The sequence below is a fragment of the Ochotona curzoniae genome, unplaced genomic scaffold, assembly GCF_017591425.1.
Source record: "Ochotona curzoniae isolate NIBS_2020 unplaced genomic scaffold, NIBS_Ocur_1.0 scaffold_4505, whole genome shotgun sequence".
NCBI lineage: Eukaryota > Metazoa > Chordata > Mammalia > Lagomorpha > Ochotonidae > Ochotona > Ochotona curzoniae.
Genome location: NW_024467118.1, coordinates 32,246,537 through 32,390,242, shown reverse-complemented (window position 1 = coordinate 32,390,242; position 143,706 = coordinate 32,246,537). Strand labels below are relative to the sequence as shown.

The window sequence follows — 143,706 nt, the reverse complement described above, 5'->3', positions numbered from 1 at the left end:
TTTTTAGAAGGTATATACTTCATGGAGGAAAAACCATGCCTTTTTCTACAGTTTTTTAGAAGGCATATCTGCTTGATAAAGTAATAAAATGAGTAAAAGAATCTGAAAGGTAGAAACAACCCAAATATTTGGCAGATGAGTGTATAAACAACATCCTGTGTACCATGCAATATTAACCCTTAAAAAAAGGAAATTCTGACATAGGCTACAATCTATGGATATATTTTGAGGATGTGATGCTATTATGTAGTATAAGCCAATTACAAAAAAACAAAAATTATAAGATTTACATGAGGCACCTGGAGTAGTCAACTTATCCAAAAACAAAAGGAAAGCAGAATTGAGCTAATCAGAGGTAGAAATGAGGGGTTGATGAGTTAGCTTTTAATGGGTACAGAGTTTGATTCTTGAAGTTGAGTGAATTCTGGAGATGGATGGCAGTAATGCCAGAAAATTTTATGCCATATGTACTTAACCATAATTCTAAAAATTCTAAAAATTGTGTTTTTGAGAGGGAGGAAGGAAGGGAAGAAAGAGAAACTGAAACAGAGGGAAGGAGGGAGAGAGAGAGAGACCCTGTCTGTTCCTTCTCCAGAGCTAAAGCCGAGGCTGTGAATTCAGTCTATCTCCATGTGGTGGCAGGAATCCAGTTACTTGGACCGTCACCCGCTGCCTCCTGGCGGCTGTATTAGCAGGAAGCTGGAGCCAGTGTGGGAGCCAGGTACTAAACCAAGTACTACAATATGGGAAACACGTGTCTTCACTGTTAGGCTCTATCCCCATCCCTGCAACATTTCTCAAGTGAATAAGGGATAAGAGAGAGCAGCATCAGCTCTAATGCAGTAGCTGTTGAAAACCTGTTTATACTGGAGAAAAACAGACCACAAGGCTAAAAGAGTGGTTCTGAGATTTCAGCAAACATCTATGTATATTCGCAGTTGTCTTCTCTCTGAGCACAGGGCACAGACAGAGTTGAAAAGGCAAACCAGAGATTTGCTATGATTTGCTCAGAGTCATCCTGATGAGAATAACAGAGATACCCAAATGTCAGGGAAAGACAGCTGAAGACTGAGTTACCAGGCAACCCAGACACAATGTTCAGCCATGCTGGCGGTTGAGAGGAAATGCTAAGAGAGATTTTAAAAATACATGCATTTGGAATGAATTAATAGGCTAATAAAAATCTGATTTTATATCAAGTGTTTGCTTATAAAATTTTTCTAAGAAGCTGTATTTGAAAGGGAAAAGTTAAGCTATTTTAATAATGATATGTGCTTAAATCAATAAATACAACATGGGGCAGGAATTGTGCTGCAGTGGGCTAATGGGCCTTTGGGGACAGCCACATCCCATATTAGAGTAATGCTGGTTCCAGTCCCAGCTACTTCACTTGCAGTGCAGCTTCCAGCTGATGAGCACCCTAAGAGGCAGCAAATGATGGCTTAAGTCACCTGCTATTTATGTGGGAGATCTGAGTGGAGTTTCAGGCTCGTGGTTTCAGCTTGGCCCAGCTCTGGCTACTGAGGGCAGATGGGGAGTGAAACAGCAGATGAGAGATCTCTCACTCTTTGTCTCTCTCACTCTCTCTTTTATTTCTAATTAATTAGTTAAGTTTCAAATAAAAAAACAGGAAATAAGATGTGGAGAGTTCATGGTCTGTGCCTTTTGGGGATGTCAGATTGTTATCTCTGTGGCCAAAGCTCCACCCCCTCAGTAGGGCAGCAGCATGGGGAACCTTCACAGGGCACTGATTCTTAGTTTTGCCACCTGGAAAATCAATGTAGTCCACTTTAGCGGACAAATGGCACAATTGCAAATAATTCTGAACTCTTCTAAACACTGTATCATCACCATTTTTCCCCCTTCCATGGACAGCAAGGGATTATTCAGTATTGGTGAGCACTCCACAGGTGGCCTCTGTGTCTTCAACACCAAGCCCCTGCATTTCTACCAACCTTCACTTCCCAGCTCTAAGTTTTCATTCCATGTGCTTGAGTCCTCACTCTTTTTTTTTTTTCTTCACAATTTCCTTCTACCTCTCACCACTCCCTACTCTCTTGCCACTGACTGGGTCTTCAATAAACTATGGGCTCTATGAGAGCCTCTCCCTCTCCAAGATACCTGGAATTAAAACAGCCATAAAGATGGTAGCTCCCAAAACAGAAGTGTGTACAGTCCTCTGCTCAGGGCATCCCCCGCAGGGAGCTGGATGGGAAGTGGAGATGCCGGGATTAGAACCGATGCCCACATGGGATCCTGCTGTGTTCAAGGCAAGGACTTACCTGCTAGGCCACTGCGCTGGGCCCAAGAACAGTTTTCCTTCAAGCAAATTTGGCCCAGCATAATGGTGCAACTGGCTAAAGCTGTTTCAAGCAAGTTCAATTGAGATGCATGTGAAACTGTTCAATTGTTAATCTATAGAGTTCTGGTTAGAAATCAGGGCTGAAAATGTAGGTTTGGGAAAATGAAGCGAATTGCATGATCCCTTTGCTGGCAGTTAACTAAGTTCAGTTCAGCCTCACATGTGCTCGACAGTGGAACCACAGGGCCACTGAGGCACACCTAGGGATCAATTCCATTTCTAACTTGTCCAAGCCTCTGCAAACACTCGTACACTGCCTGTTGCTATCATTTGAATCAGAAAAAAAAAAAAAAAGGAATGATGGGACTGGTGTTGTGGTACAGTGGGTTAAGTCACTACCTGTGATGTCAGTGTCCCATATGGGGGTCAATTTGAGTCTCATCTGCTCCACTTCTACTTCAGCTTCCTGCTAATGTATTTGAAAAATCAGTAGAAAGGGTCCGATGCGATGGCGCAGTGGTTAAGGTCCTCGCCTTGCACGCCTGGGATCCCATATGAGCGCCGGTTCTAATCCCAGCGGCCCCACTTCCCATCCAGCTCCCTGCTTGTGGCCCGGGAAAGCAGTCAAGGACGACCCAAAGCTTTGGGACCCTGCACCCGCGTGGGAGACCCAGAAGAAGCTCCTGGCTTCGGATCAGCATAGCATCGGCCGTTGCGCTCACTTGGGGAGTGAATCATCGGATGGAAGATCTTCCTCTCTGTCTCTCCTCTCTGTATATCCGCCTTTCCAATAAAAATAAAATAAATCTTAAAAAAAAAAAAAGAAAAGAAAAATCAGTAGAAAACAGCTCAAGTGTTTTGGGCCCTTGCCAGACCCCAGATGGAACTCCAAGCTCTTAACTTCAGCCCAGCCCTGCCCTAGCCATTGCAGCCATTTGGAGAGTAAATCAGTGGATGGTTCACTTTCTCCCTGTGTCTCCTTTCTGTAACTTTGCCTTTCAAATAAATAAATCTTCCACAGAGGAAGGAGGGAAACAGGAGGGAGAAGAGGAGGGAGGAATTTGGATTCCAGACTCTGGGAACTGAATATTTGCTCTGATGTTGAGAACCTACAAAGTAAAAGTAACAACTGTCAAACGCTTTCACAGGGTGGCACTATGCCAGCTGATTGACTGATTATCTGCCTTAGTTTCCACAACAGTCTTACCCAATGGTTTCTGCTTTTCCCAGGGGCTCAGATGGGTGAAATGACTTCCGGCTTGCACACGAAGCTCAGATCTGTTTGCTACTATTGTCCTATGCTGCTTCTCCTTGGTGGGTGTTGTTGGACCGGTCTTTTAACCACTCTGGTTTGCAATGACTTCATTTCATATAAGTGATATTAAAAATTGTGGAGGTTTTTTTTTTTTTTGTGGTCTCATTTAGCTCTAATCTGGATTCTGAATTCTCTTGGAACTGAAATGCTTTAACTGGACTATGATTTCCTCTCCTCCGAGACAAGCGTGGAGAAAAGACCTTGCCTTTGGAACATCAGACATGAAGGGATTTGTTGTCGGGATCCTGTGAGCCTGAGGTGAAAGGCCCCTTCAGGCAGGAAGGGATACACTCATGACGGCTTTGTTCTCTTGGCTGACAGCTCTTTGTGTTTCTCTTGGCAAAATGGGTCTCATTTTCCAAGTCCTTGTGCTTTAAAGACGAAGCAGGTTGCGGAATGTCAGAAGGGACAGAGGGTTAGACACAGACTGGGTCTGTTCAGTGCTAGCTGCCGGGGCCTGCTGCCGTCACCCTGCCTCGACCTCGACGCCGTGGCTCCAGTGAGGGCAGCGGCTTAGCCTTCCTGGGTCACATCGTGTCCATCACACTCTGCCAGCAGCAAAAGGCAAGGGGTGCTTTCTTTTCTGAATCCAAAAGAGCATGCTGACAGCAGAAAGCGAACACCACACTAATTGCTGATGCATCATTTTAGCACCAATCTTCAGTGCAAACATAACTTTAAGGTTTTAATCTCGGCTTGTACCCTTTTGATCATTATCCAGTGTTAACATGCTTTAGCACTCCGGCGAAATGAGTCTTAGCGCTCTTGGTAAGTGAATTTACCCAGGTGAAATTTATCTTCATAATTTTTATAAAAGATCCGAGATGAATTTTTTTAAAAAACCATGAGTGAAAGTTAGGTTTTCAGTGCCTTTTAGATTTTAGGTCGCTTTCTACACATACTGGATTATCTGAGTTGATTTTTGATCACTGAATTAATCTTCATACATGAACTAAGATTGTCATGTACAGTTTTTAAAATCTGCTGAATTCAATTTCCTAACACAGCGTTGAGGATATTTTATCTGTGTTCAGGAGAGATATCTGTCATAGTTTGTTTTCCTTTGTTGTGCCTATGGTTTGATATTAGGATAATGCTGTTTTCCTGGAATAAACTAGGAAGTCTAACCTCTGTTTCTGCTTCTGCTAACGATAATAGAAAATCACTATCGTTCTTTATTTAAATATCTGTTAGAATTCACTAGTGAGGGGCCTGATGCGGTAGCCTAGTGACTAAAGTCCTCGCCTTGCTTGCGCTAGGATCCCATATGGGTTCCTGTTTGTGTCCTTGTGGCCCTGTTTCCCATCCAGCTCCCTGCTTGTGGCCTGGGAGGCAGTCGAGGACGGCCCAAAGCTTTGGGACCCTGTACCTGCGTAGGAAATCTGGAAAAAACTCCTGGCTCCTGACTTTGGATTAGCTCAACTCGGGCCGTTGTGACCACTTGGGGAGTGAATCATCAGATAGATGATCTTGCCCTCTGTCTCTCCTCCTCTCTGTATAGCTGGTTTCCCAAAAGAAATAAATGATTTATAAAAAAAAATTCACTAGTGAGGCCTAAAAGAGCTGGTTGTTTTTCTTTACAAAGTTAGTAATTACTGAATTAATTTCTTCATAAAGACCTGTTTGGGTTGTCTATTGATCCTGATATGTGTTATTTTCTTTCAAGGAATTGCTTCATTTAATCTAAATGACCTAGTTTGTGGGTAAAGAATTGCTCATAATATCCCTAATAATCCTTCTGATGACAATGGAATCAGTAGTGATGGTCTCTTTCATTTCTGATACTAGGAACTGGTGTCATTTCGCTCTTTTTTCTTGATTGGCTGGGTCAGAGATTTAGCAATTGTACCGATCTTTTCTCTTTTTTTAAAGATTTATTTATTTTTATTGCAAAGTCAGATATATAGAGAGGAGGAGAGACACAGAGGAAGATCTTTGTCCGATGATTCTCTCGGCAAGTGAGCACTACAGCTGGGGCTGAGCTGATCTGAAGCCTCAAGCCAGGAACTTCTTCCAGGTCTCCCACATGGATGCAGGGTCTCAACTGCTTTCCCAGGCCACAAGCAGGGAGCTGAAAGGGAACCAGGGCTGCTGGATTAGAACCAGCGACCATGTGGGATCCCAACACGTTCAAGGTGAGGACTTTAGCTGCTGGGCCACCGTGCCAGGCCCAATTGTACTGATCTTTTCAAAGAATCAGCTTTTACTTTTGTTGGCTTCTATCTAGTGATTTGCCATTTTCTCTTTATTATTATTATCATTTTGTGATACAATTCCATAGGTCCTGGAATTTCCCTTACTGCCCTCCTCAAGACTCTTTCCCTTTTCTGAGTTCCCCTATGTTATTACTATAGTATAGTTCTTCATAAACAGTCATATGTCCATCATTGCAGGCATGGACAATGGCAAAGAGTTCAGCATCCTATTGTCAAGATACAATTAACAGTTTCATTGGGAGTCCATCTTTAATCTGGAAATAGAGATGCATACTGCATTGTATCCTCACATCTCAATATGATAGTCTCCATTACAGGTACTATACATCCTCTTAAATTAAAAGCCACAATACAAAATCAACAACAGGAAGAAATAACAAAATTTATAATGCCATGAAGTTCTCAACAGGTTTTGATAGTTCAACAGTCCTGAATTGCTGTCGATCCACCACTCCAAGCGTGATGAAATCTCGCCAGAATCCACTGGCTGCTCTTCTCCACCTTAGAGTTTCTGTCTGCCCAGATACTCACTGCCAATGCTTGGCTGGGGTAGTTGATCAATTTGTTCTGTCTCCCTCCTCTGCCATGGTATCAGGTGTCCTCTGAAGGCTCCAGTGTACTGCCAAATCCTCCATTTGCATCTGGATATGCTGTCCACTGCTTCATCTGAGTCACTGAGGAGGCCCAGCTCTGACCAAAGCATTCCTCGGTCAGACCATGGAAACTGCAGTTCTCTCCATGGTTGGGGTTCTCAGTCCAGCGGTTCAGTTGGTAGCATATCACCAAAGAAACCTCATCTGAGGCCATCCCAGACCTGATTCTTGTGTGTATTTGCCAATACAGGTCTGGTACAGTCTGTCACCCAAATCAGCCTACACACACACTGTTAGTTGCCATTGCTGGGTCAGTTCTGTCTCCAGCCCCATGTTTTACACAAACCAAAGGGTGCTGGAGTCCAGCCTGATCCTGCCCACCACATACTTGGCCTTCATGCAAACCAGTGGGAGCTGAAGCCTAGTCGGAGCGACCCACAATAACCCCCACCAGGGCCACCTCTGTCCTGGTTCCTGTGCTTGCCAATATGTACAGCTGACCGGTTCTGTCTGTCCCACATCCCATTCAGCTCTTGTACATGTCAATGGGCACTGAAGCACAGTTCATTCCAATCAGCCCCACTGTCTAATCCACACTGGTACCAGCGGGTGACACCACCTGATTAGGTATGTCTGTGCCTGACAATTTGTCCACCATATTAGCATCTGCCAGCTGATGTTATGGCAGAATCCAACCCATCCACACCCACTCTGGCTTATGCATGTACCAGAAGGTACAGACAGCCCAGCCTGGCTTTTCCCTGAGCCAGCTCACTTGTAGGCCATCAGATGTTGTGGCCCTGCCTGGTCTGGTCTGCCCCCATTCAAGCTCTCATGCTCACCAATAGGAATAGTCACCTGAGAGTAGGGTCTCTGCTTCCCCACTTTCAAGTCTGTCCCCACCACCCCTCAGGGTTCACATGTGCTGGTTAGGTACTGCGGCCCAGATTGGCACAGCCCGCCTCACCTTGTCATTTGCCAGTGGGTGCTGTAGCCTGGCCATGCCCAGCCCACCCCCAATTCCAGCTCACACTGGTGGTGGCTACAGTCTAGCCCAGCTCTGCCAGCTCCCTGTCCCAGTCCTAATGTGGACTGGCTGGTATTGTGTTCCAATGCGGCCTGACCCATACTCCATTCTGGCACTCGGATTTGCCTTCAGGTTATGTGGACTGACCCAACCTGGTATGCCCCCCAACCTGTACCAAATGTATGCTAGTGTGTACCGTATTTTGGCCTGGTCTGGACTGCTCCCCATCTTGGTTCTTGCACTCATCTGCAGGGAGTGTGTCCCAACAGAGGAGTTACCCAAGCTTCTCCATCAGGATCTCTCCTAATGCCAGATCTCGTGCACACCGGTGGATCCATGGGACAACCCTACTTAGTCCACCTCCCATCCTAATGGGACCAGTGGCCTTTCCTGACTGGCCCTCACCCAATCTAGTTTTTGTTGTTGGGTGTTACAGCCCAGTCAAGCCTGGTCCACACCTAGACTTAGCTCACACATGGCTCAGCAGAGTCAGAGACCTATCCTAGTCCTACATCCACCCTGGTTCTCATGCGCATCAGTGGGTGCTGGAGTCTAGCTCAGTCTAGTGCATCCAAGACCCAGCCCAGACCCATGCGAAGGGACCTTGCAGCCATATCCAGACCAGACTGCAGCCTCCACCTTGGCTCTCGTGCTCACCAGTGGCAATCACAACCCAGCCAGGGTGTTCCCCTTGCTTCCCAACAAGGCCTGATCCCAACCTCAGATCTCGCACATGCCAGTGCTCTGACCTGGCCTGGCATAGCCCCTCATCTGTCTTAGCTTTGTCTTAGGATGCTGCAGCCTGGCCTGACCTAGCCAGTCCCCAGTCCCAACTCTCGCTGGCAGGTGCTGCAACCTCACCCTGCTCAATCTGCTCCCATCCCTGGTTCATGTGATCCCTAGCCCAGCATGACCTGCACTCCAGCCTGGTTTCTGCACTTGCCAGTGGGCTAAGATCTGCTCAGCCCTGCCTTGTTTGCCCCCTTCCAAAACCAACCCACACACTTGTCAGTAGGTGGGGCTACCTTGCCAGCTTGCCTGACCCCTAGGTCTGGACCATGTGCTCACCAATAGGGGCTATGGCCCTGTAGGGGATTTTCTAGGTCCCCTCACTTAACCCACTGCCGGACCCAGATCTCACATGAATCAGCAGGTGCTAGGCCCTTGCCCAGCATAGCTTGTCCCTGCATTTTGGCCTTTTTATGAGCTGGTGGATGTTGCAGACCGGCCTGCCCCACACCCTGGTGTAGGATGCACATGTAGGTGCTGCAGCTTGGACCTGCCCAGCCTGTTCTCGGCCCCAGTTCCCATGAGTGTTGGTAGGTTCCATGTTCACACCTAGTTCAGCCATCACCACCCCTGCTCTGGAACTGACCAGTGGGACTTGTATTTCCATAGGATTGGGCCTCTTATCCCTTGTGGAATTACCCCTGGACCCTGTTTTCTTGTGTGCTGGTTAGTGTCATGGCGCTGCCTAATGAGACCCATACCCTGGTCCAACACTCAATCATGTACTGGGATCTAGTTCTGCTAGACAGTCCCCTAGCCATAGCTTTTGCATGCCTGGCCCGCCCAAGCTAAGTGGTGCCAGCTGCCTTTTAAGCAATTGGGCAGGCCATACCCACTCCTGCCCAAAAGTGGCCAGTGAAACAGCATGCTTTTCTATTTTCAATATCTTATCTGTATTAATTTCTGTTCATTCTTTTATCATGTATACTTTGAATTTCATTTGCTCTTTTTTCTAGTTTCCTATGGTAGAAGTTTAGGTAACTGGGTTTAGAGTTTCTTCTTTTCTACTATGAGAGGTCTATGAAAAGCTCATAGAAAATGCATAGTATAAAAAATCTACATACAGATTTCAAAATATTCTTTAAAATATTTTTACTTATTATTTAAGGTTTGATTTACTTGAAATTCAGGGTGAGAGGGGGAGGGGGAGAGAGAGAGAAAGAGAGAGAGAGATATCACCCATCTGCTAGTTCACTACCTAGAAGGCCAAAATGGCCAGAGCCAGGCTGGGCCATAAATGTCACAATCCAGAAGCTTCTTCCAGATCTTTCTCATGTGTGTCAAGGACTCAAATGCTTGGGTCAATTTTCTGCTGCTTTTTTCCAGGCCATTAGCAAGGAGCTGGATTGGAAGTGAATAGCCAGGACACAAATTGGCGCCTTTATGGATAGCTGGCATTATAGCTAGTGGTTTTACCTGCCACACAATAGCCAGCCTCCTATTTATTTATTTATTTATTTGGCAGGCAGAATGGGAGAGAGAGAGATAGAGAGAGCAGGCAGCTAATGCAGCTTGAGCCAGAGCTGATATAGAATGTTGGTATTGCAACAAACAGCTTAACCCACTATGCCACAATGCTGACGCCTCAAAATACTCTTTTATAAAAATAAACTAAGCCTAATTTTCTGTGAAACTTTTGAAGTTTATTCATGTAGTCACTTAATATTATAACTTTATTCTGTGCACTGTTTCCCCTACAGTCTATAAGTTTTGATATATTACATTTTTGCTTTTATTTACTTCAAAATCTATTTAAAATTTCCCAATACTTCCATGTGTTATTTAGTTATTATGTTTAATTCCAAATATTTTAGAATTTTCCAGTATTTTTCTGTTACTGATTTCCAGTTTAATTTTGTTGTGGTCTGAGAGCATACTTTGAATAAAGTTTGTTTTTTAAAATGTGCATATTTCTTGGTACAGAGAATGGTCTAGCTTCATGAATATTCTAAGTGGGCTTGAGAAGAAACTGTAGTCCGCTGCTATTGGGTTTAGTATTCATTAGATGTCAATTATATTCAATTGATGGATGGTGCTGTTGAGTTCAGCTATGTCATAACTGACTTTATACCCACAGGATTGGCCTATCTAAAGCTCTTTCAATAAACAGGTAAACATCATTTCTTCTGGAGGAAACGTTGAAGAGTTGCTGGAATTCAAGTGTTAATCACTGGGGCAAGAATAGAAGTCCACAAAGAGTAAAAAGAGCTAATTAACATTTGTGCTCTTCTTGTTTGTCTTTACAGGGCTGACAATGCTTGAATGCATGGGAGCTCTCCCTTCTCAGTGAATTCAGTGTGGAGTTGACCATGCATTGTGTGAGCCAGGAGTGTCCAGAACCACCATACCTATTGGCTTCTTGTCATCTGTCTTGCAACTAGCTGTGGAAATGAAAGGAAGACAAAATCATCTTCAGGTATATTCCCAAGGTTCCTCTTCGCTTCCTTCTTGTTAGCCACATCTCCTTTAGCATCTGAAACATCAGTTTTTTAAAAGATTGATTTTACTTATTTGCAAGGCAAAGTGATACAAAGGTGAGGGGAGAGACTCTGTGTGTGTGTGTGTGTGTGCGTGTGCGTGTGTGTGAGAGAGAGAGAGATGATCTTCTATCTACTAGTTCATTTCCCAAGAGGCCAAAATGACTGCCACTGGCAAGGCAGAAGTCAGGAGCATAGAACTCCATCTGGGTTTCCCAAGTAGGTAGCAGGTGCCTAAGACCTGAGCCGTCTTCTGCTGGTTTCCCAGGAGTATTAGCAGGAAAATGGATCAGAAGTGGAGCAGTTGGAACTTGAACCAATGCTTTGATATGGGTCCTGGTATTGTAAGCAGAATCGTAACCCACTATAGTACAATGCTGGCTTCTCCAACTTTTCCTTAGGGCTGTATTCATGTGGTGTTCTATGCACTGTTAACTCCAAGAAGGCTACTTCCCACTAGAGTATCCAGGTCTAGGCAGGATTGCTTTACAGCCTGGCTAAGTGTGTGCTGCAGCTCTATGATATGATTGGAGGAGTGCCTGCAAAAATGCCGAGTCCTACTTGCCTAGAATTTCACTGTTCATGATTCCTGTCTATTGTGATTCTCCCATGCCTGGAAGGACACAGAAGGAAGATGCTGCATTCTTGCTTCCTAATTTTGCTCAGGGATGGTCCATGGCTAGAATCAGAGAGGGACTCCTTGGTCCACCAGTAGGAATGTCTCACAATAACCCAGTAATGACTATTAAAATTCAGCACAAACCTCAAAGCTATGGGCAAGGGAAAGAAAATGAGATGTTCAGTGACTCAGGAGGCAGATTAACAGTGACTAGCTGTTTTTGAGAAAATTCAGGCTAATCATGACACGTAACATATGCTCAAGTGAATCCTGCATTGCAAGCAGCATGCTGTGTTATTTACGCCATATAAGAGCACATGGAATAAACTTGCATGCTGGCATCTCCAAGTCCTTTTTGTCTTCCTTGGACCAAATGTGTTACTGGTGCTTCAGGTAAGTTCTAGTGTATGTTCAAACAATAATTAGTGTTTGTCAGTCCCTTTGTTGACTAATGATTCTAATTCCTCTGCTACTCATTTCTAGTCTTCTTTTTTAAAGAATTTATTTAAAATTTTTTTAAAAAAATTTTTATTGGAAAGGCGGATATACAGAGAGGAGAGACAGAGAGGAAGATCTTCCATCCGATGATTCACTCCCCAAGTGAGCGCAACGGCCGATACTATGCCGATCCGAAGCCAGGAGACTCTTCTGGGTCTCCCAAGCAGGTGCAGGGTCCCAAAGCTTTGGGTTGTCCTCGACTGCTTTCCCGGGCCACAGGCAGGGAGCTGGATGGGAAGCGGGGCAGCCGGGATTAGAACTGGCGCCCATATGGGATCCCGGGTGTGCAAGGTGAGGACCTTAACCACTACACCATCGTGCTGGGCCTCTCTTTTCTAGTCTTCATTTGCCTTCCCCCTGCGTATCTGTACAGGCTGTTACTTCTGAGAATGACTGCATGTGTATGCTGATTGGTGTACAATGAGATTCATTTTTGCTACCTCCAGGATAGCTGCAGCAGCCTGATGCTTCTTTAGGCTCTGCTTCCTTAAATCCTTGCCATTCTTTATGACAACCCACTGGGCAAATCTGCAGTTCTGAGAAGCGATGTGCAAGCATCCCTGCCTCACTCAGAAACAAGTTTTGGAGTAGGCTCATGTTTCTTACTATCTATTCATGAAGGGTTCTGAAAGACAAGTAGAAGCTAGTTCAGTCTACAATGGAAATGAGATTTTACCACATATTGTGGGCATTTGATGTAGTACTTTAGTCACTGCTTAGAACGCACAAATCCCCTGTCCAAGTGCCTGGTTTGACTCCTGAGCACTCCACTTCCGATCCAACTTCCTGCTGATGTGCACCCTGGGAGGCAGAGTAATGACTCCAGCCCTGAGTCCCTGCCCCCACGGAGGAAATCTGGATGGGATTCCTGACTCCTGGCTTCACCCTGGCCCTGTCTGGCTGTTGCAAGTATTTCATGAGTGAGCCAGTGGAAGGAAGAGCTCTGTTTCTTCCTTCCTGTGTTTCAAGTGAAATAAGTAAAAAACTTGCAAAATTTTCTCCCAAAGTAGATCATGTGGAGGGGAGAACCTGTGTGAACTGTATGCCAGTGTTCATAGCAACATTATTCACAGTGGCCCTGAAGTGGAGAGAACTCTCAAGGCACCACCAACAGATGAATGAACTAGCTAAAAGGGGTATATACATAAAATGGAATATTAGTCAACCATAAACAGAATTTACATCCTGATCTTTTTTTTCTCTCTCTCAAAGATTTACTTTTTATTTGAAAGAGTTACAGAGAGATCTTTTCTTTAGGTCACTCCCCAGATGGCCACAACAGCCAGGGCTCAGCCAGGCTGAAGCCAGGTTCTGGGAAGCACCTGAGAGCCCAGGAGACACCCCTCAGCCGGAAGCAACAGGAGTGTGAGCAAGTCAGCCTAGGAAAAAACCAGGGCTTGCTGAGGACATGCAGTGCTGGAGCACTCCACGGAAAGCAGAGGGCAAGTCAGGCAGCTGGGTTTGGACAGCAGGAGACGCCGTGCTCCAGCTCCTGACCCCCGCACAGGCCCTTAAGATCTGGGGTAGACAACAGGCCACCCTGCCTCCTTATCTAGGTCTTGTCTCCTACAAGCTTCACCTGTCCTCCTCTGGGCTCCCACGGGGGAAGCAGCTCCACACCTTCTGTGGTTGTCTCGCTCACCCAGTTAAGAGAAGTGAACGGGGATGAGAAAAAAAGGAGAGAGAGAGAGAAATCTTCCTTTTCTGGCTCACTCCCCAAATAGTTGCAAAAGCCAGAAGCTTCATCAGGGTCTCCCATTTGGGTGGTGGGTGTCCAAATATGTGGGCATTACCAAGTAGCAAGCCTTTTACACGGTTAGCCATGTGCTATTTTTTTTTAATTTCCCCTATGAATATCATCATGTATTCACCTTTTCAATTCATGTGAACTGTTTCTTTGGGGCCCGTATCCAGAAGATTAAAAAAAATCCCAGATTACACAGTTGTGGAGTTCCAGAGCAAGGCTGATCTGCGGCGTCACCAGAAACACAAAACCACCTGCATCAGGGTTTGCCATCGCTTCTTTTTGCCAATTTTTAGTGATTCCGTCCCTCACCCCCTTAGCTTCCTAAGCTTTCTCAAGTGTTGAAGGTGTTTTGCTTTTTCCTCAGGTTCCCACAGGGAGGGTGGCTTCGTCAGCTGGCGGGCCCGGGGCCGCCACCGCCCGGGTGCCCGCCAGGGGTCAGCGCAGGCTCGGCGTGGCGCGGCCGCCTCCCACAATGCACCGCGCTCGGGGCCGCGGCGGGGGGCGGGGCGGAGCAGGGGGCGGGGCGGCGAGGGGGCGGGCCCAGAGCCCGAGGGGGCGGGGCCGGCCTGCCGCGCGGGCGGGTGTCGCTGTCGCCGGCCGCCTCAGTGGTCGGTCGGCACCTGAGGGTGCGTGTGGCCAGGTAGGGGGTCTTGCGACGAACGTCGCTTCCGGGGTGGGTGAGGTCTCGGCTGTGCGAATCGGGGAGGCCGTGGGCTGCTTCCGTGGAGAGAGAGAGGCTCGCCCACTGGTCGCCGGAGCCCGGGCTCGTCGGCAGGGATCTATTTTAAACTCTTTGTCTCGGTCCTTGTCTCCCGCTCCTGCTGTCTCCCCGGCTGCAGTGGGCGGGGGGCGTCCGCGGCCGGGGGTCGCTCGCCAGGCACCCCCGGTGGGTTCCTGCTTCTCCGGCCGCCGGTGTGGGTGTGACCTCCGGGCTGGGGCGGGCTGAGCCCGGGAGGGCGCGGGCTGCGAACGCGTGGGAACTCCAGCAGCAGGTAGGAGCCGGCGTGTGTGGGAGCGGGCCCGCGCCCCTGCCGCGCCCCTGCCGCCGCGGGGTGCCCGAGGGACCCGGGGTGCGGGGTGGCCGAGGGACCCGGGGTCAGGGCTGGCCTCGCCGAGGAAGGACGCCGGGGGCGGCCGGAACACACCCAGCTCGTTCCGCAGAGCTACCCCGGGGCAGTCCCCGGCACCACACCCCGGCCCACCCAGCACCGCCGCCCCACCTCCGTCTGGCACCCAACAGGAGCTTTCCAAAAAAGTAAACTTTGGTAGACAGGAAGCACTGGGATAGGAGGCGTCCCGGAAAGGCGAGGGCTCGTTGGTGACGGCCTGTCTTGGGCAGTTTTTGGGTCGCGCTGGGTGACGGTGTCCACTCAGCCTGCCTTCTAATGCCCGCAGCCGCTGCCCGGGGTAGTTAGTGTCCGGTTCCAACTTGACCACTTCAGGTTAGAGTGCTGAGGGGGCATCGCCGTTGTCCGCTTTTCTCCTCTGTAAAGCACTAGCATTCTCTGATCTCTATCTATGTTTTTTTTGAACTCTTTAAAAAAACCATATTGCTTTAAAACTCTCAACTCTGTTATACAGATCTGTTCCTGTATCAGCTGAGGGGTTTATTCATGAAATGCAAGCATTTTCTTATTGAGTGGTAAAGATTATAATTGGGGATCAAGCTAAGAGACATGCCTTAGGTGAACTCATATGGTGGTAATTCACAGATGAGCTGATATTCCAAGGCTGTAGAAGGGAAAGGACGCTAGCCTAGTTCTAAAACGCTTCTGTCACGGAGAGAATTGAATTCTTACAGTTATATTTGTTCCCTCCAAATGTAAAATGCTAGCAACTGATGCACATTTCCATTTTTTAAAAAGAAAATATTTTATTTTACTTGAAAAAGTTAGAGAGAAGGAGAGATTTTCCATATACTGATTCACTGCCTAAATGGTCTCAACAGCCGGAGTGAGCTGATCCAGAGCCAGGAGCCAGGAGCCTTTGTCTATTCTTCCTTGGAGGTGCAGGTTCCCAGGGATTTGGGCCATGCTCTGCTGCTTTCCCAGGCCACGGGCAGGGCGCTAGAGGGAAGCTGTGCAGCTGGGACATGAACTGGTGTCCATATGGGATGCTGACACTTGCTGACAGAGCGTTAGCCAGCCCCAGTAGATTCCGCCCCCCCTTTTTTTTGTTAACTGTACTTCTTGTCTCAATAATGAAAAATAAGAAAAAAAAATTTTAAACAGCTTTACTTATACCTAAGGAAAGTAGTAAGTCTAGGAATTTGCTAAAAATCTTTGTCAACGAGAATTTCCTAGTAATCGTTAACTCTCTCTCCTCGTATTTTCCCTGTAGAAGTGACAGTTCTCTATTAAACTGTGACATGAACTGCTGGCTTGTACAGTGAGTTCTACTGGGAAAATAGTTCTGTTTTCTACATGTAGTAGTAATAGTCACTGCAAAGCATTGTGTATTGTGACAAAAAAGATACAAATCGTTGGGCCTGGTCCAGTGACTCAATTGGCTAATTAAAAAAAAATATATTTATTTTTATTGGAAAGTAAGATATATAGAGAGAAGGAGAGATAGAAAGGAAGATCTTTCAGGCATTGGTTTACTCCCCAATGTCTGCAATGGCCGGAGCTGAGCCGATCTGAAGCCAGGAGCTTCTTCCAGGTCTCCCACGCGGATACAGGGTTCCAACGCCTTGAGCCATTTGTCACTGCTTTCCCGGGTCACAAACAGGGAGCTGGATGGAAAATGGGGCTGCTAGGACACGAACTGGCACCCATATGGGATCCCAGGTGTACAAGCAAGGACTTTAGGTGTTAGGCTACTGTACCTGGCTCGAATTTTTTTGTTTTTTAAGATCAGTTGGGGGAGAGGGCAGTGGATTCTGGAGAGATTTTATCGTGCTTGGAGTGGCGAGATCGGCAGTAATTCAGAACGTTTGAACTGCCAAAGCCTCTTGAGCAGGACCCTCAGAGCATGACCCAAACCTGGGACCCTGGGGTGGCTGTCCTCCATCCCAGGGTGCAGAAGTATTTGGGAGGTTGGGTCTGCCTTCTCCTCTTGTCTCCCTGCTTCTTCTAGATACAGGAAGGAAAAAAAGAGAATGTGGAAATGGTGATCTCACCCACCTGCCTGTAGCCCTTGACGCTTATCACCCTAATCAACTATGTAAAATCATCAAAAATAAAAATAATTAATAAATTAAGAGTGAACCAGCAGATGGAAGATTGGTATCTCTCCCTTTCTCTTTGTAACTCTTTCAAAAGAAAAAAATAAAAGAATATTGTTTCATTTAAAAAAAAGATCAAGTGGGGGAGAGGGCATTTTTTTTTAAGATATATTTATTTATTTTTATTGTAGCATCAGATTTACAGAGAGAAGGAGAGACAGATTTTCCATCTGCTGGCTCACACCTCAAGTGGCCGCAATGGCCAGAACGGAGCCAATCCAAAGCTAGGAGCCAGGAACCTCCTCTGGGTCTCCGATGTAGGTGCATGGTCTTGAGGCCTTGAACTGTCCTCTACTGCTTTCCCAGGCCACAGGCAGGGAGCTGGAAGGGATGTAGAGCAACTAGGACACAACTGACACCCATATGGAATTCCAGTGCATGCAAGGCAGTGACGTTAGCCATTAAGCTACCATACTTGGCCCATTTGACTAAATTCTTACCTTGAAAGTGCTGGGATCTCATATGGATACCAGTTAATGTCCCGACTACTCCATTTCCCATCCTTCTACCTGCTTTTGGCCTGGGAAAGCAGTTGAGGACAGCCCAAAGTCTTGGGACCCTGTACCCGAGTCGGAGACTTGGAAAAAGCTCCTGGATTCAGACTGGCTCAGCTCTGGCCATTGCGACCACTTTAGGAGTGAATAAGCAGATGGAAGATCTGTGTCTCTTCGTGCATCTGATCTGCCTTTATCATAAAAATAAATTAATGTATTTTTAAAAAGATACAAATCCTTGAAAGGTTCAAACAAGGAAAATAATTACCTTAACTAGTGAGTCCAATCATGAGGTCCCTGGGAATGATAATATACACAAAAGTTAAAATCTGAGAAATCATTAATACACAAAAAGAACTACAGGGGCACCGTTCAAAAATTTAGAAGGAGTAGTTGAGAGCAAGATAGCTTTGCACAGTGGACTGCAGATGTTTGTAAGCCTAGGGATTTATGGAAAGACAGAATCTGTTTCCATAAACAAATCTAACTATAAATTCATGGCTCACTAAAAGTACGCAGATCAGATGTTTCCCATGTCACTTGTAAATAAATGCTATTTAGGTTGTTTAGGTTAATTTAAGGAGCACTTGACCCCAACTTTGGCACATTTCCAGTGCTCCTAGTGCTTTCTTTTTGTTAAAGGTGCAGATTTCAACCTTACTTTTTTTTTTTTTTTTAAGATTTGTGTATTTATTTAACATGATTATATAGAGAGAAAAGGAGAGACCATTGGAAAATCTTCCATCCTGTAGTTCATTGCCTAGATGCTTGTAAGGACCAGCGCTTGCCAAGAGTTTCCCCCAAGCCTCCCACATGGATACGAAGGACCGAGACACTTGGGGCATCTGCTCCTTTTCTCAGCTGAATTAGCAGGGAGTTGAATTAGAAGTGGAGCAGCTGGGGCCCTGTGCGGTGGCCTAGCGGCTTAAGTCCTTGCCTTGTGCCTGCCAGAATCCCAGGTGGATGATGATTCGCGCTTCCCATCCAGCTCCCTCATGGTGGTCTGGCAAAGCAGTTGAGGATGGCCCAAGGCTTTGGGACCCTGTACCTGCATGGGAGACCTGGAAGAAGCTCCTGTCTCCTGGCTTCAGGTTGGTTCAGCTCCAGCTGTTGCGGTCCCTTGGGAAGTGAATCAACGGATGGAAGATCTTTCTTTCTGTCTCTCTCTCTATATATGTGATTTTACAATAAAAATATATACATCTTTTTTTTTGAATTTTTAAAAAAATTTATTTTAATAATCTTGGTTGATTAGGGTACAAAGGGTCAAGGGCTACAGGGTGAAAGTGGGTAATACCATTGTTTCCACACTAATGTTATTATTTTTCCCTGTATCTGGGGTTAGGGGAATAACAAAGGGAAAAGCCCCACCCAACCTCCTGCCCATCCCCCATCCTCAACAGGAGGCACACTCTGAGGGTCCTGCTCAAACAGTTTTGATAGTTCATCAGTTCTGAATTGCTGTCAATCTCACAGTTCCAATTGCAGTGAAACCTATTCAGAGTCCACTGGCTGACAGTCTCTTGATGGTTGGGGTTCTGAGATCAGCAGTTCAGTTGGAGGGATCTCCAAAGAAACTTCATCTGAGATGATCCCAGATCTGAATCTTGAGTGAGTTTGCTAGTACAGACTCCAGCAGCGTCTGTCACACCAATCAGCTTATGCACACGCTGGTCGTTGCGATTGCTGGGTCTGTTCTGTTTCCAGCCCTGTCTTTAAAAAAAAAAAAAGGGGAGTGGAGCATCTAGAATTTGAACTGGCGCCCATATGGAATGCTGGCATTGCAGGTAGCAGCTTAGCCAGTTATGCCACAATGCCAGCCCAGTAGTTTCTTTTTGTGTTTATCAGATACCTTAGCTATATCATCCCTGATACTCTTAAAAACTCAACGGATTGCACATTATGAAGCTCCTTTAACAGAAGTTGATGCTGAAGGGTACGTGAAAGCCAGGCCCAGTGTGTATCTTTGAAATAGCAGATGGGTCTGGTTGGTCCAGAGATTGGGGCAAGAAAGCCATTCCAGACAAATCTACACTCTTGGCAAAACCTCTCAGGAGCCAGCATGACAGTAAGAGCCTAACGTTGACTTGTTAAGCAGTTCTCTCGGTGCATTTCAAAGTCCCCTTGAATTAAACAAATTAAACGCAAGATTAACAGGTGATCAGCAGTTCGGCTTCTAGGCTTACATATCAAAGAACTGAAAGCATGGGTTCAAACAGGCATCTCTACACCTATGATCATAGCAGCCTTCTTCACAGTACCAAAACAGGGAAGCAACCAAAATATACATGGACAGATAATTGAACAAGGTATGGTCTGTTTGGACAGGGGTGAATTACTCAACCTCCAAAAAGGAAGGAAATTCTAACACAGACTACCACATAGTTGAACCCTGAAGCTATTTGGTTAAGTGCAATAAGCCAGTTACGAAAGGAAATTCTGGATGATTCCACTTGTGTAAGACCCCCTGGAATGGTCAAATTAGTAGAAACAGAGAGAATGAGACTTGCCAGGGTGGGAAGTGAGGGAAATGGAAACTGTTTCAGTGAGAATAGTGTTTTAGTTGGGGAATACAAAAAGGCTTCAGAGATGGGGAGGAGGGTGACGATGGCTGCACAACAGTGTGCAGGGGCTGAGTACTGCCAAGCTGTGCATTGAGCATGGTTAAAGGGGAAGCATCTGTGTGTGTTCACCACATACACACAACCTTCTGACCATCACTCTGTGATCAGGTTAACTATGTCTGGAAACTTGTGGCAAATCTATCGAAGACTAGGAAATATAATTTAAAAACAAAACCAAAACTACATAGAATCCAGCTCAAGGAAAGAATGCCGGCTGGATTCCTTGATGACAGATCATATAAAGGTGAAGCTTCAAGACAGAAGAGATGGCGTTTACTTCATCCCCTCCCTTTTTTCTTTTTTATACTTGAGAACAGTGAGGCCCAGAGTTATCAAGCGGTGTGCCCAGGGTCACTAAGCAGGTTTAGGCAAATTGAAAATGCAAAGCCAGAACATGTGCTTTCCTGCCAAACACTCAGTGCCTGGTACTCACAAGGACTTTGAGGCTGACAGGCAAGGCTGTGCTCTGGCTTTCTCTTGGGCAGAAAGTGAACCAAGTTTTTTTGTTTGTTTGTTTGTTTTAAAGATTAATTTATATATTTGAAAGAGAGCAAAGGAGAGATGCAGAGATCTTGGTCTGCTGCATCCGTTCCCCAGTTGGTTGCAACAACTGGTGCTGGGCTTGGCTGAAGGCAGGAGCTTCCTCTAGGACTTCCATGGGACAAAGGACAAGGGGGCAAGGGACTTGGGCCATCTTCTGCTGCTTTTCTGGGTGCATTAGTAGGAAGCTGGTTTGGAAGTAGAGCAGCTGGGACTTGAACTGGTCCCGCTAGGGATGTTGGCTCTGCACTACAGTGCCAGCTGCAAGTAAAGTTTTCTACATTTATTAGATTGCTAGAGCAAATTCATTGGCTCACAATGACTGAAGAGATTCAGGTGTTTATCATGCAAAGGTGCACATTGGTCGTCTGGATATTTCGGTAGGAAAGCAGTGTTACATTAGAATTCATTATATAATATTTGAGGACTAATGATGTGTCAAGGATCCTCTTGAATTTTTCAGTTTTTCTATTTCTCCAGCTTGATTCTAGATGCTTTGTTGATTGCCTTTGGAAATAATCTCCTGTCACAGAAACATTCTTTAGCTTCTTGCAAGGGTCAGTGGGAAAATGGAGTTGAGAGGGTTGGTTTGAGATGAAGGGGATGGTGGCAAGTGCCAAGAGAATAACAATCCAAAGGAGTCAGCTGCCCAGAGTTAATTGCAGGATTCTAGTTAGGACTTGGAGCTAAGGGCTTACAGGGTACAGGGATTGGAGCCCTAGTCCTCTAACAGAGCAAGTGTAGGAGCTGCCTGGAAGTCTGCGTGCCTGCATGGAGGATCACAGCAAGTACAGCAGAAAAGCACTGATTGACACTCATCTGGCAGTTAGCACCCCAGGGGGCTGCACAGAGGACCTTGTCTTGGTGCAAGGAAAGAATTCCAGATATGAGAGCCACAGTAAGCATGCTCACTAAGTTTTTTGAAGACACCTGATGTGCGATGCAGGCATCTTGGTGTGCACTTGAGAGCCCAGGCACATGCAGACTGCAGTTTTTCTCCTCCTCACTCCCTCTTCTGGCGTATTGCCAGGCAGAGGACTATCTAGGCATGGTATGTTATGTATGGTGTTATTGGACCTAATAGCTTCCCCTGGCACATGGCCTGGAAAATCCTCCCTGAGAAGCCTCCAGCTGGGACCCAGCTTCCAAGGTTATCAGGCACAGGCAAGACTTCTGAAAAGCAAATGCGGCTCTGCTGCCATAACGGGCTTCTGTGCCTTCCCTCATTCAGCCACACGAAATTGCCATTTTTGTTCTTCAGCCTCTCTCACACACACACCAGTTAATGTCTAACTCCTAAGAGTCATTGTGAGAATCAGAAACCCTTTAATTAGAAATCTGTTACTGCATTAATTCAGCAACTGCTAAGTGCCAGCTCAGTGTGAATCCTGTGCAAGGAGCAGGAGAGAAGAATGTAGACAAGAGGTGGTTTTTGCCCCCAAAGGGCTTGTGACTGGGGAAGAGGAAGACTGCCATGTGGACGCACAAGTAAGTATGATGGGCCTGTTGGAGATGTCCCTGGTAAATAGGAGACAGGCAGTGTGAGTATGTGCTAGCTATTAGTTAAATTGTAAGACATAAAAGGCTGGTGTTGTTGTGCAGCAAGTTAAAAGACTGCCTGCACTGCTGACACTTCATATGAGCGCTGGGTTAAGTCCCAGTGGCTCTGCCATCCCACCCAGCTCGCTGCTAATGAGCCTGGCCAAGTGCTTGGAACCCTGCACATGCACATATGACAGACCTGGATGGAGTTGCTGGCTTCAACCTGGCCCAGTCCTGGCTATTGTTGACACTTGGGGAGAGAAGAGATGGAAGTTCTCTCTGTAACTCTATCTTTCAAATAAATAAATAAATCTTTAAAAAATTTTTAAAACATAAAAGTGAATTGTGAAAATGTAGTGAAACAGAAAAAAGTCTTGTTGGCTGGCAGTAGATGTAAGAGTTTGGGATGGAATTTGGCAGCCATGATAGAAAAGGATATTGGTTGGGTTCCATCCTTTCTGATTCTGCATACAAATTCAACTTTGGAGAGGACTTTATCTATCTATCTATCTATCTATCTATCTATCTATCTATCTATCTATCTATCTATCTATTTATTCTGGAACTAATCTGAAGGAAAGGCGTATCACATAGACTCTCTTGGATATAATTTTGAGGATAATCTGTGGACAATATCTTCAAAAACATTGTGTGGCCAGCTTGGAAAATATAATGCAGATGAATGGTTTTTAGGCCAAGAAACTTCTTAACTTTGGTGGGAACTGTTTGGACCAATTGATGAATATATGAAGTGGTTTTTGGTTAGAATTTTAGAGTGCTAGGATTCCAGATGCATTGCATCCAGGAAGCTCCCCTAAGTTGCATCGTTAGAAAAACCTGGAAAAATAGGCAGCTTTGAAAACGGGAGTGGGACAAGGTCTCATTGTCCTGAACCCTGGTCTCCTGAAGGAGAGGAGTCCCTTGACAAGAAGTAAGAGCTGCACCACCCTACAAACATTTAAACTTCGCAGACAATGGGATAAGTCCTGTGCTAATTTAGAGACAAGATAGGCTTCCTCAGGGATGACAGTGCGTCTTGCTGTTGGGTGATGCAGGGATTGACAACCAGCTAGTGAATTTGCTTCACACAAAACAAACAGGAGACTGTGCGAAGGCATGACTTTAGATCAGATGTTAAATAACAATTATAGGAGGCTAGTGTTTTGGACTAAGCTCCTATCCTTGGACCCCCAAGGACTAAACCAAAAATCAGAGTGAGGTCAGTCTCTAATGTCAGTCAAGTTTCCTGTCATCACGCTGAAACTAAACTGTTTGCCTAAACTTCTAAAAATTAGAGCTTGAGAGATAACAGGCACATTTCATCATTGCAAAGTCTCAGATGCTATAATCCTTACATGTAAAAGGTAGTAATCAGTGGTTACTTAAGTTATGTCAGTGGTTAGCTAATCCTTTTCTTGTTGCTTGGTCTCTCCCCAGTTTACAAGGAAAGTGGCTTTGAAACAATCAGTCAGTTTTTGGATTTTGTTTCTATCCTTTTCAAACCTTTGACTGTAAAGCCTACCTATTCTGTTTAGGACATTGACACATGAAGTGAAGAGCACCTTGATTATAGAATCAAAAAGTTCATTAAGGCTCTTGCACTACATTATTGTAATTTTGTCCTTTGAGAGAGATCAAATCCTAGCTCTGAGACTGACTGCCTATGTGATTTTCACATATTGCTTTTCTGATCCTCAGTGGGATATTAAAATCTACTTTGTAATACTTATTTTACCAACTAAAGAGAAAGTGTGTATAAATGATAAGTACAAATAGTAGTGAAAAGCATTTGGTGTCTTTGGTCAGATTGGGCACTCTTATGTGCTTGACATACTTTTCTTTTTGAGATTTATTTTGTATTTTATTTTTATTGAAATATTTATTTTTTTTTGGAAAGGCAGAAATCATCCACCGGTTCACTCCCCAAGAGGTCATAACCGCTAGAGCTGAGATGATCCAAAGCCAGGAGCCAGGAATTTTTTCCAGGTCTCTCACACAGGTGCAGGGTCCCAAGGACGGCCCTCTACTGCTTTGTCAGGCCCTTAGCAGGGTGCTGGATGGGAAGTGGCCAGGTCCCAGTTGAGATCCCAGTGCTTGGAGGGGGATGATCAGCCAGTTGAGCCACTGTGCCGTGCCCTTATTTTATTTTTATTTAAAAGGCAGAGATGCACAGAGATAAGGAGAGACACAGAAAGAAAGAGAATAGGAATCTTCTATCAGCTCACTTTCCAAGTGGTCTTAGTAGTCAGGGCTGGGCTCGTCTGAAGCAAGTTAAAAAAATAATACAGGTGTTAAATATGGCTCATTTTTTTTTTTTGAAATCCATGAACTTAAAATAGTCTACATTGAAAAATGGTAGGTAAAATAGGAATAACATCATGCCATGTGAAAATGATGTGATGGACCAACACTGCGGCATTGCAAGTTAAACTGCCATCTGTCTCGTTTGGGCACTGCTTTCAGTCTCAGCTGCTTGCCTTCTGATCCAGCTCCCAGCTTAACTTCTGATCCTGCACCTGGGAAAGCAGCAGAAGATAGCCAAGTCTCTGGATCCTGCACCCACATGGGAGACCTGGAGGAAGCTCTTGGATCCTGTTTTTGGCTGAGCCTGGCTCAGCCTTGGCTGTTGTAGCCATTTGGGGAGTGAACTAGCAGATGGAAGATCTTTTTCTCTCTGCCTGCTTCACCTTTTCTATCGTTAGCTCTGCTTTTCAAATAAATAAATCTTTAAAAAAGAAAACAATCTGAGATTCCAATTTTTACATTCATCAGTGAAGTTGCACGGGGACACATTCATGCCTTTGGATGTCTCCGAGCTACAGTGGTGGAGTTAAGTGGTTGTGACAGAAATGCTCTTGGCTGCCAAAGATTAAAATGTTTGTTAAGTAGCCCTGAAATAGTTGCTGACCTGTGTCCTGGAGCACAACATTCTTGGGCCTTCCCCGGGGCAGTAATGGAATGGAAACTCGGCTGACCCTTGAGTGAGTGAGCAAGACTTCCCATGGGTGACTATTAAGAGATATGATCTAGAAGAAGTGCAAATCTTGTCCAGTTTGCCAGTGGGCAAAAGCTGTGCGAGGCTCTTCGGGTATCAGCATGGACCGGGCTGGACGGAGGAACAGGACTTGGAACTCTACCCAAGGCTCAAATCAGTTTGGGACTAGACGTGAGTGCAGACCTAGATACCTGGGCTGTTTGCACTCTTTGTTTTTCTGTCCTTGCAATTTTGTTTGTTTATTTTGTATTCAGTTACTTTTCCCTTTGTGTGTTCACAGAAGTTATCTTTCAAAATCCTAATCTAAAATAAGGCAAAAGGAAAAAAAAAATGATTGCTAGACAGGCCAGGGTGGTAGATCCAGACTTCCCATCTGATCTTAGGCTATATGGTGCCTGGTCGGCCCCTGCTCACTGGTTTGGACTTGTTTCCAAGTTCTATTTACACCCATAAGTGCTCTACGGCTTATGGCACCAACAGTCAGACTGGACCACACTTGTTGCTTGTCTGTTCACTGCTTGCTTCTCTGCTTCCCACCTGCTATGATTTGAGTGTATCTCTCAAGGATTCGTGTTTTGTAAGCATGGTCCTCAGAGTGGTGGTGTGAGAGGTAATGGGATCTTTCCAGAGGTCAGGCCTAGAGGCAGGTGGAGTTACTGCACTTATTGATTTAGGAAGAGATGAATGCTTGTCTCAAGGAGTAAATTCTCAAGAGAGTGAGGTGTTAGGGAAGAGCAGACCTGGCTTCCATCCCTCTCTAGCTTCCCATCCATGTGATTTCTTCCACATGCCCAGTAATTGCTGCGATGCCGTCTGCTCTAAGACCCTCATCAGCAGTGGGACCAGTGGGGCTCTTGGATTTTCAGCTTCCTCCACTGTGAGCCACACAAAGCTCTTATCTTTATACATTACCCAGCTCAAATATTTTGTTAAAACAAGAGAAAACAGATCAATACACCACCATTTTCACTTTTTCTGCTTAGAGAAAGCAGGTTTTAGAACATGCTGAAGTGTTATTTCCTTGGCAAGGTCCTCCTTGAGCCTTCCTGCCCGTCCTGGAAGAGAGGGCACTGCTAGCTGTCTTTTTGCTCCACTCTTCGTGTTATAGCACCTGTCACTCTGTAGGCATCATTCACTGATCGGTGGATTCTTTCTTCGAATCTTAGCAGCTCACCTTGTTCCTGAGCCACAGTCAGCTAGATGGTGTGAAGGCTGGGAAAGAGCACTTGGGAGGCCAAGAGGAAGGAGGTGGAAGCCACAGCTAATACACAGGACTCAGAAGTGAAAACTCAGGCAAGGGAGGCTGAAGGTGGTGAAACTCCCACATTTTTCTCCCTTTTTCTTTGTGAAGGACAGTGAATAATTCTGCAGGGAATACCCTCAATTGGAAAGACTAATATACTTTTCAAATAGAGTAGCATATTTCTATAAAGGTGGATATTACAAGACTATAATAACATGGTCCAGAAACTTGATTCTAGAATGGCATATAAGGGGGCAATTGTTTTGGTATAGGGGCTAAGAAACCACTTGGGTTTACCCATTGCAAATGAGAGTCCCAGCTTGCTTCTGACTCCAACTTCCTGCTGATGTACACTCTGGGAAGCAGCAGTGATGGCTGAAGGACTTGGGAGCCTGTCACCCAACAGGGAGATCAGGATTGAGTTCACCACTCTTTGTGTTAGTCAACAGGGGGTGGAGAATCAATACGGCTCTCTCTCCCCTTCAGCTCAATAATTTTAAGCAATGTTTATGAAATATAAGAATAGAACTTGAAAATGCAAATGACTAATGTCACTGTTGGATGAGGTCTTTTAAGTACAGATGTCTTGGGCCCAGCATGGTAGTCTAGTGGCTAAAGTCCTTGCTTGCATGCACTGGCATACCATATGGGTACTGTTTTGTATCCAGGCTGCTCCACTTCGCATACAGCTTCCTGCTTATGGCCTGGAAAAGCTGTAGAATACAGCCCAGGACTTTGGAACCCTGCCCCCATGTGGGAGACTCAGAAAAAGCTCCTGGCTCCTGGCTTCGTATTGGCTTAGCTCCCGCTGTTGCAGCCACTTTTGGAGTGAACAAGTGGATAGAAATTTTTCTGTCTCTCCTTCTGTCTATAAATCTGACTTTCCAATAAAAATAAATAAATCCCAGAAAAAAATATTAGCTTCTTTAAAAAAAAAGTACAGATGTCACATTGCTTTCAACTCTATCTTCTAGTCTGGAATCTTAAAAGGACCTTATCTAGTAGCTCCTTGCTGTTTCATCGCTCCAGGGGCTCTAACTGCTCTTGAGCAAACTGCTGCCAGTAACTTGGATTGCTTCATTAGATGGTCACTGAGATCTCAAGATTTTTTTTTCTTAAGTTTTTAATTTCAATACCTAGATTCATGATCTTAATCTAGCCTATTGAACCCCATGGGGTTCCTAGGCCCTGTCACACAATTTTGTAAAATCCTAAGATAGCAATTTTGCTATACAGAAACTTAGTGTTAAATTAGCAAACTGGAAAGTCTGTATTTCAGATCATTGGTAAAAAATATTGCAGTAATAACATTTTAAAAAATATTTATTTTTATTGGAAAGTCAGAGAGGAGAGACAGAGAAGGAAGATCACTGCTCCCCAAGTGACCACAATGGCCGGAGTTGAGCCGATTCAAAGCCGGGGGCCAGGAGCATCTCCTCAGGGTCTCCCACGTGGGTGCAGGGTCCCAAGGCTTTGGGCCATCCCACACTGCTTTTCTAGGCCACAAGCAGGAAGCTGGATGGGAAGTAGAGCTGCCAGGATTAGAATCGGCGCCCATATGGATTCCTGGCATATTCAAGGTGAGGACAACTGTTAGGATACTGTGCCAGGCCCTATTTCTTTATAAAATAGATCTTGTGTAAGTCAGTTGTCTCATTGTAATAAAATATTCACTTTTAGACTTTATTCTTGAACAAATCAAAATTTGCCAAAATCATAATAGTTTCTGTCACCAAAGGGGACTCATATCTCACCATTAACCCTTCTGAATGTTTTAGTTCACTTTATCTTTGTTTGCCACAGCCTGCAAACTCCTTGAACTTCCCACCCTCTGAGGTTCTCCACTCTTTCCAGGGCATATGCCACTAATCTATGGCAATGAGCAAGGTTTTCAGTCATTCCTACCACTGTGTTCCCACGTCCTATTAAGACCTTCTCCCTCCTGTTTCTCTGTCCTGCCCAGCTGGAGAGGGCTGCATCTCTTGAGTTATCTTTATTTATTTTAAAGAAATTTATTTATTTTTTTTTCTGAAAGAATTGCAGAGAGAGAAAGAGAAGCAGAGAGAGAGAGACAGGAACAGAGACAGATATCTTTAATCCAGATGGTTTTGATGACTAGTACTGGGCCATGCTGAAGCCATGAGTTAGGAGTTTCATTAGTGTCTCCCATGTTGTTTTTCCCTGTTCGTAGCAGTGTGCTGGATCAGAAATGGAGCAGGTGGAACATGAAAAGGCACATATTTGATTTGCTGGCATTGCAGGCAGCAGCTTTACCTGCTGTGTAGGGCACATGTTTTGATCTGTGAATTGGTCCATGTTGTCAATCTTGGCTCTCCTTTGTCCTAAGAGACCTCTTTTAATCATTTCTCCTTATTCCTCTGCCTTATTCTCATTACTCATGTACTTTCTCCCACCTCATCCATTAAAAATGCTCTTCTGGGGTGGGTATTTAGCTTAGTAGTTAAGATTCAGGTGCTTGTGACCTATGTCAGAGTAACTGAGTTTCATGCCCAGTTCTAGCTTTGGACTCCAGTTTGCTACTGATGTGCACCCTAGGAGGAAGTACACATGTCTCAACTATGGTTTCCTGTCCCGGTGTAGGAGACCTGGGTTGGATTCCTGGCTAAAATCACTGTGGACATTTGAGACACTTACCAGCAGATGGGAGCTCTCTTTCTGTCTGTCTTCCTGTCTTTCTGTTTGCCTCTTGAATAAATAAAAAGAAAATTCAAAGTCTTCTTCCTCTAGCATCCATCCCTTTCACAACTCACCTTTGTGACTGGCTTCATTCCCATTGTTCCACTGCAGCTGTCCCAATAGAAGTCACCAGCTGGGCCTGGGGCTGTGGCCTAGTGGCTAAAGTCCTCGCCTCATACGCGCTGGGATCTGATATGGGCACCGGTTCTTTTCCCAGCTGCACTGCTTCCCATCCAGCTCCCAGCTGGGAAAGCAGTTGAGGATGGCCCAAAGCCTTGGGACCCTGCACCCACTTGGGAGACCTGGAAGAAGCTCCTGGTTCCTGGTTCCTGATCGGCACATCTCTGGTCTTTGCTGCCACTTGGGGAGCGATTCATCGGATGGAAACTCTTCTTCTCTGTCTCTCCTCCTCTCTGTATATCTGACTTTGCAATAAAAAGAAAATAAATCTTAAAAAAAAAAAAAAGAAGTCACCAGCTGCAGTCATCCCTCAGGCTCAGTGGAGGATTGGTGCCAGGACCCCCTGTGAAGTCTGCCAGGCTCAAGTGCCTGCATAACATGGCATAGTGTTTGCACATAGCTTACATACATCCTCCTGTGTATTTTAAATCATGTCTAGATTGTTTATAATACTTAATAGTACACTGTAAGTGCCATGTATGATGTGGCTGTATTGCATTATTTGATGAATGAAGATAAGAAAAAAGTTTGTGTATGCTCAGTGCAGACACAGTTTTTTTCCCTGAGTATTTTCATTCTGAGGTTGGCTGAATCAGGATGCAGAAGTCCTGCAGATCTGAGAGCTGACTATAATTCCTTGCTGCTAAATTCACTGAATTTGTCTTAGTCTGTATTTCACTTAGTTCTTAAAGAATCATATTGACCTTGCTGATCATGTACAAACTTGAAAAAAAATCTTCTATGGGTACCGTGCTTTCCTGATTTCACCTTTTCTTCATGCTGTTCTTGGATTCATCTTCTGGTCACTTAAAAAAAAAAGATTTATTTATTTTTATTGGAAAGGCAGATTTACAGAGAAAGGGAGAGACAGAGAGAAAAGTCTTCTGTCTGTTGGTTCACTCTCCAGGTGGCCGCAACAACCAGAGGTGAACCTATCCGAAGCCAGGGGCCAGGAGCTTCCTCTGGGTCTCTCACGCAGGTACAGAGTCCCAAGGCTCTGGACTGTCCTCTGCTGCTTTCCCAGGCCACCAGCAGGGAGTTGGATGGGCATTGGATCAGCCTGTATGTGATCCTGGTGCATATAAGGTGAGAATTTTAGCCACTAAGCTACTGCCCCAGGCCCTGATCACTTCAATGCAAAGCTTACTCCTGGCTCCCCTAGATATAGCCATCTTCCTGCAATTCTTTTGCCTCTGAATGACAGAATTCAGACTCAGAACAGGCTAGGCAACCAACCCAACAAACAGCCCCCAGTGGCTAAAATGGCAACAAAAGAAATGTATTAATCCATGTACCTGAAAATCCAGAGGCAGATCTGGGCTAGCTGGCCCAGGAGCTTTCATCACAAACAGGCTCCCTCTGTCTCTTGGCTTTGTTTTTCTCTGTATTTATACTGTTCTCAGGCAGCCTGTTGCCAAGTGATGGCAAAATGCCTGCCAGTAACTCTAGGCATATACCCAACCCTCTTAGGAAACACAAGGACAATTTTCTACCCAATTTTCTTCTTTTTTAAAAAAAAAACTTTTTAATTTATTTACTTTGGAGACAGAGAGCAGATGGGAGAGAGAAAATGAGAGAGGGGGAGAGGGAGACGAAGGGAGAAAGAGGGGAGAGGGAAAAAGGGAGAGAAAAAAGGAAGGAGGGAGAGAGATAGAGGTTCTGCTTGTGCACTTTCCAAATGCCCACAGCAGCTGATGCTGGCTGGGACTGAAGCCAGGAGCTGGGGACTCAATCCAGGTCTCCCACGTGGGTGGCAGGCATCCAGTTGCTTGGCCTGATACCACTTGTTGGATCCTACATTGCACATTAGCAGGAAGCTGGAGGTAGGCATGGAGCAGGATACTGAACCCAGGCACTCTGATAGACAGGGCATGCTTTTAAACCTGTATCCCAACCATCAGGGCAAGTGCCCAGTGAGGTTAATTTTTTCCCCCAAATTTCATGTATTTATTAATCAGTATAATCAATAAATCAACTTGACTGCATGCATGTAGAGGAGAAATATTTCCTGGTTAAGTGGAAAATTGTGCAGTTGGTTTCAGGAAGACCTTCATTCTAAGCAGCTCTACAGTGACAAATTTCATTTAGAACTCTGGGCCTTCTTTATTCAGTTTGCTGCAATCCACATTCATTGAGTAGAACTTGTATTGATCACTGGGACCCAGTTCGTTCCAGGCATCTGAGTTATTCTTTCTGTCCCTGCTGACACCTGGATTGAACAATGCCTGATGCATGATATACAGTGCAGCTGCAGTGTCTCCTGCTCCAATAAATATGAAGAGGGGAACTCAGCTGGGGTGCTGCTTGGCCTAGCCGAGAACCTGGCCGAGCATCTTTGCAGCAGAAGCCTCAGGTCAAAGCTGGAAGGCCCAGGACTGTGCAGTCTCCTGAGAATTAATTTAAAACAGAATGATCTTCGTGTTTTTCTTAGATGTCCCTGCTTTATAAAGTTTTTCAGTGAATGTAATTACCCTCTCCCTGTGCGCTACATATTTGGACTTGTTATACATATATATTTATAATTTTTTAAAAAAGATTTTTTTTTATTGGAAAGTCAGATATACAGAGAGAAGGAGAGACAGAGAAGAAGATCTTCCGTCTGTTGATTCACTCCCCAAGTGGATGCAACAGCCGGAGCTGAGCTGATCCAAAGCCAGGAGCCAGGAGTCTCCTCCATGTCTCCCACGTGGGTGCAGTGTCCCAAGGCTTTGGGCCATCCTCAACTGCTTTCCCAGGTCACAAGCAGGGAGCTGGATGGGGAGCAGTGCCACCTGTATTAGAACCAGCACTCATATGGGATGCTGGCATGTACAAGGCCAGGACTTCAGCCACTAGGCCACTGCACTGGGCCCATATTTGTAATTCTGTTTCTGATCTAAATTTTAAGCTTCTGAAGGGAGGAAGTGAACCTATGGATTCCATTCCTCTTTTTTTTTTTCTTTTTAAGATTTATTTATTTTATTGGAAAGGCAGATGTACAGAGAGGAGAAGAGACAGAGAGGAAGATCTTTTGTTCGATGATTCACTCCCCAAGTGACTACAACGGTCGGTGCTGCACCAATCCGAAGCCAGGAGCCAGGAACTTCTTTCTGGGTCTTCCATGCGGGTGCAGGGTCCCAAGACTTTGGGCCATCTTCGATTACCTTCTCAGGCCACAAGCAGGGAGCTGAATGGGAAGTAGAACTGCCGGGATTAGAACCAGCACCCCATTCTTCTAATTCTTTCTGTAATGCTTTTGCAGTGTTATACATATATATAGTGATCATGGAGTTTTATTTTTCTAGCTGTTGGTTGGCATCTAGTCTTTGTCAATCCAGTTGAAAGTTCTACTTCCATCTTTCCTCTTTCTTCTATTTAAAAAATTATTTATACGGCCACAATGGCCATTCCAAAGCCAGGAGCCTGGAGCTTTTTCCAGATCTCCCATGTGGATCTAGAGACCCAAACACTTGGCCCATATTCTACTGTTTCCCCAGGTGCCTTAACAGGGAACTAGATAAGTGAAGTAGCCAATACTTTAACCAGTACCCATATGGGATACCAGTGCAACAGGCAGTGGCTTTCCATACTATTCCATGGAGCCAGTCCTTCCTTTGTTTTCCCCCTTATTTCAAAATCATTTTTCCTATGGAATGGGGAGAGAGAGAAAAAAAATGTCAGATACAAGTAAATGCTCAAACAGTCTTTTTAGGCTTGCCATGTATTTGTCATGGTGCTTGACACTAAAAATGAAGCTCAAAGGCAAGGGAAAGACAAGTTTAAAATATATTTAAAACAGATGTCTGTGCTTAAATTAAAAAATTCCAACTGCATCCCTTTGACCCAGAAAGGCTACTTTTAGAAAACTACCCTATGGAAGTAATTAAATACATGAAAAATATTTAGCTCTAACATGTTCGTTTCATATATACATGTAGTTCTCTTTATAATATATATAATAGAATACAATAGAAATAACCTAAAACTTTAACCATGGGGGCTTAACATTTAAATATAACGGGCTTCCTCTGTTCAAAATGCCAAATTTCCTGTCATAGACATTGATGATTCACAAATCAAAAAACACAAGCTCTAATTAGCACAAGTTTTGTTTTGTCAGAGTATACTGTGGTGGTAAAGTTAAGGTTTTTTTTTTTCTTTTTTTTAAGCTTTTCTATAGTGAACTTTGATAAGTTACTTATAACTTAAAATATGGTAAACTTTGATAAGTTACCTCTAAATCAAAAATGATTCCAAGCATAATAACTTTATATTAATATCATTGCTTTTCTGTGGCTTATTTTTTTCAGAAGTGATTTTTGTTTGTAAATAAATGTCAATAAATAAGATTTTGGAACATGCAACATGTTTGTTTCTTTGATTTTTTTTTCTATGATACCATTTTTTTTCCTACTAGACACAATGGAATCCAAAGTGGTATCTATGTTAGTTTGGAGTCTTGTGAGGTAAGAACAGGTAACTTGGGTTTTGTTCTAGTTAACTTACCAAATCTCTTTATAACCTTAGCATACTTATTTTTCATCTCTTTGTCCAGTAGTTCTGTCTGTTAAATACGAAGAATTCCCTCCCTAGTGCTACCGCAGCAGAGGTAAGGAATGCATCAGTAGGCCCTTGTCATCCAGCCGTGGTAACCTTGCGGCAGCCTTTTGACTGTAGCTACTATGTACCGTTCACTCAATTGTCAGGTATGAGCCTTCAGTTACTACAACAAGTATTCTGAAAACTGACAACCTACATTCAAATTCTGGCTCTATTGTTTGTGAAGTGGGGAAAATGAGTTAATTTCTGTGAACCTCATTTATTAAATGAATGCTTAGAGACATTGTTGAATGTAACAATAAGATTTAAAATGTGTAATGCCCAGGACATAGTAAGTACAATAAATAGTGATCCTGAAGTGCCTACTGTGGTATGAATGTTCAAGTGTGCTATGGTTTGCGCATGGTATGATCACCCACAGGTTCATGTTTTCGGAATTAGGCCCTGGTATGAATCTGAGGTGGTGGAATCTTTGAGAGGTGGAATTGTCTTAAGGAGTGAATTTTTTTAAAGAGTTCGTCATTGTAAGGGTCACATCATTGGTCCCTTCCTGTGCAGTCAATTCTCTTTCTGCCTCCACCTTGTTACGATGTAGACAGTGGTCCCCATGGAATGCTGGTGGGGCCATGTCCTTGGACCTTTGGCCTCAAGAGCTAAATAAATGTCTTTTCTTTACAAAGTACTCACCCCAGGGGCTTTGTTGCAGCAAACCGAAACAGACTAGGACAAACTCTGTTCATCCTGTAGACATTTGTTGAGTGCTTAGTCTGGGTGACATAGTATTCAAGGCCCCCGGGTTACTTCAGTGAAAAAAACATATTTGTCAGGATCACATCTGGCAGATAACAAAGATTATGTAACGTGTGGACGCATTGGTAGCTGTTGGTCGTAAGAATTGTTATTAGCTTAATACTTATTGTATACTAGCTGCTGGACCAGGCCATTTAATTTTTACATGTAATCCTTCATACGTAATCTTATTTTCTCTGTTAGTAGGGATTATGGTTATTTGATAGCATGGCAACCAGGCATCTGAGAGGTAACCTAAATTAAAAAAAAAATGGGTGCAGAGTATAAGAATATATAACCTATAGGTGTGAGAGTGACACTCCTGGATTTGATTGTTGTGTTCCGCCTTTGTTTATACTGCTGAGGAATAGTAGGTTTTTATTTTTTGTTAGCTCCTTTCCTATTTTTTTATTATTGTTTTCTTCTTGCCATTTGTTGATATCATTACCTAATGGAGTATTAAACGTGAAAATATATATCTATATAAGAGAATAAATAAATAAATAATAAATAAATGATAATATATATACTGGAATAAATAAATAAACAAATAAACGGGACGGGTGTTGTGGTACTGCATGTTAAGCTACTACTTGCAACGCCAGTGTCCTATCAGAGTATGAATTACCAGTTCAGCCTCTACTTGTGATGCAATTCCCTGATAATGACACCTGGGAAGGCAGTAGAAGATGGCTTAAGTGCTTAAGCTCCTGCCATCTGTGTAAGAGACCAGAATGAAGATTTTGGCTACTGGCTTCCAACGGGCTTAACTGATGCAGTTATAGGTATTTAGGGGAATGAAACAATAGGTGGAAGATTTCTCTTTCTGCCTCTCCCACTTCGCCTCTCTCTCTGTCATTCTTCCTTTTAAATGAATAAATATGGGTCAGCACAGAGGCTCAACTAGCTAATCCTCCACCTTCAAGAGCAAGCATCCCATATAGGCACTGATTCATGTCCTGGCTGCTCCAGTTCCAATCTAGCTCCATGCTTGTGGCTTGGGTGAGCAGTAGAAGATGGCCAAAGCTTTGGGCCCTGCACTCAGGTGGGAAACTTGGAGAAGCTTCTGTTTATGGATCTGCTCCATTGCTGCCATTAGGGATTGAACCAGTGAATGGAAGATCTTCCTCTCTGTCTCCTTCTCTCTCTGTAAATCTGTCTGTCCAATAGAAAGAATTAAATCTTTCAAAACATAATGTGTAAATCAATACTTACTAAAATAAATGTAAATAAATGAGCTAGTTATTCAAACCCGGGTTGTCTGACCCAACAACTCAGGCCTCACCACTGTACTTTCCTTCCTTTGCTTCCTTTTATGATTTTTTAAAATTGCGTAAATTTAATTTTTGATAATTTTTACATATTTGATTAGGGCACGAATGGTCAAGAGCTAGAAGAAAATGGGTGAGACCAGTGTTTATACATTCCCTTTTTTCCCTCCTGAATCTGGAGGTGGGAAGAGGAGAGACAACGGGAGAAGCCACACTCACCCTCCCAACCATCCCAGGGTCCCCAAAGTGGGGCATGCTCCCAGGGCACTGCTCAAGTGGTTTTGATAGTTTAACTGTTCTGAATTGCAGCAGATCTTGCCACTCCAGTCACAATGAAATCTCTCCAGACTCCACTGGCTGACATAGCTCACCTTAGAGTCTCCACTCGCTCAGGTATTCACTGCCAATTCTTGGCTGGGTAGTTGCTGTATTTGTTCTGTCCTCCATCCTCTGTTATGGTACAGGTGTCCTCTGCTGGTTCCAGTGTACTGCCATATTCTCCATGTGCATCTGGATATGCTGTCTATTGCTCCATGTAAGCTACTGAGGAGGCCCAGCTCTGACCTAAGCATTCCACAGTCAGACCACAGAACCTGCAATTTCCTCCAGGGTTGGAGTTCAGAATCCAGTGGTTCCGTTGGGTTAATTCCCAAAGAAATTTCATCTGAGGTGATCCCAGACCTGATTCTTTTTTTTTTTTTTTAAAGATTTATTTTTATTATTGGAAAGGTGGATATACAGAGAGGAGAGACAGAGAGGAAGATCTTCTGATGCTATGCCGATCCGAAGCCAGGAGCCTCTTCTGGGTCTCCCACACGGATGCAGGGTCCCTTGAGCCGTCCTCAACTGCTTTCCCGGGCCACAGGCAGGGAGCTGGAAGGGAAGCAGGGCTGCCGGGATTAGAACCGGCGCCCATATGGGATCCTGGGCGTGCAAGGCGAGGACTTAACCACTTGCGCCACCGCGCCGGGCCCCCAGACCTGATTCTTGTATGTGCATACCTGTGCAGGGTCTGACAGAATCTGTTGGCCAAACTGGCATATGCACACACTGTTAGTTGCAATTGCTGGGTCAGTTGTCTCCAACCCTGTCTTCTACACAAACTAATGGGTGTTGCATTCCAGCCCGATCCTGCTCACCACATACTAAGCCCCTGTGAAAACCAGTGGGAGCTGAAGCCTAATTGGTGTTACCTGCAATAACCCCCACCAGGCCTGTCCTCTGCCCTGGTTCCCATGCTTTGCCAGTATGTACAGCAGACTGCTCCAGTCTGTCCCACATCCCATTCAGCTCTCCTATGTGTCAATGGGCATTGAAGGCTTGTTCAACCCAACCAGCTTCACTATCCAGCCCACACATGTGCTGGCAGGTGCTACTCTGTCTAGCCATGCCTGTGTCAGTGCTGGTTCTCATGCTCACCAGTGGGAGTGGCAACCCAAGAGGGAGGTGCCCACTGTTTTCTTCATGGGCCTACTCCCAAATCTTGCACTCTCCAGGTGTTTAGCTCACTTGCACTCTCACTGCTGTTTAGTTCAACAGAGTTTTCCCCCTGTGCCAGCATCTGCAAGTGGTGCTGTGGCAATGCTCAACCAACCCTCACCCCCTCAGGCTTATGCATGTACCAGTAGGTACAGTCCGACCAGCCTGACTTGTCCCCGATCCATCTTACATGGAAGCCAACAGGTGTTATAAACCTGCCCAGCCTGGTCTGCCCCTAATCCTATCTATGACGCTCACCAGTGGGACCAGTGGCCCAGCGGGGGATATCTCTGCAGCCCCCACCTACTGGGTTCACCCACTCTCCCCCAGGTCTCCTGTGTGCTTGTTGTGTGCTGTGGCCCAGCCTGGTATGTATGGCCTGCCTCACCTTGGCGTTTGCCAGTGGGTGCTGTAGCCTGGGCAGGCCAGGCCCACCCCCAGTTCCAGGTCACACTGGTGGTGACTGCATCCTAGCCTAGCCCAGACAGTCTCCAGTCCCGGCCCTAGTTTGAACTGGCTGGTATTGCAGCCCAACCTGGCATGACCCACACACAGCATTCTGGCTCTCGGATTTGCCAGCGGGTGTTATGGATTATCCTAGCCTGGTTTGCCCCATATCTGAGCCAAAGGTAAGCCCATGGGTACTGTCTTCTGGCCTGGTCTGGGTTCTCCCTTTCTTGGTTCTTGCACTCACCTGTAGGGAGTGTGTCCTGATAGAGGAGTTGCTGAGCTGCTCTATCAGAACCTCTTCCAATACCAGATCTCACGCACCATGAGCCAGCCCTGCTTAATCCACCTCCTGTCCTAACATTAACAGTGGCCTTTCCTGACTGACCCTCCTTTGGTTAGTTTTAGTTTCACCCTTCCTGTGAGGTTGTCATTTTAGAAATTGATTAATTGTTATAAAAGTCTGAGTTGCACAGAGAGAGTGAGAGAAAGATCTTGCATCTGTTGGTTTGCTCCACATGTGGTTGCTATGGCCATACTGGGCCAGCCTGAAGGCTGGTCCTCTCCGATGGTTGCAGGGGCCCAAGCGCTTTGGCCCTCTTCTGCTGTTTTCTCAGGTGCACCAACAGGGATCTGGGTTGGAAGTGGTGCATCTGGGACTGGAACAAGTGCCCACATGGGATATGGTGTTGCAGGTGGTGACTTAAATGTACAAAACAACACTGGCCCCAAGGCTGAGTTTTTTTGCTGAAAGTTCATTTTTGATATTGTTGCCAACACCTTTTGCTATGCAGTAGGAACTGTGAGGGAAAGAATCTTCTTGAGTTTTTCTCATTTAATATTGAAATACTTAATTATCTCTGCAGGAAATGATCAGAGAAGAACTGAATAACAGCTTTGCTTAGAATGTTTATTTGAATCAATTAGAATTTGCAGCTGTTTCTCAGTACGTAGCAAAGAGGTCGCATTTAGAGGGAGAAATCAGGATGTAGTCGTTCTTAGAATGGCTCAGGCTCAGGGGACATTGTCAATGCTGATCCTGGATGCTGGTCACCCTGCCAGACTGAGGTAAGGGCAACAGCGAGATGATGTTTTCTGTGTATGTCGCTCAGTTTTCCATCATCTTTCATTTCCTGAAACTGAGTTTCTGGGAAAAATGTGGATCTTGCAGTTCCAAATAATTCCACCCCCCTTATGGTTCTGCAGGTGCCTCACTTTCTGAAATGTTCATGCCCTCCAGCAGTCATGCTGAATAAATACTTTAAGTATTTAGAAAAATGTAAAGAGTGATGTTTTTGTCCATTTTCTATTACTGTCATATGACATGTAAGCCTGAGTAATCTATGAAAGAAACCAGCTTATGGGGCCAGCGCCATAGTGTAGCAGGCTAATCCTTTGTTAGCAGCAGCAGCAGCAGCAACAGCAGCAGCAACAGCAGCAGCAGCAGCAGCAGCATCCCATATTGGTGCCAGTTTGGGGCTCAGCTGCTCTGCTTATGCACCAGTTCTCTGCTTATGGCCTAGGAAAGCAGCAGAGGATGATTGAAGTCCTTGGGTTGACCCAGAAAGGAACTCCTGGCTTCAGGTCAGCTCAGCTTCAAATGCTGAGACCATTTGGGGAGTGAATCAGAGGACAGAAGATCTCTGTCTGTCCTTCCCTATAACTCTGCCTTTCAAATAAAAAACTAAAGAAATCTTAAAAGTTTATTCAATTTGTGGTTCTACAAACTGGGACATCCCAAGACCAGTTAGCTGCACCTGCCAGGGTCTCATGCTGCATCCAAATGCAGTGGAAGAGCAGAAAGGCAAACAGGCATGAGCAGAAGGGAAAAAGTGCAAGGGGCAGCCTTGCTTCATGACAAGCCTGCGTAATGGGGCCGATGCGATGTCTCAGTGGGCTAATATTCTCCTTGCAAAGTGTTAGCAACCCACATTGGCACCGGTTAATGTTCTGGATGTTCTGCTTCCTATCCAACTCCCTGCTTGTGGCCTGGGAAAGCAGTGGCCCAGAGCCTTGGGACTGTGCACATGTGTGGAAGACCCAGAAGAAGCTCCTGGCACTGGCTTTGGATTGGCTCAGCATGTTCAAGGTGAGGACTTGAGCCTCTAGGCCGCCACGCCAGGCCCTCGTGACTGATTTTGTGGCACATTTTTGCTAAACTACTACTGTGACACTGGCATCCCACATTGGAGTGCAGCTGGAGTCCTGGCTGCTGTGACCCATCTCTCTGCTAACTGCCTAGGAAAGTAATGGATGATGGGATCCTGATCTCCATGTGGGGATCTAGATGGAATTCCAGGCTCCTGGCCTGGCCTGCACCAACCCAGGTAGTTGCGGCTATTCAGAGTGAACTAGAAAATGGAAGATCCCTTTCTCCTTTTTCTCTTTTTGTTACTCTACCTTTCAAATATATACATAATCAAGAGTTAAACATCCTTCATTTTGAAGAAGTACTTAGCTCGCAAGGGCATAGGCATCCTATTGCTTGCTTGCTGTATACAGAATGATCCATCGTACCATAATGAAGAGGTGGGAGCGGTGATTCAGGACAGTGGTGGCTAGAGAGAGAGATGGGAGATTGCTATTGATGTAGAAGCAGTGGGGCATAGGTGGAGGCTGTGTGGGTGACAGAGCAGGTGATGTTCTGATGAATCAGGAAGCTGGCTCATTGAGAATCAGTGTGCCTTGTTATACAATCAGTTTATTCATTTCAAAGAAGCACCTGCCATTAAAAATACTGTTCTCTGAGACATGCTAGGCCTTGTGCCATTTATAATTTACCATCTGTGGGCTTTCTGAAGTTCAGTGACACTAGCGGTTTGGATTTTGCCAAGGTGAGTGGTTTCAGATTCTGTGTTAATCGAGGGACTAGAGTATAGGAGGGAAGTTTTTGCTTCTTAGAGAGTCCAGGCAAAGGCCCAGACAATTCTTGATCTTAATATAGTTTTGCTACGTAGAAAAACAAAACAAAACATATAAGTAAACAAAGAAAAAAACACCATCCTGACTGATCACAGGAGAACTTTTATGTTATAATGCTGTTTTCAACCTTAGGACTGAGGAAAATCTTAAGACAGATAAAATGTAAATGTCAAAGTCTACTGTATTTTTTTTAAAGCATTGAAGGTCCTTTGTGTCTGATTTCACTCACTGCTTTAGATGAACCCATCTGTTAAACTATGGAAATATTGTGAGCTTCCAAATCTACTCAAGTAGTTTAGTATATGACTCTGTTTTTGTTATTTTTTTTCTTGTATTTCTTAAGATTTGTTTATTTGAGGGCCTTGGCATGGTAGCCTAGTGGCTAAAATCCTCACCTTGAATGTGCTGGGATCCTGCATATGGTAACCAGATCATATCCTAGCTGCTCCACTTCCCATCTAGCTTCCTCATTGTGGCCTGGGAAAGCAGTGGAGGATGGCCCAAAGCCTTGAGACCCTGCACCCCCATGGGAGACCCAGAAGAAGCTCCTTGCTCCTGGCTTTGGTTGAGCTCAGCTCTGGCCATTGTCACCACTTGTGGAGTGGAGCTAGTGGATGGGAATTCTTTCTCTCTGTCTCTCCCTCTCTGTGTAAATCTGACTTTCCAAGAATAATAAATAAAACTTTAGGGGAAAAAAATATTTGTTTATTTGAGAGGCAGGGCTATAGAGAGAGCTTGATTTTCTATCCGCTGGCTCACTTCCCCAAACAGCTGAGACAGCTTCATTCAGGTCTTTCACTGGTATTGGATCCAAGCACTTGGACCATCTTCCCCTGCTTTCCTAGATGTATGAGCAGGAAGCTGCATCAGAAATGGTTGTTGCTGTTGCATTTGCTGTTTAAACCTCTGTGGTATACCAGCATCCCATATGGATGCTGGTTCGAATTCTGGCTGTTCCACTTCTGATCCAGCTCCCTGCTGAGGCACCTGGGAGAGCAGCAGAGGATGGGCAGAGTACTTATGATCCTGCACACACTTGGGAAACTTGAAAGAAATTCCTGTTCCTACCTTTGGACCATCCTAACTCTGGCCATTGTGGTCATTTGTGGAATAAAGTAGTAGATGGAAGATCTCTGTTTCTTTGTGTCTATAATTCTGCCTTTCAAATAGAAAATAAATGTTTAAAAAAAAAAGTGGGCCTGGCACTGTGGCCTAGCAGGTGAAGTCCTTATCTCACACGTGCCAGGATCCCATATGGGCACCAGTTATAATCCCAGCAGCCCTGTTTCCCATCTAACTCCCTGCTTGTGGCCGGGAAAGGCAGTCAAGGATGGCCCAAAGCCTTGGCACCCTGCACCCACGTGGGAGACCCTGAGGAGAGTCTCCTGTCTCCTGGCTTCTGATCGGCTCAGCTCCGGCTGTTGCGCTCACTTGGGGAGTGAATCATTGGACGGAAGATCTTCTTCACTGTCTCTCCTCCTCTCTGTATATCTGCCTTTGCAATAAAAATAAAATAAATCTTGAAAAAAAGAAAAAAGAGTGAAGCAGCTAGAGCTTGGACCAGTACTCATGTGGGATGCGAACCTCTCAGGCGCTGATTTAATGTGGTAACCTACAACACTGGCCCCTTTATAAGACTTCCCACAGTCTGAGAGGCTGAGGAAGAAAAAAACCGTGAAGATTCAGAAATTACTAGCTTTCTGAAATGAATCTGCACATCATTATCATCATCATCATTTGGCTTTAGAAAGGGGCAGGATAACAGTGGTTTGAAGTGCTGGAACCCAAGCTTCAGTCCAGTTATGGGGGATAATGTGGGGAAGGTCTGACTGCTGACTCAGAGAGCACACTAGCTAACGCACAGTCTGCTCTCACTGCCTCATCTCATCCTGGCACCTTGGACAGTTCCACTGTGTACCACCTCACTGTGTGGGTCACACTGACCTACTGTCCAATGACATTTTCAGTATTATGACAGAAATGTTTAAAAATCCCTATTTTTTTTTCTTACTGCCTAGAGCTGTCAAATTCATATAGTACCCATATTGAACTCTGTTTATCCTTCAATGTTACTGGGCTGTTAGTGGTTTTTGTTTTTAATGTATGCGCTTTCCTCACATTTTATGCTCTTTTGTTTGGCTTCTGAGAGTCATCTGTACTCATTAGAAAAATGCAAAGTACATTAAAGCACAAAGACTGGGGGTGGGGGCTGGAAAAGCCCACTACTCATTGTTACACCACTCAAAACCGGCAGCATTGAGGCTGGGGCAGATTTCTCTGGTATCTTTGGGGAGTGATCCAAGCTTGACTTGGCAGCCAGCCACGCATCTCTGCCAGGGTCGTTAACCTACAGTGCCTCACTCTTCCTTTATTAGAAGTTTACTTAATTGGCCTCTCTCCTCCCCTTTCTGCTCTCATATAATGATGAACGCCAGCTTCTGGAGGATATTGGTGACTGGTGAGATAAGCTGATCCAGAACCTTCTGGCAAGAGGGTAACTGGAAAGGCTAGGTTCTGCATCTTGCCTGAAGCAGAAGCACCTGGCAGAGAAGCTCATTAGCTGAGCAGGGACCAGGTTGCAGGAGGCTCAGAACTGACAGCGTTGGTAGAAATGGCTCAGAGCTTCCAGCTCAGAAACAATGAGCTCTCTTCAAGCTCTCCTTCCCCTGCCCAGTTCACAAAGATCAAAGCCTGATGTGTGTGTTTGGCAATAGGCAAGTGGGAGTCCCAGCTTCTACACTATGTCAGGCCTTAATAGGAAACAATTTTTTCTTATTTTTTTCCTTTAAAATTTTTTGTTTATACATTTGTTTAATTTATCTAATAAGCACAGGTAGAGAGAGAGAGAACACTTATTCTCTGGGGAACCAAGGCCCATGGTGGCTTGGACTATGCCATGGTGGAAGCTAGGAGACAGGAATTCAGTTAAAGTCTTTTATGTGTTAGAAATTCAACTATTTGAACCATCACCTTCTGCCTCCTAAAGTGAACTTGAGCAGGAATCTGGAATTGGGAGAAGGGCTGGCACTTGAAGCCAGGCACTCCAGTATAGGATATGGGCTTCCCAATTAGTGTCTTAGCCACTGTACCAAGTGCCTGCCCCATTCTTCTTAATTGAATTGTTTTGAATAGGCAGGCATAGCTCTGCATTTGATACAGCAGAAGTCTCTCTTGCTGTGGCCTGCCCAGCATTTCCACCCTCTGTCTTAGTCCGTTTCTGTTGCTAGTAATAAAATACCACAGACTGGGAATATTGTGACAAAGAGTTTTATTTTGGATCATGGCTCTGGTTCAAGATTAAGAGAAAGCTAATGATGCCCTTCTTGCTGACACAATTCCAAGGCAGGGAAAGTGGCGAGACCTAACTAAATTGGCTTTTACAGCAAGCCCATTCTCGTGATGGTCTGTAATGAATGTAAAATCCTGATCACCTCTTGGAGAGCCTACCTTTTTTTGGGGGGGGGGGTGTTAACAAATTGATTTTTATATTTCCTACATGTTATTTTTAAATTATCTGAAAAGTTGGAGAAACAGAGATCTCCCATCTCCTGGTTCACTTCCCAAGGGATGACAACAGCCAGCTGAGCCAGGCTGAAGCCAAAAGTCAGGAACTCAACCCGGATCTTCTATATGGTAGCAGGTACCCAACCACTTGAATCATCAGCTACTGCTTCTTCGGGTACACATTAGTAGGAAGCTGGAATTGGGAACAGATTTAGGACTGAAACCCAAGCACTTCAATAGGGGATGTGAGTGTCCTGGGTGGCACCTTAATAACTGAGCCACATGCTCACCGTGGTCCTCCTACATCTTAATAGCTCATAATGGGGATGACATTTTAACATGAAAGAGCTGACCTGATGCAATTACCTAGTGGTTAATTCTCCACTTTGCACATCTGGGACCCCATGTGGGTGCTGGTTCATGTCCTGCTGCTCCACTTCCCATCCAGCTCCCTGCTTGTAGCCTGGGAAAGTAGTAAAGGGTGGCTCAGAGCTTTGGGACTCTGAACCCATGCGGGAGGCCCAGAAGAAGCTCCTGTCTCCTGGTTTCTTTATTCTTTTTTTGAATAATTACTTGTTTATTTCAAAGTCAGAGTTACAGAGAAAGAGGGACAGACCAAGAGAGTAAGCGAGAAAGAAAACTCCCATCCCTTGTTCACTCTCTACTTGGCTGCAGTGGCCTGGGCTGGGCCAGGCCAAAGTAAGAAGCCAAGAGCTTTCTCCTCTTCTCTTGAGTAAGAGGCAGAGGCCAAAGCACTTGGAACATCTGCTTTTCCGTGTACATTAGCAGGGAGCTAGATGGGAGGTGGAGCAGCAGGACATCAACTGGCATAGCAGGTTCTGCTCATATCTCATGTTGCAGAGTCTGGACTCAAGTTTTGGCTCCAGCTCTGCTCCTAATTGCAGCTTCTTGCTGATGCACAACCCATGCGGATGGTGATGGTTAAAGTCACTGGATTTCTGCCACCCTAAGGAGACTTGGATTGAGTTCCTAGCCCCTCACTTTGGACTGGATCTTGCAAGCATTTGGAACATGAAGCAGTGGATGCCTGTCTGTATCTTCCTCTACAGTGAACTAAATGCATTTTTTGAAAAACTACTGATGCCTTTACTCATTTTTCTTGTGCTCCCATTTGTAGCCTACTGCTGCTATTCTTTGAAATTCCCAGTGTCTTCCTATTTACAAGACTATGTTCTCAAGTCTGCCTGCAGTGGGACTATATGAGATGGAAACTCTGGCCATCTCCTTTCCCCATTATAGGGCTGAAGAAACTGCTGTGGCATCCTGACCACTGTACAGGGACACTGGCCTCTCTTCACTTTGCATACCAGTTGACAGGTGCTAGTGAATAGGCTCCTGGGAGAAGAGGAAGAAAATTAGTAAAATATTGTTAAACCTTGCTATCTCCTTGTCTCCTGAACTTAGGTGGCCTTTTAGCCCATATGCCACAGCACTGGCCCCCTCCTCATTTTTTCAAAAATTACAAATAGCTGTTTGTTTGGTGCAGCTGGTAAGACAATGCTTGGGATGGTCTTCGATCCATAACACTGGGAGTCAGGATCTGAAAGTTCTGTTCCCTTACTCTGCCACCAAGGAGCTGTGCTCTTGCGGGCCTTATCACTTGTGTTTCTGGGTATCAGAGTAGGTATTTGTGACTGTAGGGAAATGGGTGATTCCTCTGCTATGGTAAAACATGGTCTGAGTTAAGAGAAAGTGTGTATTTTGTTCTCTGTGTTGTTTAATCTGGCAGAACTGAAACAAACATCAAACAGATTTTTAAAAGATAAACATTGAAAGCTAAGCAGGGGAGCAGGAGTGACAAAGCAGTGACGTAGCAGGCCAAGACACTGCTTGGAATTCCTACATCTCTTATCCAGTTGGTGGTTTTAATTCCAACTACTTCACTTTTTTTTTTTTAAGATTTATTTTATTATTTTTTATTGCAAAGTGAGATCTACAGAGAGAAGGAGACACAGAGAGAAGGAGATATAAATAGCAAATATGGAGAGGAGATACAGAAGAGAATATAGAGAGACAAATATCTTCCATCCACCCAGTGTCTGGAGCTGAGCTGATCTGATTCAAAGCCAGGAGCCAGGAGCTTCTTCTGGGCATCCCACGAGGGTCCAGGGTCCCAAGTCTTTGAGCCGTTCTTTACTGCTTTCCTAGGCCACAAGCTGGGAGTTGGTTGGGAAGTAAAGCATCCAGGAAATGAACTGGTGCCCATATGGGATCTCAGCAGGTGCAAGGCGAGGAAATTAGCCACTAGGCTATCATACCAGGCCCCCCAACTACTTCACTTTGATTCACTTTCATGATAATGTGCCTTAGAAAGCAAGGAAAGAGGGCTTAAGTATTTGGGTACCTGCTACTCAACATGGGAGACCCAGATGGCCTTGACCTGGCTTTTGTGGTATTTGGAGAGTGAACCAGTGGATCAAAGTTTCCTATCCGTTTTTGTATCATTCTATCTTTCAAATCAATCAATCAATCGATTTTTAGAAAAACAAAAAGTAATAAAGGACTTTAAAGAATTAGCAATAAAAGCTCCGTTTTCTGGAGTGTCCTCTGGATAAACGGGGTTTTTGTGGTACACCAGAGAAGGACACATTGTGAAGGTCTAAAGTAACGAAAGGAAAGGAAAGAATGTTCTCCACATCTGTGTTTGAGTTTGGAAACTGATCTGTCAGTCAGCATCACATTGCATAGAAAAAGGGAAAGGATCCATGGGAGAAAAGTGGGTGTCTTATGTATAAACTCACCTGCCGTGGTTGTACATGATACTTGCTGTCCTCTTTCTTATTTTTTGTTTACAGGCAACAGACAGCTGAACAGGTTTTCCATGCAAGTTGAGGGTGGTAAGGTGAGGTTTTACAGATCTCATTATTGTATTTCAAATGGGTCTTTAGCTGTAAAACTCAGAATTCAAAATATCCTTTTCCTCTCTGGATTAGGAACATAATGTTCTGTTGTCTTTTGGCAGCCAGCGTTGTGGATACCACTGCATGTCAGTTTAATGTGCTTTCCTTTTTATGTGTATTTTATCCCCCTCACTGGAAGCTTGCATGATTTCTTGGAGTTCTAAAATTGCACAAGAATGGAACTGTGCTGGACTTTTCCTTTCCCTCTGCACAGTAGTCAGTTTGTCACTTTGAGAACTTGGGTCTGGTTGTGACTGGGGACATTTTCTCTGATACATTTGGCCATCTCCTCAGCATATTTATTTATTTACTTTTTTACCTTTTGGAAATCCATTAGAGGAATATCAGAATATCTGAATTTGTCACCCACAAGCCTTAACTTTTCACTCAAATTCCCATGATTTTTGCTGTTTTACTCTTTAAAAGTTTTCTTTTACTTCTAGATCACAAACCCAGTTTTTACCTTTTGTGTATATTCTGATAGTCCTTCTACTGGATTTCCCCATCTACATTCATTACCAAACGTCCTTCTTTAGTTTGGTTCTGGATCTGTTCTCCATATATATTTTTAAAAGATTTATTATTTTTTTATTGGAAAGTCAGATATACAGAGAGAAGGAGAGACAGAGAAGATCTTCCGTCTGATGATTTACTCCCCAAGTAGCCACAACGGCTGGAGCTGAGCTAATCTCAAGCCAGGAGCCCAGAGCCTCTTCTGAGTCTTCCACGCAGGTGCAGGATCCCAAGGCTTTTGGCCATCTTCAACTGCTTTCCCAGGGCACAAGCAGGGAACCTTATGGGAAGTGGGGCAGCATGTATGTGAACCGGCATCCATTGGGATCCTGGTGTGTTCAAGGTGAGGACTTTATTTGCTAGAGTACTGTGCTGGGCCCTGTTCTCCATATTTAACTAAGGACAGAAGTTGGATGAGGTTGAGTTGGGAGTATAGGGGCTCCTGTTCTTCCCAGCTACTCAGACTGATGCCCCCTAGTGCTTTCTTTTTATTATTTTTTTTATTTTGAATTTTTATGGTGCCATTCCATACGGTCTGGAATTTCTCCACTCTCCTCCCAAATTCCCACCCCCAACTGATTTGCTCCATATTATTACAATAGTATAGTCCTTTATAAGCAGTCATAATTCTATCAGTCTGTTATTTAAGTGTTTCCTGATATTGCTGGTACAGACCATGTCAGACGTCCAGCATCCTATTATCTAGATATGTCCAGCAGTTTCATTGGAAGTCCACCTTTGATTTGGAAGTAGGGATGCATATTGCAGTGTATCTTCACATCTGAATATGATAGTCTCTATTATGCCATCTCCATACATTCCCTTAAATAAGAAGCCACGAAATAACATCAACAATAGGAATGAAGTTAAAACAAAAACTTTATAACACCATGGATTCGAAAAATGTGCCACTGAATAATCAACGAATGGGTCAAGAAAGAAAACACAAAAGCCTCTTGGGTAAAATGATGCCACTGTGTGTTTCACAAGCCAACGATGAATTCAACAAGAGAAAAGAAACTGTTTGGATGAAATAAAAATGAAAACAAAACATCAAAACACATGGGGTGCAGCAAAAAGCAGTATGGAAAGGGTTATTGGTTTTATACTTTGCATGAAGGCTGCCTTATATTAGAGAGAACATATGGTATTTGTCCTTTTGGGGTTGACTTATTTCACTGAGCCTAACGGTCTCTAGTTGAGACCATCTAGTTGCTGATGGTATAGTTTCAGTCTTTTTAATGGCTGAATAAAATTCTCGGAGTAGGTGTACCACAGTTTCTTTAACCACTCCTCTTTGGATGGGCATCTGGATTGTTTCCATGTCTTTTCTATTGTAGATTGTGCTGCTGTAAATGTAAGATTGCAGATCCCCTTCTCAGATCTGTGCTTTCTATCTGCCCCTGTCCAGGTGAAGCTTCCATAGACTTCTTTTCAAGACCTGGCCTTCCCTACAATGTTTGGCTCTATTGTTTCCTTGATTTATTCTTTGTCCATCTCACCCTAATGCTTTTGCCTCTAGAAGATGTCTGGCCTCTAGATGGAAGCCTTTCTTACTTTGGTATTACTGTATGGTTTTCTTTTTCTGTTTTTCACACTTGGCCCCCACGTACCACAGCGGGAGGTATAGCCTAGTCAGAGTGAGCCTCAGTAACCCTCACTGGACTGGCCCCTCCTAACCCCAGCTCTGTTCCTGTGCCTGCCAGCATGTGTAGTGGGCTTGTCTGGTCTGCTCTACATCCCATTGAGTTCTTGTATACATCATTGGACATTGAAGCCTAACTCAACCCAGGCAATTCTACCAACACTCATGCCAGCAGGTGCTACCACCTGTCTAGCCAGGCCTGCCTCCAGTCCTGGTTCTCATGCTCACCAGTGGGAGTTGCAGCCCATCAGAGAGGAGCCAGCAACCTCCCCATTGACCCAGATATTGCACTCTCCAGATATTTCTGCAGTCTAACTTGACAGGATTTGCCCCCAGTCCTAGCACTTGCCAGCTGATGCTGAGACAAAGCCGAACCTGCCTGCCCTTATTCTGGCTCATGCCTATACCAGCGGATACAATTGGATATCCCAGCCCGGCTCTCTTGCTAACTCAGTTTACATGTAGGCCCAGATGTGTTATAGCCCTGCCCAGTCTTACCTGGCCTCAGTCCCAGCTCTCAGGCTCATCAGGCAGCATTGGAGTCCTCACTACTCTTCTTCTAGGCTCATCCCCCCACACTGGTCTTGTGCATGCTGGTGAGTGCAACAGTCTAGTCTATCATCGCCCGTCTCACCTTAGCATTTGCCAGTGGGTGCTTTAGCCTGGCTCGGCTCGGTTTGCCCCATTTCCAGCTCATGCTGTGTGGAGCTGCTGCCCAACCTGGCACAGTCGGCTCCAGTCCCAGCCCTAACATGAACTAGCTGGTGATGAGGCCACACCTAGCCTGTTCTGCACCCCTTCCTGGTTCTCAGATCTGCCCAGTGGGTGTTATGAACTGGCCCAGCCTGGCCCGCCCCCATACCTGAGCCACACGTTTGCTGGCAGATATGGTAACCTGGTCTGCTCTGAGCTGCTCCTGAGCCCTGATACTTAGGAGCTTGGATTTTATTCTTTTTCAAGATATCTTTTGCAGCATTTCAGTGGGTGGAGGAGAGGGGTCTTATACTTAAATGGGAAGGCTGTTTACTTTCTTGATGTCGGAATCCAGCTGTTTGTTTCCCCTTCAACATTCCATAACTCCTTAGTGTGCTCAGTGGTCTCCACCATCAAGTACCTGGGACAACTACGCTAGACTGAAAGTTGTGGAGTTTCCAGTAGTTGTCTAGGTGACTGGGTCAAGTTTGAGAGTATGATTGTGTTTCTGGAGCTCTTCTCATGTTGACCCAGACCTTGTCAAAAAGAAATCGTACTGGATGAGTTTTTTAGCCAAGGAAGACTTTCCTAAGACTATTGCACTAGAGGGTCAAAACTCAGCTTGGGAGTGGCTGGGAATTTATAGCTAATAAACGAGATACAGGAATCAGTGGATGGAAAGTTAGTAAAAGGAACTTAGATAAGTGTCATTGGTGGGGGGATTTTGCCCAACTGGCTCAGCAGAATTCTGGCTGAATGATGACAGGTCAAGGACAAGTCCCAGTTGAGAAGAGCCCTTGGAAGAGGTGACTTACAAGAAGGGAATTGTTAATCTGTCCTTTAGTCTGCCTAGAAGACACTGTGAATATTTCTGTTCAGTACTAGGATTCCTGGCTTTTTGATCCAATGACTGCCATCCTCACTGGGTTGGTAATTCTGGTCTGTGGTATCTTTTTATTTTGCATGGTTTTCATCGGTTTCCTTAAAGATCAGTCATTCTCAACATGTTGACAGGCAGAATTGCAGTGTGGTTAAGAGCACTGGCTTTGGAATCAAATGTACTTAGAGTGAAATTCTATTTCTGCTACTTATTAGCTTTAGTACTCAGGTTAGGGCACTTAAAAATACCTTCTCTTCAGAGCTGTTAGCTATTATGGTAATTATCACTACTCATTAAATGAAAGATATCATTAATATTAATATTATTTTGACCCAGTCTCACATCATCTGAATCCAGCCCATCACATTCCTGTACTATGCCTGATGTGTTTACAACTTTGCCTGGACTTGGCAAACAACTAATTGGTCCCATAACAAATGGGGTCCTCTTGTTTCCTTTGATAGAAACAAAATTTCTGGGGCTATCTGTGGTAGCTCTCTTGTCCTGAAACTATCTATAAGGAAAGTACTCAAACTTTATTCCAATGGAGGCATGCATCAAAGCAGTTGAAGTAGTTTTTTTATGGCATAATTATTAGAGCAGTTATCTATATAACTATGTAAAGTGGTGCAGAATATTGATGTTATACACCTATCTGCTCTTTTATGCCTATCAGATACTTTTCTTCAGCTTGTTCTCTTATATAGTGTGATGACTTTTATTAGATTGAAACTGTGTCTTCCTTAGCTTCTGTACTTTCTAAAGTATATCTGAGGGCCTGATGTGGTAGTCTAGTGCCTAAAGTCCTCATCTTGCATGCACCGGGATCCCATATGGGCATTGGTTCATATCATGGCTGCGCCATTTCCCTTCCTACTCTCTCCTTGTGTCCTGGGGAAGCAGTCGAGGACGGCCCAAAGCCTTGGGACCCTGCACTCACATGGGAGATCTGAAAGAAGTTCTTGGCTTTGGATCAGCTCAGCTGTGGCCATTGTGGCCACCTGTGGCGTGAACCATTGGATGGAAGATCTTTCTCTGTATCTCCTTCTGTTTGTAAATATGCTTTTCCAATAAAAATAAGTAAAATCTCAAAAAAAGTATATCTGAGAGCGCTGGTGCTATGGTGTGGCAGGTAAGGCTGCTATTTTTGGTGCTGGCATTCCATATGGGCACTGGTTTGATTCTAAGCTGCTCCAGCTCTCTGCTGGTGTACCTGGGAAAGCAACAGAGGATGGTCCAAGTACTTGGGCCCCCGCACTCATGTGGGAGGCCTGGAGGATGCTCTTGGCCGTTGCAGTTATTTGGGGAGTGAACCAGAGGGTGGTTATACTCTCTGTAACTATACCTTTCAGATAAATACATAAATAAGTAAGTGAGTAAGTAAGTAAGTAAGTAAATAAATAAATATTTTAAAGTATGCCTGAGAACTTTCCGAAGTTTGGAAAGGGAAAGTGTATGCTTATATATTTGTGTGTGTTGTACAAAATTAGGGGAAAATAGGGGAGAGAAAACTTAATTTTGTAGTAGTGAACACAGAAGATTCAAGATGGAACAGGATTCTTGCAAACTAAGAAGATTGTAACTATTCTACTTCTTTTTATATATTTATTTTTACTTGAAATTTTGAGTTACACACTGGGAGAAAAGAGTATTCTTCCATCTGCTGGTTCATCCCCCAAATGACCACAATGGTCAAAGCTGAGCCAATCAAGTCAGGAACCAGGCGCTTCCTCTGAGTCTCTCATGTGGGTGCAGGAGTCCAAGGCCTTGGATCATTCTTTGCTGACTTCCCAGGCCATCAGCAGGGAGCTGGATCAAGGGAGAATCTGCTGGGATTTGAACTGGTGCCCAGATGGGATGCTGGTGCCACAGATAGAGGACCAGACTGCTATGCTGCCATACCAGCTTCCCCCTCCCCATTTTCTACATTCAAGGTTGTCTCTCACTTCTTTATTCTCAGGTAACAGAATAATGTTCCCCCTTTCAACGTGTCTCAACTCTGACTTCACTTGTAAGGCTAACAGCCCAACAGGGCTGTAGTCACCACTGAGTCATTGAATCTGAATCATCTCTTTTGACATGCCAAGTTGCACACATCCCGTCCCTTAAATGGACTTCAGGTGAGATTGCTAGCTCTGAGTTTTAGTGAAGTCAACATAAAAGCAGAAAATGAGTGATGAGGAAAGTTTTGTCTGCTATTATGTTAGGGTTCTAATGTGGTAGAAAAATAGAATCAGCCAGGTGCATGTGTGTACTTGTGTACTTGTGTACGTGTGTGTGTGTGTGAGAGAGAGAGAGAGAGAGAGAGAGAGCTGATTTATGATAAGGAATTGACTCTTTTGGTAATGAAGGTTGACAAGTCCCAAGGAGATCCAGGAGAGCCAACAGGAAAAGTTCAGTCTGAAAGTCAGTAGACTTCAGTCATTAAAAAGAATGAAATTATACCACTTACAATTAGATGACACCAACTAGAGTGCATTGTACTCAGTGAAATAAGTCAATCTCAAAAAGACAAATACCATATGCTCTCTCTAATATAAGGAACCATCATGCAAATTGGAATGTATAGTGATAGAGCAATGGAGACTACCATATCCAGATGTGAAGTCACAATGCAACATGTATCCCTAATTCCAAACAAAAGATGGACTCCCAATGAAGGTGTTGACATTAATTTAGACAATGGGTTGATGGATTGTCTGACATTGTCTGTATCAGCAATGTTGGGGACACACTTAAATAACTGATGGAATTCTAACTCCTTATGAAGGAATGTACTGTTGTGACAATATGGGGAAAATCAGTCTGGGAGTGGGAGTTGGGGGGAGGGGAATCCCAGAATATACAGAATTATACCATAAAATTGCAAAATTTAAGATAAAATAAATAAAAAAAAAGAAAGTCAGTAGACTTAAGAGTCAAGAAGGGCCACTGTTTGTTTATTTATTTATTTATTTATTTTTACTGAAAGGCAGATTTACAGAAAGAAGGAGATGCAGATAAAGATATTCCACCTGTTGGTCCACTCTCCAAGCAGCTGCAGTGGCTAGAGCTGAGCCGATCTGAAGCCAGGAACTTTTTCCGGGTCTCCCATATGGGTGCAGGATCCCAAGGCTTTGAACCATCCTCGACTGCTTTTCCAGGCCACAAGCAGGGAGCTGGGTGAGAAGTGGAGCAGTGGGGACATGGACCCATGTCTATATGGGATCCCAGCACATGCAAAGCGAGGCTTTAGCCACTAGGCTATCACGCTGGGCCCTTGAGCCACTGTTTTTGCCCAAGTCTGAGGACAGCAAAAAAAGCTAGTGTTTCAATTCAAGCAGGAGGAGTTTCCTTTACTCAAGTGTTTTTGCTGCTCAGGTCTTCAGTTGATCAAGCAAGGCCCACCCAAATGAGGCAGAGCTATCCACTTTCTCTGTGTGCTGATTCATATTAGTGTCTCCAGAAGCACCCTGTCAGACACAGGCAGAATAATGTTTAACAAAATATCTGGCACCTGTTAGTCCCATCAAGTTGACATAAAAACTTAACCATCACAAGATGCCTCCTCTGTTTATTTTGGTATTTGCGTAGTCCCTGCAATTTTCAGGCACAGAAATAGATTAGACTGAGAACAAACCCTTAATTCTTTTCGCAGCAACTTTGCCGCCGCTGCTATGAGTGGTCCTGTCATGTTACGAAGATCCTTTCCTCAAACTCGCCCCCTCTTAACACATCAGTCACTGAACTAGAAAAAAGGGCCAGTAACTGAAGTACTTCTTTCCCCTGCTCCACCCGGTGAGGAGAAGGCAACCCCAGGGGAGTGGCTTAGGGAGTTGATTTCTTTATTGTCCCATCTACTCTACCGCTTTGGCAATGATTTTTCAGAACAGAATAGATTTTCAGAGCGTGGGGACCTATGTTCATCTTGCTTTCCCGACATTGAGCATTGACACCTGCAACTGATGTTTTCTTCCATAAAAGTAGCACGGTAGAGGAAGAGGCAGTTCAGGTGTGAAATTGCAATGATTATCTGCTTTCCTTACAGTATGGGTTTCTTATAGAAGATTTGATTAGTCTCAAGGGTCGATTGTCAGGTGTAGCAGTTATACTAGAATTTACCAGTTCTTACGGTTCCTCAGTCAGCAACATCAGGATCACCTGGGAATTTGTTAGAATTAGAAAATGGCAGGGCACACCCTGAACCTATTAAGTCAGAAAGTCTTAGATGGGGGCCAGAAATCTGCATAATAAGCCTTCCCAGTGTTTCAGATGCATGCTCATATGTGAGGCCCAAGGATCATGAATATTTGAGTTAAGCTCTTTGGTGGTGAAACATGTATCTTGAAATGGATCTAACTAATAGCCAGAAAGGTGACACACTGTAAAATCCTGGAAAACTTCAAAGCTGTACAGATAACAGCCTTCCTCTCAGCGGGCGTTTCATCCCTGAATTGTGAACCTAAGCTTTGCTGTGTTTAGTCATGTGTCTTTGTGATGACTAATTTTATGTGTCAGGTTGACTGCCACGGGGTGCTTAGATTAAACACTAGTTTTCGATGTGCTTTTGAGAGTGTTTCTGGATGAGATTAGCATTTTAATCAGAAGATTCAGTAACATAGAATTCTGTCCCCCAAGTGAGTGGGGATGATGCGATGTTTTAAGGGCCTGCATTGAACAAATGACAGAAGAAGGAGGGATTTGTCCCTTTCTGCCACTTGGCTGCCTGTTTGAGCTGGGATATCTCACCAGTCTTTTCTGGTTCTCAGACTGGGAATCATGTCGTTTCTCTTCCCCACTGTTAGGCCTGGCTCTTAGGCTATTTGCTGCAGGCTGACTTATATTATTGGCTTTCCTGTTACACATACGGTGGTGATCATAGTGGAAGAAACATGAATTTGAGTCAGGCTAAACTTGTTGACAGATCTGCTACGCGGAGATTCTGCATTTGATGTTGCAGCTTAGGGCATTCGAAAGGGCATCAACTGAGTTGTTTGGTTGAAGTATGAACTGAAATATGAACTGAATGTTGACTTCCCCTACATAAATTGGAAATGCCATGTGGGAGAAGGTATTCAAAAGGTTAGGGAAACTGAAACTGAAACTGAAATGTTAGAATGGATTTGAGACCTACTCACCCTACACTGAGAGTGTCTAAAAGAACACCAGAACATCCTTCTCCAGTACTATGAAAAATCTGCGTTAAGCTGTGAGGGAAGGCCCAGCATTCATGAAGAGTTTCATGATAGCTCTTGTTTACAGGCTGGACTTAACAGTGGGAATTGCAATCACTGAGCTGGGACGCCTAAATGCAACAGAAGTAATTGGATCACAGGGTGATCCAATTGTTAATATAGATGCAGGATAGTTTTAGGAAATGCTGAGTTAATTTTAGCAAATACTGAGTTCCTTGGGAAAAACTGAGTTTTTTGGACCTGTGCTATGGCTCCACAGGTTAATCTTCCACCTTCAGGTGCCTGCATCCCATATGAGCATCAGTTTGTCTCCTGATTGCTCCACTTCTGGTCCAGCTCCCTGCTTGTGGTCTGGGAGAACAGCAGAGGATGGTCAAATCTCCTAGGAACCCTGTACCCACATGGAAGACCCGGAAGAAGCTCCTGGCTCATGGCTTTGTATCAGCTCAGCTCCAACCATTGTAGCCATTTGGGGAGTGAACAAGAGGGTGGAAGATCTTTTTTTGTCCTTCTCTCTGTAAATCTGCTTTTCAAAAACAAACAAACAAACAAACAAACAAACAAACAAACAAACCCACCAAATCTCTTAAAGAAGGACAGTGAAGTAAGTTTAGAAAATTCTGCAGTATTTTGCCAGAAGCAACTGAAGATTCTAGAGAGCTCTAAGAATAAAACAAGGTTGCAGATCTAAATTTTGAGAACCACTATTATATCTTTGAATCCAAACAAATGATCAAGGCAACCTTAGGTGGCTAAGATGACACAAAGCAAGTTATGGTGCCAGGGAAACAGATTCTGACAGAGTCCTAGGGAATATCAGTGTTAAAGGGCCAGAGGAAGGATCAAGCATTTGGATAGCCACAGGCCATGTCATATGACCTGGCTTCAAGTCCCAGCTCTGCTCCCAATTTTGCTTTCTTCTAATACATACCTTGGGGAGCAGCAGTTGATGGCCCAGGTACTTGGGTTCCTGTCACCTGTAGGGAGAACTGGACTGAGTTCCAGGCTCCTGGCATTTACCTATCCACCCTTGGCTGTTACAGCCATTTGGGGAATGAACCAGCACATGCACGATTCTCTAGTTCTTTACCTTTCAGATAAATAACAAAGAATTTTTTTTTTTTAATGTAAAAGGACCAGAGCAAGACAACCTAAGTGGTGGTGGAGCAGAAATATGATAAAGGTGGAGCTTCCCACCATGTCCCCGTCTCCCAGAGCTCTGGGTTCAGTCTGGCACCATGGGCATGATGAGGACTGTAGTGCAGGTGTGCCCCTGTGTGTTGCTGCAGTTCTGTGGAGCATGCGTCAGGGAGCATCAGAGGACACTCCTCACCCCCTTGTGAAGAAAAGGCGAGGGAGCAGGTATCAGTGGACAGTTCGCAGTATCTTGGATGTAGGAAACTTGAGCACATTTTCAGACCATGGTTAAGGCTCTAGAGGAGGGAGAAGTTGAGTATACTGAGAGAAAAGGGATAAAGAGAAGAATGGTATGAAAATAAGATGAGAGCCACTAGAGCTGGACTTGGTGCAAAGATCCAAAGACTGTGATGTCTGTTTAAGTCCCTTTGGATAAGACAATTTTTGTTGTTTCTTCTTCTTTTATTATTATTACTTATTTTAATTTTTTTTAAGATTTATTTTTATTATTTTTTTTATTGGAAAGGCAGATATACAGAGAGGAGAGACAGAGAGGAAGATCTTCCGTCTGATGATTCACTCCCCAAGTGAGCGCAACAGCCAATACTATGCCGATCTGAAGCCAAGGGCCTCTTCTGGGTCTCCCACGCGGGTGCAGGGTCCCAAAGCTTTGGGCCATCCTCGACTGCTTTCCCGGGTCACAGGCAGGGAGCTGGATGGGAAGCGGGGCTGCCGGGATAGAACCGGCGCCCATATGGGATCCCGGGCATGCAAGGCAAAGACCTTAACCACTTGCGCCACCGCGCCGGGCCCTATTATTACTTATTTCAAAACTTCTTGGAGTAGCAGTTTGCTCTTACCTGTTGGGCTCTCTCACCATGCCTAGGAGCATTTGTCTCTGCCAAAACTCTTCCAGAGCTGTTACATCCCTGAGCAGATCCATAAAAAGATGACTAGCTACAGATAAATGAGCAGTATGGAATGGAGGTTTAGCAACACAAGGATAAAAGCCATTTTTGAAAAATGTTTGATTATTCTTGCTAAAATTGTGTTTCTACCTACTGCTTGCTAACATGGCTGTGTGCCACTTGACAGCTCCCCGAGTATTCCCTCCCTGGCAGTGTGCAGGGGTCGCAGAGCACAAAGGCATAACTCTGCCCCCTCGACTAACTGAAGCCTGTTGACTGGTGGTCTCAGAGCCCTGGACAAAATAGAGAAGCTCCAACAATCTCTGTGTGATCACAAAACAACAACTCAGGTAAGAGCTGTGAACAGCAGGCAGCCCGTGTGCCATGCTCTCTGAGTACAAGACAGCTAAGGTGTTTTGAGAGCTGGTTAAGTAGAACAGGTACTGTGAGAGGCACCGTGATTGCAAGATGAGAAAAGTACTGCTGGGATCCTCAAGGGTCCTTCCTGTCTCCTTTTTTTCTGAGTGCTGACCCACATGGTGTAGTCAGGGGAGTCAGACTGGGATTAAAGCATCAACTTTATTGATAGTAAAGCTGGTCTGGAGAAGGTGGCATGAACCTGAAGCCAGAATTGACTCAGTGTTTCTATCTCTGTGAGCTGAACTTTCCCCTAAGATGTGAACAAAGGCCTTGGCAGCTGCCACACCCACCATAGCTGGGAGAAGAAAAAAACATGGGGCCTTTGAGACAGACATCTCCAGAAGGGCAGTAAGGGTGTGAAGATTCTGTACCTGTTCTTGTCACTCCTACAGATGATTGTGTTCTCCCATAAAAAGAGTAAGGAGGCAGAGTGAACAGAAAGGTGGAAGCCACCTCTTAAATATAATGGAAAATGGTGTTTCCTAGATTCTTGATCAAAGCAGATATGGACAAAGGAGAAAATAGGATTTCTCCTGTATTTTCCTACCATTTGACCTCTTGACCCATGGGTTAAGAATGGGGCATCTCTGCAGTATGCTTTTTGAAAGTGAAAAGAGCAAAAATATCTGGGGTTAGGATCCCGGGTGCTAAGGGTGTTTGACTCCACCTTTGATGAGGCTGCTCTCTTAGACCAACCACAGTGGACCACCTCCTCTGTGGCTTTGTTTTCTATAACTTCAGTTACCTGCAGTAAACTGTGGTCTGAAAATGTCACAGGGAAAATTCTAGAACTAAACAGTGCTCTTTTTAAAAGATTTATTTATTTTTATTGGAAAGTCAGATTTACAGAGAGAAGAGACAGAAAGATCTTCCATCCACTGGTTTACTCCCCAAGTGGCCACAATGACCAGAGCTGAGCCTATCCAGAGCCAGGAATAAGGTGCTTCTTCTGGGTCTCCCAAATGGGTGCAGGGTCCCAAGGCTTTGGGCTGTCCTCTACTGCTTTCCCAGGCCACAAGCAGGGAGCTGGCAGGAAAGTGGAGCAGCTGAGATTCAAACCCGTGCCCATAAGGGATTCCAGCGCATGCAAGGCAAGGACTTTACCCACTAGGCTACTATGCCATGCCCTAGAAGTAAACAATTCTTAAGTTTTAAGTTGCATCCTATTCTGAGTAGCATGATGAAACCTTGCACTGTTTTGCTATGCCCTGCTGTCTTGTCCTAGATGTGAATCATTCCTTTGTCAGCATTATCTGTGCACTATCAACCATTAATGATTAACATGTTTTATAAGATCACAGTGCTTGTGTTTAAATAACCCTGTGCAGTAGCCTGATGGCTTGACACTAAGCTTCTGTCATTCACATCACTTCATCTTATTATGAGTTCTATCATCTTGAACATTACTGTGAGAATAAAAAGGCTGGGCTACAGCATCCATTGCTTTGTGTGTGAGATGGGGCCGGAGACAGAACTGACCAGGCGAATGCAACCACCAGTGTGTGTGTAGGCTGATGTGGGTGATGGACTGTGCCAGACCCGGCACTAACTGGCACACACCTCTGGCAAAATTTCTTTTGGAGGGCCCGGCGCGGTGGCGCAAGTGGTTAAAGGTTCTCGCCTTGCACGCCCGGGATCCCATATGGGTGCTGGTTCTAATCCCGGCAGCCCCGCTTCCCTTCCAGCTCCCTGCCTGTGGCCTGGGAAGGCAGTCGAGGACAGCCCAAAGCTTTGGGAACCTGCACCCGCGTGGGAGACCCGGAAGAGGCTCCTGGCTTCGGATCGGCATAGTATCGGCCCGTTGCGCTCACTTGGGGAGTGAATCATCGGACGGAAGATCTTCCTCTCTGTCTCTCCTCTCTGTGTATCCGCCTTTCCAATGAAAAAATAATAAAAATAAATCTTTACAAAAAAAATTTCTTTTGGAACTCCCCCTACCCATCCCCGCCAACTGGACTGCTAGACTCAGAACAACTATGATGAAAATCACAGAATCTGGGCATCTGACCATGGAGGGCTTTTGTCAGAACTGAGCTGCCTCAGTTCCTGAAGGTGGTTCAATGGATGGCATACGTGAGGGACATGACAGCCAGTTCCCTGAGACCTGCAGGGGACATCTAGTGCCATGGAGGACAGAACAAATTCACAGCTCTCCCAGTTAAGCTTTGATAGCGAATATCTGGATAAATTGAGACTCGTAAGGTAGAATATGTCAGCTAATGGATCTTGGAAGGATTTCCTTAACCTTGGATCAACAAAATTAATAGCATCTCAGAACTACTGAAACCACTTAACCAATATCCTCGGAGCATGTTTCACAATGGGGACCCTGGGATGACATCGGGTGGCCATCCCCCATTCCTAGTTACTGATGTGGTTGGGCTGCTGGGAGCGGCCCTCTCCTGTTCTCTCCCTACTTTCTGCAGATACAGGAAGGAGACAGGAGATTGGAGGCAGTTGCTTCTGCTTCTGCCCTATCCCTCTACCCTCTCCATCCTAATCAGTGGTCCACATGGGCATGCATCCCTTTCAACTATGTTAACATCATCAAAAATAAAATGAATTCATTATTAAAAAAAACCCCACATTTGGAAGAGCTGAAGTTACAGGTTTGGAAAAGCCCCAGACCTTTAAACCAGCATTGATGTACACTTAATTATTAAATATTTGCCCTATTAGAGTGACTAAAAGTGATGGACTGAAAAGTAAGCTGCATGTGTTTACTAATAAGAAACAGAAAATGTTGAAAATATTGAAACACATGATTCCAGGATTGATGCAACATATTAAATTATATAATCAAGCTCTAGGCAAAAAAAAAAAATAAGCATGAATACAGTACAGAAAGATATTTTTATATAGAATACATTCAATAACTTTCATTGTGATATATTATCATAATGCTGTGTTTTATTATTAGTTATTGTTAATCTTTTGCTATAGCTAATTTATAAATTAAACCTTATTACAGGTATGTATGTGGTAGAAAAATACTACATATACAGTTCAGTACTACCTTACCATTTTAGGCATCCCCTTGGAGTATTGAAATGCATACCCCCCCCCCGATAAGGGAGAGCTAAGTATAGCTTTTTTGTGTATAGTTTTTGGTTTTGCCTGCACGAGATTCCCTAAAAGGACAGAACATATGTTGGTTCAGTTAATGCCAGTGCTGTAAGTATGCCTCCAGACCAGAGGTTCATTTTCTATTCTAGTTCCCATCTCAAGAATGCCCAGCCATGTTTCACAGTGAGTATAAAGCTGTAGCGTGAAAGTGACACCACACCAGCAACATAAAATTGCTGTTAATTAGAATACTCTTGCCATTACTCAGTTGCAAAAGACAATCTTACTTCTTGTCTCAAGAGGCTCTCAATCTACTAGAGTAAGACATATGCTTAAATCAATAATAACAACCCAATTTGGGGATTTGGTAGTAAAAATGAAAAAAATTTTAGCAGCTTAGATAAAGCAGCATGATTTCTTTCTTTCTTTTTTTTTTTTTTTTTTGAGAGAAATAGAAGAAAGCTAGGTTTTAGTTTTTGCCATTTTCGGGTCTTGGGTTAGAAGTACACAGTAAAAATACTATGTATAAAAGTTACATGTCATAGTTTTAATCTGCATTTTGATAGTGATATGAACATGCTTTCATACACATGTTGGCAATTTTAAAATTATTTTTATTGTTTATTATTATTATATTTTAATTTACTATAATTTTAATTTTGTCCACACAGTTGAGCGGGATGCAGCTCACCTGGGTCTCTGATCAGGGTGGTGAGGGCCTTGCATTGGAGGAAGGTGGGTAGGATACATGCTTCAGGTTTTTTTTTTTCTTTCTTCCTGCATGGGAAAAGGGGGAGAGGGCCACTGCCTGCTGTCAAACTGTATCTGTACCCAGGGATGGGAGATGGTCCTTTGATCATGCTTACAGGTCCCAACATGGGGAAGAGCGTTCTGAAGGTATTACTCGAGTGGCCTTGATAGTCCCAAGATGTTGTCAGTTTCATTGTTCCAGAGGTGAAAAAATGCTTAAGGTCTGCTGGTTGACAAAGTACAGCTTAGTGCATCCACAAATCCAGGAACATACCACAAAACTTGGCCAGGAGAATTGTCCAGCCTACTCTGCCTTCCATCTTGTGACGTGGTAGATAATGCCCCTGCTAGTCTACGTGAGCTGGCCATCATGGCCTCCGTATGCAACTGGTCATGCTGTCCACTGCATAGACATCAGCAACTGAGGAGGCCCAGACCTGAGATATTCACTCCAAGATTGGACTACACATCCTGTAATTCTCCTTGAGGCCAGGGTCTGAGTCCAGTGGTCTATTGGGAAGTCCTCCAAGAAACCCGACCTGGGGGACCCCAGATCTGACTCTTATGTGTACCACCCAGTGCAAGGTCATGTTTGGTGTGTCACCTGCACAGCTCCTGTGATTTTCAGGTGGGTTCCATCAGGTGAGTTCTGTGGTCCAGCTTGGCTTGGCCCATCACCAGCCCCTAGCTCTCTGCATACACCAGTGAGTGTTGCAGTCCCACAGAGGTGAACCCACAAGTTCCCTACAGAATCTGTCCCCAGATACAGTTCATTCACATTCTGCTGGGTGCAGTGGTCCAGCCTGATGTGGCCCATTGTTGCTCTGAAATCTGTGGGAAGTACTGCTGCCAAGCCCAGCCGGGCATGCCCCAAGCTTTTGTGTGCATCAGTGGGCCATGGATGATGCTATTTAGCTTAGCCCAGGTCTCCCACATGGGCAAATGCTTTAGCCTGACCCAGACATGCCCTATGGTTAACCCTCTAAACCATTCTATCTTAGCTACTTCATGTACCTACAAGTACAGTGGTCTGGTCTGTGGAAGACCCCAGAAAACATTCTTCCCTGTCAGACATGCCTTCAGCTACTCCCGGTCCAATATGTGCCCAGACCCTGGCTATCTGCAGCTCCCCTGCCTGGGGGCTGGGGTGGTGTGTCCTGGCTGGTATTCCCTGCCTTCCCATGTATCTTTAAAAAGGAAAAAAGAGGGCCTGGTGCAATAGCCTCGCCTTGCACGCACTGGGATCCCATATGGGCGTTGGTTCTAATCCCGGCAGCTCCGCTTCCCATCCAGCTCCCTGCTTGTGGCCTGGGAAAGCAGTTGAGGATGGCCCAAAGCCTTGGGACCCTGCACCCGCATGGGAGACCTGGAAGAGCTCCTGGTTCCTGGGTTCAGATTGGCTCAGCTCCAACCGTTGTGGCCACTGGGGGAGTGAACCCTTGGGTGGAAGATCTTCCTCTCTGTCTTTCCTCCTCTCTGTATATCTGCCTTTTCAACAAAAATAATTATATCTTTAAAAAAGAAAAAGAGAAAAAGAGGAGAGTAAGCAGCCATGCTGGCATATTGGTATAGTTAACACAAATTTGGCATTAAGCAGGGTCAGAATGCATGCCAATTACTGGTTGCTTTATTCCCACTTGCCTAGATACAATCAACCTAGGCAGTTACCTACAGCTGGTGTCCATACTATGCTTGATAAATGTTATCTAGGTTCCAGTGCCAAGAATGTGTTGTCCAAAATGCTGTTCGGTTTTGAAAGATGGAACTCTCTGCCCTTTACTTGGTTTTAAGTATGTCTGGAATGTTATGATAGGACTTAGTAGTAACAATGGTCAGATCTGGAAATGATGAGGAAACAAAACATGTGAAATGTAAACTCCATATTTTAATTAAAAATAAAAGGAATTAGAGCAGATTATGATGATGGTATCAGTTAGCATTACTGAAGACTTATACCATGCACTGAACTAAATTTGCATGCATTACTTAGGATAATTCTTACTCAATTCCTACAAGGTAGATACTATTGCTCTTCATTTTCTGATGAGAAAATCATAGTGGAGAAAATATAGAGAGGTTAAGTAATATGCGCAAGGTTTACTGCTAATAAATAGTGGGTTAGAGTCCATGTTTTTTAGACAGTGGTAGCCCAGGCCTGAGCCAGTTTATTAGCAGAAGGAAAATTCCCAAATCAGGAGGATACTTACTATACTCAGGAACTTAATAGAGTTGGTGGAAAACATGTACTATGACTAACTGCATGGGTTTTAAAAAATTGTCCCAGATAACTCATCTTTTAAGTCCATTATTATTTTTTTATAGTATAAATCTTATTTTTGATATTTTACATATTTGATTAGGGCACGAAGGGTTAAGAGCTAGAAGAAAATGGGTGAGACCAGTGTTTATACATTCCCTTTTTTCCCTCCTGAATCTGGAGGCGGGAAGAGGAGAGACAACGGGAGAAGCCACACTCACCCTCCCAACCATCCCAGGGTCCCCAAAGTTGGGAATGCTCCGAGGGCACTGCTCAAGTGGTTTTGATAGTTCAACCGTTCTGCATTGCAGCAGATCTTGCCACTCCACTCACAATGAAATCTCTCCAGACTCCACTGGCTGACATAGCTCACCTTAGAGTCTCCACTCGCCCAGGTATTCACTGCCAATTCTTGGCTGGGGTAGTTGCTGTATTTGTTCTGTCCTCCATCCTCTGTTATGGTACAGGTGTCCTCTGCTGGTTCCAGTGTACTGCCAAATCCTCCATGTGCATCTGGATATGCTGTCTATTGCTCCATGTAAGCCACTGAGGAGGCCCAGCTCTGACCTAAGCATTCCATGGTCAGACCACAGAACCTGCAATTTCCTCCAGGGTTGGAGTTCAGAATCCAGTGGTTCCGTTGGGTTAATTCCCAAAGAAATTTCATCTGAGGTGATCCCAGACCTGATTCTTGTGTGTGCATACCTGTGCAGGGTCTGGCACAGTCTGTTGGCCAAACTGGCATATGCACACACTGTTAGTTGCAGTTGCTTGGTCAGTTGTCTCCAACCCTGTCTTCTGCACAAACTAATGGGTGTTGCATTCCAGCCCGATCCTGCTCACCACATACTCAGCCCCTGTGAAAACCAGTGGGAGCTGAAGCCTAGTTGGTGTTACCTGCAATAACCCCCACCAGGCCTGTCCTCTGCCCTGGTTCCCATGCTTTGCCAGTATGTACAGCAGACTGTTCCAGTCTGTCCCACATCCCATTCAGCTCTCCTATGTGTCAATGGGCATTGAAGGCTTGTTCAACCCAACCAGCTTCACTATCCAGCCCACACATGTGCTGGCAGGTGCTACTCTGTCTAGCCATGCCTGTGTCAGTGCTGGTTCTCATGCTCACCAGTGGGAGTGGCAACCCAAGAGGGAGGAGCCCACTGTTTTCTTCATGGGCCTACTTCCAAATCTTGCACTCTCCAGGTGTTTAGCTCACTTGCACTCTCACTGCTGTTTAGCTCAACAGAGTTTTCCCCCTGTGCCAGCATCTGCAAGTGGTGCTGTGGCAATGCTCAACCAACCCTCACCCCCTCAGGCTTATGCATGTACCAGTAGGTACAGTCCGACCAGCCTGACTTGTCCCCGATCCATCTTACATGGAAGCCAACAGGTGTTATAACCCTGCCCAGCCTGGTCTGCCCCTAATCCTATCTATGACGCTCACCAGTGGGCCTAGTGGCCCAGCAGGGGATGTCTCTGCAGCCCCCACCTACTGGGTTCACCCACACTCCCCCAGGTCTCCTGTGTGCTTGTTGTGTGCTGTGGCCCAGCCTGGTATGTATGGCTTGCCTCACCTTGGCGTTTGCCAGTGTGTGCTGTAGCCTGGGCAGGCCAGGCCCACCCCCAGTTCCAGGTCACACTGGTGGTGACTGCATCTTAGCCTAGCCCAGTCAGTCTCCAGTCCCGGCCCTAGTTTGAACTGGCTGGTATTGCAGCCCAACCTGGCATGACCCACACACAGCATTCTGGCTCTCGGATTTGCCAGCGGGTGTTATGGATTATCCTAGCCTGGTTTGCCCCATATCTGAGCCAAAGGTAAGCCCATGGGTACTGTCTTCTGGCCTGGTCTGGGTTCTCCCTTTCTTGGTTCTTGCACTCACCTGTAGGGAGTGTGTCCTGATAGAGGAGTTGCTGAGCTGTTCTATCAGAACCTCTTCCAATACGAGATCTTTCACGCATACCAGCCCTGCTTAATCCACCTCCAGTCCTAACATTAACAGTGGCCTTTCCTGACTGGCCCTCACCTATTCCAGCTCTTATTTACGGTTGTATAGGCCAGCCTAACCTGGTGTATATGCAGACACAGCTCACACATGTCTCAGCAGGGACACAGAGCTTGCCCAGCCCCATCCTCTGTACCCATCCTGCTTCTCATGAACTCCAGTGGGTGCTGGAATGTAGCCCAGTCTGGTGCACCCCACACCCAGTCCACACCCATGCCAAAGGAAAGTTCCTCCATGTCCAGACCAGAATGCAGCCCCCAATCTGGCCTCAATCTCACCAGTGGGACCCACAGGGCGGCCATAATGTCCCCTTAGCTTCCCAAACAGACCTGATCACATCCACTGATCTTGCACATCCTAGTGATTGCTCTGACCCAGCTTGACATGGTCCCTCACTTTTATTGTCTTTTGCCTTCAGATGCTGCAGTCTGGCCTAGCCCAGCCAGCTCCCAATCCCAACTCTGGCTCATGGTTGCTTGAACCTGGCCCTGCTCAGTCTGGTCTCATCCCTGACTCATACAAACTAGTAGGTCTGCAACCTAGCCTGGCCTGACCTGCTCTTCATCCTGCTTTCTGCACTTGCCAGTGGGCTATGATTTGCTTGGCCCTGTCCGGTTCACCCTCTTCCAAAACCAACTCACACTCCTGACGATGAATGGAGCTTCCCCGTCCAGCTTGCCAACCCAGGCCTGGACCATGTGCTCATCAGTGGGAGTTATGACCCACTAGTGTAGTTTCCCATGTTCCCCTGGTCAGGCCACTCCCAGACCCAGATCTCATGCATGTCAATGGGTACTTGGCCTTTACTCAGCTTACCTAGCCTTTGCATGAGTTGGTGTGGTCTGGCCCACTCCATACCTTGTTTTAGATTGCTCGTGTGGGTACTGCAGCCTGGACTTGCCCCGCTTATTCCCAGCCCCAGTACAGGTGAGCATTGATGAGTTCCATGGTCACTTGCATCACCATCCTAACTCTCAAGCTAACCAGTGGGACTTGTATTTCTGTAGGGTTGGGCCAACATATCCCCCACAGACTCAACCCCAGGCTTGGTTCTCTTGCAACCTGGTTGGTATCATGGCCCTAATGTGAAACATTCCCTGATCTGACACTCACTGTCAGGTACAGGGGTCTAGTTCTGCCAGACAGACCTCCAGCCATAGCTTGTGTGTGCACTGGCATGTGGTGGTCAGCCATGTTCCATGTTAACAAGCCCAACATGAGCCTTCCATGTGGGTTGGTACATTAGTCTAACCCAGAAGTATCTTCAGGTCTCTTCTCTTTCAACCACCAAGTCTCAGTCCCCTTGTTTACCTGCAAGTACAGTGGCCCTGTCATTAGGAGTCCCTCAGGATTCATTCCTCATCTACATCTACAGTGGCCTTATCCATGGATGTCCCTAGGCAGTAATTCCATAACCCCTAGACCCCAGAGCTCACTGCAGGGTGGCCACCAAGCACAGCCTGGTGCCAGTTGGCACTATGGCTGCCCACAAGCCCAGGACCCTCCCTCCTTTTAGCAGAATTGCATGGGGAGATAGGATTCCCCAGCAGGAAGCCTTATGCTAGCATGGGTACCCACAACAACAGCCACATGGCTGGGGAACCCACTGCTCAGGCTTACCTGGACTCCACCAACCAACATGGTAGCAGAGGGCAGAGCCGTGGTCATGCACATGCCCAGAGCTGTTCGAGGTGCGTCCCCAGGATGGTCACTGTGGATAGAGGAATTTCTTGGACCTCAGGTTTGGTGAACTCCAGGACCCTACCTCCACCTTGCAGTGTTGCATGGGGAGCTAGGATCCCCAACAGGAAGCCTGTGCCAGCACAGGTACCCCTAGCCACAGCCACGTGGCTTGGGTACCCAGAGACCTGTGCCTTTCCACTGCTCTGACTTACCTGGACTCTCTTAATTCCATTTTTTCCATTAACTTTTGAAATAACCGGGTGAGAATAATTATTGGAGCATCGTCTGCAGAACAGTAAATCACATTGAAAACTGGAGCACCCGTCTTTGGAAATGGCGTTAGTGAGATCTGTTTGTCAAGGACAGTAACAGATGAAAGAAGAATGAGGGAATAGGTAACCAGATGTCAGTTAGGGTAACATTCTTGAGATTTAAATGACAATGGCTTAGGTTGCCATTCCCCATGCCTTGGGAAGTTCAAGATTTCTGTGAATTCCTGGGAAATTTTCCTATATTTTTTGGCTTGAGGTTCTGCTTTCTTTAACTTCTTCATTTCACTTGTGACTTAACTCCCATGGCTGTTCTTGTTTCTTGGTTTCTTACTGACCCAATTGTGGAGCTCAGCTCATCACTCCCTCCCCATCTCTTCCCTTTCTTTTTGATTTCCTCCAAGTCACTCACAGAAGGTATTTGTGGGTGTGACAGATATTACTTAAGGCTTAGAGGCTTTTATGTCCTTAGCAACACAAATAAGTTAAAGTCCAATAATAGAGATCTCTATTTTCATCATTCTTCCGCTCACTGAGAACTGTCTTAAAACTCCAACCTCCCACATTGTTGTTTGAGCCTCATCTCTCCTTACCTATCTCTGTCTCCTCTCCTCAAATCCCCATATTCTTAAGACTTAAAGCTTGTAAGTCTGCTTAGTTTTCTCCTTGTTTTATAGTTTTATTGTAACCCATGCTTTATCCTGCCATACTTGAGCATCATGTCAAGATAGATTGCTGAACAAGGCATTTTGCATTGCTGGAGGGAATTCTGGCATCTGCTCAAATTATCTTGCCTCTTTAGTTATATATAGATTTAAAGATGGAAGGAGGTATTTGAAAGATATGGTGTCTATTGTTTTTATCTTTTTAGTAAAATATGAGGTATGCTCCTTTATTTAGATAAGGATGGGTCTGCTTAAGTTTTGGTCAGCTCTGCATTCTAATGCCTAAAGGCATTCTGTCAATTTAAGCTTACTAGATTTCTCAAATTTAAAAAAATGCTATATTTAAATAGAATGATTCATGTAAAATAGCTTATAAATGTGTAGACTTAATTCCATTGCTTGAGATGGATTATTCAGTTTACTGAGTGCACTAGCCAATATGAGAATACACAGTGGAGAAATGAAAAGCCAGAGTAAGTAAACTAGAGCCAGGGCACTGGAGATCAGAGTCTTGGCTGATCCTTTCTGTCTCCCAACATAGGCATAAACATATGCCAGGCAGCTTCTGCATTACACTGCTGAGTTGAGTGGGATGTTTGTCTTGGAGCTGAAATACAAGAGTTCTATTAATTATCTGTTGCTCTCTGAAAAATGGTCTCAGACTGGCTGGTTTCAAATACAACAATGTACACATTTCCTGTAGGTTAGGAATATAGGTGTAGCTTAGCTGGATGGTTCTGGCTCAGGGTTTCCATGAGGCTCCAATCATCTGAAGGCTTGACCAGGGCTGGGAAATCTGTTTCCAGTCTTTGACATATATGTGTGTTAACAGGAAACCCTCATTCCTCATCACAGAGTTTTTTCTTAGTGTTGTTATGAGTGAGTGACCTAATAGAGGGAGAACCAGGATGGAAGCTGAGATGCTTGTGGCTCTTCCCTGAAGGATGACAATACTCCTGCTGTGATTGTTGGTCACACAGACCAATCTTGGTTACATGGTGAGCAGGGACTCTCTAGCTGTTGTGGAAACCAGGGGGTATGGATCACTGGGGACCATTTCATTTCATTTATTTATTTATTTAAATACATGTAGATGAGAAGTCTTCAAAAAGCTTCTATTATGTGTATAATGAAAACAGTATGCATGGAGTTCAAAAAATTTAATGAAGATTTATTTGTTTTTATTGGAAAAGCAAATTTACAGAGAGAAGATGTAGAGGGAAAGATTTTTCTGTTTGCTGGTTCACTTTTGAATGGTCCCAATGGCCAGAGCTCAGGTGATCTAAAGCCAGGAGCCAGGAACTTCCTCTGGGTTTCCCACACAGGTACAAGTTCCCAAGGTTTGGGACCATCCTCTACTGCTTTCCCAGGCCATGAGCAGGGATTTGGATGGAAAGTGGGGCAGTCGAGACATGAACAGTGCCCATATTGGATCCTGGTACATGCAAGTTGAGGATTTAGCCACAGAGCTACTGTGTGTGGCCTGAATTAAAAATTTTTTCACACTAAGATAAACATCTTTAAAAAATATTTTTTTAGGATTTTATTTATTTGAAAGACAGAATGAGAGAAAGAGAGAGATAGATTGATTTTTCACTTAATTCACTCTTCAAACGGTCACAATGACCAGCCCAAGACCAGGAGTAGAAGGCACATTAGCAGTGAACTGGATGTGAAGGGAAGTGGGGACTTGGAGCAGCACTCGTAAGGGAGTTTGGTCTGCTGTGGTACAATGCTGGCACCACTAAACATCTTATAACTCAATTTTCCATGAACTTTTTGAAGTGCTGGCATACAGTTAGACAAACCAGTAGTTATTAGGCTTTTGAGTTCAACAGATTAGTTGAATAAATGGAAATGGAGGTACCAAAATAAGTATGTTTTAATATTTTTTCAAGTAAGGAAAAATGGGACAGAGAGACTGTCTTCCTATTCTCTGATTGATTCCCCCAATATAGCAGGGTCTGAGTTTGGGTCAAAGCTGGGAGCTGAAAATAAAATCTAGGTCTCCCTTTGGATGGCAGGAATGCAGTTACTTGAGCTGTCACTGTGGTGTCCCAGGATCTGCATTGACAGGGGTGAGAACTGGGAATTTGACATAGGTGTACTGACGTGCCAATCTGGTGTCTAACTGCTAAACACCTGCTCAATGCTTTTCTTTTTTAACTACAGGCTGATGAAAACTTTGGCTTATCTAGGTCCCAGAACTGTCATTCAGGAACCACTGAGCTAGAGTCTGGGAGGTACCACTTTGGAAGTCATGTGGTCTACTTAAAGTGAAAAGCAAAGAGCTTGACATGGTTGAAGCATGGATGTGGTGATTTTTGCAAAATTATCCTCATGGTTGGCAGAAAGCCTGAGAGATGACAAATATTTGATGTATCCATTTTGTAATTTTTCTGCTATTAATTTGTGTTCTTACTGATATTTAGGTATTTACTATTCAATCTAGCTAAATGTGAAATGACGAAGATGAATAGAGCACTATTGCAGCATAGTTAGATGTACGTAGAAGTAACGTAAATGCACTGTGGTATCTGACCTTTTAAAGTGTGATGTGATATTTGACCTTTTGAAATGTTTTCATATTTACTGAATGTATTTCACATACAGTTTGTACATATTTGAATTATTTGCATCATGTTTGCCAGCTACCTTTTTTCTAAATGATTAGCTCTTCCCTTTATAAAGTTATACTTTTCTTAGTAATTTACATAATGCAATTATGTGTGCCTCTTTTAATATGAAGATGAAATGTTATACTCAGTCCATTACAAATGTGCTTTAAATTGTTCAATTTTTGTCCCAAATTTTATAGATTTGTAGAAAGGTGGTTACTTTTTCATTTGTTTTTCTTTTGACCTCCAAGATGTGGGTTGAAGAAGGGATCAGTGGTGAGTTTCCTCTGGCATTCTCTTAGATCCTACTCAAATCATGTTTTTATTATTTTGGGTGTGAAATAATGTTAAGTGATATTAAATAGAATAGAAAAAAGCATTTCCTTCAGTAGAATCTTGTGAATCTTCATGAAGTGGCTTAACAGATAACATAATTTTCTTTTGAAAATCTGATTGGTGGAAGCTGTTGGTCTTTTTTCTCCAAATGTAAAATTCACATACCAGTGCTGAGTTTTTAAGTGAATAGCATTATTAATTTTGGAGATTGCACATTCAGTTGGTTTTACAGTCAACGTGGTCAACTAGGAAGCTAATTAATGTTTTTTAAGTACCTTTATGACATTTTGCCAAATTTTAAGTGGAATGTCGTGTTCACACATGGGCATTTTAAAGTGAACGTAGTGAACAGTTGCTGTTTTCAGTCCATGGATAGCCATTGTGGCATACAGCCAATGCTGGCTCCAGAGCAGCAACTAATGCGACACTGGCCACCAAGTCGACCATCAGCACTCTGCCTAGTTTTACTTGTTTCCTTTGGTTATAGCTCTCATTAGTCTAAGTGCTCTAGACAGCCAGACCATGTTGTGGCATGTTTTATCTGAGTATGCTTTTGCTACTCACTAGCATAATTTAGGATAAAAATCAGATTCCTTTATGTTTGTCTCAGGGAACATTTGTATCATTATATGAAAGGTCCAGGAGCAGGCTTAGAAAATTTAGATGGCATTTTGGTATCCACTATTGGTCATTGCTAATTTGAATCTTAATTGGTCACTGTAGGTTGGGTTTCTTACATAGATAAAAGGTTTCAATCAGGCTATGCTTCCTGAAGACAAACCAGTTATTATTTTTTTAAATATATATATATTTGAAAGGCAAAGTTAGAGAGTGAGGGAAAAATTTTCTATTTGTTGGTTCCCTCCAAATGGCCACAAGAGCCAGAGCTGGGTTTGGCTGAAGCCAGGAACCAGGAGCTTCTTCCAGGTCTCTCACATAGGTGCCAGGGCTCAAGCACTTGGGCCATCCTCCTCTGCTTCCCCAGGCATGTTAGCAGGGAGCTTATTTAGAAATGGAGAAGTTGAGACATGAATCAGTGCCCATTTGTGATGCTGATATAGTTGATGGCATTTTTTTTAGTTAATGGCATTTTAATCCCCTATGCCACAATGCTGGCTTCCAAAATTTATTCTTCATAGACACATAGTAAGGTAGGACTATGACATGAGTTAACGAATGAACACATACACTTTCAACAGAATGTGTGCTTGGGACTGAATTAATTCAGTGTTCTTGCCACAAATTACCTTGGAATCTCAACACTGCCCTACCTTTTGCTAGACAAAAACCAGCTACTTCAAAAAGCCAGGACTTTCCTAAGGAGCCATTTAGCAAAGCAGCCGAGTGCTATCCTTGGAGCCTGAAAAGATGACCTTTTGTCATTTTGGCGCCGATTGGCCAAAGACAAGAGTAACCTTGGAACCCTAATCTAGAAATTGTCTTCTATTGTTCTAATTATAAGCCACAAAAATGGCCCAATCCTTTGTACATAGAGAAGAATGTGAATAGCAGCTGTCAGCAGTTTATTTTGGAATTAAAGCATTACAGATCGGACAAGTTCTTATCTGACTTGAACTCACTGGTAATTCCTGAATCATACCTTTTGAAGGTTGCTGGAGGTCACCAATGGCTTGTTTGTGATTGATCTAGAAACCTTGTGAGGGACTTGTGGGTCTGGCAGCCAGCACCATGAAAATGAATGCTGGTGCCTCGCTGCCCCGGACTTGCAATGATTATTATCAGATTTTCATTCCATAGCACTCAATCCTCTGTACCTGGGTATCAGACATTTTGGAAAATTTGATAAATAGTGGGGACCCCAAAAGGAGCATCTATAAAATTTATTATTTTATAAATTTTAAATTTAGAAATTATATAAATATATAAAATATATATGCTCTGGTTTAAATCCACTAATGCAGCATTCAGTTCACGTTGCTTTTGACATTGTCGACATTTTGCTCATACTACAGTATCTGTTATGATTTAATATTCTGGAGTCAGATTGTATGGGTCTCAGACCTGGGATCACCACTTTCCAAGTGTATAATTTGAGCAAGCTACTTAACATTTATGGGCCTCAGTGATTAACATCTATGAAATGGTCATGATCATGGTACCGACAGTGTAAAGTTGTTAAGAGAACAAAATGAGGTAGTAAATGAAAAGTACATGAAATGCCAAGCTTAGACAAAGCTGACTTGCTCTTTGCCAAAGCTGATTAATCAAGGGATTAATCATGACCCTAGTTAGACCAACTATATCAGTCTTTTGAGAAGTTAAAAATCTGGAGCCTAATGGAAACTGGATATTGTTGATGGCGGGTGCCTGTGATGGTGCTCTTACAAAATTCACGGGCTCCTGCTGTTGGCTACTACAAACATAAGAAACTTTGTGCTCTTCTCATAATTTCTTTCTGTAGCTAGAGAGCTACAGATATGAATTAAACAATGTAAAGACCATTTGAATTCAGTTATCAAATATAAAGAAATTAAAATGTCAAAATAAGGCATGATTAGTTAAGACTAGTTTCATTGGGCATCCTTTCTGTTGGCTTCCTTTTTTGAAGAGATGTGTGGATGTTTCATTATTCCTTCTTTCCTTCCTTCCCTCTCCATCCAGCTCTCGCTCCCTCCTTCCCTCCCACCCTCCCTTCCTTCTGGTTTTATTATTTTTATTGGAAAGGCATATCAGATTTACAGATAGAAGGAAAGACAGATTTTTCATCCACTGTTTCACTCCCCAAATGGCTGCAATGGCAGGAGCTGAGCCGATTTGAAGCCAGGAGCTTTTTGCTGGTCTCCCAATTGGTGCAGGTTCCAAGGTTTTGGGCCATCCTCCACTGCTTTCCCAGCCACAAGCAGGGAACTGGTTGGGAAGTGGGGCAGCCAGCACATAAACTGGTGCCCATATGGGATCCTGGTGCGTTCAAGGAGAGGACTTTAGCCACTAGGCAGCCATACCTGGCCTAGTAACATTATTTTTTTAAAAGGACATTCAGGGCCTGGCATGGTAGCCTAGCAGCTAAAGTCCTCACCTTGCACACACTGGGATCCCATATGAACACTGGTTCTAATCCCGGAAGCCCTGCTTCCCATCCAGCTCCCTGCTTGTGGCCTGGGAAAGCAGTTGAAGACAGCCCAAAGCCTTAGGACCCTGTACCCATGTGGGAGACCCAGCTCCTGGCTCCTAGCTTCAGATCAGCTCAGCTCCAGCTATCGCATCTACTTGGGGTGTGGATCATCTGACGAAAGATCTTCCTCTCTGTCTCGCCTTCTCTCTATATATCCAGCTTTCCAATTAAAAAGTAAATAAATCTTTTTTTTTTTTAAAGATTTATTTTTATTTTTTTTTTATTGGAAAGGCGGGATATACAGAGAGGAGAGACAGAGAGGAAGATCTTCCGTCCGATGATTCACTCCCTAAGTGAGCGCAACGGGCCGATACTATGCCGATCCGAAGCCAGGAGCCGCTTCCGGGTCTCCCACGCGGGTGCAGGGTCCCAAAGCTTTGGGCCGTCCTCGACTGCTTTCCCAGGCCACAGGCAGGGAGCTGGAAGGGAAGCAGGGCTGCCGGGATTAGAACCGATACCCATATGGGATCCCGGGCGTGCAAGGCGAGGACCTTTAACCACTTGCGCCACCGTGCTGGGCCCAAAAAGTCAATAAATCTTAAGAAAAAAAAAGGACATTCAAGGAGAGGGAAAGAATCAGGAGAAGTTCAAGGTGGGGTATACCAGATGTCAGGTCTTAGTGAGACAACCAGATCATTCTGGTCAAGAATATAAGCTAAGAGTTAGGAAGATGTGGATTCCATCTGTGATTTGTATCACATTGTGAATTTGCACTGTATTTAGCCCTTTGTGGATGTGGGAGTATTTATTTAGGCTTCTCAAGCCTCAGTTCTCTGTCTATATGCTGATACTTCCCAGTCAGACAATGAAATGACACAGTGCATATAAAGGATTTCACTTATTGCCTGGCAATTAAGTATTCATAAAATATGTGTTAATAGGATGATGATGATAGGATGATGTGTACAGAGGTCATTGGAAAACAGGGGCTGGAGTGCTGGGGCAAGGGATCTACTTAAAGGTGGAGATAATATAAGAAGATGTGGAGAGACAAAGGACCCAAGTTATGTTAGTGAGCCATATCTTTTATCGGGGAAAAAAAAAAAGAATGGGAGCTTGAGGAGGACACTGAGATAGAATTATTTTGAGGAAGGAGGAGTTGGAAAGTACAGGCTCCCAAGATCCAAAGGAGGGGAGTGTGGGCTCAGAGGCAGGCAAGATTCCAGCAGAGGCCTTGGTATTATACCAGAATGAAAGCTTGGTTAGCGTTACAATCAAGCACATGGGCATTAGAGGCGGCAGTGTGTTAAGGTACCCAAATGCGTGAGAAGACCAAGTTCTCCAGATAGCAGGTGTCTGCATAGCCACTCCTGCCTGTATGGGATGAACCAGCACTTGAAAATTCTTTCCTGTTTTGTGAGTCTCCTCCCACACTGCCAGGATGCTGCCTGCCGCATCCACCCACCCCTGGAGGACAGCCAACTAGATGAAGTGTAAGAAAAAAGGGACAAATAATATGACACATGGGCAACGGTTTCCCCCATTTTCGTGGAAAGCTTGTGGATTTTAAGTTTTGTTTCCCCTCATCAACATAATTGGTGAAAGTGAGAAACAGGGTTTTATATGTATGTTTTTGCATATGTTTGATGGTGCTAAAAGTATGAAAGTGTGGGCTTTTTTATAGTGAAAAGGGAATATGAGAAGAAGGTTTGAGGAGAGAGTAAAATGATATCATGAGGGGCAGGTTTTGTGGTTCCAGAAGTTAAGTCTCTACTCGGAACCCCTGAATCCCATGTTGGAGTTCCACTTTGAGTTCTGGGTACCATGTTTCAGAGCTACCTTCCTGGTGGGGGTGGGCAACATCTGGCTTACTGGCCATGTAATGCCTGCAGAATCACTTAGTTTGTCCCTGCCAAGGTACCTGCAGGTGCAACATGAAATTCAATAAATCTATAACAAGCAGGCTAATTTTTAAGTTGATGATTTTGTATGGCCACAAATGATGCTATAAATATCCAAATGGCTCTTGGCAGAAAAAAGTTCCCTACCCCGTATTGTGGGTGGCAACAAATGGCGACTTAAGAGCTTGGGTCCTTGCCACATGCGTGGGAGACCAGTATGGAGTGCCTGTCTTCCTCCTGGGCCAGCCCTTGCTGCTGCGGTTATTTGGGGAGTAAACCAGTGGATGGAAGATTTCTTTCTCTCTCTCTCTTTGCCTTCCAGGCAGATGAAAATAAATAAAAATTAAAAAGAAAAAAAGATGTCAGGACATGGAAAGGAGGATCGAGCAGGTGTTTATTTAGCGATGAACAGGTATAAGATGTGCTACAGAAAACAGGTTGCCAGGACTTTTTTAAATGATTCATTTATTTGAAAGGCAGATTCTCTGAGAGACAGGGAGAGACATTGAGAGAGAGAGAGAGCGAGACAGAATATTTTCCAATGCCAGGTCTGGGCCCTGACTGAAGCCAGGAAATCCATATTGGTGTCCCCCACATAGGTGGCTGGGGCCCAAGCACTTGGGCCATCATTGAGTGCTTTCCCAGGTGCATTAGCAGGGACCTGCATAAGGAGACTGGAACCCTGGCTCCGATACGGATGGGCCACCATGGTGGCTTCTCCTTATCCCTTCATTGGTTTTGTTAGTGGAATCCTTGCTCCAAACTCTCCTCTGTGGCAGTCAGCCTTTTGGCAGCCTCTTAGTGGGAGCCCAGGGCCTGAACTCCACCATGGATGGTAAGTGGGAGGATGTGCCATTGCAGACCTGCCCCTGGGGTGCAATTCTAGAAGCTGCTGACCACCCAAGCACAGGGAAGGCAGCCAAGCTCACCCACTCCTGCTCCTCCTGGCCTGCTACGTTTGGGAGCTCCCCGGTGAGGAAACCCTAAGAAAAACACTCGAGGCAAATTTGACTTTTGATGATACTGCAGTTACATATTTTTAATTTTTAAAAAGGTTTATTTTATTTTTATTGCAAAGTCAGATATACAGAGAGGAGAGACAGGAAGACCTTCCCTCTGATGATTCACTCCCCAAGTGGTGCTGCGCCAATCGGAAGCCAGGAGCCAGGAACCTCTTATAGGTCTCCCATGCGGGTGCAGGGTCCCAAGGCTTTGGGCTGTCTTGGACTGCCTTCCCAGGCCAACAAACAGGGAGCCGGATGGGAAGCGGGGCTTGCCAGGATTAGAACCGGCACCCATATGGGATCCAGGCGCATTCAAGGCGAGGACTGCTAGGCTACCACCATGCCAGGCCCTGCAGTTACATATTTTAACTGGTCCCTGAGTTAAGGACCGTGACCAGGTGTCCATATGGGGAGAATTTCTCCTCCCACCTCACGGCCTCCCCTTGCCAGCTTCCAGTCCCTTGTCTTGGCCTGATTCAGGTGTCTACAGGCAGGGGGCCCTTGGAACTGCATGTGCAATCCAAGGTAGGCAGGCTCTTAACTATTTAAACTTTTTCAATATTTAACACGAAGAAGGGGGACCCTTTTTAGTTACAGTGGATCAGCCTATCACAGCTGGATTGCCCTGTTGCTTTTACAGAGCCCCAAGATTGTTAAGACTGGCCTTCTCTTTGTTGTTGAAGGGTCAAAGTTGTTTCCAAACTGCAGCCCACAGTCGGGCACGGGTCACCTTAGTTTGGAAGGCCTTTCCTCCAGGGATGGGTTTATTTTTAGACTGACTTGTATTTCAGCAGCCCCGCTCTAAAGCGGCCAGCCACACTATTGAGGCTCCGGAGTCTGACCTGGTGCCTTCTCCGGGCGCCGCGCGGGTGAGTTACCCTGCATTGGCGAGGCGGGACTGTTCCCAGGGCCCGCGCGCCTCCCGCTGCGTCTCGCCTGCGCTCCGGCCCGCGTGCGCGGAGCTCCCCACAGTCGGCTGGTGTCCGACCGGAGCCCGGGCTCCGGGGAGCCCCTCGGAGAAGCGGGCCGCCGGTGCCGTCCGGAAAGCCGCCAGTGCGCCCGTCTCGGCCCCGCCCGCGAACGCCGGGTTCGGCTATTTCCGGCGCGGCGCCCTTCGGCAAGTTCCGCAGTCGTCTGTCGGAAATGGCTGCCGGCCGGCAGGGGGAGCGAGGGATCCGGCGCGGCCTGGAAGGCGCGCGGCAGGCGGCCGGAGCAGCTTCTGGGAAAGCCTAGTTTCGCTCCGGCGGCGGTGGAGGTGGCTGCGGCAGGGCGTTCCTGAACTGCAAGCCGGTAGGACTCCTGGCGTCGTGGGGAGCTAGGGAGCCGGGGCAGCCCCCCGAAGGGCTCGTGGGAGGCGTCCCGGGGCTGGCTCCGAGAGCTGGGAAGGCGGCGGCTGGACCGGGTCCGGCGGTTCCGGGCGAGGCTGCTACCCGGGCCGGCGGGAGGCATGCAGCCGTGCAGTGGAGTAGGCCTGCCCAGCGAACCCGGAGCTTGGGAGAACTACGAGGCCCTAAGGCTTCGGTGAGAAGGGCTAACGGGTCTCCGCGGGGCTGGCAGCACCTCCCGCCCCTCACGCCCCCCTACGCCCTCTCGAGCCCCAGTTTGGGTGGCGAAGGACTCCTTTGCACCCCTTTACCGGACTCTTCTCCCTGCAAGCCTCCTTCCTCCTCTGCCCGCGGTGCTTGTGCAGCTGTTCGCGGGGAGCATCTTCTGTGGAAGGGCAACCCGGGGCTGTCCCCGGCCCCAATGCTCCCGGTGAGCACACTCGCACATCTGCCCCGGGCTGCCTCCACGCAGTCGGCCGCTGCTGCTCTTTCCTCTCTCTCCTTATTTTTTAATTTCTTTATTTTTCTGGGTTCGCCTCCTTTCACGAGGAGTCCAGGATCAGGATAGCCACTTCCTGTCCTAGAGTCCAGGTGCTGCCGCTCTGCGAGTCCCGGGGCTCCGGCGCGCAGGCCCGGCTCCCGCGCTGGCCTAGCGCTGCGTGGGTAGGAGCGGGGTCTTAGCCCTGCGCCGCGGGGCAGAGCCCGGACCCGGAGCCCTTGAGCTGAAAGTGGGGTGCTGCTTTCTGTCCTCCAAAAGCTGACCCAGCTGCTACGCTCCTGTACGATTATGCTTGGTTCTTAGGTTTGCTGGATGTCTGTTCCCTCGACCTGCACTGTTTTTCTTTCCTTTTGAAACATTCTCAGGGCTTTAAGTTCTTGTGGTCCCACTCCCTTGGTGGAGGACTCACAGGACACCGCTCGTCCGCCACCCCCAATCCCCTCGCTCTCGCCCCTTCTGTGCCACGTGATTTTACTTAAGGGGCGTTTTTAGCATTTCTTCTGTCAGTACGCGCGGCTTGGAAGGCTGGGTTGCCGGTGTTGACAAGTCTGTGTGTTGTGTTGGTGTAGACTGCAGTTTTGTTTTGTTTTTGGTGATCTGTTCTACAGCCTTGCATCCTGGTACACCGAGTGTAGCTTAGGTCCAGAGTGTGTGTTCTAGTAATTCGTGCGGTATAGACAGTGTAAAGGGAAAGCTGAGCGTTCCCAACAGCTTATTTAGCTGGGGAGAGAGACTCTTCCATTTTTCATGACGAAAGAAAAACTGTTCTCTGAAACTCCTGTTTGGTGTGGTTGAGAAGAGCTGCTGTGGAAGTAGTTAGGAGTATCTGTGAGTGAGGAGACTAGACCAGGGAAAGGTGCTTTGTTGCCATCCCAGGGATGCCAGCCGGGAGTTCAGGATGTGTGCTTTCCCAGGGGGAATTAGACTGGCTGTGGAGGGACGGCTCATTGAAGGGGTGCAGGAGTGAGGTGGGGGCAACAGTGCGCGGTGGGGTCCCTCTTAGAGCTGAGCCTGCACAACTAGTTTTCCGGAGAATGATGACAAGGTCAGGCAGTAGGAGGGAAGTGGAGAGCCCACCAGATCCGTCACTGAAATTTGGATGCTTCATTCTGCAGAGGTAAGGAACGTGAGCCAGGGACCGGCCATGAAGTCATAAGAGACTACCCAGGAAGCTCTGCTGGAACAGAAAACTTCTGTTTATATATCCCTTTCTCTTTTATTTGTGTTCCCCTTTCATTTCTTTTGAAAACTAAAACAATAGGTCAGCTAATTCAAGAGGCAAGAGTCACCCATTTGTAGGTTCCATGCAAACATGCTCCAGCTGGTGGAGTATGAGAGGGCTCAGATTACAGAGTGGGCTCACCTGTAACCAAATGTGATCTTTTCCCTACCTGAATTAGTCAAGCACTCTTTTTGCTCTCTTTAATGACTTTCATCACACAGCTGTCCTGGGTGATGTTACTTAGGTGGAAGATAACCAGGAGTTCAAAAAGCTTTTAGTCCTGAAAGTGGACAAAGCACAGTGTAGAGACTCATTCAGTACCACAGGTCCTACACTTAGGCCAGTGGGGGACAGTGGGGACTGTTGTTGACATGCACCTCAGTGCTCCTCCCCAGGCTTGGGGATGGAGCCATGGGAAGATGCACTGTAGAGTCTGGGTAAAAGCAGCATAGACATTAACATGTATCAAAAACAGTGTACGGTAGTATGCAGCCTTGTAATCCCTAACGCAACAGAGAGGCTGTCTTCCAGGGAAACTACTTAAGAGACGAGCAGCTGGCTATGCTGGCCAGTATCTGCGTGGGAGTCCCACCACTCACACGCAAGCCATTGCTGTTGTATATTCTGCCATTTGACTGTGTCTGAGCTTTTTTACTGGCCAGTGCTATTAATGATTAACATCCTAAATGTTTGCTTTATTGACTGTTTTGTCGGTTAGCCTACACTCAGTCGTTTTAACCCTTGTTTCCCCCGAATTTCTGTTTAAGCATTTTCTTTTTTAAAGATTTATTTTTATTATTTTTTTCATTGGAAAGGCGGATATACAGAGAGGAGAGACAGAGAGGAAGATCTTCCATCCGATGATTCACTCCCCAAGTGAGCACAACGGGCCGATGCTATGCCGATCCGAAGCCAGGAGCCTCTTCCGGGTCTCCCACGCGGGTGCAGGCTCCCAAAGCCTTGGGCTGCCCTCGACTGCTTTCCCGGGCCACAGGCAGGGAGCTGGAAGGGAAGCGGGGCAGCCGGGATAGAACCGGCGCCCATATGGGATCCCGGGCGTGCAAGGCGAGGACCTTAACCACTGCGCCACCGCGCTGGGCCCTAAGCATTTTTTTTCAACAAAGTTTTGGCATTCTGAGGGAAGAAGAAAATGTGGTTGGGAATATGCCCTTAATATATGTTCTAAGAGCAAGAAGGCGTATATAAACATGATAGCAGATTGTTTCAGTCTTTTAAAGAACCATACTTCTGTTTTTTTTGAAAGATGGAGACTATATGCTGTAGTATTCATTTTCTTGATGGGAAAGGTAGGTCAGATGGGAAACTGAGGCTTGGGGATCTTTGGTTATTTAAACAAGGCAGATGTAGTAAGTGGCCAAATTCTTTAGCTGGTCAGTAATGATTCCTGACCTGCCCCCCAGAAGCTAAGTTATTACAATGGTGTGACCCTCCCTGGGTGCCTGGGCCAGTTTTGTCGAGTTGATTCCAGGGCAGGGGGTTTCCTTTGAGTGAGCTGTGCCTGACCTCCCTGTGTCACCTTGAAGGCTGCATAGAACAAGTCTAATTCCAGGGCAGTGCTTCAGGTGTGTGAGGATAACCAAGACTGTGGTGTGTGTGGATGGAGGGAGGCCCACCTGGCTTACACAGAAACAGATGCTGGAAGCCACCTCGGAGATCTCACAGAAGAATCTCTGTTCTGTCTTCTAGAGAGCCATGGATTTGGTGATCTGATGCCTGTGGTCTGCATTAGAGAACAAACTGAGACTCTTCCCTTTGTCGGATCCCTCCCTGCTGAGGTCAGTGAGCTGGCCCTGCTCTCACAGGTGGTCTGCGCTGTGGGCCAGCTGTTCCTGTTGTCTTCCGCTTTCTCCTTCACTTCACAGTTTGAAAACCTCTCTTCAGCTCCTTGGACCTCTTTGTTCTTCGTTTGTTAATGACTCTCAGGGTAGCATTCAGCATGGAATACAGTGTTGACTCACAAAGTAGAGCAAAACTCCCTCCTTGACTTTTGACTTCTTCTTTGTTTTACAAATACAAGTAAAAAGCAAGGTGATAGGTGTCCCCCCCCAAACAGTGTGCGTGTGTGCTCCTATGAAATGAAGTCATTTCTATGTAATTTTGTGATTAAGTCCTGAACTTTAGCAGATTTTATCTGCTTAGGTATTCTAGACTGCTCATTTATTTATTTCTGTTTTGAGTTTTCATCCAGTTCTGATTTATTCCTCTCAGTATGGCTGTTTCACTTCTGTGAAACAGCTGTTAAATAAAGCACTTGTGGCTTTGGATGGAGGGAGTTGTAGATGTGGTCCCAAACCATTATTAGTGAATTCAGTGCAAAGTTAAAGAGGAGCTTAAAAGAAAACCCTGAGGGCCCGGTGCGGTGGCACAGTGGTTAAGGTCCTCGCCTTGCACGCCCGGGATCCCATATGGGCGCCGGTTCTATCCCAGTGGCCCTGCTTCCCTTCCAGCTCCCTGCCTGTGGCCCGGGAAAGCAGTCGAGGATGACCCAAAGCTTTGGGAGCCTGCACCCGCGTGGGAGACCCGGAAGAGGCTCCTGGCTTCGGTTTGGCATAGCATTGGCCGTTGTGCTCACTTAGGGAGTGAATCATCGGATGGAAGATCTTCCTCTCTGTCTCTCCTCTCTGTATATCCGCCTTTCCAATGAAAAAAATAATAAAAATAAATCTTTAAAAAAAAAAAAGAAAACCCTGAGTCTGGAGAGTCACTGTGCTGCCTTGGGTTGATGCTTTGTCCTCTGCCCTCATCTTTCCCCACCTCCCCCACCTTTACCTTTCTGAGTGCAAGGTTCTAGAATTTAAAGGAGATCTTTGAGGTTCTCTACTTTCATCCTTTAATGTAATGGCTTAGGAGAGGAGAAAGAGTTGAGTCAAGACGAACAAGGAATTGTGAAGGTAGAGGCTCAGATGGATCAGAAAGATAGGCATGATAAAGGGACTGCAAAACTGGAGTCTGTGGTTGAGTTCCCCCCTGAAGGTTGAGTCAGCTGGTTTATGCTTAGCTTAGCAAGCTTTGGCTTCGGTTTCCCTGTCTCATGTAGGGAGGCCCAGGGTACCAGTTGTATGCTTCCGTAGTATAAAATAGAAGTCATGTTTTCTTGAGAAACAGTAATCTTCGATCACATCATAGCACAGGTGCTTGGTTGCACATCTAATTGACTGTTCAGGGAAAATATGCTAGCCAAATCCATGCGAAGGCCTTATTAAAAAGCAAAACTTGTATTTATTCCTCTCTTCCCTTATAAAAATAATGAGCTTTGCTTTTTAGGAGGGAACGAGAGAAAAATAGAAGAATGCAGAAACTGCTATCTTCTGGAAAGGCCCCTGTTGCTATTTCTGCTTCTATTTATTTTACTATTCAGAAATAAGTACATATGCAGTTTAAACATTTGATATCCTGCTGTATATATGGTTTTGAATCTGTAATTCTACTTAACATTATATTGTGAACCTTTCATGTTTTCTTAAATGGTTTAAAAGCGTACTGGTAGTATAATAGTCATATTAGTGACAGTTATTGCACTGTGTATTTAACCCTGTTCCTAATCTTGGACATTGTTAACATGTGAACATTGTTAGAGCAGGTTGAAGGAAATGCATCTTTATGCACAAATGTTTGTTCACCTATAGTGTATTGCTAAAAAGTGTAATCATTGACTCAAACTTATGAACACTTTAGATTTTGTTACAAATGGCCAATTAATTGACACTTTAATCTTTCTGTTAATACAAGGACGCTTGGCACACTATAGCTGGCAGCAGAATTCAGAGACAGAGTCTATTGTGTGAATTTGAGCGTTTAGCCTGAACAGCCCTGAGGTTGAATGTTTTTTCTAATTCATGATTCTGTCTTAAGAATAGCTTTTGGAGGTGGAGCTGCAGGGTCAGGGTGTGTCAGTTTCCCACCCCATGAGGAGGGTGAAGGTGTTTGCTGGGATCTCAGCCAGCACCAGTTCCTGCAGTTTGCAGCTCTTTCTGGTTTATAGGTGGAAAATGTTACCATATCCTGTTGAAAGAGTGTATTTCTTTGTTTACCGGGAAGTTAAACATGTCAGCATGTTTTTTCATTTGAACTTCTACTTTTTGTGTAACTTCGTTTGTAACCCTGGGCCACTGTTGCGGTTCCTTTAATTCTTTTAACCTTGCTTATTGGAAATGCTTCTCTGAATCAAATCCAAGTTGTTTTCTTAGAAATATGGAATCCTTTGTAGACAAATCCATTGTGCTTTTTTTTAAATTGATTTCACTTTCGCTTAGATTCCTAACAGAGTGGCTGTGCTTAGCTAGAGACAAAATTATGTTTAGGTTTCTGTTTTTTTCCCCTCCGTCATTTGTTGGAGTTAACTCCTGAATCCCTTTGGGACTGAGTTTGGATTTGATGTGTCTTGCAGGAATATGACTTGTCTTTCTCCCCAAATAGCTGTAACATTATTTATTGAAAAATCTTGCTTAGGGTACTTTCAAGTGACTGCAACAAGGCAATACTATTTATAATACAAAAGTAGCAGGTAGTTTTGTAAAATGGTTGAAGACAAAATGCATCTTAAGCAAACAGACAAGTGTTAGACCCTGTATGGGGCCCTAGGTTGTGCACACCTACATTTGTATCTGGGCTCCAGCATGCTTGCTGTTTTGTTTTGAACAGGCCGCCTAGCCTCAGTAATTTGCCACTTTACCTGTTAAGTGGAAATAACAACCCTTACCCACTTGGTTGATAAAATGAGATAATATGTAAATTAATGGTAGTTAGAAAAAGCTCTCCCTCTCCTTCTTCCCATTGTTTGATGTAGCTGTGGTCCTTCTACTTTAATTAAAGTATATTGCTGTGTGTTTTCCTTAGTTATATACAATTATGTTGATTCAGATACCATCTATCTGAATAAGAATTACCATGAACCAACCAGTGGCACTCTTTTCGGGAGTTGTATGCTTTGCACTCCTGGGCCCTTTACAAGCCACAGGAACCTGGGCCCCCACTGGGGAGTTTTGAGTCAGTGTAGGTTGTATCTGGGTTTATTATTTCCTAAGTGAGTTGTGACTCTTTGGGCTCCTGGTTAAAAACTAACTGGTAAGATATTATACTTTTGATTTGTAGAACATTATCAAACTAGTAGGAAGGAAAACAGATAGAGGTAATGGCATGATTTTCCAAATTATGGATTTAACTCTGGGAGTTGAGACTACTAGGTTTTTGTTTATTGCAACTAAAAGGGTGACTTAGGTCAATCTGCTGTCTCAACTTGTTAGTATATATATAATTGTATATATATATGATTGTATATGTAATTGAGCAGTGGAAGGATTGCTTACTACTTGTTCATCTGTTCCTTTTTTATGTGTGTGACTTGTCTGCTGGTGGCCTTTGTAGAATATCTCTAGATTTAGAAATCTCTTGAGCCCAAAGAACACTCGTTTTCTTCCTTTATAAAATCATGAATTAAGAATGGCTTAGTTCTGCAGTCCAATCTCAGCTTTCTGCTCCATGTGTCAAAGCATAACCGGTGTTATATACTTTGGCTTTTAGTTGTAACAATCTTCTGTTTCCCTTATTTTATTCTGTTAAGTTTCTAAAGTTAATAACTGTGGTGGTTGTATCATGGGAAAAACCTGGCTTTGATCTCCTGAAGCTTGTGAATTGCCTGTATGTGGTTATTTTTTCCCCTTCGGTGTCCACGAGTTTGTGTGTGTATATGTGTACATTAATTTCTTATAAGACAGTTTTTACTTATTACTTTCATGGATAGTGTTTTTTTTTTTTTTTTTTTTTTTTTTTTTTTTTTTTTTTTTTTATTTTTTTATTTTTTTTTTAGGTTTTCTTTTTTTTTTTTTTTTTTTTTTTTTTATTATTGTTGCTTACATTGTATTGTGTAGTACAGTTTCATAGGCGCTGGGGATTCCCCCCACCCCTCCCATACCCCTCCCCCCATGGTGGATTCCTCCACCTTGTTGCATAACCATAGTTCAAGTTCGGTTGAGATTCATTGCTTGCAGACACATGCCTAGCATAAAGTTCAGCGTCTTATTGTCCAGATAAGTTCAGTGGCCTCTTGGGGAGACCTTCTATGGTCTGAAAATAGGTCTAACAGAGTAAAGATCCAGTCAGTTAAAAGCCCCAACGAGGCCACAGTATCAATATACAACATTATGGAATTAATTGACATAGTATTGGGTAAACAATATGTTAAAAATAATGCAAGTTCCCTTCTTCGAAACATCTGGGTTGAGACAGTATCAATGACAGGTTCAAAAAAAAAAAAAAATAACAAACAACCAAACAAAAAATTACAGGTTAAATCAAGGCAAACATGTGGTATCTAATCTTTTGGGATTCGCTCATTTCCCTTAGCATTATAGTTTCCAGTTGTACCCATTTAGCCACAAAGAACTGCATTTTGTTTTTTTTAATAGCTGAGTAGTATTCCATGGAGTAGATGAACCAAAGCTTTCTTATCCAATCTTCTGCTGATGGGCATTTCGGTTGCTTCCATGTTTTTGCAATTACTGATTGTGCTGCAATGAACATAGGGATGCATGTTGGTTTGTCGTAAAACAGGTGTTTTGGATATATTCCTAGGAGTGCTATTGCTGGGTCATATGGTATGCAGATTTTGAGTTGTTTGAGTGTTCTCCAGACTGATTTCCATAAAGGCTGTACCAATTTGCAGCTCCACCAGCAGTGGAGTAGGGTTCCCTTTTCCCCGCATCCTCGCCAGCAAGCGTCGTTGGTGTTCTTGTTTATGTGGGCCAATCTTACTGGTGTTAGGTGGTACCTCATCGATGTTTTAATTTGGATTTCCCTTATTGCTAGGGAGCTGGAACATTTTTTCATATGTTTGTTTGCCATTTGGACTTGTTCCTTTGTGAAATGTTTGCCCATTTCCCGTGCCCATTTCTTGAGTGGCTTGTTTGTTTTGGTTTTTTGGTTGTTTTGAAGTTCTTTATATATCCTGGAAATTAGCCCCCTATCGCCTATATCGTGTGCAAAGATCTTCTCCCACTCTGTGGGTTGCTTTTTTACTTTGTTGATTGTTTCCCTTGCTGTACAGAAGCTTCTTAGTTTGATGAGGTCCCATTTGTTTATTCTGTTCTCAACTGCTATTGCTTTTGGTGTCCTTCTTAGAAAGTCGGGACCTACTCCTAGGTCTTGCAGGGTATTTCCTACATTTTCTTGCAAGAGTTTGAAGGTTTCTGGATGTAGGTTTAGGTCTTTTATCCATGTAGATTGGATCTTAGTGTATGGTGATAGATGTGGGTCTATTTTTTTGTTTCTACAGGCTATCAGCCAGTTGTCCCAACAACATTTACCAAAGAGGCCTTCCCACTTGCTTGAGCTGTCATTGGTCTTTTTGTCAAAGATTAATTGGCTGTATTTGTGTGGGTTCCCTTTTGGTGCTTCTATTCTATTCCATTGATCTTCCTTTCTGTCTTTGTGCCAGTACCAGGCTGTTTTGATAACCACTGCTCTATAGTATGTCCAGAGGTCCGGGATTGTGATTCCCCCTGCTGACTTCTTATTTTTCAGGATGGTTCTAGCTATTCGTGGTTTTTTGTGCTTCCAGATGAACTTTTGAATCATTGTATCCAGTTCCGTGAAGAATGTTTTGGGCAATTTGATTGGAATTGCATTGAAAATGTATATTGCTTGTGGTAGTATAGACATTTTAATGATATTGATTTTGCCTATCCAGGAGCACGGGATGTTATTCCATCTTTTGAGGTTTTGTTCAATTTCCTTTTTAAATAGTTTGTAGTTTTCTTCGAATAGGTCTCCTACGCTTTTGGTTAGATTTATTCCCAAATACTTCATACTTCTCTCTGCTATTTTGAATGGTATCCTGTTGGTTAGATCTTCTTCCATCTTGGTGTTATTTGCGTACACTATGGCTGTTGATTTTCGTTCGTTAATTTTGTACCCCGCCACTCTGCCAAACTCTCGTATAAGTTCTAGCAGTTTCTGTATTGAGTCTCCTGGTTTTTCTATGTATAGGATTATGTCATCTGCATATAGTGAAAGCTTGACTTCTTCGTTTCCTATACGTATGCCTTTGATTTCTTTTTCTTGTCTTATGGCCTCTGCAAGTACCTCTAGGACTATGTTGAATAGCAGTGGTGATAGCGGGCACCCTTGTCTTGTTCCAGATCTCAGTGGGAAGGGTTCTAGCTTTTCTCCATTCAGTATGATACTGGCGTTGGGTTTTTCATAAATTGCTTTGATTATGTTGTGGATTTTCCCATCTATGCCTACTTTGGCTAGAGTTTTTAGCATGAAGAGGTGTTGGATTTTGTCGAAAGCTTTTTCTGCATCTATTGAAACTATTATGTGGTTCTTGTTTTGCTGTTTTTGGATATGGTTTATAACATTTATGGATTTCCGAATGTTGAACCATCCCTGCATCCCAGGGATGAATCCTACTTGATCCGGATGAATGATCTGTCTGATGATTTTTTGAATTCTATTGGCTAGGATTTTGTTGAGAATTTTAGCATCAATGTTCATCAGAGAAATAGGTCTGTAGTTTTCCTTCTCTGATGGTTCTCTGTCCGGTTTTGGGATTAAGGTGATGTTGGCTTCATAGAATGAGTTTGGGAGGGTTGCTTCCTCCTCTATTGTTTTGAAGAGCTTGTAGAGGATTGGGGTTAGTTCTGTTCGGAATGTTTTGTAGAATTCTGTAGTGAAGCCGTCTGGGCCTGGGCTTTTTTTCGTTGGGAGATCCTTGATGACTGTTTCAATCTCTACCTCGGTTATGGGTTTATTTAATTCTGCAGTTGCCTCCGGACTGAGTTTTGGTAAGTGGTGGGAGTCCAAGAACTTTTCTATTTCTTGGTGGTCCTCAAATTTGTGGGAGTACAGTTCTTTGTAGTAATTTCTAATTATTTTCTTAATGATTGCAGTGTCTGTTGTTATGTTGCCTTTTTCATCTTTAATGCTATTAATTCTCACTTTCTCTTGTTTTTTTTTGGTCAATCGGGCCAGTGGAGTGTCTATTTTGTTTATTTTCTCAAAAAACCAACTTTTTGATTTGTTGATTTTATGTATAGTTTTTTTGATTTCTATTTGGTTTATCTCCTCCCTTGTTTTGATGATTTCTTGTTTCCTATTGTGCGTGGGACTCTTCTGCTGCTGTTTTTCCAGATCCTGGAGGTGTGAGGTTAGTTCCTGTATTTGGCGTCTTTCTTGGGCCTTGACATGCGCTCCGATTGCGATGAATCTACCTCGTAGCACTGCTTTGGCGGTGTCCCACAAGTTTTGGAATGTTGTATCAGAGTTTTCATTGGTTTCCATAAATTTTTTGATCTCATCTTTGATTTCTTCTCTGACCCAATGTTCGTTTAATAGCATATTGTTCAATTTCCAAGAGTGCGTATACTTCTTGGGGAGTTTTGAGTTGTTGATTTCCAGTTTCATCCCATGGTGGTCTGAGAGGGTACATGGTATGATACTAATGTTTTGGAAGTTGTTTAGATTCGCTTTATGTCCTATCATGTGGTCGATTCTGGAGAAGGTGCCATGCACCGCTGAGAAGAATGTATAGTCTGTGGCCTTAGGATAAAAAGTTCTATATATGTCTACTAAGTCCAGTTGTTCTATTGTTTGTGTGAGCTCTGTTGTTTCTTTGTTGAGTTTTTGTTTCGTAGACCGGTCCATTGTTGTTAGAGGTGTGTTGAGATCGCCTACAAGAATTGTGCGGGTGTCTATGTCTTCCCTTAAGTCTGTAAGTAATTGCTTTACGTAACTAGGTGCATTAAGATTCGGTGCATAAACATTAATGATGGTGATTGCTTCTTGATGGATCATTCCTTTCACCAGTATAAAATGGCCTTCCCTGTCTCTTTTGATGTTAGTTAGAATGAAATCTATCTCGTCTGAAATTAGGATAGCTACCCCAGCTTTTTTTTCTCGTCCATTAGCGTGAAATATCTTTTTCCATCCCTTCACTTTCAGTTTCTTTGCATCCTTTCTGGTTAGATGCGTTTCTTGTAGGCAACAGATGGTTGGGTCTTGTTTGATGATCCATTCTATTAATCTCTGTCTTTTGATTGGTGAATTTAGACCATTTGTGTTGAGAGTTAAAATTGAGAGGTTGCAATTTTGCCCTGCCATGTGTTTGTGTTGTGTATGTGTTGTTGCCTATGTAGTTGTCTTGTTTGTGCGGCCTTTAGTTTGGAGACCTTCTTATTTGCCAACTTTGTTTGTGATTTGCCTCCTTTTTGTCCGGGACTAGCGCATTTCTAAGGAGACTTTGCAGGGCTGGTTTTGTGTAGACATATTCTTCTAGTTTTTCTTTGCTATTGAAGTATCTGATTTCGTTCTCAAATACAAATGAGATCTTTGCTGGGTAGATTATTTTTGGTTGACAGTTGTTTTGTTTCAGGACTTGGAAGATCTTTGTCCATTCTCTCCTTGCTTGTAGGGTCTCTTCGGAGAAGTCAGCAGTAATTCTGATGGGTTTTCCCCTGTATGTGATCTTTTCTCTACTTCGTACTTGTCTCAGGATTCCTTCTTTGTCTTCATTGGAGTAGAACTTGAGCACCGTGTGTCTGGGTGAAGATCTCTTTGGATCATGTCTGTTGGGAGTTCTCTGTCCATCCTGTATGCGGGGTGGATTCGTGTTCCAAGTGTTTTGGAAGTTTTCCTGTATAATTTCATCAAGCACTGCTTGCATCCCAGATTCTCTTTCTACTCCCTCGGGGAGGCCGATGATCCGAATATTCAATTTTCTAAGGTAATCCTTCATCTCTTGCATCATTTTATTAGTTTTGCTGAGGTTTGTCTCTAGCTGTTTAATTCGCTGGGCACTTTCATTTTGTGTGTCTTCTGTTTCAGAGATCCTTTCCTCTGCCGCATTTATTCTGTTGATGAGGCTTTCAATTTTATTCTCTTGGGCATCCAGTTTGGTTTTGATTTGTTGTATTTCGGTGATTATGCGGTTCTGGTAGTCTTCCAGCTTTGTGTCCACGTCTCTGAGAAATTTTAGCATTATTTTCATCAATTCCTTTGCTGGTAACACGTCCATGTCTTCATCTCGCATCGCCGATATTGATAATGGCTTTTGGCCCATGTTTGGTGGGGTGCTGGCTCTTTCATCTGGAGCACAGCTCTTTCTAGTGGTTTTTCCCATTGCGTTGGTGTATTCTGGTAAGGCAAATGGACCCGTGTGTTGAGGGGCTGTCAGGTGCTTTCCTGTAGAGATTGGAGCCTGCAAGCGTGGTGTTGCCGGGCGTGGTAATTTTCAAGGCACCGTTGGTGCGTTCTCAGGGCCCGGGGCTGTAGAGCACCACCTTGGGGGCCCAGTGGATTCCAGGCACACTCTGGGCACCTCTTCTACAGGTGTGCCACCGCAGGGCGTGGAGGGATGGAGGCGCTCTCTGGGCGCGCCCCCTGCACGGGAATCCACAGGACGTAGAAGGTTTTATGTGCTTTCTCCCTGCGTTCTCCTTGTCAGGGACTGCAGGGTTTTTCAGAGCCCGCCTGGTGTGTCTCCCACACACAAGACTGTGGTTGAGGCACTTTCTGGGCGTGGCTCTTGTGCAGTGATTCCACCACTCGTGGTGTGTGTGTGGCTCCTCCTCACAGGACCGTAGAGGAGGTGTGACCCAGGCGCCCTGTTAAAATAACTTCTCAGTGGGATCGCACAGTGCCAGTGTGGCACAGGAGATTTCAGAGCTCTCCCGGTGTGTCGCCTACACTCAGGACTGCGGGGTGGGAGGCGAGGAATGGACAGTTCACACTATGGGAGTGGCATCTGCGTGTCAGGGACACACAGCGCTACACTTCCCAGTTCAGCACCCTCCTGACTCCTGTGCTACGGAGGCGGCTGCTGCAGGCGGGACCGCCTAGCCCAGCCCGGCGCGGCGCTCAGAGTCCTCCTGGTGCTGTCGCCCACCCACAGGGTTTCAGGGTGTCGGGGATTCCAGACTCCCACCAGCAGCCTCCGCGCGCTGAGATGCACTGGCCCACTTAGCGCAGGAAGATCTGAGGCGCTTTCCCGGGACCTTTTCAGCCACCAACACGCACCGCTGTTCCCAAGGCACAGACCTGACGGTTTCAGGTTGCGCCCCTTGTGTTCTCAGAGGCTGGAGCCTCAGCAGGGGGTGGGGAATGCGGAGGCTGCCACGTTAATCCCCAGCTCACCAAAGTCCGGCTGCTGCAGTCTGCTTCTGCTGTTGTTGAAGAATTCCGCCGGCGACGATCCCTCCGATTTCCCTGTCTCCAAGCTGGCCGCGTCTCCCGTCAGGCCGCTCTCAAAGGTGACTCAGCAGGTCTGGAGTGGGATGTCGGCTTATCTACCTTTGCCCTGCTCCGTTCTCGTTGTTCTTCCGAGTTGTGTGGAACTTTTTGGCTCCACACTGTCCCAGGGAGTTTCACGGACCTCTCCCTACGGTTTCCTGCCGCTCCTCTTCGCTGCCTCTGCAGCACTCTAACCTTCTCTCACTGAACTCTCCCTCATAGCCTTTCTCCTACGTCGGCCATCTTCCCTCCCCATGTTTTTTTTTTTAATAGTAGAGAAGTAATCTATTTTTAAAAACTTATTTTTGATGATGTTTATATAGTTGACTAAGGTGGGAAAGGTCAAGTATTAGGGGAAAGTGGGTGAGACCATTGTTTCCATATTCTGTTTGTTCTTCCTGTGTCTGGGTGAAGGGAGAAATATGGAGAGAAGCCACACCCAGCCTGCCAACCGCCTCAGCACCGGGACTGGGAAATGGCCACCCAGTGTCATCCCAAGGTTCCTGATGTGGGGCATGCTCTGAGGGTTCTGCTCAAGTGGATTCAGTAGTTCTGAAATGCTTTTGATCTCACAGATGCAAGGATGAGGATATCCTTTCAAAGCCCATTGGCTGACATTTTCCACCTTTTAGTCTCTGTTGGCCCATAAATTTGCTGTCATGTTTCCCTGGGGTAGTTGACCAATTTGTTCTGTCCTCCTTCTCGGCTAAGGTACCAGATGTCCTCTGCAGGCTCTAATGGTCTGACATATCCTCCTTGTGCTTTTGGGTATACCACCATTGCTTTGTCAAGGCCACTGCTATTCTCCCCATGGTTGGAGTTATGAGTCCAGCAGTTCAGTTGAGGGGATCTCTGGAGAAATAGCATCTTAGGTAATCTCAGACCTGTCTCTTGTGTGTGTGCCTGCCTGTATGGGGTCTGGCTCATTCTGTCACCCACATTAGCCTATGTCCACACTGGTAGTTGCAATTGCTGGGTCAGATCTATTTCCTGTCCCATTTCTTACTCAAACCAATGGGTGCTGTGGTCCAGCCCAACCCTGCTCTCCATACACTTGGCCCCACATACACCTTCAGGAATTGCAGCCCAGTCAAAGCGACCCCTGATAATCCCCCCTGGGCTGGCCTCTAGCCCTGGTTTCTGTGTCTGCCAGCATGTACAGTGGATTGGTCTGGTCTGTCCCACATCCCATTTAGTTCTCGTACGCATAATTGGGTGTTGAATCCTAACTCATCCCCACTGATTCCACCCTCCAACCCACACTCTTGCCAGGTGGGTGCCACTGCCTGTCTAGCCAGGCCCACCCCCAGTCCTGGTTCTCATGCTCACCAGTGGGAGTTGAAACCCATCATAGAGGTGCCCAGTTTCCATAATGGATCCACTCCCCAGCCTGGATCTTGTACTCTCAGGTAATTCTGCAGTCTAGCTTGACAGGGCTTGCCTGCATATCCAGCACTTGCGGCTGATGCTGAGACAAAGCCGAACCTGCCTGCCCTTATTCTGGCTCATGCTTATACCAGTGGGTGCAGTTGGTTAGCCCAGCCTAGCTCTCCTCCTGACCAAATTCACATGTAGGCCCACAGGTGTTGTAGCCTTGCCAAGTCTTATCTGTCCCCAGTCTGAGCTCTCACACTTACCAGCCTGAGCAGTGGCCCAGCAGGAGAGTCCCCACAGCTCCCTTACCAGGTGAGAAAAGTTATTTTTTGAAAAAATTTTATTTTATGTTTTTAAAAGGCAGAGAGAGAGAGAATGAAAATGAGAGAGCAAGTGAGCTTATATCTGCTGGTTCATTCCCCAGATAGACACAGTAACCAGGACCGGGCCAAGCTGAAGTCAGTAGACAGCAGCTTCATCGGGGTTCCCACATGGATGCACAGGTCTGGGCACTTGGGCCATCTGCTTTCCCAGGCACATCAGCAGGGAACTGAATTAGAAGTGCAGTATCTGGGACTTCAGTTGGTGCCCATTTAGGATAATGGCATCATAGCTGATGGCTTAATTCAGTATGCCACAACTCTGCACCCTTCCTCTGGAAATTAAGTTGGATTAAGGACAGTGATAGTAGAGGGGAGTTTTAGTGCTTGCTAAGTGTATTTCCTAATCTCACGAGCTTGGTACTGTGTTGCTGTTGACATGGTGTTTGTCCTAGCCTGTGCTTAGTAGGAAATCAGGAAATAATATTCTTTTGGGTTTGTATATAAAAACACAACATCTGAAACCACTTTCAACCTTACTGAAAGAATTTTCTGTACAGAACTAGCTGTCTTATTTGAGGGGCTTATTGCAATGGCAGCAACAATAGTGTGCAAACAGTCTGTAGAACCTACACCTGGGTTGTGAACCAATTCTGGATGCTCAAAGGACCAGTTAACAAGAGTTCTTTAAAAAAATATTTTGAAGTGTTGTTTTGGATAATTTATTTTTGAGAGATAGGAAAACAGGGAGGAAGAGACACAGGCACGCAAGCAGAGTTCTTCCATCTGCTGTTTCACTTCCAAAATGCCCACAAGAGCCAGGGGTGAGCCAGGCCAAACTGTCAGTGAGGAACTATGTCTTACAAGTGGCAGGGACTCAATGGCTGGAGCCATTGCCTGCTGTCTCCCAGGGTGCACATTAATAAGCTGGAGTCAGAGTGGAGCCAGGACTCAACTCAGACATCTTTCTTTATTATTATTACTTTATGATGCATTTCCATAGGCCCCAAGATTTTCCTTACCCCCTCCGCAAATCCACCCCGTCCCCTCCCCCCTCACACACATTGAGTTCTCTCATATCATTACAACAGCATAGTTCCTCATAAATAGTCATAAGTTCATCATTGTGGGTAGGGACAATGGCAGAGAGTCCAGCATCCCATTGTCAAGACATATCCATAGTTTCACTGGGAGTCCATCCTCCATCCGGAAATATCGATTCATATATCTTATCTGTTAGGCCAAATACATGTCTATCCCTAATTTTTGTTGTTATTGTTGTTATTTTAAAAATTTTGAAAGGTAGAGAGGCAGGATGGGTCAACTTTGACTTACATGGAAAAGCCAGGTGAGCACTACATGCACAGATGTACCAAAAGGTCATAGAATGAACAATGGGCACAGTGATTAGGACAGTGCTTAGCATGCTTGCATCCCATAGCAGAATGCTGCAGTTTAAATCCCAGCTCTGCTTCTGGTCGCTTTCTGCTCACGTGTACCCTGAGAGGTACCAGGTGATGACTCAGGCAGTTGGGTTCCTGCTACCCACACAGGAGGCATAGAAGGAGTGACAGGCTACTGGATTTGGTCTGGACCAGGCTTGGCTGTTGCAGGCACTTGAGAGGTGAACCAGTGGATGGAAACTCTGTGTGTGTGTGTGTGTGTGTGTGTGTGTGTGTGTGTGTGTGTGTGTGTGTGTCAGTGTCATTTTTCAAAACAAAAAAGTATGTTGATGATTATAGTAGATTTAACTTGGCCCAATCTAAATAGGCAATAAATGTTAGCTTTTGTAATCATTGGAAGTATTAAAGTCTGCTGAAAATTTCATTGGAGGAGCATCTGTTTCGTGTACTATTTTCCTTTATACTTGATATGAATATGAGAGACAGGAAGTTATATCAGCTTAGATGTAGAAACTACTGCCTTTCTACCCTCCTCTCTGCTTTTACTGTCTTTTCTGTTGGGGCTTTAGCATGATTTTTTTCTATGCAGAGAATTGTTCAATTTTATGAAAGACAGCAGCAAATACCTAGAGAAGTATCCTAAAAACCTGATAGGCAGTTTCAGTATCAGGTTTTTTAAAAAATTATTTTTATATATTTGATGAAAAAGAGAGTGAGAGAAACTGTTCATCTGCTGATTCAATGGGCCACAGTGACTGGGGCTGGGCCAGGCTGAAGCCAGGTATGTTCTCTCCTCAAAAAAGATTGTGCATCATAGGTGTTCATTTTTCCTTAAATATTTAGCATAACAATTGGGAATAACAATCTTTGTTGTAAGATTGTAAGTTATGAAATTTTATTTAATAGGTTTAAAACTAATGCGACTGGTTTGTGTCGGGTGAGTTGTAGTTCATCTATGAGAATATATGCATGTCCTTGATTACCTTTATTTTATACTTTGCCTGGAGGTTGCCCTTTATCAGAGAGAACGTAAAATATTTGTCCCTTTGCGACTAGCTTATTTCACTAAGCATAACGGTCTGCAGTTGGGATCATTTTGTTGGAGATGGTAGGATTTCATTCCTTTTATAGCTGAGTAGTGTTCCATAGAGTAGATGTATCAAAATTTCTTCATTCATTCGTTGATGAGCACCTGGGTCGCTTCCATGTCTTCATTGTTATGAATTGTGCTGCTATACCTATAGGGTCATTTTTTTGTTTGCAGATTTCATTTGATTTGGATATATAACCAGGAATGGAATAGTTGGGCTGTATGGTAGAGCAGTTTTTACTTGTCTGACCACTGTCCATGCTGACTTTCATAGTGGGGACACTAGTCCACACTCCTGTCAGTGAATTACAGTACCTTTTCCTCCACATTCTTGCCAGTGGTGGTTGTTAGCTGATTTCTGTATGTAGACCAATCTCTGGAGCTAGATGAAACGTCAATATGATTTTTATTTGAGTTTCCATAATAGCTAAGGAGTCTCAGCCTTTTGTCCTATGTCTATTAGCTATCTGAATTGGTTCTTTTGAAAAATGTCTGCTCCTGTCCACCCATTTCTTATCAATGTTGTTTTGCTTTTGTTGAGCTCCTGAAGCTCTTTGTAGGACCTAGGCATCACCTCCCTGTCGTGGAATGTGCAGGCATTTTCTCCTATTCTGTTGATTGCTGCTTCACTTTGCTGATCATTTCCTTTGCTGTACAGAAGCTTCTTAGTTTGATGTAGCTCCATTTTGTTGCATTTGGCTTTAACTGTGTGTGTTTTGGTGTCTTTTTTTTCAATATTTATTATTTTTATTGGAAAGGCAGATATACAGAGAGGAAGGGAGACAGAGAGGAAGATTCACTCCCCGAGCACCACAACAGCTGGAGCTGAGCAGATCTGAAGCCAGGAGCCTCTTCCGCATCTGCCACGTGGGTGCAGGGTCCCAAGGCTTTGGGCTGTCCTTGAAGGTTCCCCGGGCCACAAGCAGGGAGCTGGATGGGAAGCGGGGCTGCCTGGATTTGAACTGGTACCCGTATGGGATGCTGGACCGTGTAAGGCAATGACTTTAGCTTACTAGGCTTCTAAGCCGGGCCCAGATTTATTTTTTTTTATTTATTATTATTTTTTAAAGATTTACTTTTATTATTATTTTTTTTATTGGAAAGGCGGATATACAGAGAGGAGAGACAGAGAGGAAGATCTTCCATCCGATGATTCACTCCCCAAGTGGGCGCAACGGTCGATGCTATGCCGATCCGAAGCCAGGAGCCTCTTCTGGGTCTCCCATACAGGTGCAGTGTCCCAAAGCCTTGGGCTGTCCTCGACTGCTTTCCCGGGCCACAGGCAGGGAGCTGGAAGGGAAGCGGGGCTGCTGGGATTAGAACCGGCACCCATATGGGATCCAGGCGCGTTCAAGGCAAGGACCTTAACCACTTGTGCCACTGCGCCAGGCCCCGGGCCCAGATTTATTTGTTTTTATTGGAAAGGCAGATATATATATAGAGAGAAGGAGAGACAAAGATCTTCTATTTGCTGGTTTGCTCGCCAAGCTGCCTCAACAACTGGAGCTGAGGTTGTTTGAAACCAGGAGCCTAGAAACTTCTTCCAGGTCTCCCACATTGGTGAAGGGTCCCAACACTTTGGGCCATCCTTGACTGCTTTCCCAGGCCACAAACAGGGATTTGGGAGGGAAGTGGAGCAGCTGGGACACACACTGGTGCCCATGTGAGATCCGGGCATGTGCGAAATGAGAACTTTAGCCACTAGGCTACCATGCAGAGCCCTATCTTGTAGAGCTTTATTTGGTGGTTTATGTGTGCAGGTTTAGGTCCTTGATCCACTTTGAGCTGATTTTTGTAGAAGGTGAAAGGTGAGGGTTTTTTGTTTGTTTATTTTGTTTTTGCCTCTGCAAGCAGATACCCAATTATGTCAACAGCATTGTTGAAGAGACCAAGGAGCTTAGGTTGTTTATTGGTCTGAAACTTTGTACAATGTAGGATTTCATGCAACATTTTCCTCTTTTTCTGTTTTATTGCTTTGAGTTGTACATATGTTTGTCATCTGTGGTATCTTGCTTAGTCTCCATAGTAACCCTTGGAGGTATGCAGTGATATTATTCACTAATTTTTATTTGAAAGGCAGGGAGGGGGAGAGATACTGCCCATCTGCTGGCTTACTGTCCACGTGTTTGCATTGGCCGGGATCTGGCCAGGCTCAAGGCAGGAGCTGGGAGCCCCATGTGCGTCTCCAGTGTTCAGAGGTGTGTTTGTGAAAAGCTAAGCACGAATTTGAGGCCAGACTCAATCCTGGGCACTCCAAGATAGTATGCAGTATGCCAAACTGCAGCTTAGTGTGCTGCAACCACAATGCCCATCCCTCAGTGAGGGTTTTTAAATGCCACTTGACAATGGATAAAATAGGTGGTAGAGAAAGATGTGATGTCTCCTGATTCTCAAACATTGAGCTGGGTCCTGAGCCTGACAGTTTTGCCAGAAGTCTTGATGGCTTTCCAGACACCTGTTAGCTTTGAAATACTCTGTTTTGTCATGTATTATTTGCTTTGGATCAGTATCATGAAGGTTACAAATTTCAAGCTTGATTGGGCTTAAAAATGTAATGACTTGCAGTTAGCATCATTTCTTGAGCACTATGTGATACTGTAGAAGAATTTAAGAAGGGATGAGAAAAGTAGTTTCTTTCCCCCCATAAGGGGTTTTTAATTCACCTAGAGAACAATAAATTGCTTCAATGAAATTAATGAACAATTAAGTTCTGAATCTTCTGATATTGAGTACAGCGGGAGTTTAGAGAGCTGAGAAGTCATTACTGTTGGAGAAAATCTCAGGAAAGAGGGAAGGTTTAAAAATGGCCCTAAAGGGAAATAGGCTTTGGAAAAGTAGAAAGGGCTAGGCTTGCTATTCTCATGTGTCTCCCGAGGAAGTGAAGCAGGGGAGCTTGCTGGAGAACAGCTTGAGCTGGCTTAATGTTCACACCAGAATACCGCTCCTGAGATCCATGTGTGAACATACATGGGGTAGTTCAAATATGGTTAGTAGGCAGAGCAAATCTTGACTGTGGAGGGTCCTGCCTTGTTGTGAGAAGCGGACTGATATGCTATAAAAATATATACATAGAAAATTAGATAAATCACATCAACCAGCAGTACAGAGAAATGCACAAACATAGTAAGCGACGGCCGTTTGACTTCCAGTAATAAAGGTAAAGGATAGCAATAGTAATACCTTTTGCCTGCTGTCACATTTAAATAGATGCTCAGTTGGATCAGCTAGCTTAATTAATGCTTAACTGCTGTAACAGATTCTGAAATCTCAGTGATTTAATGAACAGAAGTTTCTCATTTACATCCCAGTCTGATGTGGGTCAAGTGGCTGTCCCTAGTGGCACTTTGCCACTTTTTTGTGGCTTGTTGCTTTTAGTTTTTCAGCTGAGTGAAGGGAGGGACTTCGTACCTGTTCATGATTACCCATTACTACAAATGACATGTTGCTTCCATTCACATTCCCTCACAGCTCCAATCAAACTGTAAGGCTGGATGGGAAATGTAAGGGAGTAAATGGATACTTGGGGGTAAAAGCCGACTCTGTCACACTGTTATTGGTAGGCTATTGGTAGATGATGCTTTCTGGATTGCTGCTTGGAGGAGAAAGGATCATCTTCCTGAGATAATTTTTTAAATATTCTTTCTCTGACCCAGCAATTAATGTTAAATTCTATAGACGTATGCAGAGATAGCTGCAGGGAGGCTCATCATAATGTTGATTGTAATAATGAAAAAAGTGTCTAGTGAAAGGAGATTGACTGAATTATAGCCTTTCATATTGTGGGATAACATGTAGCTATTGATGGTGATGGGGGACATCAGGCTGTTCTTGATGGAAGTGTGAAAATAAGGCTACAGAAAATACAGTGTTCTATTTTTGTAACTGTATGCCCATGGAACAAAGACTAGAGAGGGACCCTGCTTCTGGCAAAATAGCAGGCTGGATACATATAACCACCCCCTACTAAATACATGGTGTGCTTTCAAGAAAGCGGGGTAAATCCTCATTGAAACAGAGTGGGTGGTGTAGCGTGCTGAGGCAGAAGTCTGATGCTGCAGCACCTGAGGGTGTTTTCCGGTTTCAGTAACTTGGACTTTTAATTTTGCAGAGAGAAAAAAAGCCCGGAATCTGTATTAGAATTGAGACAGCATTCCAGTATTGATCTTCACAGGGCTGCACATTAAATAAAAGTAGACAAACTAGAATACTGTCCTTCCTAGAGCACATAGCTTTGGCTTTCCCAGCTTGGACCGGGCCAGGTGGAAAGAGGGCGATCCACTGAGAACTCACAGCTCTGTTTCCCTTATGAGTGCTCCCAGTGCCTCAAGTGAAGTTCCGTCTGTTAAAAGTTCTGCCACCTGAGACCACAGCATAGCAACTCATAGGGGACATACTCAGTCCTAGCAAATATCTAGTACAGTGTAGATGCTGTGAAAACAGTTGTTACGTTGCCTTTAATTTCAGTGTTGGAATGTGGGACCTGTAGGTATGGGTCCCACACCTATAGATATTGACTACATATAACTTCCAGACTAATAGAAGGGTTGAAAAATATGAAAAAAAAAAAACCTTGATCAGGGCCAGGTGTGGTAGCCTAGTGGCTAAGGTCCTTGCCTTGCACACACCAGGATCCCATATGGGCACTGGTTTTTATCCTGGCAGCCCCGCTTCCCATCCAGCTCCATGCTTGTGACCTGGGAAAACAGTGGAGGGTGGTCCAAAGCCTTGGGACCCTGCATCCATGTGGGAGAATCAGAGGCGTCTCCTGGCTCCCAGCTTCAAATGGGTTCAGCTCCAGCCATTGAGGTTACTTGGGGAGTGAATCATTGGATCGAAGATCTTCCTCTTTGTCTCTCCTCCTCTCTATATATTTGCCTTTCCAGTAAAAATAAATACATTTTTTTTAAAAAAGCTGGTGTTGTTTAAAAAAAAAAAAGCAACTTGATCCACATAGCAGAAGTTAGCAAAGGGATGGATAGCAAAGGAAAATAGATGATAATAGCACAGAAAAAGATTGTTAGATAGAAATAAATCCTAATGTATCATCGGTATAAGTAATTAAAGCTGTAGTTAAAAAGATGATCAGATTGGGGCCGCGACCATGGCATATAAGGTTGAGCTTTTGCCTCTGGCACCAGCGTCACAGATAGGCACTCCCAACCACTCCACTTCTGATACAGCTTCCTGCTTGTGGCCTGAGAAGGCAGTGAAGGGTGTCTGACGTCCTTGGACCCTGCCCCCATGTGGGAGACCTGGAGGAGGCTCCTTGCGCCTGGCTTTGCCATCTGGAGATTGGGCCAATGGTTGGAGGAATGTTTCTCTGTCTCTCTTTATCTGTGTAATTTTGCTTTTCAAATAAAAATAAGCTCAAAATGATCAGATTGGAATTTAAAAAAACCAGTCTTATTCTCAAATGTCTTTAAGCGGTGACTAGAAATGTGGAAAGCTTGCTAGAAAAAAAAATAGGAAAAAAAAATTAAGCCAGACAAACATTAGGAGTCAAGTGATTGAAAAAGATGAAAAGCACACATATGTTCGTCAGTGTGTTCATGAGTGGATAAGCAAAGTGTGGTTTAAACATACAGTGCAGTATTAATCAGCCATAAAAATGAATTATATTCTGACACAAGCAAAGCATAGATGAACCGTGAAAATACTGTGCTAAGTGAACCAGCTAATGCTGAAAGGACAAGTCTGTCTGAATCCGATTGTGTGAAGTAGTGAGAATAGGCAAATTCATAGAGGCAACGTAGATGAGAGGTTACCCAGGGTGAAGAGAAGTAAATACAGTTAGAGAAGTTACACAATTGGGGTATTGAAAGTTACAGAAATATATGATTGTAGTAGTTGCATGAAATTGTGGATGTAGGCTAATGCTGCTGAGTTGTGCCTAAAAAATGGTTAAAATGTTGTGAAGGGGCATACAGAGTTGAGCTGTTGCCTGTGACACCAGCACCCCATATGGGTGCTGCTTTGTGTCCTGGCTGCCACACTTGCAGTCCAGCTCCCCACCAGTACACCTGAGAAAGTGGCGAAAGATGACACAAGTGCTTCAGCCCTTACATTCATGTGGGAGACTGGGTCCAGCCTCCGCTCTCCTGTCTGCTTTTCTTTTTTTTTTCCTTTTCTTTCTTTCTTTCTTTTTTTTTTTTTTTTAAGTTTTATTTATTTATCTTGGAAAGTGAGATATACAGAGAGGAGGAGAGACAGAGAATGATCTCTGTCTGCTGCTTTACCTTCCAAGTGGCCACAATGTCTGGAGCTAAGCTGATCTGAAGCCAGGAACCGGGAGCTATTCCGCATCTCCCACGTGGGTGCAGGGTCCCAAGGTTTTAGGTCGTCCTTGACTGCTTTCCCAACAGGGAGCTGGATGGGAAGCGGGGCTGCCGGGATTAGAACTGGTGCCCATATGGGATTCCGGCTCAGTCAAGACATGGACTTTAACCACTAGGCTACTGCGCCAGCCCCTTATCTCTTTTCTTACCCTTTTAATTCTGCCTTTTGAATAAATAAATGTATTTTTTTTAAAGGTTAAAGTGGCAAATATCTTGTAGCATGTTTTACCAAAGCACACCAAAAGTTTGAAAGCCGGTTGTTGATAACATCAAATCAAAATAAACCTGCAGGCAAAAGTATTTATAGGGAAAATGAGGGTCTTTTGCATAATTTCATTTAAACAAAAAAGTTGTGCATATATTTGGAAAATTACTTTCATTTCTCTCTTCGATTTCTTTAAACACAATGTCCAGCATACAATAAAAAATTGTAAGGTTGCTAGGAAACAGGATGTCATAACCACAGACAAAAAAAAAATCAAATTCACAAGTGTTACAATTGCTAGAATTAGATAAGAAATTTAAGTCTTACAAGTATTCTGAAGAGAGAGGAAAAGAGAAAAATGGATATAGAATATCAGTTACAACATGGAATCTCCTGAAAGGACCTAATAGACATCTAGATAACATTAATACACCTCAAATTAAGAGTGTATTGGCTAGAATTAATAGTAGATGGAATATAGCAGAAGACTGGATCAGTAATTTGAGCTAAGAATCAGTTGCAACCACTGCAGCTGAAACAACATTGGGTGAGATGCAAATATTGATTTAGAGTACTAGGAATGAATTGATGGGGAATGCATAGTTAGGTGCAATAGATTGCTGTGAGCCAGAACTAGGGTTAAGGTAGTACAATGAAAGGAAGGTATAAATGCAAACTTTGTTATGAACTATTCTTATTAGAAATACATTACCATAATCATTTTTACAAAAAGGAATTAGTAAGATTGGCAGGAAATTAGGTGCTGATGAAATAGATGGAGGAAGTAGAAACAGCTCCAAGGTTTACAGATAATAAATAGCCTTTATGCCAGGGACTGTGCTGTGTATTTTTATCACAATCTATGATTTTAATTAAAAAAACAAATGTTTGACTGTTATGTTTGTACTGATGAAAAAATTACTTGAGAACAGTGAAGTCCCCGGCATCTAAGAGCCAGTCCGTAGGAACTGATCCAGGTCTGGCTAGCTCTGAGAACTAAATGTTCTCTGTGTATATCAGTGTTGTTTGCACGTGGTAAGAGAGGAAGTGGCACCGAAAGCCATTGGAAAAAGGACTTGGCGTCAGGAGGCAACCATGTCTTAGGACAGCTACTCTGTGAGCGAGTTGGAATGCCAGGTTCCTCGGGTTGGAGCAGTGGCTTTTGGGGATGATCTTTGAAAAGGTTGGAAGCATTAGCAAGAGACTGTTTTGGCAGCCTTGGGGAACGTTCTTGCATGAGGTGGGAGGAAGATGAGGTGCCTCTGAAGCAGAAACCAAGAATGAATCAGGGAAGTGGGTGGAACATCAAAGGGTAATTTGATGGAAACCAAGGGAACACCTGACATTTTGTAGAATGTGAAAGAGATCAATGGTATAATTTGTTTATCTGATTAATGTAGTATGCTAGACACTCTGCTAGGTGCTGATGACAAAGATATGATCCAAACAGGTAAGGTTCCTGGCCTGGAGGATTAGGCTTTGTTGGAGAAGGTAGAAAATAAACAAATAAAGGGGAATAAATAGATCCAGTGTCAGAAAGTAGGGGAGAGGATGGCTATTTTATTTTTTTAATTTATTTTTTAGTTATTTTATTTTGTTCATCTTTACATAGTTGATTATGGTGTGGAGGGTCAAGGGCTACAGAAAATGGGTAAGACCATTGTTTCTACATTTTCTTTTTTCCTTCCTGTATCTGGGGAAGGAGGCGGGGGAACCAAAGGGAGAAGCCACACCCAGCCTCTCTACCATCCCAGGGTCCCCCAGGTGGGGCATGCTCCCAGGGCACTGCTCAAGTGGTTTTGACAGTTCAACAGTTCTGAACTGCTGCCAGTCTCAGATGGCTACTTTAAGTGAAGACCTGAGGATGCTGCAGACTTGACCAGGGAAATGAGACAATGGAATAGCTAGCTGCTCTGAGGCTTGGGAGGCAGTAAAGAGCTTGGCGTGGGTGAGGAGTTGATAGGGGGCCATGCAGCTAAAATTTCACAAGCCAGGACAGTGGTACACAGTGAGAGAAAGGTTGTCGGGGCTAGTTAGGAAGGCTCTGGCTGGGAGACATGGCTCTTTGTGCTTTAACAAAACTGGGTTGTTGTGTTTTACAGAATGTGCTAGGGGGCAGGGACAGAAACAGAAACAGTCTGACAAGATTGTAAATGTCCTGGTGGCTGACTGGAAATAAGAGATATGGAATATTTGTAGTGAAAACTCTTGGAGATTACATCTTATCAGTGTTTTGGTGGCATTTGTTTCTAAATCCTAATATCTCATTGTCATTTCCTAGAGAATAATGGAAGAGATTCTGAGAGTTTTCTTTTTCTTTTGCGCTGGAAATAATCTAATGAACAGTTTAGGAAGGAAAGTTAATGCTTTTGGACATTGATGACACTTTTGTTTTATTCTAGTAAAAGGTTGTTTTTGATGGACTTTTCTTTAGAATTGTTACTTTCCATTAAAACATTTTTTTTCTGTTGCTAGCTCTGTTAATATAGGTTGGTAGTACTAGGAATACTAGATCAAATTTATCAGTTGCCAAATAACTTCTAAAAATATTTTGTTGATATTTATGTGTGTTTGTTTAAATTTATTTTTACTGGAAAGGCAGATTTACAGAGAAGGGATCGGAAAGATCTTCTGTCTGCAGGTTCACTTCCCAAGTAGCTACAATGCCAGAGCTGAGCAAATCTGAAGCTAGGAACCAGGAACTTATTCCTGGTTTCCCACGTGGGTGCAGGGTCTCAACAAGCAGGGAGCTGGAGGGCAGGGGAGCAGCCAGGACATGGACTGGCGTCCATATGGGATCCTGGTGCATGCAAGGCGAGGACTTCAGCCACTAGGCTACCACACCAAGTCTTTTGTTGGTTTTTACTATGAAAGTTAAAAAGAGAGAGAGAGCATAATGTAATAAAGCACCATGCATATGCATTATCTGGTGTCAAAATCAGTCAGTTCATGCTGATTTTGGTCATCTGTACTTCCCAATATTTTTTATTCCCCTCTTCTTGCTAATTTCAGAACAGATTCCAGGTATATCATTTCATCTATAAGCATCTAGTGTGTAGGCTATAGAAGCTCAAGACTTTCCCACATTTTGATGTTTCATTTTATCCTCTCAGTGTGCCATGTCTGTATGATTTACACGTCAAAGTCTCAATTTGCACCTCTTGTTCTAGTGTACTAATGGTACTTTTTTTTCCCTTGAAAAAATGTTGTGTTTAGAGAGTAACTTCCATGGCCACTTAAGATAGATAGATAGATGATTGATAGATGATGACAGATAGCTAGAAAGAAAAGAAGGAAGGGAAGAGAAAAGAAAAGTAAGAAAGTCCTTTCCAAGGGCATGTGTAAGTAAATTCTTTAGTAGCACTTTCAGTATTCTAATTGCCTACTTTTATTTTTTAAATCAGGAAAGCAAACCCTGGTGTTCACTATTTGAAGAAATTACAGACTGAATTAAGGTGCCTCTTGAGTTGGAAAAAGGAAGGACCCCACAATTTATGGTGAGGATGGAAGGAATCTGCTGAATTCTCTTGATTATGTCTCCTCTCCCTTCATTTTATTTGTTGTAATTTGAGCAGAATCACAGAGATTATTCTTTTGAAAGCAAAAAGGCAGATCTTTAATATTTGAATCAAAAAGATAATGTGAATGCTTCAGAAATAGTGATTATGTTCTTTGGGATACTTATGTAGTTTTAGATTTTCCAGTATTAGGCTTTTCCACGCTAGACTTTTTATTGGTTTTTGTTGCCTTATCACTTGTTCTTAAACATTTTAGTAACACTCTTCAACTTTTTACCTAGGGGAAGAGAAGACTGAAACCTTTGATAATTTGCATCTTCTATAAAGGTAGAAACTGGTGATTTGAGTGGTGACATCTCTGTGAGGTACCGCTTATTTGTATTACCAAGGAAGTGGCACCTTTGCTGTTTCCATCTTCTCTCTTAAACTCAAAGAAATTTCATGAGGCTAAGGATTAGAGAAGGTCACGGATTCCAGATTATCTCAGAGTTATCAGCATGTCTTGTTAACAGTGTGGCTGTTACTTTGGGGGAAGGAATGAATGGAATAAACGAGATATTCTCTGGCATGTTAAGAGTTACTTCTAGTCTCCTTGATATTCTCTGGCATATTAAGAGTTACTTCTAGTCTCCTTGTGTCTGAGGGAGGAGCCAGTGGAAAGTTGCTGTAGCCATTAGTGCAACAGTTGAGAGACAACAGGGATTGTTGATTTAAGATGGATTAACCCAGAATACCCTTACATGCTCTGTGCTTTGTTTTCCTAGTGACATGCACTTACCTCCATTTTAGAAGATTAAGAAACTGAAGGATGATGTCTTAGAGCACTTCTGCCCCGAAGGGCAAGAAATAATTCCTCTTGTTGGTAAGTCTAATGTTCTTTCTCAAAGTCCAAGTTCCTATTTATATTTTGAGAGGAAGCACATGATGTCTGCTAATGGAAGATAAATGAGAAGAAAACTAGGAAAAGTGCCTTTCATCTGGGTTACTGTATCTGCTACTGGATAAAGATCAAAGAGTTTGCCAACTCTAAATTAACAAATTGAGCTTTTTTTTTGTTTTTTTGGTAAGGTCATTCAAAAAGATTTTTATATTAGATGTGAATATGGTTTGATAGGGAGTAGACAGGAACTGCTTCTCATTTAAAGATGAGGTCTGGAATAAGATTTGTAGGGCTCTAGTGCTACTCTACATCTAGTGCAATCAGAAGGGATGGGCCATGTAGATGAAAGCCATTGTAGGCATTTTGTCTTATCCATTGCTTTATTAAACCACAAGTAAACTACCCATGCCAAAGAAGGTCTCCAAGTTGGTCTGGCCTGGTTCTTGAAGACACATTCCAGTGTTCCCTCTTGTTCCATCTTACAGGATTGGAGCATTTCCTAGAAATGTGTTTAGACCTGGAGGGTTGTTGAACATGAGTTTTCCAAGACTGATGTGTTGTTCTTTCTTTGCAGGCCTGAGAGTTGGCAATGTCATGGATGGAGAACCAGCATTTATTTCAGGCCTAATCAGCTGCTTCCTAACTGCAAGCAGAAGCTATGTGTGTTTGTTGCTCAGTAAAACCAAGGAAGAAAGGCTATGGCAGCTGACAAAGTCTATCTGAGTTCAGGGTATCTTCAGATTTCATCATCATGGACTTCCTTCCTTCCTTCTCAACCACAATGTGGTTCGTTTTGCTGTTTGATAAAGACTAAGGCCATGTCCCTTGGCCAACAACCAGAACTTAAAATCTGCTGGAAAAGGGTCAGAAACCATTTCTGTTGCAGCTAAGGAAAATGAAATTTCCATTTTACTTGATGCCTGGCACAGGGGAGGGCACCAATTGTTGTAACAACGCGTGAGTGCACGCAGAGATTGAGTGTTGTGAAATAGAAGCTCGTGGTTATGGCGAGTGACCCAACGTGACCAGAGGTGGCAGGAGCCACAGAGGAACTCATGACAGGCTATACCATGTTGCGGAATGGGGGCGTGGGCAACGGAGGTCAGACCTGGATGCTGCGCTGGTCCAACCGTATCCGGCTCACGTGGCTCAGTTTCACACTGGTCATCATCCTGGTTTTCTTCCCCCTTATCGCTCACTATTATCTTAACACGCTGGACGAGGCCGACGAGGCTGGCAAGAGGATTTTTGGGCCCCGGGCTGGCACTGAGCTCTGCGAGGTCAAGCATGTGCTGGATCTCTGTCGCATCCGCGAATCTGTGAGCGAAGAGCTCCTTCAGCTGGAAGCCAAGAGGCAAGAGCTCAACAGTGAGATCGCCAAGCTGAACCTGAAGATTGAAGCCTGTAAGAAGAGTATTGAGAATGCCAAACAGGACCTGCTGCAGCTCAAGAATGTCATCAGCCAGACGGAACATTCCTACAAGGAGCTTATGGCTCAAAATCAGCCCAAACTTTCTCTGCCCATCCGACTGCTCCCAGAGAAGGACGATGTTGGCCTTCCACCTCCAAAGGTCACACGGGGGTGTCGGCTGCACAACTGTTTTGATTACTCCCGCTGCCCTCTTACCTCTGGCTTCCCAGTGTATGTTTATGACAGTGACCAGTTTGCCTTCGGTAGCTACCTGGATCCCCTCGTCAAGCAGGCTTTCCAGGCCGCCGCACGAACCAACGTCTATGTTACAGACAACGCCGACATCGCCTGCCTTTATGTGATGCTGGTGGGAGAGATGCAGGAGCCCGTGGTACTGCGGCCCGCTGACCTTGAGAAACAGTTGTATTCTCTACCGCATTGGCGGACAGATGGGCACAATCACGTCATCATCAATCTGTCACGGAAGTCAGACACACAGAATCTGCTGTACAATGTCAGTACAGGCCGTGCCATGGTGGCCCAGTCCACCTTTTATGCTGCCCAGTACAGACCTGGCTTTGACCTGGTAGTATCACCACTAGTCCATGCCATGTCAGAACCCAACTTCATGGAAATTCCACCCCAGGTACCCGTGAAACGGAAATATCTCTTCACTTTTCAGGGTGAAAAGATTGAGTCCCTGAGATCCAGCCTTCAGGAGGCTCGCTCGTTTGAAGAAGAAATGGAGGGCGACCCTCCGGCCGACTATGACGATCGGATCATTGCCACACTCAAAGCAGTCCAGGACAGTAAGCTAGATCAGGTCCTCGTAGAATTTACCTGCAAAAACCAGCCGAAGCCCAGCTTGCCTACTGAGTGGGCACTGTGTGGGGAACGAGAGGACCGCTTGGAATTACTGAAGCTCTCCACCTTTGCCCTCATCATTACTCCTGGGGACCCACACTTAGTTATTTCATCTGGGTGTGCAGTACGGCTCTTCGAAGCCTTGGAGGTCGGTGCTGTCCCCGTTGTGCTGGGGGAGCAAGTACAGCTTCCTTACCATGACATGCTGCAGTGGAACGAGGCGGCCCTGGTGGTACCCAAGCCGCGGGTCACCGAGGTCCACTTCCTGTTACGGAGCCTCTCTGACAGTGATTTACTGGCCATGAGGCGCCAGGGTCGGTTTCTCTGGGAGACCTACTTTTCCACTGCCGACAGTATTTTCAACACTGTGTTGGCTATGATCAGGACTCGCATACAGATCCCAGCCGCTCCCATCCGGGAAGAGGTGGCAGCTGAGATCCCCCATCGTTCAGGCAAAGCTGCTGGAACTGACCCCAACATGGCCGACAATGGGGACCTGGACCTGGGGCCAGTGGAAACAGAGCCACCTTATGCCTCGCCCAAATACCTCCGCAACTTTACTCTGACTGTCACTGACTTTTACCGCAGCTGGAATTCGGCTCCGGGGCCTTTCCATCTTTTCCCCCACACTCCCTTTGACCCTGTGTTACCCTCGGAGGCCAAGTTCTTGGGCTCAGGGACTGGATTTCGGCCTATAGGTGGCGGGGCTGGGGGCTCCGGCAAGGAGTTTCAGGCTGCTCTTGGGGGCAATGTGCCGCGAGAGCAATTCACAGTAGTGATGCTGACTTACGAGCGAGAGGAAGTGCTTATGAACTCCTTAGAGAGACTGAATGGCCTTCCTTACCTGAACAAGGTTGTGGTGGTGTGGAACTCTCCCAAGCTACCGTCAGAGGACCTTCTGTGGCCGGACATTGGCGTTCCCATCATGGTAATGGAAGAATGAGTGATTTGTTGGACTGCCTAGAACAGCATTTTTTTCTTTATTCCTTCCCCCATCTTTATTTTCTTAGGTCTTTTTTGGTAGAAAGAAATATGCTAAAGCTATTTTCTAAATATGCTAAAGCTATTTTCTAAACCTGAATATTCCTTTCCCTATGTAATTTCTGTCTGCTGTTTCTTCAGGCCTTAAAAGTTGCATGGCTGCTACTCCCTTTGATAGTGTCCTAAAGCTCCACTAACACTGGAACTCATACCGGATCAAGAGAGTTGGCAAAACCCCTTTAGTTTTCATCCATATCCCAGCAAAGATGGTGATAAGTAGTGAAAAAGCTAATGTGTGATTTAGGCACTGTGATTAGCATTGTATGGCTTATATCGTTATTCACTTTCTGTCTGTGGAAACTGAGGCTCAACGAGGTTCATTGATTGGCTCCAGGTCATGGTGAGTCATGGAGAGTCATGGAGGAGCTGAGCTTTATGTAGTATGTCTGATCCAGGAGCTGCAGGTTTGAGCATTCCCCAGAGGATTTTGAGAAGACCTGTGTCCTCTCCCAGGATATTATAGAAGCATTTTGGGAGACTGGATTTGATGTTTGGGAATGAGAGATCCTGAGCCTTCCCTTCTAGAAGGTCTTGAGGGTTTGTCATATGGTTAGATGCTCTACTCTATGGAAACAGTAATAGCAAGTGCAGGAGAGGAGACCATTTCAGATGACTTCCTGTGTATCTTCCTGCTGATTTAAACATCTCTAAAAGAGATGGCCCCCATTTTTCTTAAAATAAGACTGCCAACTACTTAGCCTACTATGTACGCCATTTGCTAGAACAAGGAAGCAAAGAATGGCAGATGCCTTGCTGGAAGATTTTTTTTTTTTAAGATTTATTTATTTTTATTGGAAAGTCAGATATATATATAGAGAGGAGGAGAGACAGAGGAAATCCTTTGTACAATAATTCACTCCCCAAGTGACTGCAATGGCTGGAGCTGAACAGATCTGAAGCCAGGAGTTATTCTAGATCTCCCACGAGGGTGCAGGGTCCCAAGGCTTTGGGTCATCTGCCACTGCTTTCCCAGGCCGCAAGCAGGGAGCTGGATGGGAAGTGGAGCTGCCAGGATTAGAACTGGCGCCCATATGGGATACCGATGTGTTCAAGGTGAGGACTTTTAGCTGCTAGGCCACACCACCAGGCCCATCCTCCTGAAAGATTTCTTAAGAAAACTATTGGGGCCTGGCACGGTGGTGCAGTGGTTAAGGTCCTTGCCTTGCACCCCCGGGATCTCATATGGGTGCTGGTTCTATCCCGGCAGCCCTGCTTCCCTTCCAGCCTCCCCGCCTGTGGCCTGGGAAAGCATTTGAGGACGGCCCAAAGCTTTGGGACCCTGCACCCGTGTGGGAGACCCGGAAGAGTCTTCTGGCTCCTAGCTTCGGCATAGTATTGGCCGTTGCGCTCACTTGGGAAGTGAATCATCGGATGGAAGATCTTCCTCTCTGTCTCTCCTCTCTGTATATCCGCCTTTCCAATAAATAAATAATAAAAATAAATCTTTTAAAAAAAGAAAACTATTGATCTGGGGCCAGTGCTGTGGTATAACTGGTTAGGCTGCCACCTGAAATGCCAGCATTCTGTATGGGTGCCCATTTAAATTGTGGATGGCTCTACTTCGAATCCAGCTCCCTGCTGATGGCTTGGGAAGGACAGCACAAGTGTTTGGGTCTCTGCTACCGTGTGGGAGTCCTGGATAAAGCTCCTGGCTTCAACCTGGTCAAGTACTGGTGCTTATAGCCATTGGAGGCATGAATTAGGGGCTGGAAGATCCCTTTCTCTCAGTAACTTTGAAAATAAATAAGTAGTTTGTTAAGAAAATCAGTAGCTTTTTAGAAAAGGCTTATCTAGAAGGGGATGCTTGAGCTACTTCATTCCAAGAAGTTTCTTCAATGAGGAATTAATTTTGTTTGTAATGTTTTCTTTAATAGGGATTTTTGTTTTATTTGAAAGGCAGAGTTGGAAGGGGAGACAGAGAGAGCAAGATCTTCCATCATTGATGGAGTCCTCAAATGGCTGCAATGGCCAAGGCTGGGTCAAGTGAAGCCAGGAGCCTCCCTTGTGGGTGGCAGGGGTGTAGACCCCTGGCCATCTTCTGCTTTCCCAGGTGCATTAGCAGGGAGCAGCTGGGACTCGTTGCTGTGCTGTGATACTGGCCCCATGGTGGTGGTTTCTAAGTAGCAGCATAATGTGGTAGAATAAGTGCTCTTGGAGTGGTGTGACCAGGGGTAAAATAGTCATTTCATGATCATCAACAAGCTAATTAGCTTCTCTGATCTGCCCTATGGAAAAATGGCACTAATAGTAATACGTTAGAGTGGTTTTTCCATCTAGAGTCGGGCATTATCTACTAGCTTCTGGTTACCACATCTTTAAATGAACAGCAAGCAATTTCCCAGATTCCTGCCCCTCAGGGAGAATCACCTGAAATCTGTGCATTGGTTTGGTTCAATGAATCAACCTGAAACCTCTGCCATGTCAGAAGCTGCCCAGCAGTTTGTACTTATGCTACAGTCCTCAAACAAGCAGTAGATTAAGTGCCAACTAGTGGGCTGTGAAATATGTTGAATCAGAAATATTTAGATGGGGAAGGATTGTATGAGGGCTTCCTGATAGAGCTTATATATTGGATTTCATCATTGTTTTCTAATCCCTGTTTGCACAAGCAAGGAGTCAGGCTCAGAGAGAAGGTAATGTTTATTGCAGTTGTCCTCAGATCAGTTCCATGCTCTTCGTGAAGAGAATTTCAGCTTAAGCTGAATTGCTGGTGAGGGAGCAGGACCTTCCAAGAGGTGGGAGAAGCTCTGCGGATTAAAGTGAGCTCTCATCGAAAAGCTGTGAGACTGAAGACTTGTGCTTCCTCTCTGTTTGCACTCTTTGTTGCTTCTGTATGTTATTAAGAATTGTCTTTAGCTCCTGGAGCATAACAACAAAGATATACCTAAGGGAAGTCGGATGGAGAATTGATAATGCCAAGTGATTTGAGGTCTGGTGTTTTGAAAAAAATGCCTCCCCCAACCCTTGGCCCTGTGTCCCCACTGTTGGAAACCACACTTTTCTTTCTTTGTTTCTTTTAATGTTCATAATTCTCTAATTTATTTTTGATGTTTGCATAGTTAAGGATGCAGGCCCTTGTTGACCATTGATTGGGATGGAGAAGATTGAGGAATGGGGGAAAGTGGGTGAGACAACTTTCCAATCTTCTTATTTTTATGTATCTGGGGAAAATGGAGAGAGTAGGGGATAATGCCATGTCAGCAACCAACTGCATCACTACCCCGGGATGGGGAACAGCCGCCCAATATGATTCCGGGGTTCCCAGTGTGGAGCATATTCTGAGGGTACTGCTAAAGTGGTTTTCATAGTTCTGAGATGTTGATTTCATTGAACCAAGGTTGAGGAAATCCTTCTAAGTTCCATTGGTTGACATAGTTCACCTTAGAGTTTCAGTTTACCCAGATACTTGATGTCAAAGCTTGGCTCTATACTGGGATGGTTGGGAGGCCGGGTATGGCCTATTTTCCATCTCTATTTTTCCCCTAACCCCAGAAGTAGAAAGAAGAAATAGAAAGCTTGGGCATAATGATCACACCAACTTCTCCCTAACCCTAGGTCCTTCCCACTCTGATCGACTATGTAAGCATCATCTAAAAAATAAAAAAAACTTTTCCAGGAGAGCTAATTTGTTTTGCCCTCCATGGTACTAGATGTTTTCTGCAGTCCTCAGTGAACTGGTGGTTGTCATGTTCCCCCAAGAGCCTCTGAGCATGCTGTCCACTTCACAGGCTTTAATAACCCAGGAGACTCAATTCTGACACATGCACTCCACGGTCAGACCACAGATCCTGTAATTTTCCCTGTAGGTGGAATTTTGAGTTCAGTGGTTTAGACCTTGTGTGTTTACGTGCCCACGCTTGTCCCCACGTATCCTTTTAAAAAAAGAAAAGGCAATTATGTTGGCATAGTGGTATAGTTAAGACAAATTTGGCATTAACGAGGCCCAGCTGTTAGCTGCTTTTCTCCCAGCAGTGTAATGTAACACTTGCCTAGGTATAATCAACCTAGGCAGTTGCTGGGGTGGAAACCGTACTTTTCATGGCACTGTAAAGGTATTCCACTGTTTCCAGGCCTCCATGGTTTTCGATGGTATGTCAGTGGTTTGTTTTTTTTTTTTTTTCCCTCAGACTTTGGCTTTTCTACATGAAATGTGTGGTTTCCTTTGGCTGCTTGCAGGGTTTTTTCTTTATTTGCTTTCAGTAGTTTTGTCTATTATATGCCTTGCCATTGTTTTCTTCAGTTGTTGTTTGAGTAGTTGCTTTGGTTGGACTTGAACTGAAGGTTCTGTCCCTGAAATGACAACGCAAATGTTAAGTTATTTAATATTGAGCTGATCTACTCACAGACTACAACAAATGTGCATGCTTTAGGAGACAGGGATGTTTATGTAAAAAACTTGAAGCTCCCCTCCTCTTGCTTTCTCCTCTCTGGCGTTTCCTTTCTTCTTGCAAGGGATAAGGTTGCACCAAGCTCTCTCCTCTAATTCTCCCAGCCAGAAAGTCAGGTTTCACGTGAGAATTTCTGCTGTCCCTCCCAGTGCCACTCCAGGCCTGCTTTCAGGGTTAAAAGCAACAGTAACGTCCTGTAGTCTTACCTCCCTCCCTCTAAAATGTAGCTCCTCTTTTGTTTATTCTACTCTACCTTCAGGAAGCTGCCTTCTCTGGTCTTTGAGTCCAGGGTTGATCACTGTCAACCCTGACAGGTGCTGACTTGGCCTCCTGGAAGCAGAACCCTTGAAGGTACCCCTCTCTGGTACAGAGAACCACTAAGTGTTGTATTGGGTTACTGCTTTATTCTGATCCATTTACACATCTTTTGGATAATATGAAAGCTTTTTATAAAAGATCATGGAAAATATAGTGAAAAGATAATGGATATGTTCCATGAACACTTTAAAGTTCCTTGTAGTAATAATTAGGCAGTTATAGAGCATTCTATGGAAATGACAGGTCATCATTTATGCTTCTGGAGATTTAGTCCTGGACTTGCAATGGAAAAGGACATCTTTTCAGCTGTTAACAGCGTAGTCTGGCTCAGAACAGTGCTTGTCTTCATCCTGCATACTCATGTCTAAGTCTTTTGACATCCACTCTTGGTGTCTTAAGTTTCCGTTCTCTTCTCCACAAAGGGTACAGCTGATTTACACAGGGTGCCAGGGCAGCACCCTTTGAAGAGGTGACTTCTGAATAGAAACTTGTATAAGGTTGAGAATGGACCATCTAAATTCTGAGGAATGTAGAGGGAATGGTCGCTGTGAAAAGCAGCACCTAGTGGTGCAGCCAGTAGAGCAGTTGAGGGGAAAATCTGAAAGGAAAACAGCCAGGGACACCATGTAGGACTGTTGAGGCTTGGTGCACAGTCTAAGTTTTGTCCTGCATGTGTTAGGAGGCTGATGTAGGGCACATATAGGTGCCTGTGTTATGGGCAGTGGGTTTACTTGTACCACAACACCAACCCCTACTCTGTGCTTTTAAAAAAAAATTCCTTGAATGAGTTAGATGATGATTTCCTAATATTGTGATTTCTAGGTGAATCTAATAAGGAAAACTTTTCCCAGCTTTTTGGGTCAAAAATTATCCCAAATCTGGCCTCCTCTGCTAGGTATGGGTATATCTGGGTGGTTTGGATTTTTTTGGTATTGTTTACTTAAGAACTTGGGGCCATTACTGTTTTCTCTTTCTGTTTGTAAATGGACTGCAGGACTGAACTGAAAAGGAAAATTGTGTAAGACAAAGCTTCCAGAAACCAGAAATGGCAAAAATGACAGAAATGGAATTGTTGTGAGGTCATGTTGCACAAGTGATTTGCTAATGGCAGCACGTTAGCTCTTTAAAGTCTCGCTTGTTATGTGCACATTTTCCTCCCTAGGAGTGATAGTCAGGGACACAGAGATCCTTTCAGTGGCTGAACCATTCCCCAGATGACTTCTGCAGCCATGGCTGGGCCTGGCTGAAGCCAGGAATCAGCTTTCTGGAAGCAGTCAGGTCTCTCATAGGGGCGGCAGGGCCCAAGTTGGGTCATCATCTGCTTTCCCAAGTGTATTGGCAGGGAGAAGCCAGAAATTTATCTAGTGCTGTGAGATGGGATACAGCCAATAGCTCAATGCACTGTGCCACAATGCTGACCCCTCTTACATCCTCTTTAAGTATTTCAAAATAAGAAGTTGGGCTGCAGCAGTTTTATTGACTGAGATCATGTGGCTGATTTAATACCTAAATTACAACTGTTTCAGGACTTTGTCATAATTCAGTGTATCTTTTTCTTCTGTTTGCAAGAAATTTAGACTCAGTAAAACTGACTGAGTATAAAATTTCTTGTGTCTTGCAAAAGCACAAGCTTGTTTTAAAATGAATAATGAGTAATATATAGGAACTGGTGTAGAAATTAAACTGTAGCTATATAAAATGTATACCTAAAACACACCACACAATAGGAAAAGGCTCTGCTAATCTTGTATAATAATTTTTGCACATTTTTCAGTCCTCTGTGTGTGAGTTTCTTGTGCCCAATGCTGACATTCAAGTTAGGTTATTTTACCTTCATTTTCATTGAGATTAGTGGCAACTTTTACAAGTTAACACAGATGTTTAGAAAATTAAGTTAATTTTTTTATTATTGATTATTCCCTTATTTAAGGTTACAAAGGGAAGCTTGATTCACTGTCTGTTCCTTCTTGGTGTTTTCTAGCACTTGATGTTTCCAGCATTGATGTTTATTGAATGAATGATTCCTCTGAATAATCAAGAGATTGAATTGCTGGTGCTTTTTTTCCAGTGCCTTCTCTGTTGTTCACCTCTGCACTCCTCCTCCTGCAGCTCTTGATGTGCGTATCTGTCTGCGCCTCAGCACTGGGCGTCTGTTGTCCTTCACCTTTTGGTAGCAGAACTGGTAACGGTTGATTTTCTGAGCCTTTTGTAGTTTTAAGTACTACAGCTTTGAAGCAGAACTCTTGCAAGGAAGCTTTTACTCCTCTTACTCCAGTTTTAGTTCCTATTTGGAAAGGTTTTATGGGCTGAAATCTCCTTGTGGTTATGGGCAAAGGTGATAGTCCTGGATGAGGAACCCCGGTTGTTATTCTAAGTGCTGTTCACTTTACCGTCCTCTGCAGGCTGACTAATTCAGTGGCCCACAGATGTTTGAGGGCAGATAAATCTTGGTTGAGAAAGGCTGTGCTGTGCATTGTTGAATTGAGCAGCTGCACCCTGCTGAGCATCCTGACCATGTTGCTGTGAGCCATGCTAGTGGGGCCCTGCAGGGTGAGCCGAGGAATAGACTTGAATAAACATCAGAAAGCTGGTTCTGCATTCTAGACCCACACACGTGTTATTCAGTGTCCCTTTCTGTGACCCCCACCTAAGTCCTCTAAAGAATGAGTAGAGCTCTTGGTTTTAAATCATGATCAGTTTAGTAGTTCTTGGTGTTTTCAGGGTTGGTATGTTTATAGGATTGTCAGGTTTGGCTGGCACATCACTCAGTTTTGCAGACAGTGTGGAGCTGTGTTGATCTTGCAGAGGCGCTTGTGTTCACGCATGCAGTGAGTGCAAGAATTGGAATTTTTTAAAAAAGATTTATTTGAAAGGTAGTTTACAGAAGAGAGAGAGAGCAGGGAGAGAGATTTTCCATCTGCTGTTTAGTCCCCAGATTGTAGCAACTGCTGAAATTGAGCCGAGCTGAAACTGGGAGCCAGGAGCTTCTTCGTGTCTCCCTTGTGGGTTTAGGGGCCAAACCTGGGCCATCCTCTGCCGCTTTCTTAGGCCACTAGCAGGGGCCTGGATTGGAAGTGGAGCAGCTGGGACTAGAACTGGTACCCATATGGGATGACACCCCCTGGAGGCTCCAGGAATTGGAATTTATGCCCAGGCTTTTTTAACTGGTTGTAACACCAGGTTTCCCCCCATCCGTCCAAGTGCTTCTCAAACTTCAGGTGTGAAGGAACTACTTAAGGATTGACTAAGTGAAAGGGATGGGATGGAATGCAAGTTATTTCAATTCTGCACTTCTTTCTTTATTGGAGAGAAAGAACGAATTCCTACCTGATGTTGATTCTGTAAATGCCCACAACAGTCAGGGGTAGGCTAGCACCAAAGCTGGGAGCTGGGAACTGAGTGTAGGAAGTCAACCCAGGCCTCCCAGGTGGGTAGCAGGAAGCTACCTACTGGATCCATTCCCCACTGCCTCTTGGGTCTGCAGTGACAAGCAGCAGCCGGAGCAGGTGTCAGGCCAGCTGCAGTGCAGAGGGACATAGGTGTTCCTCACTGCCAGACTGAATGGCTGCACCAGGTCTGCATATCCAACAGTCTCACTTGAAGATCATGCCACTGGTCTGTAGACCACCCTTGCTTATTCATGCTCTGTGCTGTGTTCTGGTATTACTAATTTTATAAATAATCCTGGAGATAAGTTTACAGAGTTGTTAATCTGCAAGTTAATGGTCATAAGTGGAGTTTTTCATTGTTTTCCTTGTAAGCTGCTTGTCTACATAGCCAAGGTGAGGGACTTGGTTCCACTAAAGTGGCAGAATTAGTTCTGTGTTACATGAAGTTTAGTATGTTTGGAAAGGAAAATTATTGTTCCAGGGTGCTTGGTAAGAGTCTGAGTGAACAGCTGCTCTGTCTCATTACTTGCAAGGTGGACATTATTTTACACTTGCAAATCTCTGAAATTGGGATGCATCCTATGGTTGATGGCATTTTACCATTGCCAGGCTTGCCATTTGGCTTCTGCCACTTGGGTCACTCTCCCACCCCTGGGGGAATGGAGCTTGGGTAGCTGCTAAGGTGTGAGTACTTTGCTTTCCTGACACTCTTTGCTGACACAGGCCTCAGTGCCTTCACTGTCACTGCTCAATCTGAGCTTGGTATATCATTGGCTGCAAACCTGGGCACTTTTGTGCAGGTGTATCACACTGTAGGCAGATTTCTGTCTGTTGCAGACTGTGGTCAACAGTTCTTTAACACAAGGATAATCGGGAAAGCCTGGCTGGCTCCTGAGTCCCAGTTGCCACCAATTTAGACCTGGGGCTGCAACCACCCCTGGGGAAACCTGGATTGAGTTCAGGTTCATGGTTTTTGGCCTCTTGGTTGGTTCAAGCATTTGGGAGTGAATCAGAGGAAACAAAGACCAACCATCTCTCTTCTGTCCTTCCCTGCCTCTCAGATTAATAAATATTAAGACATTAAAAAAGAGGAGTGATTCTTTTTTATAGGAGATGCAGCAGGAGGCTTCTAATCTGTCTCCTGGGGGATTGGACTAATTAGATGAATATATAATTATAAGACTAAGCTAGTGAAAGCACTGAATGTAGTCATTCATTGATAGAGGGCAATTTAAAAAGTTTGTGGAAAATGAGATTAAAGGTGAATGTTACAAAAACATTTATTTCAAAGTAGAGTTACAGAGAGAGAGAGAAAGAGAGAGAGCGAGCGAGCCTGAGTCCATCTGCTAACTAAATTCCCCAAATAGCCACAATTGCTGGAGCTGGGTGCATCAGAAGCCAGGAGTTAGAAACTTTGTTTTCTTGTCTCCCAGGTGGATGCAGGACCCAGGTCTTTGGGTAATTCCCCACTACTTCTCAGGTGCACTAGTAGAGAGCTAGATAGGAAGTAGAATAGCTCAGAGTTCAAACTAGCACCAACATGGGATGCTGGCAATGCAGGTGGCAGCATTACCCATATACTGCAGTGACAGCCCTAAGATAAGTTTATTTTAGAACAAATTTTCTTGAAATAAATGCATAGTTTATAGTAAGTAGTTTCCAGGAACTTTCAAAAGACCCTTCATATACATGGATGTAAGTGGTTATTTTTGTCCCTAAATAAACTTTAAAAATTGTGATTTAAACTTTTATTTCTTTTGAAAGATAGAGAAGGTTGACTATTCCCTGATTCACAACCCAGAAGGTTGCAATGACCAGTGCTGGGCCAGTCTGAAGCCAGCAGCATCATCTTCACATGCATCTCCCATATGGGTGGCAGGGACCCAAACTCTTGGGTATCTGCAGGGAATAATCAGAAGTGGAGCAGTGGACCTGGCACAATCGCTCAGTGCCTAAATCATTGCCTTGCATGTGCCTGGATCCCTTGGGGGGAGGCCAGATCATGTCCAAGCATCTCCACTTCCCATCCAGCTGTCTCTTGTGGCCTGGGAAAGCAGAAGAGGATGGCCCAAATACCGGGGACCTGTACACCTGCATGAGAGACCCAAAAGGAGCTCCTGGCTCTTGGTTTCAAATCAACTTGGCTCTGGCTGTTGCGGCCACTTGGGGAGAGAACCAGTGGACAGAAGATCTTTCTGTTCTTATATCTGTAAATCTCACTTTTCAGTAAAAGTAAATTTTTTTAAACATTTATTTTTATTACAAAGTCATATGTACAGAGAGTAGGAGAGACAGAGAGGAAGATCTTCCATCTAATGAGTCACTCTCCAAGTGATCGCAATGGCCGGTGCTGCACCTATCCGAAGCCGGGAGCCAGGAACCTCCTCCAGGTCTCCCATGTGGGTGCAGGGACCCAAGGCTTTGGGCCGTCCTTGACTGCTTTCCCAGGCCACAAGCAGGGAGCTGGATGGGAAGTGGAGCTGCCGGGATTAGAACTGATGCCCATGTGGGTTGCTGGCGTGTTCAAGGCGAGGACTTTTAGCCGCTAGGCTACCATAGCACTGGGCCCTGAACTTGCCTTTTAATTTCATTTTTCATAAACTTTTTTTCTTAGAGGCAGAAAGAGTCCACTCCTGTTCTGGTTCGCTCCCCTGGGTCCAGGAACTGTATCCCAGGATCCTGTGTGAGTGGTCATCTCTTGACACTCTGAATTCCTTCACTAGCAGGAAGCTGGAGTTAGGAGCTAGAACATCAATCCCAGGCTTGGAATTTGTATGCAGGTATATTAATTCACCTCTTAACTACCAGACCAAACTCCTGCCGGTCCACACACTTTTTGAAGTACCCTTGTTTTACGTGGCAAGGTCAGTAATAAAGTTACCACCTGCTTTGTAGGTAAACCACTTCTCTGAGATATGGCCTAACTAAAATTCTATGTTATAATTTGGTTCTCATTAAAACATGAAAATTTGCTTTATGGAGAAAACACTACTTTGCATATTTGGATCACTGTGGATAGCTAGTCTTTGAATTTGGATTTGTTGAAGCCACAGAAGCTGTTAGTTTAGCTGCATAGATAAACTTGAGAAGAAAGCAGTTGGGGCAAGTGTTTGGCACAGCAGTTAGGATGGTGCTGAGAACACTGTTGGAGTGCCCAGTTTGCGTGCCAGCTCCTCAGCTTCAGATCCAGCTTTATGAGAGAAACCAGGTGATGGCTCAAGTACTGGGGTCTCTGCCTCCTACGTGGGAGGTCCAAATGGAGTTCATGACTGCTGGTTTCAACTTGGCCTAGCCAGGGCTGTTGTGAGCATTTGGGAAGTAAACCAGTAGATGGAGAATCTTTTCATATCCTTTAAATAAACATAAATTTAAAAAGTCTAACTGTAGCTTTTTAGATAGGATCTGCAAAGTGAAGTCATTCATCTCACTGGGATGGTTGGTGTTTTTTTGTTTTGATTTATGTTCCCACAGATGCCTTAAAAGTGGAGGTCAGAACTAACAGGCTCAAAGGAATTTTGCATTTGGATTTGAAGTTTATAGGCCAGCTGGGAGACTGCAAGGCCAAGAACAGATGCTGGGAACTAGCATCTCAGATCTACTCTGCCACCTTGTGTTCTCTTGGGAAAGTTATTTTTTATTTCCCTGTATGGTTTGACAGTTGTAAAAATAGTCCTTACCTTGTTTCATAGAAAAAAATTCTTTAGCAAATGAATAAAGCTCAAAATGTGAAATCATTGTAAATTTATTGAATTGTAAGGTGGTTACTCCTGAAAGGCATATACTGGATTTTATAACTGATGGGTGATCAGGCAAAATTACCCACTGACTAGAGCCACAGTCTTTGATTTCCTACCCCCAAGATTGATAGATTTATTTGAAAGAAAGAGATCCCCCCCCCCCCCTTTACAGGTTTGGTTCATTCACAGAGTAGCCTTGATCCAGAGCCAGGATCTGGAGACATCTCCAGGTCTCCCACGTGGGGGAAAGGGCCCAGGTTCCCAGGCCATGCTCTGCTGCTTTCCTCAGGCACAACAGTTCACTTTGTTTGGAAGTTTTGATTTTGCTTTCTGTAAAGCAGCATTGATTTTGGGTGTTTATTGTTCCTCTTTACAGGTGGTCCGGACTGAGAAGAATAGTTTGAACAACCGATTCTTGCCCTGGAATGAAATTGAGACAGAGGCGATCCTGTCAATTGATGATGATGCTCACCTTCGCCATGATGAAATCATGTTTGGGTTTCGGTGAGGGATTGCTTTTCTATAAGGAAGTGCTTCAGTTTGCAAGTGATAGAAACCTACTCAGACGTGGATTAGGCAGCAAATTGAATTCCTTGACTAGTGCTGACAAACCTTTCCTTAGACTAGAAAGGGTAGTAGAGGAGATGGGCAGATCCTGGTCTCAGGTGGTATTGGAGGATTCCATTTCTCTTGCTCTTGAAAATTGTTCTCCCCTTAGACAGGCCAGGAGGATGAAATTCCCTGGTTGGGTGGACAGGATTTCCTTTCTCCTCCTAAAGCTACAAACACAAGCATACTTTAAAAGTTCATGGAAAATAGCATTAGAAAATTTATTTTGATGTACAGAAACTCTAGAATTCATGCATAAAACTTGATGAACTCTTGAATGAGTTCATAAAAATGGATATTATCAAATAATACTTGGTTTCAAAGTTTTTGGTACCCAAGCTTCTCTCTGATTTCTGAATATCAACATCTTCTCTGAAGTACTGTCAAACCCAAAGCACAGACAGACTGGAGACTTGGGTTTGGCCTCAGAATGAAACGGGCAGCCAGAAGCTACCTGCTGCTGTCTGTTGGGATAGTGGGACTCAAGATGATGTTGAGAAAGATGGGTTGAAGCGGAGATTCAAGAGAGCAAAGAGAAGGGGCTGTTGTCACTGCTGCTGTTCAGCATCTGTTGAACCCTACTGTGTGCCAGAGACTAGTTGAGCTCTGGGCCTGGTTTATCTCTTTGATCCTCCTAAAACTCAATGCAAGTTGTAGCTGTTTCTCTGTGTGTAGGACTAATTAGGACCCAAGAAAACAAAGCCACTCAGCTCAGGAATCAGTGGCAGACAGAGCTGGGATGGAATTGCTAGGCAGTCTAATTGCACAACTTTTCTGTCATTTTGTTATACCGCTGTCTTGTATGCTCTCTTTTATGTAGAGGCGTCCCACTGCAGGCACATTGCTGGCAGGAGGAGGCGGTAGGTCAAGGCCACTCACACTGAGTCATGGGCTGTGGTGTCGATCCAGGGACAGTTTGCTATGTGCCATTGTGAGGAGAGTTCAAAACTTGAGAGTAAGCCTTTAGAAACTTTTAAAGCAAGTTAACATTTTCTGTGACATCCAAGTATATGATTGTGTTTTTGTACAGTTTATTTTTTGGTGACATTTATTCAGTGTAACTTAGATAGTCCACAGTTTACTGATGTAAGTATCCAATTCATTGGATGTAGGGTATTGGAGTTATGCAGAATCTTTCATCATAATTGGGCTTACAGTTTCCTGTCTCCACTGAGAGAAGCCCTCTGTCTATTAGCAATCAGTCCGTTTTTTTCTGACCCCTTTAAATTCTAGGTAACTACTGATCTCTGTACTTATACTTTTTGCCTCTTGTACATTTCATGTAAATGAAACCCTACAATTGATGGCTTTTTGTGATTGGATTCTTTTAATGTTTTCAACAGTTTATCCTCTTTGTAGCATGTGCCAATTCTTCAGTCCTTTGGTATGGCTGCATGACAGTTGGTTCATCCATTGGCGCACATTTGGATTGTTTTTACTTAGTTGTTAAGATAATACTGCTGTAATAATTATGTGCATATTTTTAAAAAATCTGTTTTTAAACAGATTTATTTTGTTTTTATTGAAAAGTCAGATATACATTGAGGAGGAGAGACAGAGAGGCAGATCTTCCATCCATTGATTCGTTCCCCACGTGGCTGCAATGGCTGGAACTGTGCGTATCCGAAGCCAGGAGCCGATCGCCTCCTTGGGTCTCTCACACAGATGCAGGGTCCCAAGACCTGGGTCCAATTCCCAAGAATTGGATACTTACATGAGTAAACTGTGGACTATCTGAGTTGGGCCATGCTTGACTGCTTTCCCAGGTCACAAGCAGGGAGCTACGTGTGAAGCGGGGCTGCTGGAATTAGAACCAGGACCCACATGGGATCCCCATGCCTGCATGATGAGGACTTTAGCCACTAGACTACTGCACTGGGCCCCATGTGCAAATTTTTATATGAGGATTAAAAAAAAAAAACTTCTAGAAGTGGAAGGACAGAATTGGCCATTTGTATTACTACTTTGGAGGAACACCTAAATGAAATTGTCTATTTTTGCTTAGGTTTTTTTTTTTTTTTTTAATAGTCTCCTTACTAGAGAAGCTGAGTTGCAATTGTATTCTCCCATTCTGTAGATGATCTTTCACTTTCTTGATGGTGTCCTCTGACACAAAACCTTACATTTTGATGAAATCTTTTTGTTGTTGATTGCTTGTGCTTTGGGTGTCTAAGGTAAGAAATCATGCGGCTCATTTTAAATTTTATTACAGAAGCATTAGTTGCCAGTCAATTCAGGGAATAACTAGTTCCTCACAGATGGCTTCAGAAATGCCGGAGATCTTATGCAAATTGAGTTTGTGTTTAGGAGAGAGAACTAGTTTCTCTGTATTTCTCTCCTTTGCCTGGAATGGCAGACCGACTTGCCCAGCCCTCAGGCTTCCTTTGGTGTGGGTTTATAGGTACAGATCTGCAGATGGAAGGAGCAGCAGCCTCCTTGGTGTATCCACCTTAAACTCACCTAGAAGAGTGAGTTGGCACATTACTTGTAAGTTAGAGCATCAGCTATTCCTCTCTGAACTGCTCACATTTTCTTTGACTTCTCCCTGTGTATTATTGAAATAAGACTGTTGCTTCTCTGATTACAAACAAAAAACCAGGGTTGGCATTGTAGTACCACTTGTTAAGTTGCTGCTTGTGATGCTGGCATCCTTCTTATAAGAGTAGTGGTTCAAGTTCTGACTATTCTTCTGACCTCATCCCCTGCTAATATGCTTGGGAAAGCAGCAGAAGGTGGGCTAAGTGCTTGAACCACACACACAGGGTACTTCATGGAATTCCAGGCTCCTGGTTTGACCTGGTGCAGCCTGGGCTGTGTGACCATTTGGGGAGTGAAATGAGCAGACAGTGGATGATCACTCTAACTCTACCTTTCAAATAAATAAGTAAATCTTAGAAAATATGGCAGCAGACAGCCGCTTGTTACTTTCCTGGCCACTGTTCCCTTGCAGTGTGTTCAATAAACCTAAACCTATTAACTTTGTTCTGATGAATTCTTTCACCACTGCGACACTGGCCTCAGTTGCTTCCCACCAAGTACACCTTGCCCTTGCTGTTGTGACCAGTTGGGTAGATGGAAGATGGACTGATGGAGTCTTTGCTCTCTTTCTTTATTCTTCTGCTTTTCAATAAGTAAAGAAGTTTTTTTTTTTTTTTTAAAGATTTATTTTTATTATTTTTTCATTGGAAAGGCAGATATACAGAGAGGAGAGACAGAGAGGAAGATCTTCCGTCCGATGATTCACACCCCAAGTGAGCGCAACGAGCCGATACTATGCCAATCCGAAGCCAGGAGCCTCTTCCGGGTCTCCCATGCGGGTGCAGGGTCCCAAAGCTTTGGGCTGTCCTCGACTGCTTTCCCAGGCCACAGGCAGGGAGCTGGAAGGGAAGCAGGGCTGCCGGGATTAGAACCGGCACCCATATGGGATCCCGGGCGTGCAAGGCGAGGACCTTAACCACTGCGCCACCGCGCCGGGCCCAAGTAAAGAAGTTTTAAAAATGTAGTACAATGTAGAAAGGATTTAAACTGAGATATGTTCCTTTGTTACATGATAATAAAATAGCTCTTTCCACATGTTTCCAAGAAGGGGAGAAAGCTGGACAGTAACTCCAGGAGTGGCCTTTGTCATTGCAGATATTGTTGGTGTTGGGAAAGGGGGAGCATGTTTCTGGTATCACACCACACGGTGTAGAGTGCGCTGTGGACTGGGAGCCATGGTGTTAACAGGGGAATTGCCACGCATCCCTGGATTCCAGGAATAATGCAGATAAGAAGACCTAGCCTTGATGAATTTGAAGTTTATCAAAACAGATGGTTTGTCATCTTCAGTGACTCAGGGTTGATCTTCAGTGACTCAGGGTTGAACACCCGCTCCATGCCATTTCTCAACGGATTTCCTGGTAGTGGCAGACTTGGAAAGCCTTGCAAAGTGTTTCTTAGCAGTTATGCAAAGTTTGAGGTTTGGCGAAGAATCCTACCTGTACATCCTAATGTTTTCCACATTTGTTTGGGTATCCTTTAAATTAAAATCTTTCTCCTACTAATATCTGTGCTTTACTTACTTCACCTAACTGGGAGTAAAACAGATCTAGATCTAGGTTCAAAAGGAAAGGGTAAATATAAAAATTCCTCCCTCTGATGAAAAGTTAAGTTTGATTATCTTCTACTTAGCTAGCTAAGAAAAAGGCAAGCAATCTCTAATGGCAAAAGAAAGGAGGCACCGAAGAAAATTGGATGTCAGATGTCCACAGAGAATAAATGGATAGTCATGACATCATTTGTAATACGCACCACAAAGGATAAAGAAGAGGAGGATCTGAAAAGTTCATGAAAAATGGAGTTAAAGGATGTTTAAGTTTTTTTCATGCATTTTAAATGCTTTTTTTTTTTAGACCTTTATACTTTGTATCATTCTGCTTGATGAGGTATAGAGTGGTTAGAGCAAGGGGAATGGTGGTTTATGAGCTGGGGGAGGTGGGAGTAGGAAGTCCGTGTCTTTTGGGCACAGAGAGTCAGGGAAGATTAGAAAGCTCTGGAGATGGATGGTGGTGATTGTTGCACAGTCATGCAAATGTGCCTAATTCCAGTGTACTTTAAATGGTTAACAGCAAAAAATAGTTGAACTAGGAAGTTTTATGTATGTATATATACCTTGCCATGGTTAAAAAAAAAAACTGTCAGTTGTCTGAAAATGTCCACCCTGCAAGGATATTGTACTGTGATAGAAGTTGTGATTGAACTAAATGAGCTACTTTGTCATTTATTGGGAGAAGAATGCTTTTGGAATGAAATCTGTGTTTTGGGAATTGAAGCTCCCTGTGGATAGCAGAGAAGTTTCTCAGGCAGTTTAAATCTAGTCTTTCTGCAGGCCTGCCGGGGCCTGTGGAACTCTTAAGTGATTTCAGCTCTCCAATTTCAGCTCTCCAATTTCCTTGCCTATAAAGTTGGAGATGATATAAAAGTCTTGGGTTTAAGAAATTGAGAATTCAATGTTTCACGATAAACTTTTATAGATTTAAACTGCCTGAGAAACAACACTGAGAAGGTATATAATGAAAAACATTTTAAGACTTTCTCATGATACAACTTTCTGCCTCAGCTCTGTTCGAACTAGATATTAGGTTTGGTACATTTTATTTCAAGCAGTAGTTTGCTGTGGTTAAATACGTGGTCTTGGGGTAGGTGCTTGGCATAGCTTCGGACACTGCTTGGGATGCCCACACTCCGTCATCAGTGTTCCTAGGCTCCGTGTGCCCCTCCTTATTCCAGCTTCCTGCTGATACACATGCTGGGAGGCAGTGCCTTATGGCTCAAGTACTCAGATCCCTGTCATCCAGAGGGCAGACACACAAATCAGGTTCAGTTTCTGCCTTCTGGTTGGGCCCCAGTGATTGTAGGTGTTACAGGAGTGAACAGTGGATGGGAGCACTCTGTCTCCTGTCTTTCAAATCAATAACAAACAACCCCAATGGTGTCTTAAAATGTTTTTCATTATATACCTTCTCAGTGTTGTATTAGCACAAATTACATATGTGTCCAGCTGAACTAAGGTGCTCATTAAAACATTTATGAGTTAAGATAAGTAAAACTGATGTCTTCTTACTTTCTAGGTGATTGTTGTAGAAAATCCATTTTTCTATTTTACTCTTTGGGGCTGGAGAGATGCTGGCTATCAGATTATGAAATGGGCAGGTGTTAAGAAAGCTGCATTTGACACAGTTCATTTAATTTGGGGTAGTTTTTTTGTTATTTAAAAATGAGAAATAGACAGTACTTTAAAACATTTTGATAATCTTGGTACTTGGTTATCAAATGTGTGTATGTGTTTTGTATTTCTTAGGGTTTGGAGGGAAGCTCGGGACCGCATTGTGGGCTTTCCCGGCCGATACCACGCTTGGGACATCCCTCACCAGTCCTGGCTGTACAACTCCAACTACTCCTGTGAGCTGTCCATGGTGCTGACAGGTGCTGCCTTCTTTCACAAGGTAAGAAAACGCTCCAGAATGGCCTCAATGTACTAAGAGCTGTATCTGTGTGTAGTAGTGAAATACTACCCTGAGGTAGAATTCTCTGGCTTTTTTGTCGTCCCTTCTATGCTAGAAAATTTTATAAGCAATAAGCAGGAATTGGTGGTGCAGTACAGCTGGTTAAGCCACCACTTACTACTCCAGTATTCCATATTTTGGAGTTTTGGTACACATCCTTGCTGCCCTGCTTCTGAACCAGCTCCTTATTAAAATGACTCAAGTGCTTGGCCCCCTGATACCCATGTGGGAGACCCTTATTGCAATTTCTGGCATTAGCCTGGCTGAGCTCTGAGGACTATTGCAGCCATTTGGGGAACAAACTAGCAAATAGAAGATGTTTCTTTGTCACCTTCTCTCTTTCTGTTGCTTTGCCTTTCAAATAAATAAACTTTTGAAAAAGGAGAATGACCAAGATACTTAGAACAACTCTGGAACAGAATGTCTGGATAAGAGAACTGCTCTTGAAATAGCATAGAGGCCATTAGGAAAATCAGTTTATCTTTGAGTATTGGCCTTCTGCAAAATAAAGGGTGTTGAGCTAAGACCCTCAGATACCTTCCAGTGTCAACACTGCCATCCCAGTGATGGCACAGCCAACAGAAGACTTAGTCTGATGCGTTTTCTGACTTGCTGGACCCCTGTTGTGCTGGACCCACCTGCAGAGCTTGGTGTTGATGTGCCGGTTCAGCCTGATTCCTCAGAGCTCATTGCTCCCGTCATGCCTCACGTCCTGATCCGCAGGGCAGGCCGCTCCAGGCGGCGCCCCTCTCCTTCTGCTTTGCATGGTTGTTTGGTTTTGTTTCTGACTCAGCTTCTTCGGTACCTTTTCTGTCAGTAAAGTAACCACTGGCCCTCTGTTCCTTTGAGCCTGAAGTGTGACTGGTCAGAGTTGAGATGTGCTGTCAGTGTAAAGTGTATACCAGCTTTTGAAAATAGCACGAATGAATTTTGTACACCGATTGTACATTGAAATGCAAGCATTTTTTTTTTTTTTTGGATACACACTTGGTAAAATAATGTTAACTTAAGTGTTTTACTTAAAGATTCACTTGCTTATTCAAAAGGCAGAGTTGGGGACAGAGGCATCTTCCATTAGTCTTCTTCACTCCCCAGATGGCTGCAGTGGCTGGAGGTGGGCTGATCTGAAGCCAGGAACCCTGAGTTGCTACTTGGGCCATCTTTTTCTGCTTTCTCAGGTGTAGTAGTGGGGAGCTGGATGAGAAGTAGATCAGCTGGGACATGAACACCCATGTGGGATGCCAGCACCATAGGTGGTGGCTTTTTGCACTGTTCCACAGTGTCAGTAAATACAGTTTTCTTTTTTCTAGTGAATCTTGTGGCTATAGAAAACCTAAAATGACAGTTGTGGCTTGTATTACAATTCTGTTGGGTGGCACTGCTCTGTGCCTTCCCTCCCATGCTCTTCCCTGGCCGGTGAAGAATGTCTGGTGCTGAGTTAGGCCTGTGCACTCCACAGGATACCTCTTCCAGCTCCGCCGTAGGATTGGAGCCTGACCTTTCTGGGACCGCGTTTCCCCTTGAACCCTTACTGGTGCGCTCTGATGCTACTCATTTCCCCAGGCTTGTTCTGTAGAGGGGAAGGCAGTGGGGAACATTTTCATCATTTGCAAGCTATTCTGAATTGTCCTGTGTGATCTCGCTTGAGGCTCATGCCATTTTCCTTGTTGCTGCCATCCACTAGCCTCACATCAAAGACACTGGCCCCTGGCTGTGCTTTGCTCCACTCTCCCTGTGTGTCTCAGCACCTGGTGGTTTTCGTGGGGGGCTGTCCACAGGGGACACTTGGTAAGCTTTACCTGCTGATCCTCTTTGTGTCTTCCTAGGCACACCTCTCATACCCCATCTATGGCAGTAGCAACAGGGGCTTTCCCAGGGCAAAACCTGGAGCCTGTAGCTTCTTCCAGTTCTCCCACATGGGTGGAGGGACCCAAACACTTGAACCATCTTTTGCTGCTTTCCCAGTGCAGTAGTAGGGAGTGATCTGAAGCAGAGCAGCAAGTCTTGAACTGGCGCATGTGTGGAATACTGGCGTGACAGATGGCATCTTTGCCCACTAGACAACAACACTAGGCCTAGACATAAGTGCTTTTCCATAAAACTTTTGAACATACACTAAGAGGTATGGCAATTTATTTAGAAATTCTCCCTGTGTATGTTTGTGTGAACTATTGTAGTTAAAAAAATTTTAGGGTTTGAGATGAAGATATAAGGTTTCAAAATAATTTGCTCAGAAAATTCTTACATTTTAGTGAGAAATATGATTAAATCTGTTGTATTTTTAAATCTTTGGATATTATGCATTATGGCAAGTAAAAGGTGCTTTGAAATTGAGCACTTTTTCTTTATGCTTGTAGTATTCACTGTCTTTGAAGGGAATTCTTGTGTTTCATTATGCCTAAGTCATATTCCTTGAGTTTTTTAGTCTCATCCGCTGGTTTGGCCGCCTTTTTGGAAGGTGAGCTTAGTTATTCCCATCTTCTATGATGCCATTCATTCATTTTGTTTTATTGTAAGCAAACTGATGGGAAGCTGTTGCCTTTTTAATGCATTGAGATTGTTCATTTAACAGATTTTGTTTTTAAAAGATGGAGCTGGTATTGTGGCTCAGTGGGTTAAGCTGCAGCTTGTGATGCCGGCATCTTTATTTTCGAATTCCAATTTAGATTCAACACCTCTGCTTCCCATCTAGCTTCCTGCTAATGTGCCTGGGAAGACCGCAGAATTTGGCCCAACTCTGTGGACCCTGGCAACACATTTGAGAGACCAGGATGGAGTTCCTGGCTTATGGCTTTGCTCTCTTGCAAAAAAGTTGGAAGATTTTCACAAGTTAGCCAGGTTTCTTGGGGTTTTTAAAATGTATGGCGGAGCAAATTTTTAAATTAACATTGTCATTTTGGTAGTGAAACTAGTCAATTTTAGAATTATAAACAATTATTTTTCTAATACTTTGCTCATAGTTTTCTATTTAAAAGGCAGCCTTGTTAAAATATCACCTTACGGGCCCGGCACGGTGGCGCAAGTGGTTAAAGGTCCTCGCCTTGCACGCCCGGGATCCCATATGGGCGCTGGTTCTAATCCTGGCAGCCCCGCTTCCCTTCCAGCTCCCTGCCTGTGGCCTGGGAAAGCAGTCGAGGACAGCCCAAAGCTTTGGGAACCTGCACCCGCGTGGGAGACCCGGAAGAGGCTCCTGGCTTCGGATCGGCATAGTATCGACCCATTGCGCTCACTTGGGGAGTGAATCATCGGACGGAAGATCTTCCTCTCTGTCTCTCCTCTCTGTACATCCGCCTTTCCAATAAACAAAAATAAAAATAAATCTTAAAAAAAAATATCACCTTACTCTGAAGGCATAGATTGTATTTTTAAACATGTTCTTTAGGATACTAATAACAGCTATCTAAATGTCAAAGATATGTAACTCATCTTTAAATTTTTAAAATCTAGTTTGATATGAGAGGCTGGCAGAGACAGAGCTCTCTCATTGGTGGCTGATTGCTTCAATGCCTGTCACAGCAGATCTGGGCTGGGGAGAGGCAGAAGCGAGGGACTCACTCCAGGCCCCCAGGATGGGTGATGGGGACGGGATGATTTGAGCCCTCCCCTGCTGCCTCCCAAGGGTTGCATCAGCAGGAAGCTGGAACTGCAGAGCCGGAACTGAGGCATGCTCATATAGAGTGTGGGCATCTCTAACATGGTCTCTATGGCTAGACCAAATGCCTACTCTGTGTAATTCATCTTTTAGGTTCACCAGCTTTTTAGTTGGGGTTTTTTTGCTTTTTTTTTTTTTTTAGATTTACTTTATTTTTATTGGGAAGTCAGACATACAGAGAGAAGGAGAGACAGAGAAGATCCTCTGTCCGTTGATTCACTCCCCAAGTGGCCGCAACGGCCGGAGCTGAGCTGATCTGAAGCTAGGAGCTTTCTCTGGGTTTCCATGCCAGTGCAGGGTCCCAAGGCTTTGGGCCGTCCTTGACTGCTTTCCCAGGCCACAAACAGGGAGCTGAATGGGAAGTGGGGCCGCTGGGATTAGAATTTGCTCCCATATGGGATCCTGGGTGTGCAAGACAAGGACTTTAGGCACTAGGTTACTGCGCCGGGCCCAGGTACCCCAGCTTTTGAGGACTTGCTACAAGATAGTTAGTGAAAACTGCTATAAAATATCTATGAAAACTCAACATTTTACTGTATGTTGTTATTTAAGCTAATAGAATACATAAATCAGATTATTAACTAGTTCCCTCATATTCCTCACTAGGTTATTGTAATATATTACAACTGGTTTCTGTGATAGAAATATTCTGACCTTGAGTTTCTGAACATGGAGTTAGGGAGTGATACATAGCTATGTGCTGTTATGCAACATTTCCACCGTCAATACAGTGAGGCAGATAACCTCAGGATACAGGAAACGGAAACAAATCTGATAAGTGATGAATCTTAGGTATTGATTGCATCACTTCTTAATGTAACATTTAATTTCAAATTTATCCATTTTTAACAAGTTCACAAAATTTCTGAAATTTTCACCAATTTGATAGCAGGCCTGAGTGGCGTTAGCACACCACCTTGTGGATCTTGAGTGGCATTTTCAGGACCTGGGCTAATGTTGTGACAGAGAAAGCTGTTGGCGGGTTTGGAGTTGGGGGTTGACATTTGAATAGCTGAGAATAGAATGCTGGAAAGCACATGCTGCAGCTGGCAGACTATGGGGAACACGGTGGGGATAATCCAGGCAAGAGCTGGTAAGTCTGGAGAGAGAGTAGCCAGTGGAAGTGAAGAACTGATGAGACTGAAGACTTCCTGCGTGAGGCAGGCAGCGTGTGCTGGCTCTGTGATGGACTGGGACCCGAGAAGGAACCCAGGCCTTTTCCTCATAGAACCCCTCGTTGCTGCTGTCAGGGAAGGTATGATGGAATGATGGTCAACAGAACTATATCGTCTGACCTAGTTTAGCAGAGATTTGTGTTGGTTGCCCATTGCTGTTGTGTGAAATTGTGTTTCTTCAGGAGGCTGGTAAAGGTAATTCAAGTGGGAGAGCTCTTTATCCTAGGAGAGCTGAGTAGCAGGATGTTCCTGGATCTGGTTCAGACTGCTTGAATCCTGGTCGTGCTTCCCTGTTATCCTGTTTTCACTCCCATTCCCAGCTTCCTAGAAGCCCCACAGAGCCATCTTTTTATTATTTTTTTTTCCTAAAAGCTGAGGAATTGTGGCGTCTAACAATAAATGGGTTCTTTTTCTTCTCCCAACAGTATTATGCCTACTTGTATTCATATGTGATGCCCCAGGCCATCCGAGATATGGTGGATGAATACATCAACTGTGAGGACATTGCCATGAACTTCCTGGTCTCCCACATCACTCGGAAGCCCCCAATCAAGGTGAGGGTGCACTATGGTGGGCCTGAGGATGCCTGCCTGAGTAAAGCACTTAATTACACAGTATGTAACTGACACACTGCTTCATCAGTACAGGAGGAATAATGGTGCTCAACAGCTGGGAGGCCTGAGCGTGGGGTTAATGGGTTGCTAATGCAGGGGCTCTGCTGTCCGAAGGCCAGTGCAGATGGTTGAGAACTTGAGTGACATCTTCCTTCATCACTGTCTGGAATTTAGCATTGTCTTCCATTACAAAGCGGCCTATAATTTGTAAGAATATTTGTAGTAACTGTGTCTTGTCAGAAGTCACAGATTTTTTTCATATCCTACTGCATCTGGTTGTAATCTATCAGAATAGCTTCTGTTCATCACTGCTTTGAAATTATTGCAGTTACCATCTTTTCCCCAGAAAGTATTAAGAGGGCACATGCATCACTGTATAACTTGTTTCCTGTGTGTTACCAGCTATTCTGTTTTATTTACTTAACAACATTGCTCTGGGAAGTAATCCGTAGCAGTCCTCAGATTGCTAACTTGAGGTTGGAAGGGGATTTCTGCCAGCCAAGTACCTGAAGAATTGTTCTATATTTAACATGTGGGTAAAGTTCTACGAGAAGTGCCAGAGCCTAGCTTTTATGTAAAGAGGTTAATTTACTCAAAAATGAATGTACTCTCAGAATTATGGAGATTTTCTTTTTGTTTTGCCTATGTTGCTGAATACATTTGAGTCAGAATAAAGCAGTTTCAGATTGGTCACATACAGAGAACTCAGTTTCGTTCCACATTCTGCCTTCTCGTAGTCTCAGGCAGTGGTTGAGAGCGCCCGCTCGCAGGCTCCTGTTGAGCCTTCTAGAAGCAGGCACAGTCAAGCCTGGGGAGGGCCTCGCAGCCACTGCTGTAGAGTCTGCCAATTCAAGTGAATACTATTTATGTTACAGATTTCCATCTGATGCTCTTAGAAACTTTCTAGCTTTTTCTTTTTCATGTGACCAGTGATCAGATTTTGGTCAAGATGTACGTTTGGCTAGTAGGTCATGAGAAATCATCCATGAAAATTATTACGGTCAACAAACTTCCTGAGGTCTACTTTCATTATTGTCATAAAAGGGGCATGTTACTTAATTTGATAACATCTTAAGTTTTCTTTTAGGTGTTTCTATTGCCATGCGTAAATAGAAATTTGTGTACATATTTCATTATTCTTACATTTTGAAGGCAAATTCTACGGTATCTACCACTGAGTATCCATCAGGTATTTTTATCTATAGTGGCAATACTCAAATCATAGCTTCTGGGAACTGGTATGTAGCTTTCCATTTTTGAGTGCCGGGCTCAGAATTCCCCTGGAGCTCCTGGCTGCAGCTTCCTGCTGGCACGCACCCTGGGAGGCAGCCACGGTGGCTCAGGTGACTGGGTTCTGCCTCTCCCACAGGGTAGATGATCATGTTTCTGGCTTTGACCCAGCCGGGGCCATGGTGGGTAAACTACCTACTAGGGGTTTGTTCTCATATTCTCTCTCTCTAAAATAATTCTTAAAGATAATAACTTCAATGGTAAGCATGGCAATAACCAGTGGATGCTAGTTCTAAGCTGGAAAGGAGAGCGAGTTTTGGGGGCCTCATGAACCTGCCTACATCTGTCAAAGTTCCTAGAGCCACAGCTTACCTCCTGATCCCCCAGGGAATATTCTGTTGATGAGACTTTTGCCAAAGCATCTAAAAAGAGCAACCGTCAGCAAAGTGATATTAACTTTATTTTTTAAAGCATGAATGATAACAGTCACAACTTTTATACAAAAAGTTTATTTTTATCTATAGTGGCAGATACACTGTGGCAAAATCTTAGGAAGAAATTAATGATCAGGTCTGGTGTTGTGGTATAGTGAGTTAGGCCACTGTGTGTAAGGCTGGTACCCCATGTGAGTGCTAATTGGAGTCCCAACTGTTCCATTTCTAATCTGTCTCCTTGCTGGTGAGAAGGCAGTAGAGAATGACCCAAGTCCTTGGGCTCCTGCCATCCCACATGCAGCCCCAGCTGGAGTTCTGGGCTTTAGGCTTCAGTCTGGTCCGTTTCCAGGTTTTGAGGCCAATTGGGGAGAGAACCAAAGAGTGGAAGATCTCTCTCTGTGTTTGTCCCTGTTTCTGTAGCTCTGGCTTTCAGATCAATGAAAGAAATTGGTGATTGGCACGATTTTTTTTAAAGGTTTATTTTTATTGGAAAGTCAGATATACAGAGAGGAGGAGAGACAGAGAGGAAGATCTTCTGTCCCATAATTCACTCTCCAAGTGGCCACAACAGCCGGAGCCGAGCTCTGATACGAAGCCAGGATCCCAAGTGCAGGTATCTCTGATACGAAGTGCAAGGTCCCAAGGCCACAAGCAGAGAGCTGTATGGGAAGTGGGGCCTCTGGGACGAGAATCAGCACCTATATGGGATCCTGGCACGTGCAAGGCAAGGGCTTTAGAGACTAAGCTACCACGCCGGGCCTGATTGGCACAATTTTCTACTTAATCCATTTTTTGTTTGTGGCCAGAGACCAGACTTTAGTGAAGATGTGTATTTGATTAATGGGTCTCATGATGACATCAATGGAAATTGAAAGTATTCGATTAGATACCCAATAATAACATCTTCATTAAAACATGCTTGTCTGAGACATTATTAGGTCTGTGTTAAGCAGAATTGTTCAGTGTAGATAGTATGTTGGAAATGATGGGAATAGACATGGTATACGTGTTTTGAATATTCCATGTGAATTTGTTCAATCTTACTAAATACAAGAGATCCGTTCAACTTGCAGATGACTTTAAAATCAAAGACTGAATAAATTAAGAAAATTTCCAAATTCTGAAATAATTGCTTCAAGTTCCAAGCTTAGTTATCTATGTTTAAAAGCAGTTTGAACGAAATATGCATCTAATAATAGTGGTACTGAATATTTGTATTATCTTACTTAGAGAAATAGTGATTTTTGCGTTAAATACCTCTGATTTTCACCGTTAAACTGTTTCATTTGAATTAGAAAGGTTTGGCTATTTTATCACTAATCTTTTGACAGTGTTACTGCTTTAATAATTCTGACTAAAGAATAGTTAATGCCGTATTGCTTTGAATAGTATACTGTTTTTGAAAAATCCAGAAATATAAGTAGGCTTTATTTGGAATGAATTAGTAAGAGCTCCTGTAGAAAGCAGAGAGCCAGTGGCTGGCTCAGGTGTTGAGTTGTGGAGAGAGCAACCGAGCATCTTAGTCTGATGATGCGAGGCCTCAGCTCCAGTAGGAATTGTCCTTTGTGGTACTAAAGTAGAGCATGAGTGCTTCACTGGGGCTCCGTTACCTGGAATGTTCCAGGTCAAATACAGTCTAGTTTTGGTCACATATGTGTCCACACTTCATTTCATATTAGTTATTGCTTCCTTTTTCATTTCCTTCCTTGTATGCTTTATTGTGCAATGTATTTATGTGTATGCATAGATTCAAAGGGGAGAAGACTCAGAGCTTTAACTGGTGGTTTACATGATGAAAACCAGTTAAAAGCCTAGCTTCTGTGAAAACAATTATGAAATAATTTCTTTGTCAAGTAGAATAATATCCCATTAGTGGGCTTTTCTCCTGAAATTGGATTCTGGGATAATTGGAAAGGTTTTTTGTTATTATTATTGTTTTTTAATATGTTTTTAAGGATGTATTTTTTTATTTGAAAAGCAAAATGACAGAGGCAGGGGATGGAAGGGAAATAGAAATCTTCCATCTATGGATTCACTGGATATGTGTTTGATTTAATTAGGTCTGATACAGAAATTGAAAATTAGATCCTCAAGTTTGTATTGAAGTGCAGAGAACCAGAATAGCCTAGACACCAGTGAACAAGAGGATGTAGATTTGCCCTATCAAAAGCTGGAAGTGGTAATGACATTACATAGTGAAAACAGTCTGATATTGGCATTGGGCTTGGGCAGACCCGTGGTGCAAAGGAGGGCCAGGGCCCGACACTGAACCCAGGACACTCCAACATGGGACAGGGTGTTTGTTCTTTCCTTTTTAAAAACTATTTTACTCACATTTTTAGGCCAGTGGTAGCAAATGTTGCAAATACACATTGCTTCTGTGTGTATGGATACATGAACATACATACACATAAGGTGTAAACATACAGAAAAGTTGGAAGGTAGTGTGTATTCCTCTGTCCAGTCTCCCGTTATCAGCATCTTTAGCAGGATGCAGTTGTCAGATTGGTGGACCTGCATCGATGCATTGTTACACCAAAGCCTATCCTTTATTCAGATGTCTTTTGTTTCTACCCACATCTTTTTTCTGTGCCAGGATCAGTTTTGCCAGTTTTAAACTTTATGCAACATCATACAGTACTTCTTTTCCATGCTTCTTAGGCTTGCTTTCATGGTTTTTGGTCATCTTCTCAGTGTTTTCTGGGTAATAATTATAGATGTATTTTTTTAAGATTTATTTATTTTTATTGGAAAGTCAGATATACAGAGAGAAGGAAGAGACAGAGAGGAAGATCTTCCGTCCAATGGTTCACTCCCCAAACGGCCACAATGGCTGGTGCTGAACCAGTCCAAAAGCCAGGAGCCTCTTCCAGGTCTTTCACTTGGGTGCAGGGTCATCCTCCATTGCTTTCCCAGGCCACAAGCACAGAGCTGGATGGGAAGCGGGGCCACTGGAATTAGAACTGGCGCCCATATGGGATCCTGGTGCGTTGAAGGCGAGGACTTCAACTGCTACACTCTTGTGCCAGGCCCTATAAATGTATTTTTTCAGCAGTAACATTTTCTTCATGCCTAGCCACTGAGTGTGCAGTCTAATTTAATCCACTTTCTGTTTGGTTCTGTGACATGAGCAACTTTGTCCTACATCATGTACAACCAACATAAATAGGAAAAGTTGAGTTACTAGGACAAAGGCACCAGGTAGATGAAGGGTTTTGGTATAAAATGTTAGCCCCAGTGTCTCAGACACTTGCCTGATGCAAGGAGCTCTTGCCTTAGTCTGTGGGCGGAGCTCTGGGGGCTCAGTGTCTTCGTGCTCAGGAGGAACAGGAGTGTTGGCTGGGCTGAGCTGCAGGGTTTCTGTGGCTCGGCTTTCCTACTATGACTCTGACCCTGCCTCTTCTTCCCTGCTCCCAGGTGACCTCACGGTGGACTTTCCGGTGCCCGGGATGCCCGCAGGCCCTGTCGCATGATGACTCCCACTTCCACGAGCGGCACAAGTGTATCAACTTCTTTGTCAAGGTGTACGGCTACATGCCCCTCCTGTACACCCAGTTCAGGGTGGACTCTGTGCTCTTCAAGACCCGCCTGCCCCACGACAAGACCAAGTGCTTCAAGTTCATCTAGGGCCATCCCACATTTTGGTGAGAAGGTGGGCAGAGTGAAGAGATGGTTCCTAAGGTCCCCAGGTATGGAAGGACCTCGGCTCCATCTGCCGGGCAGGTGGCCCAGTCGTCTGCTGGGAGAGGCAGCGGGCAGAATGCAGAGGAAGAAGCTCCATTAGGTCGAAGTCAGCCACACTGGACCTGGAACCCTGGTCAGGAGACCTGGAGTCCCACACAGGGCACTGCCTGATAGCTTACACTGAGGACTGTGGGGACCCTGCAGTCACTCCCGTGGTTCATAAACCTGGGATAGCTGGCATGTGGGTTTAGGTTCAGTAACAACTATTATTTAAAGTTCCAGATTTGCCACTAAAGGCTTATTTATAGAGATGTGTGGTATGTATAGACGTGTGTGTTTATGTGCACACACATATACATACACACACACACTTGGCCAGGGGGGAACTGGACATTCTCACTGTGTGTTCACCAGGCTGCTTACGCTGTATGCGCTGATGGGCAGGGCTTCTGGCCTAGCTGGTATTGGGCTTGTGAGTAAAGGTCAGTGCCATTTTCACCAGAAAAATCTGTGCAAAAACCCAGACAGGAGTGACTTTGGGCCGGTCCCTTCATCTTTTTGCCCGTCGGCAGTTGTAACCTCTCTGCCCCATGACAGCCCCGAGGAGCGGGCCACTGTGGACCAGCAGTGTGTCTCTGGGCTGCGTTCTGTGACACTTGAGGCTTCACCATGAGGCCAGCTTGTCCTAGTGCTGGTCCCAGCTCTCCCATTCTCTCCTTGAGTGTGAGAGGAGCCAAGCCTGAAGACAGCTCTCCCACATGGCCTCTTGTCTTGCCCTACCATGTTGTGGTTCCGGCCCAGGCTTTCCTTCTGAGGAAGAGAATGAGCAAGAGGATGGGGGTCCTCATAGGCTTTGCTTGCAGGCTTGGGTGAGGGGGGCAGCTGGCCCACCAGTCACTCCCTTCCCTGTGGAGCAAGCACGCAGCTTTAGGCCCCCCCAGGTCTTCCGATGAGGCACGTGCTGTAGGCTAGGCAAATGCTCTGGTAAAATTCGGTTTCCCCTCCGCCTTTGTCTACACCTCCATCCAGTGTTCCACACGGGGCCAGGTTGTCTTTAGGATCCCCTGAGGTTTCGCTTTGGGATGTGCTAGAGAGAGGAGAGGCTGTGTCCCTACGGAAGTGCAAATCCAGTCTTGAAATGGAACGCTGGCTTGTGCCTATGTTTCTGCTGGCTTGCTTTGTTGAAACTGCCATTTCCTGGGTGCCAGCCGAAACAGGGAGGGTGCGTGTGTGTGTGTGCATGTACGTGTGTGTAGGGGGGAGTCGCTGGGGAGCCAGGGAGGCAGTCAGTGGTGTCTGTCAGGCACTGAGCCTTGGTTCCTGTTCTCCTTAGCCCCCGCCTTTGAATTGAGGACAGGAGGTCTCCTAGAGTGGAACAAGGTGCAGGTCTGTCCTGGTCACGCACATGCCTTATGCCAGCTTGTCTTCCCTAAACCTTGACACCGTGTGCTGCTTTATCTTGGGTCTGTTCTCTGACCTGCTGCAAGCGGACGGGCTCTTTCGTGCAGCAACCACCTCGCTGTAGAACAAGTGTGACTCACTGGGAATGCTGTTCACCAGCCAGCAGACCCAGGGCCGCTCCTTGAGGCGGCTGCCTGGGAAATGGGGTCGTGCTTCTCAGAGGCCTACCTGTGTACATGTGGCTGCATTTCTTCCTGTGATGTGAGGAACCTGTATGCATGTACCTGGTGAGAAGGGAGCAATTCGTGGGTCCCTGGGTGTGGCTGACCTCACTGCGAGCAGCTGCGTGGTGTGCGGTCTGGCTGACCAGAGGCGGCGCCAAAGAGAGCACTATGTCCAGCAAGGCCAGCACTGGCCAGACCTGGAAGAATTCTAAGCCTGAAGGACTCCAAGTGTCAGGCGTTGGCTAGCTTTCCATTTGTCAGGATGCACGTCACGGGTGGGAGGCTGGGAGCTGGCTGTTGCATGGTGTGTGGTTAGATGCTCCTGGGCACAACTGCCCACCTGCAAGGTGGGAGAGGGTGAGTCCCGGGGCTGTGCCTCGATGCTGCTGCTCACTCTGGGAACCCATCCAGCCAGGACTCCCCAATATGGGAAAGTGGCTGGGTAGGTCCCAAGGGTCTCCTTAGCTGGCTGTGGGTCATTTCTTGTTCCCTAGTCTCAGCACTTGGGCTTAGGAAGGCCCGGCTTCCTGGTCAGCCTGTGCGCCATTCGCTACACAGGCTTGTTCTGCGGGCTCCTCTGGGCTGGAGCACCCAGCACAGGGCACCCTGACCCATGGGCTCTTGTCCACAGGTGGGGAGTGTTCTCAGTGGCTGCTGGGAAGAGGAGGTGGCAGGATTTTGAGGGTGAGCTCTTTGATATCCGTACCATGTCCAGTTGCCTCAACCCCCTGTCCAATCATGAGCACAATGGTCTTATGTTGGATTTTTGTATTAAAACAGAAAAACCCAAAAATAAATGGAAACTTTAACCCAAGCGGTTTGGAGGTGTTTTGTGGTTTTCCTCAGCAGGGTCAGCAGGAGGGACTGAGGAGGTGCCTGTCTGCCTCCCTGCAGGTGGCTGGCACCAGCATGCCACAATCTAGGAGTGCGGCCCCAGACCAGGAGTCAGACCAGGGGGGCCACGAGCTGGGATGCCAGAATGCTGACAGCCTTGTTGGCTCCCGTTTCAGAAACACAGACTGCGATTTCTCCCATGAGCATTTAAAGAAATGTGTGTGCACATGCATGTGTGTGTGCCTCTGCACG

At 44.5% G+C, this 143,706-nt stretch overlaps 2 protein-coding genes across 5 annotated transcripts; one reads left to right on the top strand and one right to left on the bottom strand.

The window, feature by feature from the left end:
• Positions 1-31,208: 31,208 nt before the first annotated feature.
• On the bottom strand, positions 31,209-31,457 carry LOC121146818 (cytochrome c oxidase subunit NDUFA4-like). The gene is given in 1 exon segment (XM_040966380.1): positions 31,209-31,457. A coding segment is annotated over 1 exon segment (249 nt).
• Positions 31,458-52,669: 21,212 nt separating this feature from the next.
• EXTL3 (exostosin like glycosyltransferase 3) lies at positions 52,670-143,430 on the top strand. 4 transcript variants are annotated; one of them, XM_040965709.1, is made up of 9 exons: positions 79,184-79,278; positions 82,742-82,830; positions 107,412-107,504; positions 108,290-108,387; positions 108,980-111,608; positions 123,930-124,057; positions 130,002-130,146; positions 135,459-135,587; positions 140,729-143,430. In XM_040965709.1, exons 5-9 carry the CDS (start codon positions 109,461-109,463, stop codon positions 140,936-140,938), a joined length of 2,760 nt encoding a protein of 919 aa, XP_040821643.1. In that variant the 5' UTR covers positions 79,184-79,278; positions 82,742-82,830; positions 107,412-107,504; positions 108,290-108,387; positions 108,980-109,460; the 3' UTR covers positions 140,939-143,430. The 4 variants fall into 4 exon arrangements, with proteins under 4 accessions (XP_040821645.1, XP_040821643.1, XP_040821644.1 ...); XM_040965711.1 differs by lacking the exons at positions 79,184-79,278; positions 82,742-82,830 and adding an exon at positions 52,670-52,847; XM_040965710.1 differs by lacking the exon at positions 82,742-82,830.
• Positions 143,431-143,706: the final 276 nt, after the last annotated feature.

What these genes read in the sequence shown, in the direction of transcription:
- EXTL3 (XM_040965711.1), top strand. Translation starts at nt 109,461, where the DNA reads ATGACAGGCTATACCATGTTGCGGAATGGGGGCGTGGGCAACGGAGGT. An exon ending in ACATTGGCGTTCCCATCATG is followed by an intron (nt 111,609 to 123,929) that starts GTAATGGAAGAA and finishes TCCTCTTTACAG; the next exon opens with GTGGTCCGGACTGAGAAGAA. An exon ending in GTGCTGCCTTCTTTCACAAG is followed by an intron (nt 130,147 to 135,458) that starts GTAAGAAAACGC and finishes TTCTCCCAACAG; the next exon opens with TATTATGCCTACTTGTATTC.